Source organism: Lepidochelys olivacea, assembly GCF_965140295.1.
Source record: "Lepidochelys olivacea isolate rLepOli2 genome assembly, chromosome: 24".
Lineage (NCBI taxonomy): Eukaryota > Metazoa > Chordata > Testudines > Cheloniidae > Lepidochelys > Lepidochelys olivacea.
The window spans coordinates 3,314,905-3,456,952 of NC_140434.1; the positions used below are offsets into that span (position 1 = coordinate 3,314,905).

The 142,048-nt window shown below is 48.2% G+C and overlaps 5 protein-coding genes and 1 pseudogene across 6 annotated transcripts in view; all 6 read right to left on the reverse strand.

Moving 5' to 3' along the window:
- Positions 1 to 2,746: 2,746 nt before the first annotated feature.
- On the reverse strand, positions 2,747 to 15,587 carry LOC311512135 (uncharacterized protein). The gene is made up of 8 exons (XM_084613201.1): positions 15,504 to 15,587; positions 8,238 to 8,453; positions 7,472 to 7,729; positions 6,964 to 7,065; positions 6,256 to 6,294; positions 5,495 to 5,556; positions 4,630 to 4,714; positions 2,747 to 3,327 (listed from the first exon to the last, which is right to left on the reverse strand). Exons 1-8 carry the CDS (start codon positions 15,562 to 15,564, stop codon positions 3,302 to 3,304), a joined length of 849 nt encoding a protein of 282 aa, XP_084469327.1. The 5' UTR covers positions 15,565 to 15,587; the 3' UTR covers positions 2,747 to 3,301.
- Positions 15,588 to 22,010: 6,423 nt separating this feature from the next.
- On the reverse strand, positions 22,011 to 64,681 carry LOC311512804 (SLAM family member 9-like; annotated as a pseudogene). The gene is made up of 10 exons (XR_014714633.1): positions 64,597 to 64,681; positions 48,224 to 48,550; positions 42,948 to 43,225; positions 38,169 to 38,213; positions 32,913 to 33,023; positions 31,705 to 31,740; positions 26,681 to 26,733; positions 25,536 to 25,628; positions 24,255 to 24,365; positions 22,011 to 23,264 (listed from the first exon to the last, which is right to left on the reverse strand). The product of XR_014714633.1 is annotated as an SLAM family member 9-like (transcript).
- A 6,520-nt stretch (positions 64,682 to 71,201) lies between these two features.
- Positions 71,202 to 91,181, reverse strand: LOC311512159 (signaling lymphocytic activation molecule-like; the record flags this gene model as incomplete). Its single annotated transcript, XM_084613217.1, has 7 exons — positions 71,202 to 71,258; positions 72,489 to 72,584; positions 75,095 to 75,168; positions 77,964 to 78,062; positions 81,066 to 81,350; positions 82,097 to 82,426; positions 91,118 to 91,181. The coding sequence occupies 7 exons, from the start codon at positions 91,179 to 91,181 to the stop codon at positions 71,202 to 71,204; spliced, it is 1,005 nt and encodes a 334-aa protein (XP_084469343.1).
- Positions 91,182 to 94,401: 3,220 nt separating this feature from the next.
- Positions 94,402 to 107,427, reverse strand: LOC311512394 (SLAM family member 5-like; the record flags this gene model as incomplete). Its single annotated transcript, XM_084613607.1, has 4 exons — positions 94,402 to 94,436; positions 101,363 to 101,620; positions 103,010 to 103,336; positions 107,406 to 107,427. 4 exons carry the CDS (start codon positions 107,425 to 107,427, stop codon positions 94,402 to 94,404), a joined length of 642 nt encoding a protein of 213 aa, XP_084469733.1.
- A 721-nt stretch (positions 107,428 to 108,148) lies between these two features.
- LOC311512740 (CD48 antigen-like) lies at positions 108,149 to 119,015 on the reverse strand. Its single transcript, XM_084614081.1, has 4 exons — positions 118,916 to 119,015; positions 114,792 to 115,112; positions 112,395 to 112,658; positions 108,149 to 111,373 (listed from the first exon to the last, which is right to left on the reverse strand). The coding sequence occupies exons 1-4, from the start codon at positions 118,968 to 118,970 to the stop codon at positions 111,279 to 111,281; spliced, it is 735 nt and encodes a 244-aa protein (XP_084470207.1). The 5' UTR covers positions 118,971 to 119,015; the 3' UTR covers positions 108,149 to 111,278.
- A 7,832-nt stretch (positions 119,016 to 126,847) lies between these two features.
- Positions 126,848 to 142,048, reverse strand: part of LOC311512103 (natural killer cell receptor 2B4-like) — a gene marked incomplete at its 3' end in the record, with an annotated part of 24,946 nt that continues 9,745 nt past the window's right edge. The window contains exons 2-8 of the mRNA XM_084613135.1: positions 138,136 to 138,456; positions 137,750 to 138,046; positions 134,586 to 134,696; positions 133,988 to 134,061; positions 130,078 to 130,143; positions 128,520 to 128,555; positions 126,848 to 127,024 (exon numbers count right to left, since the gene is read on the reverse strand). Of these exons, the coding sequence (XP_084469261.1) occupies positions 126,848 to 127,024; positions 128,520 to 128,555; positions 130,078 to 130,143; positions 133,988 to 134,061; positions 134,586 to 134,696; positions 137,750 to 138,046; positions 138,136 to 138,456 (1,082 nt within the window). The remainder of the gene's footprint in view (positions 127,025 to 128,519; positions 128,556 to 130,077; positions 130,144 to 133,987; positions 134,062 to 134,585; positions 134,697 to 137,749; positions 138,047 to 138,135; positions 138,457 to 142,048) is intronic.

The following is a 142,048-nucleotide window of genomic DNA, read 5'->3' on the forward strand; positions in this document are numbered from 1 at the left end:
TTTCCATGGAAGATCCAGCCCTGTCTCTTCCTCAGAGACGACAGGGGACAGCAGCAAACTCATTTGGAGTTGGGGTACCCTCATGTCCCTGGACGTAATTTTCTGTGGCACCTTGCACGCTCGCTCACCACAGCAGAGCACGAAACGCTGCCACGTGGAACCAGCAGCGTCTCACCCTCAGTTTGCACTGGTGCAAATGGCTGCGTAAGGTCTCGGGCGCTGGGGAATCAGGCCCGCAGGCTAGGAAGTGGGTGGGGTAGGAGGCTGAAGGCACTGTTGCTACATGGCTGGTGGCCTATTCCTGCTGCAGGACATGGTGCTTACGTAAACAACACCCCCAACCCAGCAGCAGTGCTCAGCCCAGCTGAGCGAGATTGGCCGACAGACTCTGGGTGCGTCTACACTACCAAAGAAGGGGCCTCCAGATCACCAAGTCTGCTAAACCACTGGAGCAAACATCTTGGGGCCAGAGCTAAGACAGGAGCCGAGTTGCCCTGTCTCCGTGTGCCAGCCCCCTGCAGGGAGAGGAACATAGGGGGGTTGCATTTCGGGTGGTCTTTGTCCTAACATGCATCCCTGCTATGGGGCCAGAGGAACAGTTCTGCCCAGACCACGCTCCCTCCCAACTTGACCGCGCCCTCTCGCCTGTGGTCCTCCCAGGCCCTGTTCTTGCTCCGCCCCCAGCCTGGCCCCTTCAGAGATGGTGCATGTGGCTACAGGTGTCAAGGGCCTCGGGGCAACAATGAACTGGGCCAACAGGTGTTGCCTGTGTCTGCACTCCAGCGCCCTCCGCTGCTGGCACCAGGGAACCGCTCAGGCCCGAGAGCTGGCGTGACTTCCTGGACCCAGCCCACATACGCTTGTCAAGTGAGAGCTGTGGTCTCATGGTGGGGCTTTTCGCCGGACTCAGTCACGAGTTCCCAGTCACGCCCAGCGCAATTGCCCCTAGGGGGTCAGAATCCCCCAGAGTGCAGGCTGAAAAAAACCCAGGTAGAAATTCCATCAGACCCCCTGACGCGGAGCGGTGAGTACCCCCGACTTGCCATTGGGTGGCCGGACTTTTGTGGACCATTCAGATCAGAAAAATGGGGCCCGGAAAAACGTTTGCATGACAGATAAGTGCATTTCTGTGAACGTGAATACGAGCGCCCCGAAAGAGGAAGCAGCTTCGCTATCTGCATTTGACAGAGGGGGTTTTATTTTAAGAAAATGAGTTATTTCTTCTTCTGCTCAGTTTGCATTTAAAGGGCTGGAGTCTCAGCTCACTTCCTGGGGTGAATCTGAAGTAACTCCTGGCTTAAATGCAATGACTGACTCACCTGCGCCTTGGGCTTGCACTGGAAAGCAGGAGGAAGGGTGGGGCCTGAGACCTTAGTCGAGCCAGAGACGATAAAACTGCCCTACCTCACAGGGTGCATTAAAGGTTCTGAAGTGCTCAGATAACCGAGTAATGGGAGGCCATGTAGGTACCCAGGGTCGACAGGTAAAATGTTACTGCCTTGGCGTGGTAGAATATTCCCCCTCTTCTCAGTGTGAGTGACAACACAAGGTACAAGGCAAGGGGATGCCAGAGCCCTCCGCATTTTTCACGGGTGTCACTGTGATCCGATGCAGCCCACTGCGGCTTTTGAGACATGCCTCTCTGAGCTTCAGCATCCGCAGCGGAACCTGCGGCACACAGACCTGGCCTCTTTTGCTGTCGGCCTGTGACGATTTGGGGACGCTCTCGGGACAGTGTAGGAGTTCGGTATGAGATGATGAGGGCTCTGGGCGTATCTGTATCAAGCAGAAAACTCCATTTGGAAGGTGCAGCCTTTTCTCTGGTGTCCATTCACATCCGTGTGGGACCAAAATTCCAACAGAGCTGTCGTGGTCCAGGGCTGAACTGGTCCAAGGCTGGAAATAGCAGGTTGTTTAATTGGGAGTGCTCGCCCATTGAAATAGAATTGCTCTAAGCAATACTGGCTTCCAGCCAGGAGAACTGGTTTAGAGGTTGCCTGGCAGCGTTGGAATGCCCAGATCCTAAAATGCATCTGGGTGCCAACGGGAGCTAGGCACCTAAATACCTCTAAGGATTGGGGCCCAAGTCACCTGGGATCTGGGGGTCTGGGACCACCTGGGGAGGGTGAGCAGGAAGCCACCTGACAAAGGGGGCTAAATGTGACAAAAGGATAGGAGCTGCCTTATTCAGGGCCCATTCTTCGTCAGCTGAAGCAGCGCGAGAAGCAACCTGGCACGTAGGAGCTTGAGGAGCCAGGGGACCCTGCCTACCTGCCTGAGCACAGCTCGTCCCCCCCGGACCCCATCGGGAAGGGTGAGCGAGCGGGGGGCCCTGCGGGTTGGAGGTGAGTGGGCTGTGGGGACTTTACTCCCTTGTGCTTTCTCTGTTCACTGACAACGATGGGGTTAGAATCCAGGGCCCAGCGTGCGCCCCTGAGAGAGGTCAGTGGTAATCCCTTTGGGTGGGGTTCTGGCAGAGGGCATGTTTAAGCAATGGGGGGTGGGTCAGCAGCCCCTCAGGAGGGGGTGATAGACAGAGGGTCTGTGCCCCAGGGCTGTGATCAGGCTCCAGAGGCTTAAATAATCCAGCGGCAGTGTTCCCTCGCAGCGGTCTAGCAAGTGGCTGAGACGGGCTGCTCACCTGGGACTGAGATATGGCCTAATCCTGCTCTCTTTGCAAACCCCAAACTCCCACCAGTTCCAGAATCAAGGGCCAGCTGTGTTTCAAACATTAAATATGACTTTATTGGATGAAATCCTGTGTATTACACACATGCGCACATGAGTGAGCCCACCCCCATTAGATTGCTCTACAGTTTTGATACTCCCGGAACCAAAAACAGTCCCCAGTCTTGCTAGGATTTGGACACGTGCTTCACATTATGGAGAATCAGGGCCAAAGTTTGCCATCCACAAGGGAGCAGCACCACAATCCAAAGCTAGGCAACATAGTCCAGTGCCAGGCAGGGTATTAGGATTCCTGGGTTCTGTTTCCTCACTCTATTTCTGGCTTGATAGGCAGGGTCACTTCGCCTTTCTGTGCCTCAGTTTCCCCTTCTAAAACGGGGCTGTTGCTATGCACCCCCAATTGCAAAGCACTGTGAGATCTACAGGAGAAAAGTGCCATGTAACAGGTGAGATTGACTGTCACCTCTCTTCTTCATCAGGGGACAAGGGGAAGATTTGGGGTGGGATTGGCGTCCAGAGCTTTCTTCAAAAGTGAGCAACGCCCCTGTGGTTTCTCCATGTGTTGGCGTCACGCTGGGGGGCTAGGAGGCGCTGCTGGGTCTGGCATCCTGGGTTAGCTGGGCGAGGCTGTGCTGTGTTCTGTTCAATCAAAGAGAAGCAAAATCCACATGAAAATGAGCTGGAAGGAAGCCAGGGAAGAGTTCAAAGGCTTCCACAGGCACTTCCCTTTCAGCATGCAGCCGCCCGCAACTCGTGGGTGCTGGGCACAGGATAGGAGATGGCAAGAGAAGCAGAAAACCAGCCGTCTTGCCCGGGCCCGAGGTTCTGGAATAAACCCACATCCGACTCTCCAGGAGCCTGACTGGCTGGGGTCAGCTGTGGAGTTTGCATCAGGACGACTCATCTCTGGGCACCGCTCAGAGCCTCCCTGGTGACCTGCAAACTCCTCTGCGCTTGGAGCCCAGATAGGTCAGGTCTGAGAAGGCCTCATTCTCCTCTCCCACCTGGGTTATCCCTGCTTTGTGCTGGTGGAAAGAAGAGCAGTGAAATGGCAGCCTGGCGGTCAGGCAGACAACTCCGCCCCCAAACCAGAAAGGGGTTAACGACCTCCTGTGGTCACAAGCAGGCCCACCTGCTGCACCTGGGGCCTCAGGTGTGCCGAGCTGAGACTTCCTTGGAGGGTAGGAAAGGCTGCATCCCCCCACGGCTGGGTGGAGACTGGTCTTCAGGGAGCTGTGGGAGTGCTTTTCATTTTTTCTGGGCTGCTCTGGCTCTCTGGAAGGGCTGGGCTCCCTCAGAGGCACAGCCGGAGGGCTGGGACCCTGCCCCAGCCGGCAGGACTGCTATCACCCAGGGATTGACTGTCAAGGTAGGTCACCCAGGGTGTGATGGGGAGAGGCAGCCTTAGGCGATGCCCCTTGCTAATTGGGTATTAATAACTCCCAGCTCTTAGTGAGCAATGGATGAAAAGTGCACGTGTGTCACGTGGGAGGGTTAAAAACCTCTTAAGTGCATCTGTTTGGCAGCTGCCCTTCATCCAGCCCTAGCTCCTCGCTGTCTCCAAGATGGAGACGCGTCCGCAGGCTAGTCAAGAAGTCTAAAGTCTGGGTGGAGGGGATTTTGCATTTGGGGGAAGGAGTGGGTGTGTGGGTGGGTGGGACAGGCATGGCAGGAGGAGAGAGACATCCAGCGAGAGAGAGCGACAGAGCAGGACAAAAAGCCCAGCAGACACAGCCTGGGAGCAGGGTGTACAAGAGGAGTCCCTGGACAGAGCAACTGTCATGGTGCTGCAGTCAGTTAGAACTAAGTGTGAAGTTTTGCCATCGATATCAGGGGCCCAGGATTTCACCCTAGTTCTTTAGCAGCTGACGGCCAGGGGCAATTCAATCAGTGCTGTTGCTTATTTTCAAAAAGTAAAACCAAGGAGCTGTGACTTCTTGCCTGGCTGGGGGGAAGGATCTGGGTCAGCGAGAGCTTCTTCATTTTTCTTGGTGGTTAGAGTCTCCTCACCAGTCCGATTCCACGCCTGCAATACAAAATACAGCCATGACAGATGGATCTTCGCCTGTGTGTTTGAATAGGCTAACCCACTGCTTCCTGCCTAGCTCTGAAATGCTTCCCAAATGTGAATGGGTGGAGCCTCGTTGCACTCTGGCTAAGCATTGTTATTCCCATGTGGGGAAACTGAGTCACACAGGTGCAGTGGCCCAGGTGTCTGTCACTGGGCAATACTTCCATGAGAACTAAGGGCCATAGTTTCAATTCACTTTTATACTGGTGCAGGTCTGCTGGAATCAGGGGAGGTATGTTGGCATGAAACTGGATTAACACAGGGCTGAATCAGGCCCTAAATTTGAAAAAATGGTTTAATGCAATCTAGGAATAAAGACCCATTCGTGTGCAAGTGCTCACACCGAGGCTTTCTAAGCCGTGGGGTCTTTGCGTTAGAGACCCATAAGTGGTGCTGTGGGGTGAGCGCTTTGAGATCTATTGGATGCGAGCTGCTTTCCAAAGCAGGGTCTGGATCACTTGCGCCCCCTCACGATTTTACAGATGAGGAAATTGAGGCCTAGCGAGGTGACTTGCTCAGGGTCCGATGGGGAGCCTGGCAGAGGAACAGAAGGCAGGATTCTGGACTCTCGGCCTCCTGCCTTCTCTCTCCGTTTGGCTGGGCTACGTCAAAGAGCGAGCCGGATTCTAATCCTGGTGCGGATGGTCATTTGCTGGGTGGCAGGAGGGGAGAGGGATTAGTAAGGATTTTTCTAACAATTTCACTGGGGAGGGAAAATATGTCTTAGGGACCTACCTCTGGATGGGGGTTAACATGGGCTGCACTGTGAACCGCTTGATTGTCTTGTGAATCAGAGTCTGAAATACAAAGCATTAGGCTGGTAATGAACCCACAAAGAAAAACAAGCCAAGGAAAAGCAGGTTATTTAAAAATTTGTTGCTCCACACCCGTTCCTGCTCAGAGCGATAATGGGGACTCAGCCCCAGATCCTCAAAGGATTTAGGCAACTAACTCCCATTGAAATTCAGGCCAACGGGAGTCAGGCCCTTAAATACCCTTGGGGCAGGGACTGTCTTTGTTTCCTGTGTTTGTACGGCTCCTAGCATCGTGGGGTCCTGGTCCGTGACCAAAGCTCCAGGTTCTGCTGCAATATGAATAACTAATACATGTCTGTAGGATTTAGCCCTAAGTGTGCTGAGCAATCAAAACTGGCAATGCGCAGTGAATGGAAAGTGCAAAAGAAGGGAAAGGAAAATAGACCATGACTGGGGGGGAGATCTTATTTGCAATGTTGTTGTAGCCATGTTGGTCCCAGGGTATTAGAGAGACCATCCCCTTGAGAGTCCATGAGATTTGTGCTCCTAAATCACTTGGGTCCAGATCTTAAAGGCGTATAGGTGCCTAAATCCTGGTGAAATCAGGCCATCGGTGGGAGTTAGGCCCTTAAAGAATTTTGAGGTTCTGGCCCTTGGGCACCCACCGATCCTCATTACTCAGATACCACAATGATGGGCACAGCATAGTGTGAATAGAATGGAAGCTGGAGTGAATCTTACCCGAGGATTGAGAACTGGACCCGGCTCTGCTGCGGCTCTCTGAGAAACAAAACCAAAGGGTGGCGTTAAGTGAAATCACTGGCGGAATAAATGTTTTTTTACATTCTTCTGCATTCACCCAAGAAAGCAGTGCGCTGGTGAGGATGACCAAGGGAGGCGAGGATTGGGGGGCAAATAGCTGTGGCAGGAGACTCTAAAGTGAAGTTTCAATCCTGACTCCTTTAATGAGCTGGCTAGTGTGGGAGTGCATCGTTGCCCTCTACTGGATGAAATAAAAATTACCTCATGGTGTCATAGACCCTATGTGGCTAGCCACTGATGGGGATTCTCCTGTAGCTCAGATGGCATGGGCCTGAGGTTTGGGAGCAGCAGGATCTAAATTCTGACCCTGCTGGGGCTCCAGCATGCCGCGTCAGTCCCGAAGGGCTGTGGATGCCTGCAGCATGGGGCATACAAGGTCACGCTGCACAGAGAACACCACTGCACCTCAGCCCGCCTGACCTCAATGCGCAGTCCAGGTTTGTCTCCGTGTCGGTCCCCCAAAAGAAGGACCGTCCGGTTTAAAACCAGGCAACTGACCTGCCTAATTCAGAGTCACCCCCCACCCCCCGCCTTTCACTGAAGTGCATCTGGATTTGCACCAGGGCAGTTGAGATCAGAGTCGGGCCTGGAAATTCCAGGCCCATGGAGCCAGGCCACACCCCGCACCTCTCTCTGTGGTCTTCCTGTACGTGAAATACAGGGTGATCAACGCAATGACCATGAACACTGGCGGGACCCAGTACTTGATCAAGCTGGAAGCTGAGGCTCCTACAAAGGGAAGAGAAGGAATTGAGTCACAGCCAGGGCCAACTCCTCAGCTGGTGTAAATCCAGACAGCTCCAGGGATGGCAACAGAGCTGGGCTGATTCAGAGCAGCCTTGGAAGGTCTCCGGATAGTGCACTGCCATAAACCCGCTCGTCGCTTTGCCCTGTGCCTTATATTGTAATGGTAGCACCTAGAGGGCTGGCCCTTGGGTGCTGCCTCTTCCCCAGGGAGCTTACAGTCAAATCAGATAAAGGGCAGGAAGGGAAACTGAGGCAAGGCAGGAAGTGACTTTCCCAGTGGCGGGAGTAGAACTCGGGGCTCCTGAGTCCCAAGCCAGTGCTCTAACCAGTAGGCCACAGACGGATCTAGGAAGTGTACTGAGCTGTGGGTGGGAATACTGAGCCTGACCATCGCAGTGCTTGCTCAGGGACACCATGCTGGAACTCTTGCTCTCCGTGTTGTGGATGGTACAGGTGTAGTTCAGGAAGCCATCAGGTGGCTTCTGGGTGATGCGGAGAATGGGCTCCGTGGACAGAACGTGGCTCTTCCCGGGCTGGTGCCAGACGTACGTGATGTCCCTGCCTCCTTCCCGCATGGTGCAGGTCAAGGTGACATTGCAGATCCCCTCCACGGAGTGGATTGCAATCTCTGGCTTTGACAGCTGCCCTGCTGGGACACGGGGACAATCATCATCATCATCCTTCGTTCACCAAGCACCTCACAAAGGGAAGTCAGGATCATCCTGCCCATTGCACAGATAGGGAAACTGAGGCATGGAGAAATTACTTGCCAGTGGTCACCCAGTAGGCCAGTGGCAAAGCTGGGGCTAGAACCCAGGTCTTCAGAGTCCCAATCCAGTGCTCTAGGCACAGGTGTGGCAGATCCAATTGCAGTGTCTGCAAGTGCAGCTGCCTGTAACTGCAGTCAGGGAGTAAATCATAGGACCTAATTTTTATCATCTGTATTGTGATGGCCTGTGTGGCTACAGTTATGCCCAGTTCAAATTTCTGAGTCATTCAAACCATTTCCCAACCTGCTCTAGTCTGCCACGTCCCCTTCTGCAAGAAATCCCGTTTGGCTTACCTGAGTGGGTTCCCTCATGGGTAACAGCTCAGCGAGGGGAGTGGGGACTTGCCCTGAATGCGGTGGGCAGAGCTCTTTGCCCAAGACTTACTGGTTTTGCGCCCAGTGGTGTCCTTTACTGGGATGAGAACTGTTGTGTTGGGCGTTGTGGGTCCTCCTTCTGCGGAGGTGGCTGTGTTTGTCGCGATCCAGGTTGCATTTCTGTCTCTTCTCTCTGCTGTCCAGGTGAAGTAGCTCGCTGTTCCTCCGAGATGCCCACTTTGCCCCGTGTCTTTGGACGATTGTCTTTGTTCTGCTGCTCTTGCAACTGCAAAAATTGTGACAGGTTTTGTTTTTAAATGAAAAATTGCACTTTAGCACGTCACAGACACAGCCAACGTCGTGGCCTACTGTATGACCACAGTGCCTACGTCAGTGGGGTGCTGGCCCATGAGCAGGGCTCCTAGGTACTACAGCAATACAGTAATTAATGTTAATTGCCAACCCAAGTGTTCAAAAACCAGGAGGCAAGATCCCCCAAATCAACAAAACGTATGTAAATCTCATATTTTTCAGCTAGTAATTAACTTACGAGTCTCTCTGTTTGGCTCCTGATTTCTGGGCCTTTAGGGTGCAATTGCTTTATGTTTTCAGGCTTTTCACTTTCTAACCCTGCAGGCCAGAAATATGTGGTTTGTTTGTTTATTAAACAAAGAAAGAAAGTGGAGATTATTACCTAATCACAGGATTCCAGGAGCAGATGCTTCGAAAAACACCAACATTGTGAATAGAGCTGGGCAAAAATATGTCAATGAAAGGTAAATTTGCCCCCCCTCCCCCCCCAAATTTTTTTTTTCAGGACACCAAAACTATTTGCAAATTTGGGTCGAATTCAGCAAATAGTTTGTAGAGGGAAAAAAAATAATTTCTTTTTTGGAGGGTGTGAAGGGGAAATGTCAAATCAAACCATTTTGATTCAAATCAACCTTTTCAAAACCTTTCATTTGACCCAAACAAATTTTTTTTTTTTTTTTTGTAATTTTTGTTTCAGCGAGGGGGAAAAACAAGAACAAATATTCAGGTTTGGTTCAAAAGGAACGGACTCTTTAGATTTCTGGTTTGGTCACTGAACTGAAAAATCAGTCATTTGCCCAGTTCCAATTGTGAGACTCATGATACAATCACGAGAGTTGGCAGCTCTGGGACAAATCCAGACCTGGCCTCCATTGCTGCTGCTCCAACGGAGGTCAGTGAAGCTGTATCCGCTAATGCCAGCTCTGCCTTTACCCCTCTCTCTTCTGTGTAAAACCCACGTTGCCATTCAGTCGGCCAGATTCTCCCACCTGATCCTGCCCCTCTGCTCCATTCAGGCAGCACAAATAGGCCAGCGGCAGCCGCCACCAATTTGGTCGACTTAATATGTGCTCCTACGTCACTGGGAAGCTCATTATGTCCACTCTGATGTGGAGCAGTCAAGTGGTACCCTTACCATAGAAAGAGGTTTCAGAGTAGCAGCCGTGTTTGTCTGTATTCGCAAAAAGAACAGGAGGACGTGTGGCACCTTAGAGACTAACCAATTTATTTGAGCATGAGCTTTCGTGAGCTACAGCTCACTTCGTCGGATGCATTCAGTGGAAAATACAGTGGGGAGATTTATATACACAGAGAACATGAAACAATGGGTGTTACCATACAGACTGTAACGAGAGTGATCACTTAAGATGAGCTGTTACCAACAGGAGAGACTGTCCAGTTTGGCCAATGTACATGGCAGAGGGGCATTGCTGGCCCATGATGGCATATATCACATTGGTAGATGTGCAGGTGAACGAGCCTCTGATGGTGTGGCTGATGTGATTAGGCCCTGTGATGGTGTCCCCTGAATAGATATGTGGACACAGTTGGCAACAGGCTTTGTTGCAAGGATAGGTTCCTGGGTTAGTGGTTCTGTGGTGTGGTTGCTGGTGAGTATTTGCTTCAGGCTGGGGGGCTGTCTGTAAGCAAGGACTGGCCTGTCTCCCAAGATCTGTGAGAGTGATGGGTCGTCCCTCAGAATAGGTTGTAGATCCTTGATGACGCGTTGGAGGGGTCTTAGTTGGGGGCTGAAGGTGAGGGCTAGTGGCATTCTGTTCTTTTCTTTGTTGGGCCTGTCCTGTAGTAGGTGACTTCTTCGTTTGTTAGTTTAATGACTCTGTGTATAATCTGAAGATTGGATTTCTTTGTGACCTCAAAGCCTCACAACAATAATCTAAAAGGTAAAACAAAATCTAATAATAAACGTATACAGGTCTCATTGAAAGGTGACGATGTTGACTAGAAAGGTCACCAGCGCTATCCTCACCTTGTTCATCATTCTGATCGCTGACGAGAGCGTGCAGGTGACCACAGTCTTCATTGCCTTGGCATGTACACAGATCTGTCCACGGCAAATGGTTCTGACTACAGACACAGATGATGGTGTGGCTGCCCCTTCTGATAGAGGCATAAGTAAGGTCTCGTAGAAGCTCAGATCCCACTGGGCCTTGAAGGACACAGGAAGTCGTTCATCATCCACATTTTTCCATCCATGTGGCAATGGTGATCCAACATCTGGTGTCTCAATGTGTAAAGACCTCCAAATCTGTGTTTGCTAAGACGTTCTTATGACACGCTCTTCAAAACTGTCCTTACATGGTGGGCGTTTGCTCAGTGACTTGTCCTTTTTCGATGGCTAGATTGAGGCCTCTGGGGGTCTCTCTTTCTTTCTCGCTGTTGTCATACGGTACGGCTACCAATTTCCTTACTGCAGAAATTGCAGCTTGTCCGTCAATCTCTCCTAATTTGGCAAGACCTCTGAAATGGTATGCTCCCTTCGTTCTGACAATATTAAACACAGATTCTTCTGCCGCGCCCCCCCCCCCCCCAATACCAGATAAGGATGACACAGAGTCACATCCTATTAATGCGTGTGCAGCCAGGAAATACGTTGCAGAAGTCAGGAGTGAGTGCGTCACAAATTGCATGCATGGAGACAGAGTGATGCTTGTCAGTTGCGCTTATCTGGCCCCCACCGCTGTAGGTTGTACCTCACAATCTTTAACGTGGTTATCCTCGCAACACCCCTGTGAGGCAGGGCAGAGCTATTACCCTTACTGTACACATGGGGAAACTGAGGCACAGAGCCTGGCAGCCCAATGGGTAGTGGTGCTGGAACACTTTGTGTGTGGGGGGGTGCTGAAAGCCAGCAAAACTATCCCAAAATGCTTTACCTCGCACCCCCACCCCTCAGAGCGGGGGATGGGAGCAGGGCCATGCCTCCAGGAGGTGGGGACACAGATGGGGTAAGGGGGCCGAGGCTGGGGCCATGGCTGGGGGCAGGCTTGGGGCCAGTAGCGGAGCCCCACATGCAGGGCTGGCAGCTGGGACCCCTGGGCACGGGGCTGGCAGCTGGGTCCCGCATAAAGCCTGGGGGTGCTTGCAGCACCCCTACTTCCCGCACCTCTGCCAATGGGCGCTAGCTATCGAAATACCCCTGAGGATCAGAGTCTAAGTGACTTGCCCAAAGTCCTGCGGCAAGTCTCTGGTAGAGCAGACACTTGAATCCTCTTGTGTCCTTGGCCAGTGTTTCTCACCCTTTTTGATACCAGGGACTGCTTGCTGCCTTCTTAAACTGCCTCGGAGAGATCTCCAAGATGGGTGCCGGTCCGCAGACTGGTCATCGAGAGAAACTAACTCTCCTAGGCTACCTGCTAACTGAGCATCCCCGGGACAGTGTGGAGGCGTTATCAGCTAGTGCGGACTTGGTATAGGCATTGCTCAGTCCCCAGCCCCCCATCTTGGCCCCAGTCCTGTGCAATCCATCTACCTACCTACTCAATCTAATCTACCATGATACAAGACTGGCTGGTCCCGTGAGCTGCTGCATGCTCTAATCTCTTTGGGCCTGGGCACGCTAGGATGAAAAGAGGTATCTCTATACCGTGTTCGCAGATTCCCCCATTTAACCCCGGCGTGCACAGGCCCCTAGTAGAAATGAATCGGAATGCAAGAATGAAAGCCTTGGTTTTCACTGCTCAGAAATATTCTAGGTGCTCAATGCAGAGAGATGGTTGCAAACAAAAGAAAGTGTGAGTGGGTGATTCATATTTAGAGACATCCGGAGTAACCAGGTCAGGCTACTGAGACTAACAGCTTGATGCACCTCTCTCTCATCCCAAGTATCAGGGGGGTAGGCGTGTTAGTCTGTATCCACAAAAACAACCGGGAGTCTGGTGGTACCTTAAAAACAAACCGATTTATTTGGGCATATGCTTTCGTGGGTAAAAAACCCACTTCTTCAGATGCACGTCTTAAACCCACTTCTTCTCTTACCCCAGTGTCAGTCAGGGGTGACTCCATAAAAGGCACTCACTGGTGCAAATGGAGAGTAACAGCACAAAGCTGGTGTGAGTCGGAGAATTGGGCCCTGCAACTGTTCCCAAGGTCTGAGAAATCCCCTCCTCCCCCCAGTCTAAGGGAATATTATCCAGAAGCTTTTCTGCAGAGCTTATCCCTGGTGCAGCTGAGCCTTTGAATATGAAGTGCTAATATTTGTTTTTTTATTATTTAAAGGCATGGTAATGCAAGACAATCTAGGGATCTGCATTGCAAAGCAGGGAGGTTTGAAAGAATTGCCCGGGTTCATTAGCTTCCCATTCAAGCTGCTGTCTCATGCAGGTTTCTGACATTCCCTTGCCTCTTGGGATAGTAACCAGCTCTAAGGCACTGATTCTCTGGTCTGCAGACCCCTGGGGAGCCACAGTCTAGGCCTAAGATTTCCAAGGGGGTCCACGCCTCTCTTTGAAATTTTTTAGGGGTCTGCAAATGAAAAAAGGCTGAAAACCACTGTTCTAAGGGACAGACCGTCATGGCACCTATCTCTGGGCCTGACTTCCGTTCCCCGCACCCCCATAGGTGAAAACAGGGGTTACAGTCTGCTTGGGAACTCTACATTTTCATCTGTCCTGCAGGAGAGAAGAGCCGTTCGGATGGGAACTCGGGACTTGAGCATCTAGACTGGTGCTGGAGGGATGGGCATGTCCAGGACCACGGGCTTTGGGGTGCATTTTGACTGGCTGACCAAATCTCGGAGCTATAACGGTGTCCCACCCTCAGAGCACACGCAGCCAATCAGTGCTCTGCATCGAGCGTCTGGTTGGCTGCGCGGGGGCGGTTGTGGGTGGAGCTCTCTGGGCAGCTGAGAACACGCCAATCAGCGGGGCTGAGTCTCGTTGACACGGAGCCCCCTGGGCGCCATCTTGGGCGGCATCACATGCTTGTCACTGTCATTCAGACCCCTGCGAGCGTCCCGTAATGAGCCCGCAGCAGAGGGCGACGGGACGAGATTCCTACTCGCTCCAAGTGCAGATACAAGCGGGCAACAACCTGGAGTCCTTAAAGGAACGTAGTGATGCTAATGACCCAGCTTGGCCACACCCGACGTGCAGCTGCAAGCTAAGGCTTTGTCTTAGCTGCCCCCCCCCGACCCCCGCAAAAGGCCCTCCCCGGGTGGATTAACCTCTCCACTGCAGCCACAGCACCTGGGGATGCTCTCTGCAGCTTAGACAGCGGCCCCCTAGGAGTGACCGACCACATCTCCGACTGACCGGAAGCGCCTGTTGGGTGAAGCAGCTGTTGAGTAACCCCTGCTGGAGCAACCTTCCTAGAAGCAAGAAGCTGAAGTGCCGTTGAGCAATGCTTCCCGCAGAGCCCATGCAAAAGACAAGGGGAGCGTCGAGCTGCCTCCCGGGGACGGATGGAAATAGCAGGACCCTGAGCAGCCTCAAACTGACCCTAACATGCGGTTGGGAAACTCGCCCACTGCCCCCGACTCAGCTCTGCGGAGCATGCAGCGATATGTCGAAGCGTAGCCAGGGGTGGATCGGAGTCCGTGAGAATCAGGCCCGAGGTCGGTGGATGGAAATCAGAGGCAGGGAAACTTAAAGCAAAGTGGTGGTTTCTTTGTGTAACCATAGCATTCAGGAGCCCCAGTCACGGAGCAGGACCCCATGGTGCCAGGTGCTGTACAAATAAATCCACAGCAAAGAAAGACAAGCCCCTTCCCCAAAGGGCTGACCATCGAAAGACAGACAAGAGACGGGGGAGCACCAGGAAACCGTGAGACAATAGCCATCAGCCTGATAGGCTGGGATCTTGGGTCGCCAGCAGCCTGACCATTGTCCTGTTCTTTTTATAGGCTTCCCAGCAAAGGAGACTTGTAGGCCAAGTGGAAGGAAACGTTGTATGACCTGGGTCTCCCCCGCAAGAGTTTTTATCTCTGATTAGCTAACTGGGAATAAAAGAGCAGTCACCGCACAGACTCTTCATTCAACCTGCGTTCGCTGCACAAGTTCAACCCCGGGCTACTCTGCAGGCTCGAACTCGCGCTGCTAACGCAAGTTAGAAACCGAGCTGCCTTATCTCCACTGCTATTTGAACCCGGTTTAGCTAACCTGAGTTAACCAACAAAAAAAAGTGTGAGTTTAACTGTCTAGCGTTAGCCCTTTGTATAATCCAGAGTATTGGATTCTCCTGCAGCCAGGAGTTCACGGATTGGCTATGCTGGGGCACGTCTACACTGCAGTGACACTTGTCGTTTTCCGTGCTAAAAGACTAATTCAATCTTATGTTTTAAGACGTCAGTTTATGGCTCTAGGGGTCAGACGAGAAATCCCAGTAGCCAACCACACCTACAGCTTGGCCAAGCTGTATTATGGGGAGTTTTCAATCTCTTACACAGCATCATGCAGAGGAAGGACCCCAGGCGTGGGGGACCAGGGGCAGGGTACAGCTTGTGTGGTGTTTCTGGAACTTGTCCAGGGTAGGGTGACCAGATAGCAACTGTGAAAAAATGGGATGGGGGTGGGGGGTAATAGGCACCTATACAAGAAAAAGTCCCAGAAAACAGGACTGTCCCTTTAAAAACAGGACATCTGGTCACCCTAGTCCAGGGTCACAAACCAGTCAGTGACCAAGCTGGGACCACCACGCAGCTCCCTTTTGTGACTACTGGACCACGCTCCGTCCTATCCCGCGCCTATCGGTGGAGCTCTGTAGCCCAGATTCCAACTCCCTTCTTTCTAATGATGAGATGACCTGCCCTTCCCAGAGCTGGGACTAGAAGCCAGGAGTCCTGCTTCCATTCCCCTGCCCTAGCCCCTAGGCCAGATTCATCCTCCGGGGATTTTGCTTTCACTTGATGCTCTGTTATAAAAGCCCCCTAGCCTTTCAGAGGCTGTGAGCGTCAGCTACATCCGTAAGTACAAATCTATCCTCTTGCAGGTGCAGCCAGGGCCACTAAAGCCCACTAGAAAGAAAACAGCCACCAATCCTCACCCCCTGTCCCTGACTCTGGACTCACCGGTTCCAGCACACAGCACCGAGATCCAAACCCACCACACGCTTCTTTCTTTTGGCGCCATTCTCTGAAACTCAACCGCATGCAGCTGAATTCACAAGCTCTTCCTTCCCCAGCTTCCTCTTTAGGAATTAAACAATATGCAAGAAATCCATGTAGCAATCTGGGTGATGAATAAGAACAAGTGGCGTTCTGGGCTCCTTCTGGTTTAAAGCTGGAGTGGATGGTTTGAGAGAGGTGGCTTTATTCAATTGCAATGTCTCATTTATTATTGTTTGTGTTTATCACAGTAGTGCTGAAGGAGCTGCTGAAAGCAAGGGAGGGCAGGGTGCTTGGAGCTGTACAAACGCAGGGTCGCAGACAGTCCCTGTCCTGAAGATATTATAATCAAAATAGGCAACACAACAGGGGCGGGGGATAAAGCATTCAAACAGCGATCAGGGTGAAAATGTCATGGTGGTCCCCTCATTTTGCAGGAGAGTGGGGTTTAGTCAGTTCCATTAGCTAAATGGAAAGACGTGGGAAGGGAGAGGGTGGGGTGAACAGAGCAGGGAGAAGAGGGATGAGGGGAAGGATGTGGAGCTGCCCGGTAATAATTCATGAATACAGCTGCCCCTTTGTGTTCCGAGTGGCTAGTCCGATTTCAGGGCCACCTGGGGGCATGCCGGTGGGAAGTAGGAAGTGATGGAGTCTGGTATCTTGTCTGATGCTGTCTTGTTTGCTTAGTTACAAGGAAAGTACAAAATCCTGCTGCTCCAAATGCAGGAGGACCCGAGAACGAAAGGGGCAGTTTTTGAGCTCGCCGCCCCAAGTCTCTGTAGCCAACACCAGACCCAACAGCTGTCCAGCTTTTTCCAGGGTGTCACTGTGCTCTCAGGCTACTGCTTGGCTTTTGGCCTCCACCTCTCTGTTGTGTGTGTTCTACACACACCTTCTCCCCACTCAGGCCAGACTCCTGCGTGAGATCAAAACCCCCTTTCCTCTTTGCCAGGGAGGGAGGTGATTCTAATTAACCCATCCTGACAGTTATGTTAATTGAAGGGTGCGTTCATGCCCAGTCTCAGAGCCCACGACCATCAAAGCAGTCACCAGTACCCCTATACATTGGCCTGGCTATTGGGATGTACTGTACGAATATATTGGGTTTACCCAACAGAGGGCTGACTGGGGAAACAGGCAGGACAGAAGGGAATGGCTCAAGGTAAGCGGCCGCTCCGCCAACACTTGAGTTGGCAAAGGACAGCACCAGACCTATGGGCTCTGAGGACTCCGGTTCAGCCCACAGGGTCTGTCTTGAAAGTCCAAAGGCCAGGAACACAGAAGAACAAAAGAACGAGAGCAGGATTTAAAAGGGACCCACTCAAGTGTGTGTATGCAGGGGGCTAAAGGGGGTTGGTATTTGTTTGAGGGAACCAAATTGAGACATGACCCTGCTGGGGCTGCGTGAAGGGGCTGGGCCTGCCTACGTCACTAGCAGGGGATGGTGAGACTGGAGGGGACGAGCTGGCTGGAGACGGTCTTTAAAAACACCTCTTTCTCTAAAAGCCTTTTTCCTCCTGCAAAGATAACTAGTGCTGTTGTCTTCAGAGGCTGTCTGGTCATTATACGCCGGTCACAGATTCTCAAAGGAAAGAACTGCCCATGCCGAACCCAGTCACACCTTCAGGATGTCCGGGGGCAAGTGGCTGTAACCCAGGGCTCGGTCTAGGCTTGGGCGAATTGTGGCATTGTGTGCCAGGAGAAGTAAAGGCAGGAGGGCTGACGTCTGAGGGGATGCACCCAGAGACCATGTTACCCACACAAAATTCTCTGTTACTCACACGCTCTTGCCTAGGGCACCCACCCTTACCCTGTTCCTAGGGCTCAGGCACAACCCTGCGGGTTTGCAGGACCTCTTTCCAGTGAAAGAGCTGTATCCTCTATTTATTAGCAGATTTATTTGGACATAAGCTTTTGTGAGTAAAAAAACCCACTTCTTCAGATGCAACTCCAAGATCCAACCCAGACTCCTCCTTGTTGTTTTTGTGGATAAAGACTAGCCCAGCTACCCCCTGATACTTGACCGCTATTTATTAACAGTCACCCAAAACAGACTGTGCATGCTACACACAGTGCTCAACACTCCCAAGAAGACAGACAAACTTTTCCCTGCTGGCCAGTCAGGATCGGGGTCCATCTGGGGGGCTCCTGTCTCTGCACAGTGTCGTTGGCAGAGTGTTGAGGTCTGGCAGCTCTGATCTTTGGGGCTGTGTCCTGGAGTCGGTTCCCAAAGAACTTCCTTTTGGACCCCAGTTTATATAGTGAAATTTGAGTCCTGTTTAGCTATATCTTAACCAATCATTTTATTACATTTTACTAAGCAACCCTAACACAGTGTAACAAAATTCTTTAACGAGTCCTACCCCACCACCTTAATTAATTTACAACTAGCAAAATTAATTAGGTAACAGACAGGAAAAATTAAAGAACCAGACAGAGACCATACAGATAAACAATAGGGAAGTGGGGACCATAATGACAAAACAATGAAGAAATGAGGATTTCACAATCACAACTGTTGATAAGGGATTTCTTGACAGACAGGATGCTATCAAACTAAGTTTTCTTTAACCATCTTAAGATCTGTTTCTTTATCTGGGGATAGTGGGGGCCATTAGGATGGGGTCTCCTTCTTAACAGTCTGATATTACATTGTTTTAATGTAATTTAGATGGAATGTGAGGATGTGACTTCCTGCTTCTCAGCTAATGGCTGCTGCTCGGCTGCTCTTTTAATCTGGCTGCAGACGAAGGCCTGAGACTTTAGGCCTTACAGTATGGCTGCAGACAAAGGCCTTATCCTTACACCCAGAGGGGAAGCGGTGCAGATGGTTTCAGAGTAACAGCCGTGTCAGTCTGTATTCGCAAAAAGAAAAGGAGGACTTGCGGCACCTTAGAGACTAACCAATTTATTTGAGCAGATGGTGTAACAAAGGGCAGGTGTGGAGGGTGGGAGAGGTGAAGACATAGACTGGGACATTTGAGCAATCTGCATAGAGCACTTATATGGCTCCATCCCCATGGTCTCTGAGTGCTTCACAATCCCCAGAGTAATTAACCCCCCAGCACCCCTGGGAGGTAGGGCTATATACCCATGACATAGATGGGGGAAACTGAGACAGAGGCTACATGACTTGCCCAAGGTCACACAATAGAGCAGTGGCAGAGTTGGGACTGGCTCCAAAGTCTCTTGAGGCACTGCACTGACTTGTACTAGCTGAGGATCGCAGTCATAGACGGTAGCCCTGGGTGCTGCTGGGACAATCTCTTGCCGAGGGTCTGTGCTCTGGCTCCGCATGCCGGCTGAGTGGGTGACCCTCTTTCTGCTGATAAGAACTCCTGCTCTCCAGCCAGCCCCACGTTTCATTTTTATTCCTCCCGCTCCCACCCTTTGAAAAGCATTCCCCCTTCCCACAAGGTGTCTTCACTTCTAATCTCTCAGCCCCTGCACAGGCTGCTCCCTCACTGGCTTACATTGATGCAAAATTTCCATAACTATGGCAAGATCTGGAGCCCCCATCTGTGGTCAGGAGCCCATTATGCAAAAGGTCTCATACAAACACCCCCCCTCCCCCCCCCGCCTGAAGTGTTCTTCTCTGCATCAAGAACACTAATGAATTATTCCTTTGCTGGGCATTTTGGGACAGTCCTCCACATAGTGTGATGTGCTGAGCCAGCATGGCTGTAGCTCATAGGAGTTGCAGGTAGAAGAAATTTGCTGAGTCCCAGTTGGTCCAATATCCCTTGTCTGTGGAGAATCCATTCACGTAAAGTCTCTGGATCGTGTCCTTAAATTGTCTCCTAGCTGGAGTCCTCAGATTCTTTCCCGCAATGCCCCGGACTTGTTCCCGTTGACACCCGTCAATGATGCTTCATCAACACACACACGTCTGAAAATCCAAATGGTTTATACAGAGAGAGGGTAGCTTGCAAACAGAACGATGGGCCTTCTCTGGGGAGGGGGGGGGGGCGATACAGCCCCACGATTCCAGGAAAGCAGGAGTCACTGGGGAGGACAGTGGGGTAAGGATCAGGGAACTAGGGGGTTGGAAGGAGGGGAGAGGGAGCTCTTGGAAGACAAGTATTATTCATCATGTGCCACCCCGGCAATACCACAGTACACAGTTCTAGTCCAGGGATCCATGATGTTAGGAGCTGTATAAACACAGGACAAACAGACTGTTCCTGCCACCCCCCCCCCCAAGAGTTTACAGTTAAAGTAGGAAGTTTAAAGTGGGAGACTGTTGTAGGTGTAGAAGCAGCATAGGGACCCCCCAGACTATCCGGATGCTGACCAATATTGTTTCCTTGAACTCCTTGTTGGTCTGTCTGTGTCGGCCTGTTCTCTCTTGGCTGAGAGTTAGATTGGAAGCTCTTTGGGCAGGGACCGTCTTCGGGCATGTGTTCGTATGGCACCTAGTCTGTGACTGGGGCTCCGTCTCCCCAGGAGGAAGGCACGTGAGAACACAAATAATAAATAAAAGGAGGAAGAGGTAGAGGGACCAGGCGGGCGGGAAGATTGGGGGGCACATAGGGAGTGCTCAGTAGGAGAGAACAACTGCGGAAGTGGAGGAGGTAGAAGTAGCTTAAAGGGAGGAGAACAGGATGATCGCGTGGGGAAGGCAGCAGCGAGGGACACAGAAGAATCGAGTTCATGTTGTGGCCCTGCCAGAGGCTCCAACACTTGAGCCCAGATTTTCAAACTAGCTTTGCCCCCAAAACTGCAACAAGAGCCGTGTGCTGCAGGGAACCTGCCCCGGCCATAGGGCCGAGCCCTTGAAAGTTTGGCCACAAGTCAGTCAGTTTGCAAGGACTTTTTTTTCCCAAATCTCCGTTTTTAAATCTTCTAAAAATAAAATTAGTCAAAACCGAAGCAAACCACTGAGATTTTGTTAGGACAAAACAGTTTGTTCAACTCAAACTGAACTTTTCCACTGAAGTCCTTCCACAAGAAGTGTCTGTCATGTTGTATGGCCCACCGGCGTTCTGTGGAATGCGCCGAGCATGGCATGGCACGTCTCCAACTTTCCAGTAGGGTTGCATCTTATTTCCTTTGCTTTATCCTGTCTTCACGTTTTTTCTTTTCAACGTTAGTAAAATTCATTCCCTTTGTTATAGCTGGAGTATGTAGGGGAATGAGGAGGTTCCCGCCGAACCCGCCCCAAGGTTCCTAAATGTTCCCCTTCAAGATATGACCTCACCCACTTTGTTTCCCTAATATCCTGGGACTGACACGGCTGCAACACCACTGCATACCCCTTCAAGACTGAAACTTTTCTGGGGCTACTCTCCGCCTGCTGAGGGATTCCACAGAAACATTCCTGAGCAAAAAAAAAAAAATCCCTGCACAAAAAAGGTTCCTTCATTTCTGAATAGGAGGATATCAGGTAGGGAGGAAGTAAACTTTTCCCATTAGTAAGTATTTGATCGTTCGTTTGTTTGACCAACTCTGGCTGTTTGGAGCGGTCATTGACATTTTACTGGAGATGGACCTGGGCAACGAGAGGTGCCTTCCAGTGACAGAAAAGTGCTTGGATTTGCCCAAGTTATAGATTCTTAGGGCCCGAGTCTCACTGCGTTGCAGGCCATTTTACACAGGTCTGACAGGTTCAAGGTACCTGAAAATGGGGGTAACTACTTTTTAAGGCATCTGTACACTGCTAAAGCACCATCAGGGGGCCTTAATGTAACAGAATCAAGACTTCATTTTTTTCCCTTGGTGGGGGACCTAGAAAATTCAGCAGCAAAAGAGATTGTGAGTCTGAGCTATGTACGCTAATACTGAGTTTTGATAGTGTGCTTGTCATCAAAGTCTATAGACTACAGCCTTAAAGCTGAAGAGTGTTTTAAGGAGGGTAAAGCTCTTGGGTAAGGGGCAAGCACAGAGGTGAATTTCACTCTAGATGAATTCGCAGAAAGAAAAGGAGGACTTGTGGCACCTTAGAGAGACGAACAAATTTATTTGAGCATAAGCTTTCGTGAGCTACAGCTCACTTCATCGGATGCATGCAGTAGAAAATACAGTGGGGAGATTTATATACACAGAGAACATGAAACAATGGGTGTGACCATACACACTGTAACCAGAGTGATCATTTAAGGTGAGCTATTACCAGCAGGAGAGCAGGGGGAGGGGGAACAGAACCGTTTGTAGTGATAATCAAGGTGGGCCATTTCCAGCAGTTGACAAGAACGTCTGAGGAAGGAGGGGGGTGGGGGGGTAAACATGGGGAAATAGTTTTACTTTGTGTAATGACCCATCCACTCCCAGTCTCTATTCAAGCCTAAGTTAATTGTATCCAGTTTGCAAATTAATTCCAATTCAGCAGTCTCTCGTTGGAGTCTGTTTCTGAAGGTTTTTTTGTTGAAGAATTGCCACTTTTAGTCTGTAATCGAGTGACCAGAGAGACTGAAGTGTTCTCCGACTGGTTTTTGAATGTTATAATTCTTGACGTCTGATTTGTGTCCATTTATTCTTTTACGTAGAGACTGTCCAGTTTGACCAATGTACATGGCAGAGGGGCATTGCTGGCACATGATGGCATAGATCACATTGGTAGATGTGCAGGTGAACGAGCCTCTGTTGTAAAGAGTGTAAAGAGTTGTCACTTTGGATGGGCTATCACCAGCAGGAGAGTGAATTTGTGTGGGGGGGTGGAGGGTGAGAAAACCTGGATTTGTGCTGGAAATGGCCCACCTGATGATCACTTTAGATAAGCTATTACCAGCAGGACAGTGGGGTGGGAGGAGGTATTTTTTCATATTCTCTGTGTATAAATAAAGTCTGCTGCAGTTTCCACGGCATGCATCCGATGAAGTGAGCTGTAGCTCACGAAAGCTCATGCTCAAATAAATTGGTTAGTCTCTAAGGTGCCACAAGTACTCCTTTTCTTTTTGCGAATACAGACTAACACGACTGTTACTCTGGAGCCTCTGATGGTGTGGCTGATGTGATTAGGCCCTAGGATGGTGTCCCCTGAATAGATATGTGGACACAGTTGGCAACGGGCTTTGTTGCAAGGATAGGTTCCTGGGTTAGTGGTTCTGTTGTGTGGTGTGTGGTTGCTGGTGAGTATTTGCTTCAGGTTGGGGGGCTGTCTGTAAGCAAGGACTGGCCTGTCTCCCAAGATCTGTGAGAGTGATGGGTCGTCCTTCAGGATAGGTTGTAGATCCTTGATGACGCGTTGGAGAGGTTTTAGTTGGGGGCTGAAGGTGATGGCTAGAGGCGTTCTGTTATTTTCTTTGTTGGGCCTGTGTGTGTGTTGTTTTTATTTGCATTGTGTAACCCACACACCGTCTGGATGTGGTCTGTCTAGCACCTAGACCACGTAGAGAGAGAGCCATTAATGAGTCTGCTCTACATCCTTAGCTAACAGCCAGATGGCTTTTAGCTCATGCGGTAGAGGCTCATGCTTTAAGCTCCAGAGGTCCCCGGTTTGATCCCACCCACCAAGGACTGGGGTCTGTCCACATTACAGTTGCAGTACTTGACAGGAGCCCCAGTCAGGGACTAGGACCCTATGGTGCCAGGCGCTGTACAAATTATACTCATTGATCCTCTGCTGTTTGGCTGTCTGATGCTGGGGTACTCAATTATTCCTTGTTTCTCGCTGCATGTTTGTGTTGCCTTGACAAACTATTAGATGATCTTGTCGTATTCTGTTGTCGCTTGAGGTTTTGGAGTGGCCGCAGAATCATCAGCATCTGTGGACTTGGCGGTCTTTGTCTGCAAGACCAGAAACAGCAAAGAGCAGAAATGTTAGCGATGGGAAAGCCAAAAATACTGAAAAGTCGTGTCTGTGCCCTGCACACAGTGCCAGAAACATGCCTAGGTTACGAGGGGCAGGTCTGTTCTCATGGGGGGATAGAAGGACTCATGGGGGTGTCTAGAGTGCTGGGCTCAGGTTAAGATTACAGCTGGGTGAAATTTTTCAGCTGAAACTTAATTTCAACAAACAATGCAGATTTGGCAACATCAAACCGTTTCAGGAATTCGTCTGGGTTTGGCTGAATTATTTATCTCGGAACTTTTTATTTATTTATTTTTTTTAAGTCAATGGTTTGACATTTTTGAAATGAAATGTTTTACTTTCTTTTTGGTTCACAATGACTTGTTTTGAAATTTCCTTTATTTATTTTTTTGAAATTCACAAATGTTTGAAAATGCTTCGAATGGAACCGAAACATTTTTGTTCAACCCAAAAGTTTTTTTTTTTCTTTCAACTTTTCAATTTGCTGTAAATCGTCCTCCCCTCCCTCCCCCGAAAAGTTAAGTTGAAGTATTTCACCTAGCTCTCATCTCGGGTGATGGGGCTCCCCTGTTCCCTACAAGGGAAAATTCCCACTATACCCCAAGCCCAGACTGCCACAATCAGGATGTTTTTCCTGCTCTGTAGTGTACTTACCCTCCAGTCACCCCCACAGCTGACTACTCAACAATCCCTCTCCCCCTTAGGGGCCAATTTTTGTTCCCAGTTACTCAGTGGAGAATCGCACTGAAGTCAATGGAAGTTGCAACCAACTTAGGCCCCGACTCTGCATGCTACAGCTCATGACTCGAGCCTGTTTGGAGTCAGCGTTGCTCTGCATGGACACTGGGGTCCGCCCACATGATGTCCTTGCAGGATCGTGGCCCAACTGGATACAGAACGGGGCCTCTCAGGCAGCCATGGCCCTACAAACCCTGAATTCCACCCTCTAATAACAGGATGCAAACCCCATTTGCCGTGTTTGGCTGGTTGACTGTGGCATAAATGGTTTTCTCGCCCTTCTCCATGGATTCCAGGCCTTCCTTGCACAGCTTCTCATCATCCGTTTGTGGAGGCGACTGAAATGAAAGAGACAGAGCTGTCACTATTCCTGTCAGGAGACAAAAGCTCCGAGCGCTTGGGGATCCGGGGTGGAATCCTGGTCCCGCTAGCATCAATGGGGCCGGGAGTTTGAGAGTCCCCAGCGTGTGAAAGCTTTCCCCTGGTTTGGCCCTGGATGGAGGCACAGCTCACAGCAGCCAGTCTCTGAGCCCAGGTCCACAGACTCGGGGCTCGCAGAGCTCCGGCTCCCAAGCTAAAAGAGCTGTGAAATCATTGTGACTCGGGCTTGACCCTCTCCTCCCAGCTCCTGCCTGAGCCGTACCATCCACACAGCTGTCTTCAGCACCACGGCCCAAGTCTGATCTGCCAGCCTGCTGCTTGCGGGGTAGACGTCCCTTGAAAGTAGGTGGCCGGCGCCTGATTCACCACCACCCTTGGCGCGGTCATTTACACCAGCGTCGAACACTCCTGTCCTGAGCTGGTGGCCCTCTACGGTGCCGTCAATCAGCACAGAAGGGGCGGGGCAATGGAGAATAGGGCCCAGGGAATCTGTCAGCCTGTGTGTGCAAAGGAGACTCACTGGCCTCACTTCTGTGTCTTACTACGGGCTGATCTGGAGGCATAAAGAGGGGCAGGGTAGCCTCCAGCCAAACCTCCCCGGTGCAGCGGGGTTTCCGTGGTGGTACAGGGTGTCCGTACAATGCCTGTAGAGGCCCTCGCGCAGGGCCATGCCGGGGGTGGACTGGGAAAGAGTGCAACCGGGGGCTGGGGAACTGTGAGCTCGCACTATCCTGGGCCCCTGGGGCTACTCTAAGTTGTGCTGTGGGGGCTGGTCCTCTTCCCAGACCAGCTCTCAGAGCATAAAGGGGAGATAAAGTCTCTTTTCCCCTGTCGCTATTTGCATTGCCCTCTGCCACGCTCTGTCTCCTGCAGGCTCAGCACAGAACTTGGTTCACTGTGTTTAAGTGTTGATTATCATCGCTACCTCCAGGTCTCATTGATGTCCAGATCATTGTCCATATTTTCCCTGAAATCAGAGAGCACCTAGCCATGGGCCCGTTACACTAGTGGTTGTTATTAGAGCCCGTAGCATGCTAGGGGTCAGCGATCACAGTGTTTAACTCTGCCAGCCAGAAGGAAACCCATGTCAAATAAATATACAGGAAAGCACGGTGTAGCACTCCTACCTGGTTTGGGTGATGGACCTTGGAATAGATCGTTTTTGTCTCGTCCTCCTTGGTCTCCGGACCCCTTTTCTGAGTCCCCATTCTACTGCAAGCCTAAATAGACAGATCCCGCCCCATAGCATGAGCTGGACACAGATTTGCAGCAGCTGAGTGAAGTGGCTTTAAATAATGCTTTGCAGAGTCAGGTCAGAGTGCAATCGTCACAAGGGGCAAACAAGGCCAAAGCTGTGGTCGGAATTAGAGTTCGGTGAAACTTTTTTGGCAAATAGCAAATTTGCCCAAAATGCATTTTTCGGCGCAATTGGGGGTCAATTCAGCAACTAGTTTTGGCCAAAAATGGGCGGGGGGGGGAACTTCAAAGTAAAAATATTTTGTTTTAACTCTTCCAATTCTGACAAACTTCCTTTCTACCATTTTGAAACAAGAGTTTGATTATTTTGGTTTGAAACCACAATTCATTTCAAAATTTAGGTTTTGGTTTTTTTTTTTAAAAAGGGGGTTGGGGCAAAAAACACCTGAAATGACCCAAAATTAACGCCGGGGGGGAGGGGGTGGGATTGAAAAAATTTCATTTTGCATCAAGTTAAACATTTTTCTTCAGCAAAAAAAAAACTCTGCAAAAACAGTTTCAGTTCGAACCGAAATTTTTCTGGAATTTTTTCGGTTCAGGCCCTGAATCGAACAATTATTTGCTCATCTCTAGTCTTAATTCTTAGCTGAAAGGCTCCCTGCCCGCAAGGGCTTCTGGAATGGACACCGGGCACGGGATTCCATCCCGTCCCGTGTGGAGGCCTGGTTCTGTTGGGTCAGGGCCCTTTGCAGCTACAGAGGATTGGAACAGCTGCTCCTTCTCTCTAAGAGCAGCTGCCGCTTTCAGCATCGACCGAGCATTATTGCATGTTCCAAAGGGACCTCAAAAATTTTCTGGCTGCTTCCAACGCCGCCTCGTCTTCCCCCATCACAAAGTGACCCCAGTGTTTCTGCTAGCCCCACTTGTCCCTTGACTGGGGCCCCACAGTCCCATACTCGTGGTAAATCTAAGGCACTGGTACCATCAACCCATCCTGGCTATTCTTCTGGCTAAGCCGACCCACTGCCTCGAATTGGTAACGGTTTCACAATGAGGGAGCTTTAGGTGAACTCACCAGTGGCGAATTACCGACTTTGGCATAAACTGTGTTTGTTTCTGCATCGGCCTCTGCAATGAAAAGAACATGAGAAGTAAGTGAATGGAACAGACCCCACTGCCAGTGGAGACTGGGAACTGGGAGACACTGGACTCATGGCATAGGGCTGGGCAGTCCCCCTTGCTGTGCCCTCATCCGTTCTGTATGGTAACTTCAGACAGATGGGGAGGACATGCATTCTCCTCTCGCCTGAGTGCTTAAGGGAAATCTGTGTTATTTCTGATCCACACTGCACATGTTACTGGGCTCATTGAACTGGAGTCATTAAAGATTCTTGGGCACTTCGTGAATGACCAGGGGTGTTCACCTAGAACCCGGCCAAATTCTAACTCTGGTAACTGTAGCAGGGTTGCTATGCAGTATTAAACAGCTGCCATGTTCCCCCTCAGAGGTGGCTCCATTACAATGATGGGTGACAAAAATCTCCGTAAACTTTATCAATTATTTTGCAAGGCACTTTGGGATATCTAAGGATGAAAAGTACTAAGTAACTGTTCAAAGAATAAAAAACAGGTGACTAGTTGTCTGTGGAGCTTTTACTTTTAGTAAAAGAAAAGACTTTTAAAATTATTAATCTAGTAGCCCTAAACAACAGCGGGGGGGGGGGGGTTTAAAGAGGGGAAAATACTTATATTTCTTCAATTCTTCCCCCTGTTTTTGTTGAAATTAAAAATTCTTTAGAAGCTCGACACTTTTTTAGAAACTTGAAAATTTGCAACCAGTTCTACACTTGCTTTGAAACAGGGAAAAATGTAAAAAACAAACTAACAAAAAACCCCATAAGAACATAAGAATGGCCATATTGGGTAAGACTAAAGGTCCATCCAGCCCAGTATCCAGTCTACTGACAGTGGTCAATGCCAGGTGCCCCAGAGGGAGTGAACCTAACAGGCAATGATCTAGTGATCTCTCTCCTGCCATCCAGCTCCACCCTCTGACAAACAGAGGCTTGGGACACCATTCTTTACCCATCCTGGCTAATAGCCATTAATGGACTTAACCTCCATGAATTTATCCAGTTCTCTTTTAAACCCTGTTATAGTCCTAGCCTTCACACCCTCCTCAGGCGAGGAGTTCCACAGGTTGACTGTGCGCTGAGTGAAGAACTTCTTCCTTTTGTTTTAAACCTACTACCCATTCATTTCATTTGTTGGCCCCTAGTTCTTATGTTATGGGAACAAGTAAATAACTTTTCCTTATTCACTTTCTCCACACCACACATGATTTTATAGACCTCTATCATATCCCCCCTTAGTCTCCCCTTTTCCAAGCTGAAAAATCCTAGCCTCTTTAATCTCTCCTCATATGGGACCCGTTCCAAACCCCTCATCATTTTAGTTGCCCTTTTCTGAACCTTTTGTAATGCCTGTATATCTTTTTTGAGATGAGGGGACCCCATCTGTACGCAGTATTCAAGATGACAAGTTTCAGAGTAGCAGCTGTGTTAGTCTGTATCCGTAAAAAGAACAGGAGGACTTGTGGCACCTTAGAGACTAACACATTTATTAGAGCATAAGCTTTCGTGAGCTACAGCTCACTTCATCGGATGCAGACAGTGGAAAATACAGTGGGGAGATTTTATATACACAGAGAACATGAAACAATGGGTGTTACCATACAGACTGTAACAATAGTAACCAGGAGAGGTGAGCTATTACCAGCAGGAGAGCGGAGGGGTAGTGATAATCTTTTTTAGTGATAATCAAGGTGGGCCATTTGCAGCAGTTTATGTTGAGGGGGGGGAAGGAAGGGGAGGTTGAAAATTCAAAATTTGTGAATTTTTTACAATCAAGATTTGAGAAATTGCTCTCAGTGCTCTGATACAAAAACTATAAAACTTAAAACTAAACTTAAAACCACACAGCCTTAAAACTAAACCAAACTAGCAGAGGTATCAGGGATCTGCCAGATCCCACCCACCACTGCCATAGGGGGCTTGGATATCCATGTTAAGACATCTCCAACCATAAAGAGCAAACCAGGTACTTCTCCATGTATGTAGCCTTTATTTCAGATTAAGGAAAAACAACAGAGAATAAATATGAAGTCTCCATGGGAGAAAGAGGAATAGAACACAATGGCTCGTTTTGTAACATGTCCAGTCTGCACAGCCCCGGGACTAATTCTCCTCTGGCCTGCAGGTTGTGTTGATGACGACAACTCCAAAATGAGTTATCAAAAGTCCAGGGAATGGGAAGCATTTGTTGAGTGGCGACAATCCTGGCATCTTTGCTCCTTCCGTTTGGTTTCTTAAAAAGACCTTTATACTTTGCAGCTGTAGAGGTTAGTCTTTGGTACATAATGGCCCTGATTCAGGAAAAAACTTAAACACATGGTTAGCTTTAAGAGTAATTAATATCTAGCTCTTGTCTAGGGGTTTTCATCAGTCGACCTCAAAGCGCTTTACAAAGGCGGTCATTATCCCCATTTTACATATGGGGAAGTGAGGCACGGAGCGGGAAACTGACTCCTACATGGTCACGCATCAGGCTAGTGGAAGAGTCGGTACTAGAACCCTGATCTTCTGAGTCCTAGTCAGGGCACTGTCCACTAGGTAATACTGCCCGTCAAACCCAGCTTTAAGTCCCATAAACTGCACTGGGGCTTAGGCAAGTGCTTCAGTGTTCTCCTGAATACAGATACATTCCTAGCATGGGACAGCTGCTTATGAAGCGGCGCCGTTCCTCCTTATATTCCATCTCTCCCAGCTTCGGCGTCAGTCTTTAAACCTGCCAATGTCATTCTTGTGGTTTTTTTAGCTCTTGTGAGATCTTTTGCTGTTGTCTTCAGGGGTGTTTGCACGAAATTACTGTTCAAAGCTACAAGTCCCATGCTTCCAATTCTTCCTTTGTTTTATTAAACTGGAACCTTTCCATATTCTTAGAAAGGGGGAATGGACACTTATATTTTTCTTCCCTTTTAACCAGAAAATCTCTCCCTTGCACCTTTCGTTTTTTCTGAACTCCTTGTCGTTTTATAGCCCCATCCTTTCAGCTGCATCTTTGTCGTTCCCGTAAACAGAGATTAAAAGAGGTGTTTTCCCATGCAGGTGCATTTCATTCCAGATTAAAGAAAACGGACAAAGGAAGAACAAATGTAAAGCTGCCAGGAGAGGGAGTGAGAGCCCAGTGTGTGTGATTGGCCCTGCGACATTCTGCATCTGAGAAGAAACACAAAATGGCACCTGCCTCACTGCTACCTACACCGCAACCCTTCCTATGACTGTCCTGTGCAACCAAACCTGTCTAATTTACAGGACTAGGACAGGACCTCTAGCCCAATCCCTGCCTCCTACACCTACCATGTTTTCAAAGTGGACAGAATGTTCCTCCCTCTTTGCTTCTCAGCTCCTCTCTGACCACTCAGCTCACTACCCTGCCCTCAGCTCCTCCAATAAGAGGGATAGCAGTGAAGAGTGGCAGCATGATAAGCAGCCAGCAGTTGGAAGGAGGAAGTTGGCAGATCTCAGGCACTAACAGCAGCGATTAGCCCCTCTTTCTGACACTGGATATCAAAGGCTAAAATGTTCAAAAATGCTTAAGTGACTTAGAAGCCCAAGTCTCAGTTTTCAAGCATGACATGGAGCCAGATTTTCAAAGATATTTAGGTGCATAAGGATGCAGATAGGTGCCTAGTGGGATTTCCAAAAACATCTATCCAAAAACAGGTTAGGTGCCTGTCTTCAACTTTAGGTGACTAAATACCTTTGAAAATCTGGTTCTTCAGAACCTAGGCTCAGCTTCTCAAAGGTATGTAAGCTCCTAACTTCCATTGAAGTTAAGAACCTAAAATACCTTTAAGGATCTGGGCTCTAAGTCTTATTGAAAGGATTTAAGCTCCTAAGTCACTCAGGCATTGCTGAAAACATAATCCAGCATTGCGGGGGAGCACAGCAGGTTGGGTAATAGTCTTGCAGAAATAATGTACAGTGTGAGAATCACTTACACTTCTGCAGTATCTTCCACCCACAAGGTTCCTAAAGCATTTCACAAATGATGGGCCAGATGTCAAGGTGGTGTGTAAGGGGGAGGTGTAAATTACACTTTGAGTCTAAACTGGTGTAATTTATACAGTGAAGGAGTGCAAGAAGGCATAAGATAAATCACCTTATACTCTTTGACTCATTACTTATGAACATTATTTGGCTTCCTGTGTTGTATGTATGCTATGTCTCCGTTTGGGTTTGCGATTATGAAATTGCTCAGGTACTCAGAGACTCACAGGTTTTAAGGCCAGAAGGGACCATCATGATCATCTTGTCTGACCTCCTGCTCATCACAGGCCACAGAACCTCACCCACCTACTTCTGTAATAGACCCAGAGCCTCTGACTGTGTTACTGAAGTCCTCAAATAACGATTTAATAGATTTCAAGTTACAGAGACTCCACTGTAGTTCAAAGCAACAAGTGACCTGTGCCGCAGGCTGCGGAAGAAGGTGAAAACCCCCCAGGGTCTCTGCCAATCTGACCTGAGTGGAAATTCCTTCCTGGTCCCAAATATAGCGATCAGTTGGACCCTGAGCATGTGGGTGAGACCCACCAGCCAGACAGGTGGGAAAGAATTCTCTGTAGTTACTCAGAGCCTTCCCCCTCTAGTGTCCCATCTCCAGGCATTGCTCATAGCAGTCGTGGATGGCCATATGCAATTGTAGGTAACCTCATTGTACCATCCCCTCCATAAACTTATCAAGCTCAATCTTTAAGCAAGTTAGGTTCCCCACCGCCCTCCCAGGAAGGCTGTTCCAGAACTTCACTCCTCTGATGGTTAGAAACCTTCACCTAATTTCAATCCTAAACTAAGCACCATCCACCTAAAGAGAAGTACATGAAATAAACCCTTCGGCTGTTTGTTTTTAATTTTTTTTGCAAGGTCTGACCTGTTTCCAATCAGCAGAATGTAGTTTTGTTTCCCTACAATTGTACAAATGGAAAGTAAGATTTGGAAAGTGAAATTGCTTGTTTGGGGAATGACTGTGTCTTACCTAGATCACGAAGTTCTGGATTTAGCCTTTGGCTTTCTGAGAAAGGAAAGTCAAAAGAAAACAGTCTTTAAAGTAATACAATTAGCAAATAATCCCCCGACCCCAAAAATCCCTCTTTATTTGTATTGTCTCCTGTCTGCATTAGATAAATAATATGGGTTCTTTTCCTTAGGAAGGAAAAGGAGATGCACATGGGAAGGGACGTAGAGTGACGTAAGATGTGCAGGGGAGGTAAGGGTGGGGACTGGAATGCAAGGGGAGGCTTCAATCCCAATATCCCCGAGCAGGGCTTCATTTTGTCAGGCACTGAACAGACACAGAGTAAGAAATGGTCCCTGCCCCAAAGGGTTTGGTCTAAATCAAAAGCCAGACAAAGGAAGTTTAATCACCCTCATTGTACAGATGGGGAGCTGAGGCACAGAATGAGCAAGTGACTTGCCAAAGGGCACACAGGAAGTTTGGGGCAGTGCCAGGATTTGAAACCAGATTTTAGGAATCCTATTCTAGTGCCATAACCCTAAGACTAAACTTCCTTGTGACAGCAGTGCTCCTTGGGGTACCAAGGCAGCCTCCTCCCATCGCAGTCACCCATGGGACTGTTGCCCTACACTTGAGCTCCGCTGCAGGACGGACTTCCAAAATGAGAGACCCAGTGCTGGTGGGATGCTCCACCCGTGATTAGAATCACAGCAATGTTGGGCTGGAAGGGACCTCAAGAGGTCACCAAGTCCAGTCTGCGGTGCTGAGGAAGGATCTAGTAAACCTAGACCTTAGGCACCGACTCTACGGGGCTGGAGCACCCTTGGGAAAAATAGTGTGTGCTTAGCACCTACTGGCAGCCAGCTCCTCCCTTCCCTCCCAGCGCCTCCTTGGAGGAACAGACCATTCTGATTTTTTTTATTTATTTTGTTTTATATTAAATTAGGGTTACAAATTATAACATAGAATAAAATTTTAAATATAAAATAAAACAAAATATATAAACACAAATATACAAAATGTTTGTTTTATCAAAACTAAATGTTTTGACTGACCTCATGCTTTTCTCAAAAATTCTGTGTCCTGGGGAATTTTGAAATTTGACATTTCCTTCTCATTTGGAACAAAACCAGATTCTGAAAGGGCAGAATTTCCTGCCGAATGGAAATTTTGGCTTCTTCACAGCTCTAAGGATGTTTAGACAGATTCCCAAAGACTGAAACACTCACCTCTTTTTCTCCGCTGTCTGACTAGTCGTGCTGCAGTTAATACACTTGCAACTGCAACTACACCTCCACATGTACCTGCAGCTAAACCTAAAGTGGAAGACTTTTGGAAGCCTTTAAAGAAAGAAACGATGTGCTTTTAGTCGTAGCAGTAATAACGATGAACAACAAAAGTACTGAAGCTATAATACAAGAGAGTCTCCCCCCCCACCCCCCCCGCATGGTTTCTGCATAGCTCTGCCCTGGGAGCCTGATTCCCCACTGCCTTGCAGCTTCTGTCGTCTTTTACAAACTGAGTAGGAAGCAAAATCAGCATGGTAGTGTTTTATACCCAATTTGCCCTCACTTTCCACCACTGTAAATGATACCGGGAACAGGGCAGTGGGGAATTAGGTCCCATGTGTTCAGTTAGCAAGCTCTTAGCAAGTGTTTGCTCAGAAGAGCATTGCTTAAGGAAAACCCCATAGAGAGAATTTTACAGATTTCTATCCCTGCTATGTTTCAGAGGAGCAGCCGTGTTAGTCTATATTCGCAAAAAGAAAAGGAGGCCTTGTGGCACCTTAGACTAAGACTAAGGTGTCTTTGCACTTCATCGAAGAAGTGAGCTGTAGCTCACGAAAGCTCATGCTCAAATAAATTGGTTAGTCTCTAAGGTGCCACAAGTCCTCCTTATCCCTGCTATAGAATTCTAATTCATAGGACAAAATACATGAAGAAAGAACCTTATTCTCTTTTAAGTTTGATGGGTTTTTAGATTGATTTCTCTAGAAACCTTATTGCATTTCTATAGATTTCTGTTTGTTTCACCCCTGCTAAACTCTCTAGGACTTTTCCATAAGAACCTAGTAAGGCCACTCACAATTTGGTCCTCAGTCAGGCGGTTTACAAACGAATGCTACAAGGGCTGGTCAACACTCAGTGTTTGTCTCGATAGAACTATGATGGTTACGGGGTGTGCTTTTTTTTCTGATATATTTATACTGGAACCACCCCTTATACCAAGATAAATGTGCCTTATACTTGTGTCATAGATTTGAGGTAACTGCACCTTGGACCTCCTACATGGTCTGCTCAAGGGATGCCTTCTTAGGGTATGTCTACACTGCAATGTAAGCCCAGCGTTAGTGAGACTCAAGTCAGCTGACACAACATACATGGACACAACTAATCCTGCATCTTGGCAGGGGAGTAGACTAGATGACCCTTGCAGTCCCTTCTAACCCTATGGTTCTATGACCCATGTTAAGGAACCCTGGGCTTGAGCATCTACATTGTATTTTAACCCTACGTTAAGACTTCTAACCCGTGCTCGAACCTAGGGATCTGATGTCCACACTGACTTGGCTGTGTGCACTACAAAGTAACCATGTCCCAGAGTCTCTAGCAGCCCCCCAAATGTGGCCGCCTCTAGCCCTAGGACCATGATGCACTGTGGGAAAACTTTACTGCCTGCACTGCATGTTACAGGAAGTTTGGAGCAGCTCACTTTGCAAAAGGCTTGATCGGTTTGCTCTCCCTTGCGAACCCAACAGGCTCTCTGATAGTGCATATGCGGATCAGTGATCAGAAGAGAATGGGTTAATGCTGACCCGAGCTGCTGCCATTCGCAAAAGGGGACATGGTTTCTGTTTTCAGTAGAACGGACTGCAGATTGTTGGGATAGAGAAGATTAAGGAAGCTGTCCTATGGAATTGTGGGATTTTTATGGCTGATTCCCAGGACCGGAGTCAAGCAGGGCAGCATCTACAGGGCAAAGCAATAGGGCTCGGACCCTGTGTCCTAGGTCTTGGCTTACCTGAAGTGTGGAGCCCTGGGTTAGCTCAATTGCAGTGTAGATGCAAATGGGTTTAGGCTTTGAGCCCGAGCTCAAGCCCAGGCTTATGTTGCAGTGTAGACATACCCTTAGGTCCCAGGTCTTTAGCCATCACCACTTTCTGGGCAGGGACTGGATCCTTCTCCCTCCAGACTGGGGCTTTACCTTTTTCTAAGGGTTTACCCCTTGGTGAACAGGTCATGTCAGTTTGTAGCCCAAGATAAGCACCTTGGGTCTGTTTAAATCCAGCTTTTTATATAAAAAAACTTTTTGTTCTCTTGGGCCTCTGGGACCTGGCCTGCAGTAGTTTATGGTATTCTTGCTAGAAATGGTACTTCTCTGGGGCTGTTTACTGTCCCAGAAGAAATTCCCCCCGCCCCCTCCATGGTTTTGGTTCTTGGAGGAGCTGTGGTAACACCCCCCCACATGCTGTTGAACACAGTCCCTGCCCCACAAAGATCCATAGAACATGCACTGGTAATTTTCATAAGATGAACACAATAGTCCTCTAAGATGCTACTTGTGGTTGTAGTATCTATCACAACCTGAATAGCTTATTCCCCATTCCATATAGCAATAGCTATTCTGATCTAAGGCACATTTATCCCAGTATAACTGTGTCCATACTGGGGGGGTGCAATATTCCAGATATACTGGTATAGCTAAAATGGTACCACTTTGTGTAAGAGAGCTACACAAAAACTCCAGCTGTAACCCTCCGCACAAAGCTCAGTGGAAGTTTCACATAAAGATCAAGCTCTGAAGCGCGTTCTCTGAAACCGAGGTACATTCACCTCTTCAAAGAACTGGGTCACACCTGAAGTCCAGAGAAGATGCTCAGCAAAGCCTCTTGTCTGGCATTTAAAACAAACAAACGAAAAAACCCACCTCCCTCGACATGCAGGGTTGGATTTGGGGGTGGGGGGTTGGGGGTTACAGGAAGAGCTTGTGTTGATTTTACAAAGCAAAATTATCAGAGAAAGCAAAAAATACAACACCCCTTCCACTGAAAACCCAAATAAACAACAACCTCCAAGGCTTCAACCCTTCTTGCATCCCCCGACCAACCCTTCATTAGTCCCCATCCCAATACAGAAAGAAAAAACCACTATTTGGACTGCAAGGGCCAGATTTGCAAAGGTATTTAGGTTTTAAATATGCAAATAGGTGCCTAGTGAAATTGACAAAAGCACCTAACCTGCTCAGGTGCATTTGGAAATCTCACTTCATGTCTATCTGCATCCCTAAATAGTTTTGTATATCTGGTCCCACACTTTCTGGGGCCAAGGACTGTCTCTTGCTATATATTTGTACAGCACCTAACACAACAAGGCCAAGATGTAGTTGTGACATCTAGATGCTACTGTAATACGTATTATATCTCCTCCTGAGTTCAGTGGAAGTGAACCCGTTCCTTAAAATCCCCCCCCCCCCCCCCACTGATTTCTGCTCTTCAAGTCCTTTCAGTACTACAGGTTCCACCATTATCTTGAGCTACTTCCCCATATACATCTGCATTCCCTCAAGGCCTTGATCTCTTACACCAGTAGTTCTCAACCTGGGGGTACGCAGAGGTCTTCCAGGGGGTACATCAACTCATCTATATATTTGCCTAGTTTTACAACAGGCTACATAAAAAGCCCTAGCGAAGTCAGTACCAACTAAAATTTCATACAGACAATGACTTGTTTATACTGCTCTGTATATAATACACTGAAATGTAAGTACAATAGTTATATTCCAATGGGTTTATTTTATAATTATATGGTAAAAATAAGAAAGCAAGCAATTTTTCAGTAATAGTGTGCTGTGACACTTTTCTATCTTTATGTCTGATTTTCAAAACATAGTTTTTAAGTGAGGTGTAACTTGGGGATAGACAAGACAAATCAGACCCTTAAAGGGTACAGTCATCTGGAAAGATTGACAGCCACTGGCTTACACTGGGCAGACCTGCTCTGCAGCAAATGTTGGAGAAAGCAGAGCATTTTGCAGCATTTCTAATGAGAGCAACTTGAGCAAGCCTTTCTTGAGACATTTGTTTCCACTCCTCGCCTAAATCAGCAACTGCAGATGACTGAGCAGTGAGAAATAGAAAGAAAAAAAAAAACAATAAACCCCCCCACAAATGGGTGGGGGAGGTCGGACTTCTTTTTGTCCCGCAGATCTTTAAAGTGCAAGTTTTGAATAAAGAAAAGGAGGACTTGTGGCACCTTAGAGACTGACCAATTTATTTGAGCATAAGCTTTCGTGAGCTACAGCTCACTTCATCGGATGCTCCTTTTCTTTTTGCGAATACAGACGAACACGGCTGTTACTCTGAAACAAGTTTTGAATGAAGATCTACATCAGTCAGCGACAGACAAACAGTGGTGTGTATTTCTAGCTAAAGATTTGGTGAATAAAATGCCAAATTTTATCTTGCTGTGTTTGTAAACCTGTGGGAGTCTGATTCTCAGTCACACTAAGACCCTTATTAATTTAGACCTAAAATACTTTAAAAGAGATACCTATCCAAGGTTCTAGGTCATTCCAGAAGCAGAGAGGGCTTTAAAATGGGCAGAAATGGCCCCCAGAGAATCTTCTTTCCCTCCCCCGCATGTCCCAAGCACAAGAACAGGGTGACTGAGAGTCAGGCCCAGTATTCATTACATTTGCAACTGAACCGTGTGCATATGAACAAAAACATTCTGCTTGGCAGCTGCCTCAAGTAGCCAAACTAGGTGCAGGGTGGATGCATGGGAGAAGGTCAGGAATCATTCCCTGCCTCATAATGCTGTTCAACAGAGTCTGTGTCACCCTTCTCCCCCGCCCCCAGACCATCACACCCCCCCTGCCCTCCACACATGCTGCACTGCAGTAAGAACGCACAGATCCATGGCCTTTGTGTTCCCTCTATTGTGAGCAAGCTGAACGCTTTAGATTAGTGGTTCTGAACCTTTTTTTCATTTGCGGATCCCCACAAAAACCTGGCCTTGTCCCCTTTCCTCCAACCACCCATGTCCTCTACATCTGTAGCAGGAAAGGTAGCGGCATAGCAGCTTCTATGCTGGTCCTACTGGAGTGTATAGGAATTGGGTAGGGCCCCTTTAAATCGTTTGTGAGCCAGCTATTAGTTCCCTCTGTGTTCTAGGAGACCACCAGAGATAATATATGTAGGTTAGGCGCAGGCACATATATACACTGCCTTGTATGTCATATATATACATTGCTGCTCTGGCAGCGTTCAGTGGCATCATTCTAGAACACTTGACACAATGAGCACAACTTGAGGGCTCACAAGTATTTAAAGGGACACTACCCAGTTCTTAAACACTACACCTACACCCCCCAGGGATCCATCTACCATGGGGTGATCCTTCCTTGGTCAGCTTTGCCCGCTTCAGGGCCACACTGGCGTGCAAAGCAGGATTTCAATATATCCAAAAAGGAGTCGGGGAGCTCACCAGTTTCTGTGGCCACTGTTGTAGGTCTCCACGTTGAGAGGTCAGCTTGTGGGGACAGCATGCAGCATGGGGGAGAGAATGGGGATAAGATAAGAAACCTATCTCAGAGGAGTTCAAATTCCTTGGCAGCTCCATAGCCAGCCAAATAAAAGAGGTGGGTGGGTGTATGAGAGAGAAAGAGAAGTGGGTGGGGCCGAGTAGGGACAAAGCCCTGATGCTCCTCATCTTAGGGCATGGCTACACTTGTAGATGTAGAGCACTGTGAGTTAAACCCGCCTTCGTAGAGCGCAGTAGGGAAAGCGCTGCAGTCTGTCCACACTGACAGCTGACAGCACACTGGCGTGGTCACATTTGCGGCACTTGCAGTGGCATTGGGAGTGGTGCATTATGGGCAGCTATCCCAGCATGCAACGCGCTTTTCAAACGGGGGCGTGGGGTGGAGTGTGACAGGGAGTTTGTTGTGTGTATGTGGGGGGAGAGAGACTGAGTTTTTGGGGTGCTGAGAGTATATCAACATGCTGTCTTGTAAGTTCAGACCCCACTCCTCCCCGACCTCTCATTCACTCAAAGCAAACAGTAAATGGTTGCTTTTTCTCAGAGCTGATAAGCAGCCGGCTTCTCCGAAATGGAGCTTTGAAAGGGCATTTCCACATTCCTGCAGCCGATTTCACAACAATGACAAGAGTGGCCACTTGACTTCAGGGATTATGGGACATTTCTGGAGGCCAGTCACAGTGCAGTAATGCAACACCTCACTCACAGAGACGCCCGGGCGTTTCAGCCAATACGCAACAAGCGTTAACCTTCTCTCCGAGGTGGGTTGCCAGCAGCGCTGTAGCCGTGGAGTCTAAACGCTCTAGGTGCTTTGCCAGTGTGGACGGGGAGTGAGTTAGGGCGCCTGGGGCTGCTTTATTGCTCTGTAACGCACAAGTGTAGCCAAGGCCTTATTTTCTACAAATACTGTCATTCAGACTCGACCTGGATGGAGAATCTATATCAATTAGAGCAGGTCGAAACCAGCTCTAGTACTGACGTCAATTAACAATTAAGGCTCTAGGGGACTCTTCTTCCCCAAATTTTCCTGCATGTAGATGATCACTAGGCAATATGGACCAGAGTCTCATTTACACTGATGCCTTGTCTACACACACAAGTTGTACTGCTTTAACTATACCAATACAGCCAAAGCAGTGTAGCCTCCCCAGTGTGGACGCAGTTATATCACTATAAAAGTGCTTCTACTGGGCTAGCTGTTCCTGTGGCAAAAGGAAATAAGCCACACTGGGCTTGGCTACACTGGGCTTGGCTACGCTTGCAAGATGTAAAGCACTGGCAGTTAAACCAGCCTTCGGAGACAGCAGCAGGGAAAACGCTGCCGTGGGTTCACACTGTCAGCTGCAAGCGCAGTGGCGTGGCCACGTTAGCATCTCTCGCAATGCCACAGAGAGCAGTGCATTGTGGTAGCTGTCCCAGTGTGCGAGTGGCTGCAGCGTGCTTTTCAAATGGGGGGGGGGGGTAGAGTGTGACAGGGAGTGTGTTGTGTGTATGTGGGGGGAGGGAAAGAGTGTGTCGGCATGCTGTCTTGTAAATTCAGACAGCAGCAGACCCACCCATCCCCCGCCTCTCTCTCCCTCACATACACACACAAACGCCTGCCTCAGCAGCTGCATTCCACAGTAATGGGTTGCTTTGTCCCGAAGGAGATAAGCATACTGCAGCTGACTTCAAAACAATGACCAGAGCGGCCACTTGACTTCAGGGGATTATGGGACGTTCCCGGAGGCCAATCACAGTGCGGGAATGCAACATGTCGTTCAGCCAGGGCACAGCAAGCTTTATGCGTCTCGTGGAGGGGATTACCAGGAGTGCTCCAGCTGCAGAGTCCAGGCCCTCTAAGTGCCTTGCCAGTGTGGACTCCTCAGGAGTCAGGGCGCCCGGGGCTGATTTAATGCGCTCTAACTTGCAAGTGCCGTCAGAGGTGTGATTGGCACTCAAGTGGATATACCCGAGCTAGCTTTGATCTAGCTCGCTCAAGTAAGAACAGCAGTGAAGCTGCAGCAGCATGACCAGCAATCGCTCGAGTACGCACCCAGGGTCCTAGGAAGGCGGTTCTAGCATCGAGCCCATGCAGCTGCCTGTGCTCTTATTGGCGCTAGGTAAGTATGTCTACGCATGCTGAATCCCCGCATCCGACCGGAATGTACAAACACCCAGGATCCCTGACACTAGGTAAAAGGGTCTTAAAGTGGGTGTTAATGTAAACTACAGCTGCCAGAGGCAACTAAAGGGGACTTAGTGTGCTGCTTTAGCAAAGACTGAAGCTGAAGGCAGGTTACATTGAACAAACGTACCTTATTCCCTTTTGCTATACCAGGAATGTTGAACAATTTTATTAAACCCTGTGCACTGCTCTGTCCATATGGCTGAGTTGGTCCCACCCTAACTCCCTGCCTTCCTCCCTGTTTTACTGATGTCTGTTACTGAATAACACTCCCTCCAGGGAACATGGGTGCTCTGGCTCTAGTGTAAATGAGAATAAGGCCCTATATGTAAAAAATTCTATCAATTATCTGTCTGTCTTTCTCCCCAAAAGCTGAGTTTGCATTGGAGGTTACCTTCTTCACTGGAGTCACATCTTCCTATATAGAAGGTGAGGAGATTAGAGGACTTCACTGCCTCTACTCCAGCCTCGGAGGAGGGGGACCTGCCCCACCCTCCAAGAAGATAGAGAGTGCTCCCTCGGATTTTAGGACAGGACTGGGATCTGTGCTCCTCCTTCCTTTAACCCCCTGGCATAAAGCAGCTGCAGCATAGCCCCAAATCTGGGCTACTGTTTCCAATTTTTGCATCAAAGTTGGGATACATATGCACAGCATCACAGTGTGGCAGGAAGGAGGGCATGAGATTATCTCTTGATTCCAGAAATATCAATATGCATTGCCAGAATCAGTGAAAGTACTAATGACCATATGCAGGTAGGGAGCTGCCCAGGTGCTTTCTGGTCTTACCATATGATGATACCTGCAGATCATGAGAGGTTTCAGAATAGCCCCTTTTAACTGAATGCTTGTAAATAGTGTCACATTCATGTCTCATGTTGCCACCAAAACCCCGTGATGGAATTAATGAGAGTTTGTCTGAGTAATGTGTGTGTAAAACTGAGTAAAGACCTTAAGATCTGAACCTAAAGACCTTACTAAAATAATAAGTGATTTGGATAAAATAAGATTGGACCTTATGTTTCATCTAAAACTCAAACCAAATTTGGAACTTTTTTTGTTATAACGATTTTGAATTACCATTTTAAAAAAAATCCATATTTGCTGCAGACTCTACACTTCCTGGTTTTCTTTGGAAATAGAAGTTCTGAAATATCACAATCAATGTAGTCTATGGTAAGTATGACCTACTCAGAGTGAGACAATACAGGAAATTTTGTAAGACAGCCCATACCTCAAGAAATGTTCTGGTCTGAACAGCTGAAGAAAGAGGTTTGGATACTTTCAGGGAAAGGCCCAGATTCAACAGGGTGACCAGACAGCAAGTGTGAAAAATTGGGACGGGGGTGGGGGGTAATAGGCGCCTATATAAGACAAAGCCCCAAATATTGGGATTGTCCCTATAAAATCAGGACATCTGGTCACCCTAAGATTCTACAACCATGTGATTACATCCCTGTGCATAGTCCCTTTGAAGTTCTGTATGGATGCTGGAGTCTGATTGCAGAATCAAGACCTGGAATTGATTAAGGACTTAGCCAACCTAATTCTCATCTGCACTAAGGACGCATTATAGGGCTGGTCAGAAAGCATCCATCTAAACTGGTTTTTATTGGATAATTGGGTTTTTGACAAAATTAAATTTATTGCAACAAGTGTCTCCTTTCCACAGAAAATTTTGTTCCCCTTCCCCCCGAAATCAGAGGTAGAAAACAGAAAAAAAAAATCAGTTATCAGAAAAAAAAAATATTTTGACCAAAACCTGAAATATTTCATTAAGGAAATGCTGCCATTATGCCTCATGGGAGTTGTAGTTTGGTTGCCGCATTTCCCTATTCTTCCTTATGGGCCAGGCTCCCCAACTTGACTACATCTCCCATAATGCACCATGGCCAGTGATTCCCATGATACACAACCTCCCCTCACAAAGAGTGGTGTCTGTGGTGCACCATGGGAGATATATTCTGATCAAGGAGCCTAGTGTATAGAAGAGAATGGAATATGAGGCATCTGAACTACAACTCCCATAAGGCATGGTGGCAGCATTTCCAAATTGAGCTATTTAGGTTTTCGGCCAAAACATTTGAGAAAAATATTTCTCCCAAAATATTTAAATTTTCTGCAGGTAAAAAACCCCATTTTCTGACCAGCTTTCCCCCTTTAAACCACACTACCTGCATAAAAGGATATTCTTGATCTTGGATAGAATCTATACAATCAGTATTGTCAGGATCAAAATCGGATCAGGATGAAATGCTGCATTTGGAGTTGACAGAAATAATGTGACAAAATCTATTTCTAATTGTTTTTACAGATTATTTTAAAGAATATTTTCCCAGTGTCACCAGGGTGAAATTCACCCCAACCGGAGGGGTCAGCCCAAGGTCTATATTCAGCTTAAATCATTAAAGGAGGGCTTGTATGGGGTTTAACTGGGGCACAGGGCTTGTACTGGTCCTTTACACAGGGGGTGAATTGTACCCCTAAGCAAATAATGTATGATTAGCCTAAAAGGTGAAGAGAATTTTTTGTAATAGAAATCCTTGCTGTAGAATGTTACCTTCACAAACCTCCTGTGGGGAGATTGATTTTGAGCTGTTGCTGATGGGGTTCCTGGCCGTGCAGGTAACAGGTGAGACCCCACTTCCGAGTCTGTGCGAGATGAGAATGGATGCCCCACTGGAGACAACAGAGCTCTCTGCTGTCTGGGTCCAGGTGTAGGTCAAGTCCTCTCCTCCCCCGGGAGGGAGCAGTTCAGGGTGATGATACACGTCCCATTCACAGTGCGCACGGAGTCCTGCCCGGGGACGATGCTGATATCTGACTCTGTCAGTCGTTCTGTTTGGGAGAAATATACAAATGGTGAGAACACTGATGGGAAGCAAAACAACAGCAGATTCTTACAAGCATGTGTCTGAAACCACCAGAACAGGAGAAAAAATCCAGGAGCCCTTATCAAAAAATCCTAAAAGTTTTGCAAATGTTAAGTCCATCTATTACAGTCCATCCCTAGACTAGTGGAAGTGTGTTCCCTAGAGTATATTTTCCAATGCTTTGTCTAGTAGAGTTTAGCTATGTCCCAAGCTGGTGCTTCCAGCATGTCCTTGGGGAGATTGTTCCTCAGCCTTATACATCTGTATTATTGCTTTTATATTCATCTTAAAATAGCCGCTGGTCATTTCATCCTGTTCATATTCATCCCAATGATGCCTTAGTCTCCCATATGGTTCCTCTCCTTAGGTGACGTTTACACTCTTCAGATTCACGTAGATGGTCGGCATGCCCCTGCATTAGTTTTTGCAGTGCTGTTGTACCTGTGTCGGTCCCGGGGTTTGAGAGAGATGAAGTGGGTGAGGTCATATCTTCTGTTGGGGAGAGAGACAAGCCTTCGAGTTACACAGAGCTCTTCTTCGGGTCGGGTAAACAGCTAAATACAAGGTATTACTCTCCCCATCCCCTCCCCACGATCCATCCCATATTACCAGCTGAACCCGAGCCCGCCACACACACACCTGACGGACACATTTGGTCAGATCTACCTTTAATGGTAGAGATCTTCTGCATTTATAGTTCTGTACAAAGAGCCTAGCTTCCCCATATACCCCACCTCCTTAACTTCACACTGAATGATATACCCATTGGTGACACCTGTGCCAGTAATGGTCCTGCAGCAGCATCCAACCCAGTCTCAGTTATGCATGTGAAGTCAGCCTTATCCTTTATTAGCTCATGGATGGTACTAATGCTATTACTATAAGATGCAAGTCTTGGATGATGGTTCAGATAAGCCCTGTTACATACTAAGTCTGTATTTGGCTTTTGATTAGTCTGGTTAAATATGCTACAGCTAGAAGCTGAGAAAGCAGAGGAGAATCTAAGAAGTTAGGGTTTCTCTTTAATTTCCCAGTAAACCTTCAACCTTGTGAGCAATGTCACCATATGAAGAAAGAGGTCACATTTCCCCACAACTAAGTGACAGCCCTTTTAGTCAAAAGATAATGCTAATTTCTGAGAACTGTAACCTTTTATTTGGTTATGTAATGGAAATTCACTGTGATCTTTGTTCTCTAGTGGTTGGTCATACAGATTTGAAACCAACAGAGAATCCTGAGCACCTCCCTAAAAATCCCCTTCTCTGTTCCTGACCAGGACTTTAGATCACCCACAATAGAGCAAGCAATGAAGATTCCATCTTGGGTTTTGCATGAGACCTGGTGCATGCTGGGGGACAGGACCCTTGGGGACAGGGGTGCTCAATAAAGCTGCTAATATTTTACCTTAATACTGAGTCATTCCAGCTCCAAGTGATCTGGGTTGCAACATTAATAACCCTTCCACAAGCCTCGTAGACATGTGCTTCTGAATCTCATGGATTTCACTTCTGCAAGTAGTAATTTAGACCTAGCTCCTCAACGATGTTTAGGCACCTATGTCCCATTGAAATAAATGGGAGTTAGGCACCAAAATTCCTTTGAGAATCTGGGCTTTCATGCAGCAAGCAAGTGATGTGCTGGTAACCATGTGCAGGCTGCTGATGGTTTTAGCAACACAAGGTGCCCTTGATCTTCGCATAGAACTCATAGTCATTAGCATGCTGCGTTGCCAACATCCATTTCCTGGGCAGCTTCTGAACTCCATTTCCTCAGACAGGCATAGCTCAGATGGGTGGAAGAATTTGCCCCATTCCCTTTTTCTAAGAGCTGAGGTGTACTTGCAATGTAGGCTTTTCCGTCAATTACCTCTACCTCAATTACCTTGTCCCTTTCTATAACAACAGCACGGTGCATGAGATCAGCAATATCTCTTCATATAGATTACAAAATCTGAAAATCATGACAGGACTTCTCGTAGGGCAATGAAGTCTCGTTTCTAATACTCCTTTCCAAAAGGGCTGGTAACTCTCTCTCTCTTTCCATGCCATTAATTCTCTCTGCATCCACGTGGTGCAGTGTTTCATCTTTTCATGTTGACAGCCCTTTACTCAAAGTCAAAAATGTTCATGACCCCCTTACATTTATTATAAGAGTAAAAAAAAAATCAATGATAATAATAAACCTGTATGGTTTATTGAGGGGTGGGGGGTTGAGAGGTTGACATAGAATATTAAGGCTAAGGATGTTCAGGGAGTGGAGGAGTGACATTTTCTTTGTGTAAGCAGGGAAAGGGTCCCGCGATCATGGGGAACTTTCCTGGCTTCTGTGCTACCCTGATGGAATCGGATAGCAAAAGGATCTGTCTCTGCAGGGCCGGCTCTAGGCACCAGGACACCAAGCACATGCTTGGGGCGGCACTTTTCAAGGGGCGGCATTCCGGCCCGTTTTTTTTTTTTTTTTTTTTTTTGCTGCTTGGGTTGGCAAAAACCCTAGAGCCAGCCCTGTGTCTCTGCCCCAGCTACCTTTACCCCTGCCTGCCTGACCTTGAGGACTCGTCTTCCGCTCTCCCTCCCATGCAGCAGAATCCTCATAACCCCAATAAGGCTGGGACCAGGATCCCTGCGGAGGCTTAACTCCCTGTCTCGTTGTGGGTCACTCAGGACAGGGGCTAGGTTGTCCCCACTCCCAGATGCTCTCTCCCCATCAGCCACTTCACTGACCCAGTGATCACTGCATTGAGTTTAAACCAATACAGTTTATTAAACAGCAACTGAAAACCCTTGAGGGAAAAACGGAGAAGGTGAAAGGAACCCTGCACTGTAAAAACCAGTCTCGGGAAGTCAAGGAAATTCACAGTCTGTTCCTTACACACCCCAGGCCTCTCTTCCAGACACTGGCTGCAATGATACCTGGGTCAGACACCTGCTCTGGCAATGGCCACACACCGTCATGTTCTCGGTGGCAGGACCCTTCTCCCCTGTATTGGCTTTCCTGTTGGGTTCACGTCCAGCCTTTAAGGTCTCTTGCCTGGTGACATCTCCCTACACTTGGCCCTCTCTGCCCATGGTCCCCACCTTGCTCTCTCCAGCCACTCACCGCACTTGCCCAGCCACTCACCGCACTTGGCTGTAGTGTTACCTGTTGCACGGCGGGTGCCCACTCTCCCGGCTCTGGCCCCAACGGCTCCCCACTGTAGCTTGGCATGGCTGGACTCTGCGGCCCCAGTGATCTGGCTCTGGGCTACTGCTCAGGCTGCTGCACTCACCCAGGCACGGGGCTGGGCTTGGCTGGTTTGCTGCTCTCGCTCTCTATCTCTCTCTCCCCTGCCTTAATTTGACCATGCCACCCCCACTCCCTCCTTGCCTGCCTGCTGTGCCATTCCAGCTGAGGGTTAGAGTTCTGATTTGTCTGTGGACCTGTCAGTCCCTGGATCCTGACTCCTCTTCGACTGGTCCCCTTTCTCCTGTTGTTGCAAGAGGGCCAACCAAAACCCACTAAATTTCAACAGCCCCTTTATATTTGCTTTAGATTGGAATAAAATTTTCACTACCGCACAAGCCCCCAAGTCACCTTTTGTGAATTACTTGTGGTTTGTGACCCACTGCAGGACGAACACTGACCAAGACTAATTTGTTCTCTCCTCCTGGCATTTCCATGGCCAGGTGCAATTAATTAACGTCCTTCTTTCAACCTAATCTCCTGCTCCTGCTCCTCTTGAAATCCAGGAGAGCTCTGCACTCTTCTTCAATGGGAGCAAGATCAGGTCTTAATTCGTGACACTAGATCCCCAACTTCCATCCCCACTTTACTGAGCACCACTCTCTCGTCTCATGTTCTGGATGTTCTAAGTGGTGCCTGAGACTACTAAATGTTGAGTTTCCCGACTTTTCTGTGTAAAACGGCCCCGAATCCGGAAAATTATCCCTATTCAGGAAAAAATTTAAACACATGCTTAACTTTAAGTATGTGTGTAGTTGCTCCACAGCACTGGCATCTAAGTTTACAATCTTTACTTTGCATTAATATAGTTTTTTTGCCTTGAGTATTTTACTGGACTAAATTTATGGAATTGGCCTCTAATATTGCAGGAGTTAGTTTGCCCGTAAAGATTCGCTCCCAGAATTTTGTTCCTGCAACAAATTGCAGAAGTAAATGGGGTAACTGGATGTCCAGCTGCTGTCATCTGTGTATACAGTTTGATGCAGATACAAGTATTTGTGGGCATGAAATTGTTCCTGCAAAATTGGAGTCCAGGCTGAGGGATAACTGAAAAATGGGTCCAACAAATCCCAACTAAATTTCAAGATAATCAGGTATTTTATATCATAAGTTCAGCAAGATACAGAACATTTAAAAAATCTTCTATTTTTTGTCTCATTTTTGACCTAGATCCTTGGATCCAACAGAGCTCTGCTTGGTACAGGACTTGGAGGGAATGGCCAATGGTGGCTGTATGTTATCTTTATGCCTCTCAGACCTAGAATTGTTTTGTCCTATGTCCCAAGTAGGAGCAGCCTTAGGGCTGCTCCAACTTGTGCCACCTGCAAAGGCTGTTGAGAGGCTGTTCTGACAGCCAGGGATTTTCTGGAGCACAAAAAACTCTGGCCACGCTCTCTTTTCCCAACTATATCCTCTATACCAGAACAGTGAACTGGAGGGAAGTTGAAGGATAGAGCCTGCACAACAACCTCAAGAGTTTCCTACACTGGAAAACCTCCAATACGTCAACTTTCCAACAGCTTTTTGTTGCTGTAGCAGGGTAATGTAGACAGAATGGAGGCCAGGAGCTGGCCCTGTATTTTTAATAATATTCCTCCAGTGTGAATCAATCATATTCAAAATATATGAGACACATGCTTTCCTAGGTTCAAATGCTCCATTTAGTCATAAAGGTTTCAGAGTAGCATGTATTTGTTTTGAAGAATTTAAGATGAAATGGTTTAAATCTCTGTCCAGGACTTACTGTACACGTGCAGGGCGAATCTCTGGAAGATGGGCTCAGTGATTCCTTCTGTGGCTATTTGTGCCGTGTATGTACTTGTGTCCTCCTGGCTTAGGTCCATGATTTGCAATGAGTAGCCCCCGTCCAGGACTCTCAGTCGCTCTCTGTAACGTTGATCTATCACTTGGGGTGCGTCTTCTTTTCCTGGTTTCACAATTGCTATAGTTGACTTTGCGTTCCAGACTATATTGTCAACCCGGCTTCCACTTGGAATCACCGGAGAGAAAGTGACCGACTCTCCCCAAATCCCGTTCAGCCTCACGGGCCCCGACTCTTCTCCGGAGGCTCCTGCAGCCGGGAAGACAGAAGAAAACGAAACTGTAAGACCCAGCCGGAACAAACCCTGGCCCCGTACCTATCACAGATGGACCAAGTCTCTTTCCCCCTTCAATCCTGTTAAAACTTTAACTGTGTGTCAACCCCCCCCCCCCCAAAAACAAATAATTTTTGGCAACCAAAACCAGATAATTTTTACTAAAAATTGCCAAAACCCAAAACGTTTTTTTCTAAAAACTGAAAAATTGTTGCTTTTGAGGTTTCTGATTTAAACAAAAATCAGACATTCCTGAGGAAAGTGGACACTCTCTGCAGACAGATTTGTTTAGCTAAAAATCCAATTTTCAACTAGCCCTAAGCAAGAGTAAAGTTCAGTCTGTGACCCAGCTCTCCAGGCTGTCTGTAGCACTCAAGTGCTACTGCCAGAAATGCACCATGCACAGAAAGCCTGACTGAGGGAGGTGCGGTCTAGGAAAGAGTGTGCATTGTAGACCCAGAGCCAGAGAACTCTGCTCATGGTAGCAGGGTCTGGTTAGGGATTGTGTGTGGGAGACAAGGCCCCAGTACAGACAAAGGGACCTCACTCATGACCTGCCCCGGCAGGTAGGGGGGCAAAGGGGTGTTCATAATCCAGCTGTCATCCCTTCAGGGGAGACTTTCAAGGTGAGTGTGTGTAGGACAGTCTTTGCAGCAGGCAGGAGGGGCCATGCTGCCCCTTTCACCCAAGTGGCTCACCAATATTTGGGGGGCCTGTGGGGTTGTTTCCATTAGGATGAGAAATCGACAAGACAAATCAGGTCTATTCTTGGTGAAATCTCATTTATTTACACACACACACACACAAATCCAGTTTCTCTGAACTCAGTAGAAACAAAGAACAGCAGACACTTCCTTGCTCAGAAATCTCCACATCCTCCCCTCCAGTGAGCGCCGTGTCCAAGAAGCTCTGTCTCTCTGCTTCCTTGCAGGGTTGTGCTCACAATGGCTTTCCCTAGCTTTTCCCCCCACAACATGCACAGGCTGCAAACAATACCCTAGACCCTGCATTTATAACCAGGGAAAAGCCTCAGCACACACAGCTTCACTCTGGCCCACACCCGCCAAGCTGCCTACTGCCTTGGGTGGTAGCCTCCCACCTGTTTTCACCACAAAAAGGGGCTTGATTGTTCCTTCTGCTGAGCCTGAAAGAGAGTACCTGGCACCCATTGGCTTTAACAGGGTCTGTGATTGTCTTTGGCTTTACGATTCACCTGCTGGCAACCACAAGCACCTTTCAGCACAACAGGCCGAGCAAGACCACCAGCCAGTGCTAGGAGATGAAAGATGGAGCCAAGTTTCGGCCTCCTGTGACCAAAAACCAAAGACGTTATCCTCTGAAAGCAACAGCCTCAAAAGAGCCTCTCCCAAGTGCTCAACCAAGGATAGGACGACGACTTGTCCCAGTTTATTGGGACTGTCCCTGCTCTGAGGGACAGATGCCGCATGCAAGCTCATTCTAGTGGAACTGGAGTTTAGTTTCAGTTCCATTAGAACTGGCTAGGCAGCCAGCCAGCTTCCAGGCTTCTCGCTGCTCTTGTGAGCCCAGCTGTGCCTACATTAACCCCCACTGCCTGTCTAGCTGTCAGTTACTTCCTCCCTGAATTGGGTGTGGAGCCATGCTATAGATAATGGCATGGAGAACAGTGCAACAGCAGAGCTATGCCAGTGAGGAGTGGGCTGGCAGAGAGGCAGGCAAGTTTACACTCAGGGCCTGCACAGCTAGCAAAAGGGGTAGGAAGGAAGTCACAGCATCAGTGGGGTCCAACAGAGGCAGCTGGGAAATAAGGTCCTTTAAGGTATGAGTGAGGGAACATAAAAGAAGTGGGGAGATATGACAAAATGGGAATGTTCTTAATGTTTTCTCTGAATACTGTGTGTGTGCCTCAGTTTCCCCTATGTGTTACTCAAGTATCTAGGTGGTGAGATAAGGGTGTGTGATTGTTGCAGAGGCCCCCTAGAGGGCAGGTGTGACTGCTGATTGGCTGTCTGGGCACAGAGAATGGCCGACACCCTGTGTCCCGGCAACTGATGGCTGGAGCCCGTGTCCTCTGGAAGAATCAGCCAGAGGTGTTGGAGAACAAAGTGAGTGGTAGAGAACAGGTGACCTGTTTGCCTGGGAAAGAGAGAAAACACAGAGGAGGGGTAGCTGGGTGTGATGGAGGCTGGGTGGCTGGAAGCAAGTCAGTCTCCTGGTTTGGGACTCGGGATGGGAGGGGAGGAATCCTGGGATCCTGAGCTCTGGATCCTGCCAAGATAGACTTTGCTGAATGCTTCTAGAGTCCCGTGATTAGGTAAGAATCCCAGCTTTTGGATGTTGTTGTAAGTTTCTTGCCCTGGTATTTACAAAGGAAAGCTTGACAACAAGACCTGAGCTCTCCCTAAAGGTTCAGTATTGAGAAGGCAAAGAAAGAGAACGCAAAATCTGTTACTTTTTTTGAAAATCTCCTGCTTTTTAAGACAATCTCCTAATTTCAGGGGGCGCCTGCCTGTTGATTTTTCAATGCTTGTGGTTGGTTATGCTATCTGCATGAACGGCTTTCAGGACCTGAAAATGGCAGGGTTCATCGCTGGTGTCCCAGTAACTCCACTGACTTTCATAGTTATGTAATCCACGGGCCAGTGTGCGTCAGAGCTCTTTGTACCCGATCCACAGATGACGTGAGTCTGTTATAGCCCCAGCCAGGGAGGGTTCGCTGTTTGGCTCATGCTGTAACATGCTTTTAGCTCTGGAGGTCCCTGGTGTGTCAGCCAAGATGATGGGCATCGCTGTTACACCACAAACAAACTTAGTCCCAGCTGCCTGCGCTGATTGTCCCCAGGGTCATGACACACTAGGATCAGTACCCAGAACCTATGGGAGTTTGGTGCATCAGAAAACTCCCAGTGACCTAACGCAGAGCTAGTTACGTCTCCTCTCTTTCTTCTCTCTCCAGCTTCTCCCTCTTCCTATCTTATCCTCCCTCCAGTTTCTGTCTGGCTCCCACTTCTGTCTCTTAGTTTCTGTCCCTGCCTCTTCCTCTTGCTTCAGCATTGATTGTAATGTTGCTGTTGAGTGGATAGATGCCTGCTGGATGTTTTTGGTCTTTGGCCCATGGCAACCCCATCCTATGAACATTCACCACACACTTAGATTTAAACAAGGGTAAAAATCAATGACTTTGTTCCAATGTCTACCAACAATTCCATTGTGGCATTGGGAGAACTCCACCAAGGCACCCTGGGAGGAGAGGAAGATCCAGTTTGCCCACTCCCATAACCTTTCATTGCTTTGGGTATTTGAAAGGGTCCCATAGGGACTTTGGGTTCTGAATCATGGGAAATATCTGAGTTTTTTTTAATCCCCTTGTGGTTCTATGCTCTTGGAGAGGTAGGCTCAGACGCTCTGCCTCGTTCTGGCTGCTGGGCACAATTCTGGTTGCACAATGAGGCTGTGGACCCAGACCCGCTGGAGCTCCCCAGCATAGGGAGAACCCCCAGGCAACAAAGAGCCACAGTACTGGCCATAAGCCATCTGCTCTCAGGCTCATAACGTGATTCTTCGGGGGTTCTGTCTCATAATTTTTTAACATTTGGGGTTAGCAATACTGGAAATGTGATTTGAAAGTTGCCGATGTCCTTTAAAGTTAAGAAAGAGGAAGACTAAGGAGGAACTTTGAGCCCTTCTCTTTCGATCACATGTTCCAGTGAGAGGAAGGAGTACATCACTGTGATAATGACGAGCTTGATGCTGACTGATATGTCTTGTTCCTGTTGCAAACCAAACGGTTTTGCCATTAAACATTATAACCAATGCCCAGGCCTTGTAAACCTTCTTAGTAACTTATATTTCTCAAGATGTTGATTCTTGGTTGTGTTGGGTGAGCGTTAGGCCTGGTCTGGCACTTAAAACGTCGGTCAGCATAGCTACGGCACTCAGGGGAGTGACAAATCACATCCCTGTGTGCCACAGTTAAGCTAGCATAACACCTGGTATAGACGCAACTGGAGGCTGGCAGAGGAATGTTTCCATCAACCTAGCTACCCCCCGCTTAGGGAGGTGGATTACCTGCATTGATGGGAAAACCCCTTCTGTTGCTCTAGGAAGTGTCTACACCATAGGGATATGCCAACATAGCTATGGCACTGTAGCTATGCCACTGGAGTGTAGAGCAGTGGTTCTCAACCAGGGGTACATGAACCCCTGGGGATACGCAGGGGTCTTCCGGGGGTACATCAACTCAGCTAGATATTTGCCTACTTTTACAACAGGCTACATGAAAAGCCCTAGCGAAGTCAGTACCAACTAAAATTTCATACAGACAATGACTTGTTTAGACGGCTCTATGCGCTATGCGCTGAAAGGTAAGCACAATAGTTATATTCCAGTTGATTTATTTTATAATTAGATGGTAAAAAGGAGAAAGTCCGCAATTTGTCACTACTAGTGTGCTGGGACACTTTTGCATTTTTATGTCTGATTTTGTAAGCAAGTTGTTTTACACAGCAGCTGGAGGTAATTGACCACCAGGTCAATTACTGCTGCTCCTTGCAGCCTTCATGGTCATCTAGTACAATACGGGAGAAAAGATTGCAACCAGAAACCATGGATTTGAACATCCCAACCCATTTCCTTTCTGTTGTCATTTTAAAAACTTTAAGGAGTGGTGTCTTATTTACTTGCAACTTTGATCAAGCTAGCATGTTAAAAATACCCATGTGGCCATAACAGCACAAGCGGTGGTACAGGCTAGCTGTCTGAATACGCACCTAGCGTCTCAGATGGGACAGTACGCGGGTGGCTAGGCCATGCTTCTGCCCACGCTACTATGGCTACACTGCTATTTTTAGAATGCCGGCTCCATCAAAGCTAGCATGGGTCAGTCTATCTGAGTTTTATATTACCCCTCCAGCTGCTATGCAGATGTATCCTAAGTAGGGAGAGCAGAATGTAGCTGTTTGACAATTACGGATAGCTTAGATGGAAGTTTCCACTCAACCCTGTAGCTGACTCCAGCAAGGGTAGTAATTTGAGTAAGCATCTATGGACCCCAGAGGGTGGAAAGGTTTTGGGTTTTTTTTATTTCAAAATTCTGGAAAAAGGTTGACAAAACATGAAATACACCCCTTTGATAATACTCCCCCCGCCCCCCTTGACAAAACAGCCTGGTCAAAATTTCCCCAAATTTCCACTTTTTTATTTTTAAGGGATTTTGAAAAAGTTTTCATTAAATGCCCCTCCCCTTTTTATTCGGACCAGTTCTGATACGAACTATGCAGTGGACACCAGGTCAATTACTGTTGCTCCTTGCAGCCTTCATGGTCATCTAGTACAATACGGGAGAATAGATTGCAACCAGAAACCATGGATTTGAACATCCCAACCCATTTCCTTTCTGTTGTCATTTTAAAAACTTTAAGGAGTGGTGTCTTATTTACTTGCAACTCCCTTCCCACTCTCGTCGATGATTTTGGAGAGGTGATTCATTTTTTATCTCCTTTCTGTAGGGTGCTGTCTGGTATACCCACTGAGGGGCATTGAAAATTGTCTTTACAATTTCAAGCTCTCTCTTTATGTATAAGGGATTTCCTGGTTGTGCTTGCAGACTAGGGGCTGTGTAGAGAAGTGTGGGATCTGGAGCTTGTGTAGTCAGTCTGCACAGAGACAGCCTGAAGCAAGGTGGGGTGACTTGTGCCTCTCTACCTTGGGAAGCAGCCTGCTTTGTCTCTCTCTATTTTGGGGTCTTGTTATCGTTCTGGATTCTTAGAAACAGGTCAGGTTACACTGCAATCTTCCCGGTAGATAAAACCATAAAATACTCTAACTTCTTTGTGTGTAACTGTGAATATAACACCTACTGCCCGCCAGTTACAGGAAAAGCTCTTCTGGGGGTGTGTGGAGTGGTGGTGGTTTGGAAGCCACACTACAACAGAGGAAGCAAGTAAGAGTGCTTTCTGTTGCTGCCGTTAGCTACTTTGGGGGCCTCTGGGGCTTTCAGTACACCAAGATGCCCTGTGATGGGAAGCTGGTTTGCACGTCTGCAACGTACAAAGAGCCAAATACTGTTTGGGTTCCCCCCCACACACACACTTCCTTCAGTTTTGTTTCCAGGCAAAGATTTCATCAGTCTATTTACTGCTGTGCTGGAACCTTATCTCACCTGGGGTCTGATTCTCAGTTATACTCAGGCCAGGAACTGAACCCAGGTCTCCTGAGAAAAGTGCATAAAGATCAACCTTATTCAACTGGCCTCAGCTCAGCTAGTGGAGAAGAGGTTTCCTCTCCTAAATGCCATCACCTGTCCATGCAGCCCTGATGGTTTTCAAATTTCACCTGTAGACCAGTATTGAGTCATTCGAATATTGATGGTGGTTTCTTTTTGACACCTTAAATTCCACCCAGGAACCAACAGGCAGCCACTGCGGGTCACGGAATATTGTACTTTGGAATGATTCCACACACCTGCCCTCTGCCAAATTTCCAGCCTCCCACCCCATCACCTCCCCTCTCTGCGAAAACCATATTCTCTTCCTCTAGTGTCTCACCTCTCATTTAGACACCCCCCCACTTAAACTCATCCTCAATGTGGGGCCAATCGCTCCTTCCGGCTTGTGTGTCTCACACCCACACTGCAGCATCCCCACTCCCCCACCACACACACACCCCCCATTTCAGAAGCTGAGATCCAGGGGATGCAAGGGGGTAAAACAATTCAATATGAAGGTCAGTTCAAACCCTCTCACCCTCATCATGGCAGGGAGCTGCAACAATTTACACTCTCTTCCTAGCACCCCCTGCCAGAGAGACTGGCAATTTCTAAACTAAACCAAAAAGAAAAGGAGGACTTGTGGCACCTTAGAGACTAACCAATTTATTTGAGCATAAGTTTTCGTGAGCTACAGCTCACTTCATCGGATGCATAAAGTAGAAAATACAGGGAGGAGATTTATATACACACAGACCATGAAAAAATGGGTGTTTATCATACACATTGTAAGGAGAGTGATCACTTTAAGATGAGCTATTACCAGCAGGAGAGCGGGGTGAGGGGAGAGAAAACCTTTTGAAGTGATAATCAAGGTGGGCCATTTCCAGCACATTTCCAGGAGTTAACAAGAACGTCTGAGGAACAGTAAATGGGTTAGTCTCTAAGGTGCTACAAGTCCTCCTTTTCTTTTTGCGAATACAGACTAACATGGCTGTTACTCTGAAACCTAAACTAAAGCAGTGGCCAAGATTGGAGCAAACTGCCCTCCTAATGAGTACTTTAGCAGTCTCTCCCCTCTGCCAAATACAAACTGGGATCGGACCAGGAGCCCATCTACCCCAGGAGCCCATCTCCACCAGTAGCCACCACCTTCTGCTTCAGAGGAAGGTGGAACAAACCCTGTAGTAGGGGATAATGGAATAACTTGCCCCACAGGGGAAAGTCCCTCCTGACTCTATTAGTTATTCTTTGCTACTCTAACTCCAGAGGTTCTTGTTATCCATATAAATATCCAATCTTTTCTGACCGCAGCTAAACTCTTTGCCTCAGTGATATCATGTGGCAATGGGGCCCACAGGCTTATCGTGTGTTGTACAAAAAAGAGTCTAGAGTTATTTCAAAATGTAGTCATCCAAGTATCAAAATGTCTCTGCAATTCACAATATAGACTCATAACTGCTGCCCAGAATAACAAGTTATAAGCCTTGTCCCCTGTCCAAGCATAAATAATTCCTTCATTAATTCCCCCTGGGTTTCTATATTGCTATCACTTCTATTTTAGAAAAAGAGAACAGACCACGTAACAGAGTGACATGACCAGTCCAGGATCCTGACTAGCATTTTTGCTGTTAGGGGCAAAAAGGCAACCTTTAAAATTTGGAAGCAAAAACTAGTGAGGATAATAGTAGCAACTGGCCATCTAACATAGTGAACACCAATGAAAATGAGGTAGGATCTGAGGCTAAAATAGGGAACAAACAAGTTAAAAGTTACTTAGACAAGTCAGATGTCTTCAAATCACCAGGGCCTGATGAAATACTTCCTAAAATACTCAGGGAACTGACTGAGGAGGTCTCTGAGCCATTAGTGATCATCTTTGAAAAGTCATGGAAGACGGGGGAGATTCCAGAGGACTGTAAAAGGGCAAATATAGTGACAATCTATAAAAAGGGAAATAAGGGCAATTACAGACCAGCCAGCTTAACGTCTGTAGCTGGAAAGATAATGGAGAAAATAATCAAGCTATCAATTCGCAAACACCTAGACGATAATAAGGTGATAAGTAAAGTCAACATGGATTTGTCAAGAACAAATTGTGTCAAACCAACCTGATGGCTTTCTTTGACAGGGTAACAAGCCTTGTGGATGAAGGGGAAGCAGTAGATGTGGTATATCTTGACTTTAGTAAGGCTTTTGATACTGTCTCGCATGACCTGATAAACTAGGAAAATGCAACCTGGATGGAACTACTATAAGGCGGGTGCAAAACTGGTTGGAAAACCATTCCCAGAGTAGTTATCAGTGGTTCACACTCAAGCTGGAAGGACATATAAAATGGGGTGCCACAGGGGATCGGTCCTGGATCTCATTCTGTTCAACAAATTAATCAATGATTCAGATAATGGCAGAGAGTACGCTTATAAAGTTTGCGGATGATACCAAGCTGGAAGGGGTTGCAAGTGCTTTGGAGGATAGGATTAAAATTCAAAATGATCTGGAGAAATGGTCTGAAGTAAATAAGATGAAATTCAATAAGGACAAATGCAAAGTACTCCACTTAGGAAGGAACACTCAATTGCACACGTACAAAATGGGAAATGACGGCCTCGGAAGGAGTTTTGCGAAAAGGGATCTGAGGCTCATAGTGGATCACAAGCTAAATATGAGTCAACAGTGTAATGCTGTTGGAAAAAAAAAAAAAGCAAACATCATTCATATATTAGCTAGAGTGTTGTAAGCAAGACACCAGAAGTAATTTTTCCGCTCTTCTCCACGCTGATTAGGTCTTAACTGGAGTATTGTGACCAGGTCTGGGTGCCACATTTCAGGAAAGATGTTGACAAATTGGAGAAAGTCCAGAGAAGAGCAACAAAAATGATTAAAGGTCTAGAAAATGTGACCTCTGAGGAAAGATTGAAAAAATTGTTTAATCTGGAGAAGAGAAGACTGAGGGGGGACATGATAACAGTTTTCAAGTACGTAAAAGGTTGTTACAAGGAGGAGGGAGAAAAATTGGTCTCATTAACCTCTGAGGATAGGACAAGAAGCAATGGGCTTAAATTGCAGCAAGGGCGGTTTAGGTTGGACATTAGGAAAAAGTTCTACCTGTCAGGGTGGTGAAGCACTGGAATAAATTGCCTAGGGAGATTGTGGAATCTCCGTCATTGGAGATTTTAAAGAGCAGGTTAGACAAGCACCTGTCAGGGATGGTCTAGAAAATAATACTTAGTCCTGTCTTGAGTGCAGGGAACTGGACTAGATGACCTCTCGAGGTTCCTTCCAGTCCTAGACTTCAATGGTTCTATAATAGGAAGGAGCGTAAACTCTGGCAGGATAAGTGTAAAAGTACAATAAGGCAGGTCAAGAAAGAATTTGAGAAGCAACTTGCTAAAGATGCAAAAACTAAACAGCAGGAACTTTTTAAAGTACATCAGAAGTAGGAAGCCTGCCAAACAGTTAATGGGGCCACTGGATGGCCAAAGTGCAAAAGGAGCACTGAAAGAAGACAAGACCATTGCAGAGAAGCTAAATTAATTCTTTGCATCGATCTTCACTGGAGAAGGTATTGGTGAAGTACCCACATCAGAGCTATTCTTTCTTGGCAACAAATCTGAAGTACTGTCGCACACTGGTGTGTGAATAGAAGAGGTTTTAGAACAAACTGCTAAATAAAACAGCAGGTCACCAGGACCAGATGATATTCCCCCAAGAGGTCTGAAGGAACCCAAATATGAATTTGCAGAACTACTACTGTGATATGTAACCTATCGCTGAAACAAACTGCTATACCAGATGATTGGCAGATATCTAATGTGACACCACTTTTTAAAAAGGGCTCCAGAGGCAATCCTGGCAATTACAGGTGGGTGAGCCTAACTTCAGTACCAGGAAAACTGGTAGAAAATATAGTAAAGAACAGAATTATCAGACACAGAGATAAACACAATTTGTTGGGGAAGAGTCAATGTGGCTTTTGTAAAGGGAAGACATACCTCACCAATCTACTAGAATTCTTTGAGGGAGTCAACAAACGTGGATAAGGGTGATCCAGTCAATATAGTGTACTTGGATTTTCAAAAAGCCTTTTTTTTCATAAATATTAAAGGTCAGAAGGGACCATTATGATCATCTCGTCTGACCCCCTGCACAATGCAGGCCACAGAATCTCACCCACCCACTCCTGCGAAAAACCTCTCACCTATGGGTTGTCTGAGCTATTGAAGTCCTCAGATCCGTGCCCCATGCTACAGAGTAAGGCGAAAAACCTCCAGAGCCTCTTCCAATCTGCCCTGGAGGAAAACCCTGAGCAGATGGGCAAGATTCATCAGCCAGATACCCAGGAAAGAATTTTCTGTAGTAACTCAGATCCCACCCCATCTAACATCCCACCCTTTGACAAGGTCCCTTACAAAAGGATCTTAAGGAAGCTAGATCATCAAGGGATATCCTCTCATGGATCAGTAACTGTTTAAAAGATAGGAAACAAAGGGTCGGAATAAATGGTCAGTTTTTACAATGAAGCCAGATAAACAGCAGGGTCCCCCAGGGCTCTGTACTGGGCCCAGTGGAGTTCAACATATTCATAAATGATCTGGAAAAGGGGGTGAACAGTGAGGTGGCAAAGTTTGCAGACGATACAAAATTATTTAAGATAGTTAAGTCCAAAGCTGACTGTGAAGAGCTACAAAGGGATCTCAAACTGGGTGTCTGGACAAGAAAATGACAGATGCGATTCAGTGTTGATAAGTGCAAAGAAATGCACATTGGTAAAAAAATTCCCAACTACACATACATAATGATGGGGTCTAAATTAGTTGTTACCACTCAAGAAAGATCTTGGAGTCATCGTGGACAGTGCTCTGAAAACCTCAGCTCAATGCGCTGCAGCAGTCAAAAAGGCTAACAGAATGTTAGGAACTATTAGGAAAGGGATAGAAAATAAGACAGAAAATATCATTATGCCACTCTATAAATTCATGTTACTGCACACCTTGAATACTGTGTCCAGTTGTGGTTGTCCCATCTCAAAAAAGGATATAGTGGAATGAGAAAAGCTTCAGAGAAGGGAAAAACTACGGGTTTTACCTGACAAAATTGATAGGCAGCAGGTTTAATACAAACAAGTGGACATACATTTTCACACAACACACAATTAATCTGTGGAACTCATTGCCATGGGATGCTATGAAGGCCAAAAAGTATAACAGGGTTCAAAAAAGAACCCCATCACTACTTATTAGCCAAGAGGGTCAGGGACAGAACCCCATGTTCAGGGCAACCTTAAACCTCTGACTGTCAGAAGCTGGGAGGGGAAGAAAACAGTGAATCTCTCCAAAATTGCCCTGTTTTGTACATTCCCTCTGAAGCTGTGGTACTGGCCACTGTCTGAAACAGGATATTGGGCCAAATGGAAAAATCCCTGGAAAAATCATGGAACAGGTCCTCAAGGAATCAATTCTGAAGCACTTAGAGGAGAGGAAAGTGATCAGGAACAGTCAGCATGGATTCATCAAGGGCAAGTCATGCCTGACTAATCTAATTGCCTTCTATGACGAGATAACTGGCTCTGTGGATGAGGGGAAAGCAGTGGACGTGTTGATCCTTGACTTTAGCAAAGCTTTTGACACGGTCTCCCACAGTATTCTTGCCAGTAAGTTAAAGAAGTATGGGCTGGATGAATGGACTATACGGTGGATAGCAAGCTGGCTAGATTGTTGGGCTCAACGGGTAGTAATCAATGGCTCCATGTGTTATACCAATAAATTAAAAACCAGCAGGATCTTATTAAAGGGGAAAAGGCAAAATACCACATTTATTGTGAATACAGAAAGAATCCTAGTAAGCAGTTAGTTATAGCTATAACATTCCATTCAATCTCATATTTATTCACACATTCACACACACACACACACACACACACAGGTTCTGCGAGGTTGTTCTCATAGTTACCAGCCTTAGAGTTGCTCATGCCAAGCCACTGGCCAGGTGGCCTGGACATGAGGCGGGAGCAGGGCCTTGTTAGATGCTCATCTGATGCTCCTGGAAGTTGGTTTGCAGAATCAGACCCCAAAGTTCTCACTTTCTAGAGTCCATTTTTATAGGAATTTCATCCTAGGCCAGTCTATGGGAATGGCTTCATCATCAGCGGATGGCACGTTCCTGACGGCTCCGTGCTGCCAGACGTTATCTTGGTCTTTGGTTCTCCCGTCCTTGAGGTTGTTGGGTGGATTCCAGTCTGCCCTCCGGAGGGTCCTCTGGTTATTTCCACTTGACACCTTCTTCGGCCGATGGACACTGCATTCTTAGGCTGGCACCTCCCTGGTCATTCAGTTATTATCCACACCAAGCATCCATCCACATACATCCTCTATCTCTATTTTAATCAGAATTGTTAACAAAGCGAGATGAATACAACAAAAGGGCGGGGAGTCTCTGGGTGCTGTTTCTGTTGTTACAGAGTGTTGCTTTGAGTCTCTCTCTGTGTGAGTAGTTGTTGTTACAAAGAATTGCCTTGAGAACAGACACTATCTTAGAATGTACTAACGCAATTAGCAGCTTGCAAGTTTCACACATAGAGGGAGAGAAACAGTACCAAAAACCAAGAGACCTCTGAATTAGTAATACTCTGGAATTTAAACTATGGGGAATCAAACTCATTTGTGATTTTAATACAGAACTTCTTTAATATGATCCAACACATGTCTAGTTGGCAGCTGGTATCAAGTGGAGTGCCCCAAAGGTCGGTCCCGGGGCCAGTTTTATTCAATATCTTCATTAATGATCTGGAGGATGGTGTGGATTGCACCCTCAGCAAGTTTGCAGATGACACTAAACTGGGAGGAGAGGTAGATATGCTGGAGGGTAAGGATAAGATACAGAGGGACCTAGACAAATTAGAGGATTGGGCCAAAAGAAATCTGATGAGGTTCAACAAGGACAAGTGCAGAGGTCCTGCACTTAGGACGGAAGAATCTCATGCACCGCTACAGACTAGGGACCGAATGGCTAGGCAGCAGTTCTGCAGAAAAGGACCTAGGGGTTACAGTGGACGAGAAGCTGGATATGAGTCAACAGTGTGCCCTTATTGCCAAGAAGGTCAATGGCATTTTGGGATGTATTAGTAGGGGCATTGCCAGCAGATCAAGGGACGTGATCTTTCCCCTCTATTGGACATTGGTGAGGCCTCATCTGGAGTACTATGTCCAGTTTTGGGCCCCACACTACAAGAAGGATGTGGAAAAATTAGAGAGAGTCCAGTGGAGGGCAACAAAAATGACTTATGAGGAGAGGCTGAGGGAACTGGGATTGTTTAGTCTGCGGAAGAGAAGAATGAGGAGGGATTTGATAGCTGCTTTCCACTACCTGAAAGGGGGTTCCAAAGAGGATGGATCTAGACTGTTCTCAGTGGTAGTGGATGACAGAACGAGGAATAATGGTCTCAAGTTGCAATGGGGGAGGTTTAGGTTGGATATTAGGAAAAACATTTTCACTAGGAGGGTGGTGAAACACTGGAATGCGTTACCTAGGGAGGTGGTGGAATCTCCTTCCTTAGAAGTTTTTAAGGTCGGGCTTGACAAAGCCCTGGCTGGGATGATTTAGTTGGGGATTGGTCCTGCTTTGAGCAGGGGGTTGGACTAGATACCTTCTGAGGTCCCTTCCAACACTGATAGTCTATGATTCTATGACCATTGGCTTGACCCAGCGTGGCCTTTCTTACAACCCATTATATTTTCTGTTTTTTTCCTCCTCTGCAGAAATGGCAGATCTCAGCTCCAATATAATTCACACACACATCATCTTGATTCATTTAAGGCTGTGTAAGTGCATTTCTTGTCAATGCAGCCATTAGCATTTAGGGAAGATACTAGTTCAAGTACACTGCCGTAACCTCTTTGAATAACAGTGGCCATGGAGAGTGGGGGGAAACAAAGGCAAACTTACAAGATATGGGTATTAAAGTTCCTGTGGAAACAGCTGCTCCTTCTGACAAATCCCCTGTGGTTTGTCAGGGGAAACCCCTGTCTAATACACACAGCTCAGAATGACTGGAATTCGCATCCTGAGGTCCATGGATTAAGACAGTGGGCAGGTCTGGGGGTCGATCTGGGGAGAACTAGTGGACCTTTCTGTTGATACCCTGTCTCTTGCTCTCTAGCTCCCGGGAAGCCAACTCCCTAATTCCATGCCACCAGCACTCCCCCTACCCCAGCTCCCAAGTGAAAAGTTTCCTCCAATCCCCAGTTCATGTGAATTAACATGTAAATGCAAGAGAAAATGGTGGATCGGGGTAAGGAGCATAAGATAGAGATAGGTGGGGACATGGAATCAGGGAGTGGGGCTGCTCATTGAGGCAAAGTACTGGATTCTGAAGCAGGACTGGGACAGGTGCACAATGGGGAGCCAAGGAGTCAGACAGGAACTCCGCTGTTCAGCACCACACCCCATTAATGCCCCCCCACAACACCCCTGGAGTGGCTTAAACTTGGCTGGAGGATTCTGCATCCTTGGGATAGAATATTCTCTTAGGGTGATAATTGCTGTTTTGTATGCTGCATTCTAAAGACTTCCTTCAGCCTCGGCCTTAGGATATTCCATCTTCCACTGGACCATCCCAGGACTACGGGCCCATCAGCAGCAGAGTTTGCTGTGGGCCAAGGTGGTACAGGCCGGGGCTTCTTTCTGCCGAAGGGTCTGGAAGTGACTGGCCCAAGCACAAAAGTGGGAGACACACTAGCCAGGTAGGAGTAGCAGCTAGGGTGCTCAGGCATGCATTAGTTTGGAACAATTTAAACGGCTAGTTACATCGCTGAGCCACTGGAGAATTAAACTTAACAAACCATGATATGGGAAACTGCATTTAGAGAATCCGCTCCTGAGTAATGACAGCATTTATATTAATAGTTTGAAACAAACAGCAGCCTCTTAATTTTCAGAGTTAACACATAGGACTCAAGGGACCCAATTTTCTTCTCCTTTAGAAATTCACAATCAAAAACAGTAACCTCCATATTAAGATACTTAAAAGATTAGTACTCACTTCCAGCATTTTTGTTAGGAGGGCGACAGACCTAGAACCAATTTTCAATATTTATTTTTGCAGTTTCCAAGTTTCCAGAACTAAAACATGTTATGGATAGAATGGCTGATTTTGTTGGTTCCATAAATTATGGATCACATGTGACTGGTGGCCCAATCCTTGCCAGGACTTTGTGGCTCCAATTATTGCCCTACACGTGGCATAAACTGCTCAAGGTGATGGACAGGAAGTCCATGCTGCCGGCTGTAGCCCCCCATGCTTGGAGAATGATCGATGGGGTGGGGGGAGAGAAATCCTTTTGTGGTGGTAAATACCCATTTTTTCATGCTTTGTGTGTATAAAAAGATCTTGGATACTTTCCACAGTATGCATCCGATGAAGTGAGCTGTAGCTCACGAAAGCTTAGGCTCAAATAAATTGGTTAGTCTCTAAGGTGCCACAAGTCCTCCTTTTCTTTTTGCAAATACAGATTAACACGGCTGTTACTCTGAAACCAGTACATAAAATAGGTATATGTAGACTTTGGGCTGGATCCACTGAATACCAGTGTAGTAAATGGAGACACAAGCCTCAATCCTGCACTATCGAAGACAATGGGCTGCCTTCAAGGGAAACAGGATCATGTCCATTAGCAGGGCAGGGTGAATGAAACTTGCAACTCCCAGTGCTGTCCTTGCTGCGTGGCAGGGACCGTCATGCTGAGAGCCTTCAGTCCAATACGTTTTACCAGTCCTACATTTGTCCAAACATATATGTCAAATAAATATAATTAAACATCACTTAAAAGCAGAACTTACCAGCTTCACGGCAAACGAGGACTGCAAACCCCCAAAACCAAGGTAATCTCATTTTCTCCAGTTTGAGTTCAGTTTTTAGGTATGGTGTTCAACTATGATAACCGTCTTACTTCCTCTGCAATTTCTTGTAAAAGTCCAGTCACGTTACCCTGTTGCCCCACCCTAGAAATAGAGCATGGGCTCCTTCGTTCTGCCTTCCCACACACCCATAGGCAGATACAGGGGGCCCTTTCCCCCTTAAAGAAGCAGGGGGATATCCCAGTATTTACACCTCATCTGGGGCTTTTTATTTGCCTTCTGGTTTATTTAGTCTTTCAAGATCAGTTTTCCGACATTTCTCAGCAACCAGGAGGGCTAGAAACTTAATTTCTTTTTTAAATGAAAGCTGAAATTCTTGCATTATAATCTGTCTCCAGGAGCTGGGGCTTTATCACAGACTATTGGGTGTTTTTTTATTTTTAAAGTTACAAGGGAAACTTGGATTAAGACAGACACAATAGGCACTTGCCTAGGGCCCCCACTTCTCAGACGCATGTGATGGAGTCAGAATCTTTACTTTCATTACAAAAAAAGCATTTGTGGTTGTGAAGAAAAACATGATCTGAGTATAACTGACATAGTGATGATGCCAGCCTGAATCTTCAGACAGCCTCCAGCAGAGGTAAGGGCAGTAGCCATTAGATACAAGAGGAAATCATGGGGCGTTACCCATCCCTGGTGCAGACCTGAATCCAGACCTCCTCCATGGGGATGAGGAGTTGGGGTGCAGGCAGGCTGCCTTGGGGCTGGGGCCAGAGAGGAGGACTCCCCACAGCCATCCTCCCTCCCCCCGCCCCCAACAGCGGCACACTCACCTCACACCACTGTCACTGGACACGCTCCTAGGGCCCCTCTCAGATCCAGGAAGCCCCCTCGCCTCCCCTGCGGCGGGTGCCGCGTGGGACCGGGAGCTGCCATCACACGTGGCCTGCTCCCCTGCTGCTGCCCCTCATTGTAGCCTCACTGGGGCGAGGGATGGGGCTACCCCTTGCCCAGCATGGGGCAGGAGCAGTGACTGTGGGCGGAGGGGGGGGGGGCGCCATGTGCTGGTGGAGGGTCCTGCTGGAAAAGAGAAGGGTCCAAGGCGGAAGAGCAGGGTCAGGGTCAGCCTGCCCTGGCACTAGGACCCTGCAGCAGCATTTGATGCCAGGAGCCAGCAGAGCTGAGTGCAGCGGGAGACCCGGCCCCATACACTGGTGGAGCCGGGCCCCCAGGCCCTGAATATTGCTGGAGCCCAGGCACCATGGGCCCAAATAACTCGCTGCCCCTGTCTCTGGCCTGTGCTGTGCAAGAGGTCAGAACAAGCCCTTCTGGCATTAAAAACTATTAATCTAAAGAGGCAACCAAAGACTCCCTCCAAAAAAACAGAACCTTTGAGTCAGCACCAGCTGGTCTAGGATATAAAAGGGACATAACACGTGCAAATGACGGTTCGCAAACAGCTTGTTAGTGCCACGGTTGGGGGGGGGGGTTTGTGGGGGGGTTTTTTTGGTGGGGATGTATTTTTTTAAAAATTCTCTGACTAAGGTTAAAGTGGGAAGGGATTAGCCAAAAGGAAAGAAAGGTAAGGGGAGGAGAGACAAGGAAGGGTGTTTGAAAGGCAGGTGAAATGAGGCAGAGATGACTGGATGGAGGGGGAATGGCTTGGAGGAATCAGCCCCATCAGCCCAGGGAAGAGAATGCCTGATGTGTGGTCAGCGTCCGTCTGTCCCTGCTGCAGCATCTGCCCCACCTGCTTCTGGGTCTGCTCCTGCCCGCTGGAGAGTTTCTCTGGTTCATCACTGGAATCTCAGCCCCAGCCAGGGCAGCTGCTCCCTGGGGGAAGGCCGACAGCATTTGAACTGCTGGAAGTTCATCCCACCAGCAATGCAGCGCTTTACACTGGGGCTGGGGCTCCAGGAGTCCCACCAGTGGAGCCTACCCAGGGCATCCATTGACTCAGTCAAGCAGGCACATGCTCTCCTTGGCTAGGAATCTGGGAGCAAATCACAAGGTCTATCTGTGTCCAGCAGCCTCTCCTTTTATATTCATTATATCCATTACAGACGGATGGACCGTCTGCAGCTGAGGGTCGTGGGTTCCTCCAGCAGAAACAGGAGTAACTAAAGGGGCAGATCCTTTCTTGCAATCCTGCTTTACCTTTATAGCCTGTTAACGCTTTCCATCTGCATGGCGCTCTGCAGAGACAAGGCGCGATACACCTGCATTGGTGAGTCCACCCTGGTGGGAGGACGGGTGGTGTTTGACCCACTGCCCTCCCCCCATAGAGTTCTGCTCCGCAGGGGATATGTTAAATGTGCCAGACAGACACTTGCCCTCCCTGCCCAGCACTGCCCAGCCAGGGGCCCCACAGCACAGCAGAGTTTGTGTTCCCCGTGGAATTGCAACAATCCATTCCTTCTCCCTTAGCCCGGGCTAGGATTTAAGGAGACCCCATGAGGTGACAAAAGGCAGCACAGGCTGGGAGCCAGAGAGAGCCCTGGGGTCTGTCTGCGTCCAGCAGCGTCAATACAGAATCCCCTCTGTAGGCATCGCAGCCCGGCCCTGTCCGTTCACTATGGCCGATCGCATCTGCGTGGCTTTGCCCTAGCTGGGGGCCTGGGTTATGCTAGGAGAAGCTGGTGTATCTAAGGGGTGAATCCATTAACTCCTGAAGGCGCTTTACTCTCTGCCAAGGTAGGAATAACTCTCGTGCGCTGACCGACATCCCCGCTGGTCTCCTGCGGGTGACTCATTTTCCCGTGAAGCTGTGGAACCAACATGGATAGGTACATGGGGCATCCATGTCTGTGACCCCCCACCCCCACACTCCCAACGAGGATAAATACCAAGAAAAACCTGCCTCTCACCACTAAGAATTGGGAGTGCAGATTATCCCACTTCAGCCCAGTCCGTGCTTCTGATACCTTCCTGGGAAGCAGCTGCTGCTGGGCCACTGTTGGGGGTGGGATACGGGTCTCGATACAGGCCTGATCTGCTCTGGCAGGTTCCATGTTCCTGTGCCCATGTCGTGAGCTGCAGACCCCGTGTCCTGGCCTCAGTGTGAATGAGAATCAGGGGCAGCCCCGTCTCTCTTTGACCCAATAATCCACCTCCCTAATCCCAGGCCATCTCTGCATGCTGAGCTAATCCCAGGTGTGTTTTTCCCCAGAGGCAAGTGGCTAGCAGGAGAAATGGGGAGGAAAGATTCCACCCTTTCTAGTTCAAGGGACACCTCCCTGGCCTGGGAAACCCCCGGGCCCATTAGAAGCAGAGTCTAAGGTGTCTGAGGTTACCAGCCAAGGCTATCTCAGGCTGCAAGAGCAAGGACACCTCGCTCCCCACACAGAGGAGGTGGAGGAGAGGTGTGAACTGTGTGCAAAGAGCACCTATGACTCAACGCTCCCCGAGAAGCCCGGATGCTAAGGACACGATCCTGCCCACTGGCGGGTGCAGAACGGTGCCGTGCAAGCACGACACGGCGTGGTGGAGAACCTGGGGCCGACGTGCTATTCTAGCCCAACAGCAGGGGGGGGGCGAGTCCGTCGCAGGGTCTCGTTAGCATGAGGCTCACACTTACACCCACCTCCTCGCTCCCCCGGCAGCCCCGGGATTGCACAAACACAAAGGGCACCACCTCTTGGCACCTCCCGAGCAGCAGGGAGCAGCCCCACAGCCGAAGAGCTGGCCACAGGTCGGAACTAAGAACAAAACCGAGCACCGGTCTAGCTTCAGCATTCTGGCCTGCAGGTGCCCCTGCCTCCCTGGAGGAAAGGGATTCTTGAGAGAACAAGAACCTGCAGAGGGAAGAAGGCCAAGGTGGAAAGGAGGATGCGAAAGAACGTAGCTGGAGCGGGGAGGCTGGGTTTTCAGTGCGCTCACGTGGCGCCCAGCAATTAAAACCTCAACAAATTTCTTTGGACGATTGTAGCGAAGTGAGACTCACCGGCACAGCGCCTCCTGCTGGTCGTCTTGGGAATTAGCTCTCCAGCCTACAGAGCACCTCCAACTGGCCGGTGTCTCGCCTGCCCCTGGGTCCCTCCCAGACCCCAGTGCCCTTTACCTTGGGGCCCCAACAGGACCCCACCATGCTCTGGGTCTCCCCTACCAGGGGAACCCTCAACCCTCTCACCCACCTTGCCTCATTGGCTACTGCCCGTCATCTAGCCCCCACTCACTGGGGCAAACTGCAGTCTGTCATGGCCACTCATCATTGGCAAGGGGGCTAGGACCTGCTGCCTTTGCCTATTCCCAGGCTGTATCTCTGCAGCCCCAGGACCTCTGTAGGCCTTCAACAAGGCCTGCAGCCTGGGGTTTTAGCAGGCTGGAGCGCCCCAGCTCCTCTGGCCTGGCCTGGCCTGGCCTGGCCTCTTTTCTCCCCAGCAGCTGGGTCCTTCTCTCTCCACAGCTAGACAGAGACTGACTTAGCTCCTCCCTGAGCCCTTATAACAGCTGTGGCCTGATAGGGGCGTGGCCCCAGCTGTGGCTGCTTCCCCAGTCAGCTTAGATTTTTCTCTAGGATCAGGTAACTGCCTCGCTACAAGGATTTTATTGTCAGGGCATTATTTTTTTTTTCTCCTTTCCTATAGCTGGCGCACACAGTCAGCTCACGCTGCACAAATAACATTAAGTTGTTCTCTTAGGTTTCCAAAGCAATTTACAAATGCTGTTCTCTAGCCATGCTGTATGTCAGTATCATGATCCCCATTTTACAGCTTGGGGGGAACTGAGCCCCCCAGGGAGGCAAAGGGACTCACCCAAGGTCGCATAGAGAGTCAGTAGCAGAGCTAAGACTGGACTTCAGGAGTCCAGATGCTTAGTCACTTCACTCGGACTTCTAGACCATGTTGCCTCCCAAGTTAATGCAACATGAGAACCTTTTAAAAACAGTCTGTGTCATTTATCAGACTATCCCTACCCCTTCTCACAGGTCAGAGGGGTAAGTACATCAGGAATGAGTCTGCCCAGGGTTGTGACATTTTCTGGGCTTGAAGGGGGGTGGTCTAGTCTCTGATGGTGAAATTCACCCCTGCGCAGAGGGCCGGCCCAAGGGCTATGTATAACTAGAGATTTCAAAATATGGCTTCATTCTGAATCGAAATGACGAATCGCAATTGCTTGGGGGCACTCGGAACATTTCGCTTTGATGCCATTTCATGCTGAGTTCAGCTTTTCTACAAACGCCGTAGTAGAACGCAAATATGTGAGAGGCATTGTAATATCTGATGCAAAATTTTAAAATAATTCAGAACAAAAAGTCCTATCCCAACGAAGAACTGAAACGCTGTGTTCCAAAAACTGTCAGAATGGGACGTCGCAACAGTATTGGAATTTCCACCCCCGGTTTTCTTCTGAAATGAAATTCCAGCAAAAAATTGACCTGACTTTGCACGGCGTAGAACTGCACGTTCCTATGGAAGACGGTTTGGTGGATGTTTCTCCAATCAGCCCTATGTGCAAGCCACTCTGTCCCCATGTAGGGATGACTGGCCCACATAGCAAGGTTGGTGAGCTTGCAACATGGCTGGGAGACTCATGCTTTAAGATCCAGGGTTCAAGCCCCACTGCCGACAGAGCCAGTATTACAAGTGGGGGCTTGTTTGTGGAATTGAGCAGGGGGGATTTAAGATCAAACTGGAGTGCAGGCCTCATGTTGGACCTCTGTGCGGGGTGAATTTCACCCTCCTTGTCACTATGCAGAAGCAGACAGGGGAAAATTGATCCTCAGTGTGAAGCTGATTGAATCAGGATTAACCCTCCCTGAGCCCACAGCAGAATCCCCATGGAGCCTGCTCCTGCTCTGGGATTGAGAGCCAGGTCTAACCTTTCTATCCTATCAGCAGTGGGATGATAATGCATAGGGACAGCATTCACCTGGGCCAAATTCACTGAGGATGTAAATCTGTTGCTCCATTGCAGACCAGGGAGCTAAGTTGATTTACACCAGCTGAAAATCAGCCCCTTGGGATCCAGTTCGCTTTATTTTTGAAACCCTCCATGGAACTTGCAATAGACAGATTCACTGTCTCTGCTCCCCTCTAGTCCTCCAGCATCAGCCTCCTTTCGGAGCCATTGCACCATCCGGCTGCCGGTGGTGAGAGAACCTTCTCCTTTGCAACTCCAGTCACCTGGAGCAGCCTTTCTGTATCTCTCCTTGTCTCCTCACCTAGCCAGTCTCTCCTGCAATCCTCCCTCTTTTTCCTGTGCTTGTCTCTCTATCTGTCCAACCTAGGGTTTTATACGGCCACCCATCATCGTTGTCTTTGGGAGCCTCTCAAGTAAAGTCAATAGCAAAGTCCCTCATGGATGTCTCGCTTCACTTAGATTCTTCCCCTCTGCTCTGCTGTTACAAACTCTGTGACTCTCGTTTACAGCCTTGGGACTCGGTTGGGATGAGATGAGGCATGTTATGCCAAACGCTATTGCACGGTGGAGTTCTATCCCATTTCTGTGGAGCCAAGGGGGTTTCACGTGGACGTGGGTAAAAGTTCAGCCAGCTGGAGAGATGGGTTTCTGCTGCGTGCAGGGTAAAAGTCCGTCGGTGTCTCCAGAGCAGCTACAATTTTGCACATTCCCCAGGGAGGGTCTCAGCTTGTTATGGGCATCACACTGGCATAAATGGTCATCAGCCCTGGATCTTGGGGCTGGGAAAGAAAATAGGGCAAGAACAGACAGTGAGTGCGCAAACCAAGTAATGCTCATGGATTGATGAGCCGACAAAACCCCCTGCAGCCCCATGGCCTCTGCTGCCACTTCCAGCATTAAAGGGAGCGGGAAGCAAAGCACCCTCTGGCCCATCAGCTGGGGAGCTGAGTTCAAGAATTGCCTGTCCTGCTCCCAGCCCTGCAGGAAGAAGGAGACGTGTAATACGCTGGCAGAGTGTGTGTGCGTATGTGTGTGGTAGGCCACTGGAAGATAACAGCCTACTACTGCTGCCATCTAATTCAAACTGGAGCAGGGGCAGAGAAGAGCTGCCAGGGTGAGCAGGGAATGGAGGGCTGATCTTTCCAGAGAGGGCCAAAAGAGCTCAGCTTGTTTAGCCTAGCCAAAGGCAGGCTGAGAGGGGAATCTCATGGCTCTCTGTGCATACAGCGGGGGAAACACCAGGGAGGGAGAAGAGCCATTGAAACTAATGGACAATATTGGCACCAGAACAAATGGGGATAAACCGGCCAGGAGTAAACTGAGGCTGGAGATGAGAAGATTTCTAACCATCAGAGGAGGGAGGTTCTGGGGCTGCCTCTCAGTAGTGGGGAGAAGGGATGGGCAAGCAACCCAGTTGGTCTGAGGATGGAATTTGATCAAGTTTATGAATGGGATTCTGCGAGGGGGGTGGCTGAGAGAGCAGGGACAGGCCTCTGGGACCCAGGAGGTCCCTGCTGGTCCTACGTTACGATCTAATCCCGGAGCTCAGGGTCAGAGATTTGTGCTGTGGGGCTGAACGTTCAGGGATGAAAACCCGCTGGCACCTCATGCTGCGGGGCTGTTGTGCAAACGGCCAGCTCAGCTGCCGAAAAAGCTTCCCGGTGCTTTGCCTGCGTTCCCAGGCCGGACGTTTCTAGTGCCAGCGAATGAGCTGGGCAAACATCCCCAGACACGCTCATCTGCACCTCCAGCGCCGGCCCCTCGGCAGATGTAAATCAGGAGTAACTCCACTGAACCCGGTGGAGGATTGGGCCCAACCTCTTTTCTGCTCAGCCTGGGTTGGCCCAATTTTTTTGCGGTGACCCACCGTCTGCTCCTAGAGCGAAGGGCTGGACGCAATAGGAGTGAGGAGCTCCTTGCAGGAGGGGATCGCTGATGACAGCCGTTTCCTCCAAGGGGATGCTTTAGCTGCAGGGCTGGCAATTAAAGGCACACGAACTCCCTCTCACCTGAGTAGTGTCTGGAGGTAGCCCGGTGGCGGAGACGTAGATGGTGGTGCACTCAGAGCTCTCCTCCGCGGGAGGGGGGCGAGGGCTTTTCGGCTGCTGTGCAAAGAGAGAAACCTGTGAGCCCAACGTCTTCAGCGGAAGGAACCCACCACTTCCTGCCCAGATAGGGAGAGCGGCATATGCTAACTGCGGCACTCAGCCTCCTGGAGACCGTGCTCAAAGGTGGGCCAGGAAACCACCTGTGACTGTGAGGGTCTTGGGAGAAATTCTCTCTGACGAAGCTGACGTTACACTGGCCGCTTCTGAATTACAGGCTAGATTCCCCCAGGCCAGCAAGTAGGCCAGCATGCCTCTCTACACCATCACCAGCCAGCAGAACTGGCCAGATGTGCAGTGGGGCTGCATGCTCAAAGAGGGGTTGAGTTGAGGGTGCTCCTTGCTGCTCCCGCCCCAGTCTCTCCCAGCAGGACATGCAGAGAGCTCCCAGCCGTGGCCCATTGCCTGCCAGTGCCTGGCCAGAGACCAAATTCATCTCGCTGGAGCGTGACTGCCGCTGGGGGCCAAGCCAGCCGCCCAGAGGCGAAATCCCCAGGCACTGCACAGCCGCTCCACACCGTCCCCGACAGCCCGCTTTAGCCACCTCAGCTTTTGCAACAAAAAAACCTGATTCTGATCTCATAGTGACAGGTTTCAGAGGAGCAGCCGGGTTAGTCTGTATTCGCAAAAAGAAAAGGAGGACGTGTGGCACCTTAGAGACTAACCCATTTATTTGAGCATGAGCTTTCGTGAGCTACAGCATCCGATGCAGTGAGCTGTAGCTCACGAAAGCTTATGCTCAAATAAATTGGTTAGTCTCTAAGGTGCCACAAGTCCTCCTTTTGATCTCATAGTGCGTCCTTTGGTCCACGCTATGTACGGATTCAATGACGAGCCTCTATCGACACCCAGTGGCCAAAAGTGTCTGGCTCACAGGGCTCCCTGCCTTCTCTTTGAGACTCGCCCAGCGAGCAGAGCCATGTTTTGGGGCATTACTTGGGTAAACTCCCACTGAACTAGGAAATGACCTCAGCGTTAGACAGGTAGGGGGTTTAGTGGTCAGGAACCGCTTCCAGTAGGACACTGTGACGGGGCTAGTTGCTCTCCATTCAGGTCTGTCCTTGGGTCTGTCTCTGATGTTATCAGTATTTATGCTGCAGCAGGTAAGATTCTCCTTACGGGGGGTCTTGGAAGCGTTTTCGTTGACCAGCCCTCATGCATGACAGCCATGTTATGGCGGGGAGAAGTTTGCAACATTGCACCAGGCGACTCCTTCAAATGCATCAGCAGCTGAACGGTGCGCTCAGTGCCTCTTGCTCAGTGCGCTCGAGCCCTGCAATCACATGGGTGTGGCAGGCAACAGGGCTGCACGGGGGTCACTGAGGGCAGAATTTGGCCTGCAGAACCTCGGGTGATTTGCAAGAAGGGAAGAACTCAGCATGGCTTGCCCAGCAGGGAATGTAGCCGGGCTGGCTGCTAGGAAACCAACGCAAAATGTCCTCTTAGTGACTAGATCAGGGAGTCACTGAGAGGTGAGAAACATGGGGCTAGTTCTCAAGTCCGGCAGAGCTGCATGAATGTCTACACCCCACGCTATGGCCGGGCATTGACTCAGGTGTGAGCCCTAGCCCCCTTTCCATCCACACACAAATCAGTCTGACTCGGGTCAGCGAGCACTCAGGACCCTGTGAAGGAGACGGTCAGAGCCCAAGCCCAGCTGGGACTCAGGTCCAAGCCCTGTCATTTTGCAGCCTGGACACAGGTCAAGGCGCAGCTCCGAGTCAGAAGGTCTGTGTCATGCAGTATGAATGAGTTAGCAAGGCCATGAGATCCAGGTCCAGCAATTGGAAGCCCAGGTTCACGATACAGCCTGGATGCTCAGGTGCAGGCTTGTAAATACAGCATCCACAAGCCCGGGTCCCACAGAGCTGCAGTGCAGACGTACCCATAGAGGCTTCTCTGAACTTGCCCCTGTGAAAACTCAGCTGGGGCCAGGGCTGCTGTGCGAGGCAGAGTGGCATCCGTCACACACCCCATAGCTGCGTCTGTCCCTGCTCGGCAGACGGGACGTAAACTTCTTCAGGGTGGTAAAATGAGAGGACTCAGTGACTCACGACTCGGGCGCAGGTCCAGGGAGCGGGAAGGAGCTAAGTTAGGGTTGCCGATTTTGGCTGGATGGATTCCTGGAGATTTCATCGCTTGACATAATCTTTAATTAAAGATTAATCTTTAATTCCTGGAGACTCCAGGCCAATCCTGGAGAGTTGGCAGCCCTAAACTAGGTGAACATGGTGAGTTTTCTGAGTACAGCTGGACGCTAATGCAGTTTAAAATCAGTCCCAGAAGGGTGTCAACTCCCCTTTGTGTGGAAACGCCTATGCACAACTCAAACTCTAGCAAAGCAGGACGTAAATGATACATGAGCCTTGTGGCCCGCTTCCCTGGGTAGAATTCACCCATGTTGTAGACGGGACTTTAACCTTCCAATGGAAGGCCATGGCCGCCTAGGTGGGGGCTGGGGGGCTGCACCCAAGTTCTGTCGCACACGAAGAGCAAACGCCCAAACTCACCTCCACCCTCTGGACTTGTGAGTAAATTGTGCAACTTTCCTTTTCCTCCTTCAGCTGAGAATGCTCTTTTTGGCCTGATTGGAAAAACAATTTCAAGGGTTTTTAGGGCAGGAGACACACGAATGTGACCATGTCAGCCTTGCGATCTAGATTCGTAGAGATACAGGCAAGGACCTGTCAGAATACATCACAATTCTTGCAGTCTAAACGTTCGTCACCCAATAAGGTCCTAATGAAAGTCTGGCTTCCTCTAAGATAGCAGTTCCCAAGCTTTCGGAAGTTCAGCCACCTGAAACCAGTCACATCCCCCTTCAACTCCACTGGGTGTCGTGAAAGGCTGATGGACAGGGCAGGTCAAAAATTTTCCATCCATAGGGTTTTTTGACAGAAAAATTAAGGTTCTCAGCTAAACAAAAATTTTTCATGAAAAGCATCTGCTTTTGACAGAAAATTTCAATATTTTGTCACAATATTGAAAAAAATATTTAAGCCAAAAGTTGAAAGATGTCCATTTAAAATGGCCTCATGGAAGTTGTAGTTCCAGATGATTTATGCTCCCATTCTTCTTTATGGGCTGAACTCTCTGGCTGGACTGCATCTCCCATGATGCACCATGCCCAGGGATTCCTATGCTATACCAGGTTTCAGAGTAACAGCCGTGTTAGTCTGTATTCGCAAAAAGAAAAGGAGGACTTGTGGCACCTTAGAGACTAACCAATTTATTAGAGCATGAGCTTTCGTGAGCTACAGCTCACTTCCTCAGATGCATATCGTGGAAACTGCAGCAGGCAGAAAACCTGGATTTGTGCTGGAAATCACTTTAGATAAGCTATTACCAGCAGGACAGTGGGGTGGGAATAGGTATTGTTTCATATTCTCTGTGTATATATAAAGCCTGCTGCAGTTTCCACGATATGCATCTGAGGAAGTGAGCTGTAGCTCACGAAAGCTCATGCTCTAATAAATTGGTTAGTCTCTAAGGTGCCACAAGTCCTCCTTTTCTCTATGCTATACCAGCTCTCCTCATGAAGAAGGGAGAGAGCCATGCATCATGGGACACGTAGTTCAACCAGGCGTCTGGCCTATAGAGGACAATGGGCGCATGAGGTGCCCAAAGTATAGCTTCTAGGAGGATCAGCCATTGCCTGGCACTTTGTGCAGACATTTGCACCTACGCAAAGTGGGTGTGAAACACTGTTGTTCTGATTTGCACTCACGTTGCACTAACATAAGTGCCTGCACAAAGTGAAGCACAAGGGTAAATTACTTGCACCATGCCTTTCTATTTATCTAAGATGTATGTGAGATACCTAGCATGTTATATCTAAGCTAGGATCCCTCACTGCCCCTTGAAGTCATAAGAGGAGATCATATCAGAAGAGTATATTATGAATATCGGAGTCACACGATCAAGTGGTTACATTTTTTTAAAAACCTTCCTTCCTGCCTCTTAACTCTGTATGTTTCTGTTCTCTTTAAAACTAAAATAACTACTAGGTGGAGCTCCCTTGAGACTGAATGCATGGCTAGTCTCTTCCCCATGCTAGACTGCTCAATACAGGTGAAATTCACTCATGTGCAGAGACGCATGCAGGCGTTTCCAGACTGGGTCAGACCCAGGGTCTATTAGCCCACGCTCCCGTATCTGCCAGCGGCCAAGCACCAGCTGCTGAAGGCCAGGTCTGCACTAGAATCTTTTGCTGGAGTAGTCAAGTGGTTGGGGTGAGATTTTTAATGACGTTTTAATACCAGCAAAAGCCCTAGCGTAGGCACAATTGCACCAGAAAAGAAGCGCTTTTGTGGGTATGGCTTATTTCCTTTGGGGAGCCAGTATATGCCACACCAGCAAAAGCAACTTTTGCCGCATAAACTGCATCTGCACTAGGAAGGTTTGTCAGGATAGCTATAGAACTGCAAAGCTTTTCCAGTGTAGGCCTGGCCTCAATCTCTCCGTGCCTGCGGTCCCCATGAGTAAAAAAACAGCACTTCCCTACATCACAGGGGTGCTGCGAGGATGACTGTATTAAAAATTGTGAGATGCCCCGTTGCTGCAGTGATGGGCACCAGGTAAGTACCTTAGAACTCTGGATGTTCTCATTATCTGGTGTATGTGTCCAACCCTGCTTTGAATGCTGCTAAATGTTTGGCCTCAATGACTCCTTGTGGCAATGAGTTCCACAGGCTAATGAAGGCGGTGCAAAGACTGCGTGCTGGCCCTTTGCATAGGAATAAAGTTCACCCTAAAGACTCATCTAAACACAAATGTCGTACGGCTTTAACTATATTGGCGTAAAGCACTACAAATCCCGCCCCCGCCCCCCGCCCTTGAGTGGACGGAGTTAGGCCAGTAGGAAAGGTGTTTAGTCTCGTGTGGGAAGGGGAATAAGCTATACTAAGATGCCTTTAGACCAGTATCACTAGGGTTGTGCTGGTGTGAATGACTAGAGCCCTCGCGGGCCGCGTCACACTGGTACAAAGCTGCGCACTGACCAGGACAGCGGCTTGGTGTCCGATCAATGCACAGCAGCTCACCTCAACCTAACGCTGGAAGTGGCTACGCTTCAGTTTGGCTCCCGCTAATTTACCTGTCCTGCTGCGCCCAGTTAACTCCAGCTCCCCGAGCGGCGTAGCGTCACGGGAGGTGTAATTCGGCGGACGCGGTGTCAGGGTAGACACTCCATGGCTTACATCGACTGTTACTGGCTTTCACGAGCCGTCCCACAATGCCCCACGCTGACAGTACACTCAGTACCAGCAAGGTGTAGCCACGCACAAGCTTGTGCTGGCGGCTGTGTGCCCACAGAAGTTAGGTTTACAGTGTGGACTTGGCCTAAGACCATAACAAGTTCCCAATGCCATGAAATCCTACCTTTGTGTCGTAGCCGGTATGTGACCCCTGCACAGAGGACCAGAACCCCCACAATGGCTATTGGCACGATGAATTCCAAGAGCTCATTCCTGAGCGAGCCTGGAAAGTAATTTACAAAGAAAAGAAGATGCTCAATAACTGGTCCCTGAATTTGGTGCACTGTTCTAAGGGGGTGGGGGTGATCGTTAAACAGGAGCAAGGGCTCATGCGGCTTTCAGATCACATTGCCGCTTCATTTATCTCTTTAATCGCGGTTTATTATTTTTGTGTACAACAGACAGAAAACACAGGAAGTGCAGAATCAGCAGAAGGTACGGAAGGTCCCAATCCGGGCTTCACTTTAAATGTGTAAATAGCCCCATTGGGACTCTCTCTGGCAGAGTAAAGGGGACATAAAAGCGGGAGTCAATTACAACCCTTTTACACATGTGTAGGCTTCAGTGTAGCTGAGCGTCAGATCCATTGTCTATATAGTAGAGCTACTCATGTGCTTAAAGTTAAGCACGCTTGTGTTTTGCTAGGCCAGGGAAAAGTTTTCAAAAGCACTTAAATGATTTAGGAGCCCAAGCACCCAGATTCTCAAAAGTATTCAAGCTCCTTACTCCCATTGGTTTCAAAGGAAGTTAGGAACCTAAATACCTTTGAGGGTCTGGGCTTTAAAAGTCTAAATCTAATTGAAATTCAAAAGTCACTAGGGGCTGGATTTTTAAAGGTACTTATGCATCCAATGCCCATTGAAACCAATGAGAGTTGGGCACCTAAATACCTTTAAACATCCAACCCTAAGTCTCTTGCTGTCCCTCAGCCTCACTGGTGAGCTGGCAGCGTAAGGGTTAATTAGCGACCCGAGCTGCGATGGTGAAGCAGGACCAGAGCTACTTAACTGGAGCTGGGACCTCAGTGGAGGAAGGAGGATGCTGGAGGGGGAACAAGGCGAGTTCTCCTCTGGGAGGAGCTGCCGGAGGCCAGGCTGAGGTACCCCAGGGTGTAGCGTAGGGGAGGGAGAAGTGGGGAATTGTGCTGGGGAAGAAGCCGTTCAGGAGGACCTCGGCCGGGGCCAAGAAGCCAAGGAGTCCAGTCGAGCCCCAGAGGGGCAGAACAGAGAGGGGGGACGTTGTTTGTTCGTGCACTTTAAGTTGGAGCTTTAGTAACCCCGGGAGGGGCGCGAACTGTCACGTGACTTGGCAGAAGGGCTGGGCCCTTGACGACCCTAGAGGGGAAGTCAAAAGAAGACACCGGCTGGAACTGGCCATCGCAGGGCCAAGGCAGTGGGAGGAGGACGGGAGAGGTGAAGTCCCCTGTAACCCTGTGTCCAGGCATGAGGGGGCACCCTAAAGGTGAGAGCACCCGCTTACAAGCGCTCTTAAAATGTGGTCCTAGGGGCCGAATTCTTACGCTTCCCAATCACGTGCCAAATGCCTGGAGCTGCTCCACCCATCCCTGCTTCGCTCTGGTTTTACAGCGGCCTGACTCCATTCACACAGCTGGCTTGCCAAGCTCCCGCGGGCGGTGAGACCACTGCGGCGGGGTGACGCCACGGAGGATGGACTACACCCAATGCTGATCTCTCATTATCAATAGCTATCGTTGGTACTGGGGGGTGTCTAGGAGCCCCCGTCGTGGACCAGGCCCCCATGGCACTAGGTGCTGTACAAACACAGAGCAAAGGGACGGCCCCGCCCCCAAAGAGCTTCCAATCTATGTAGAACACAAGAGACAACAGGCCAAAGAGGGGAGCACAAGGAACCAAGGAGACAATGGGAGTCCTAGTGTCAAACAACCGTGGATCTGATTCCCACTCGCTCCAAGGTCCCTTTACCATGAGGCGTAAAGAGGCCTAGGGGTGAATGAAAATCAGGCACAGACTCCTTGTTGTCCTTTTTTATGTCTATACTGGTTCTGCTCCTTAGGAGTTGGCTCCCAGCCCTGATGCTCTAGTTACTTTTGCAGTAGGACTATCATATGGTCCATGTTTGTAAAGGGCCTGGTCCAGCTAATTAAGGGGGTGGGTTTCCCCCCACCAACACAGGCTAGCAAGGGGCAGGGTGGAAATCTGAGGCTTGTGGCCTCTGACAATGTTCATTCAAAGGAATGGAGACTTAAAAGAAAAATGTCCCAGGTTGAGGTTTAAATATCTCATTAAAACACCCCATAAAAGTTCCCCGTGTCATAAAGGAGGTGTCAGAAAAACCCCAATGAGAGAGTGAGAGAGTTCTATCCCCCAGAGGCTATTCGAGAGGAAGTTCCCACAGAGGGTTTTAATGTTACAATCTAGGTGCGATTTATGTCCAACCTTGGGCTTTCCTGTACTGTAGCCGAGGCTGCTGCATGATTAGCTCTGAAAACCAAGCGACCATGAAACCAGAGGCGGTATTTTTATTTACATTAAAGCTCCCGCAGGGCAAAGAGGTCTTTAAAGTGGATGCAAATTACAGTCAGGGCCCTCATTAAGGCTGCTTTATGCAGCCAGAGTGGTGTAAAAGACCCTGGTGTAAATCAGCCCTCAATGTCCTCAGCCCCACAAGGAAACTGACCAGTCCCGGTGTCTGTCTAGATGTAAATAGTGAGTAGATAAGGTGCCAGCAGATGGAGCTCAAGAATATGAGATGTAGTTTGGGGGTTTGTAGGACCACTACAAATGGCTCCTTACCCAGACCTCTGAATGCCCGGAGCCCGCATCTGGCTGCTGAAATGGGCCCTTTGAGCTAGTCCTGCTTTACATGGGCATATGCAAGAGGAGAATCAGGCCCGTTGATTTCAAAGGAGCTGTGCTGATATGCACCAGCTGAGGATCTGGCCCACTTCGGCACCAATACTTCCACAGGGCCAGTCTCAATGCCCGCGTCATGGGCGGTGCCCGTGAGTTTGAGCCAGGTTGGCAGGGCCCAGGGCTCAGTTCTGAGCTCAGAGACATGGGCCCTGAGGGTAGAGGTGGATCCAGAGCCTGCCCGGGAGACCCACTGCAAGGTAAGGATGTTGGGCCAAGGCCTGGCGCAGCTGATTTACGCCAGCTGGGGATCTGGCCCATAGATCATAGCCCGGTGGGCCCAGCCACTGCGCAGTAGGAGGGGATTTGCCCCTCTCTCCTCCAGCACCACTTACCGCCTGGCTTGTTGCTGCACTCCACGGGGAAGCTGAGCCTGGTGGCTTGCTGGCTGACTCTGTTCCTGGCGGTGCAGGTGCAAGAGACGCTGCCCTCCCCCGGGGTGAAGGAGAGGTGCAGGAAGCTGTCATTGTATGGATGCAGCTGGGAGGCGTTGCCCTCGCTGCAATTCCAGCTGTAGGTCACGTTGTCCCCGCTCGTCACCAGGCAGCTCAGGTTCATGGCGCAGCTCTCGTTCCCCAGGGTCTTGCTGACCATCTGGAGGTTGGGGATGGACACCTGCTCTGTAGGGAGTGACAGGGCGGGGAGACAAACTGATTATCTGGGGAAGGATGGAACGGACAGCCCTGAGTGAAAGGCTGCCGGCCTGATCTGGCTCCCAGTCCTGCTCTGGGTCATCCCATCTCCAGGGCATTTAGATGCCGGCAACATGGGCGCCATTGGACTGAGCAGCAAGGTCTAGCTGCTAAGGCCTCCCCTGGCTGCCAAGTTCAATGCAGCTCCATGAGTCGTGTTTTATGCAAATTATGTCATGAAATCATTTGCATATTTGTGAATAATTTGCATACACCCATGAATGTCAGATTATCTGCTCCACGCAAGGCTTGCACAAAACGTGGGCCCTCTCGCTAGGGTGTCTGGGTGCTGGGGTGTCCGTAGCAGGTGGGGAGGAGGGTGTCTGGGTGTGCTGGGTAGGTGGGTGGGTGCCAAAGGGTGTGTGGGCCGTTGGGTGCTGGAGGGTGTTTGAACCATGCTGAGGCTGATGGAGGGGGGAGTACCAGGGTCTCTCCAGCACCCCTTGCAGGGAGAGGCTGGGACTGGAATAGGTAGCAGCTCTTCCCACAGCCAGCACTCTTGCCCCACTCCCTCCAGGACCCCCAGCTACCTGAGGCTGGAATAACTGAAAGCATGCCTCATTTTCATCAGGCCAATAGCCTTTTCTCCTAGGAACTGATCAGCCACAGAGCTAGACCAGCGATCGGACCCAGGGTAGGTCCCCAAACCCGCATACGAATACTGTGCTCATTACCATACACTTCCAACTGGAACTGCAAAGACTGTTCCTCAAAGCGTTTGTTCACCGTGTATTCATAGTGCCCTGCATCCTCTCTCCTGGTCTCCAGTATTTCCAAGGAGAAGTTCTCTGGATGAAACTTGATCCGCTCTTTATCTGCCATTAAATTGGTATGATTTCCAGAATACTCGACGATAAATGTCTTTGTGTCTTTAGCCGACGCACCTACTTTCCATAGAGCTTTGCCAAATTGCAGAGTAAAATTCTGAAGTTCGGGCGTTATGCTCAACAGCGTTGAGCCCCCCAGGCTTCCGTAGACTGTTTTTTCCGACCCAGAGCTCATGCCTGCAAGGAGCAACGAAACAGAGTTAGCACAGACATGAGTTGGTGTTTTACAGACGGCAACATACACAGTGTCGTCCACCCCAAGAGTTCAAAAATCACGAGTCAGACCTCAAAAACATCATGAGATGTTTAAAAAGTTATACATTCTGGAGCTCTTTTATTTGCCATCTGCTTGCTGCGCCTTTAGGGTTACAGTCAGGCTTCCTTTGTAGCTTTGCTCCGCAAACAGGAGTGCTAGAAACTTACTTTCATTATTATTTCTAGTGAAAGCGGAGATACTCACCTAATCATGTGCCTCCAGGACATGGGGTTTGAAGAAACCTCCCTCCCCTCCACCAAAAAGCAGACTCGTGATAAAATTACAAGAGTTGGCAACAAGCCAGCAAAAGTTTGGTGGCCAAGGTCCACCAACTAGCAAACCCTGTTCCATTACTAAGAGTGTGCTTGTGTCTTGGGTTGCACTGCTGCTCCATAAGAACGGCCCCACTGGGTCAGACCAAAGGTCCATCCAGCCCAGCATCCTGTCTTCCAACAGTGGCCAGTGCCAGGTGCTTCAGAGGGAATGAACAGAACAGGGAATCATCAAGTGATCTAGCCCCTGTTGTCCATTCCCAGCTTTTGGCAAACAGAGGCTGGGCACACCACCCCTGCCCATCCTGGCTAATAGCCATTGATGGACCTATCCTCCAGGAACTTATCTAGTTCTTTTTGAACCCTGCTATAGTCTTGGCCCTCACAACATCTTCTGGCAAGGAGTTCCACAGGTTGACTGTGCACAAGGGGGAGTAAGACAAGTGGGCAGGGAGGAGCGCAGTCTTGGCTCTGCCCCCCGCACACCATCCAGCGCTGCTGCACAGTTAGTGAGGGCCAGAGGCTGTTGATGGTGCTGCTGGTGGAAGGAGGAAGCAGGGTTTCAATTGTGCCTCTCTGAATTTCTCCCTCCCCTGCTCTGTTCCCGAGAAGGAACCATTGTCTACAAGTGGCAATGAAAGGCTCTGGCGGAGGGAAGGCAGGGGGACACTAGGCGGTGAAAAAATCACAGCGTAGACAAGGGAGGCCCAGCTTGGGTATGTAGAGAGAACGTAGGGTACATACCTTAGGGTTCAGGCATGTCTTTATTCTACTTGCCTAAGCATTGCCTCACTGACTGTACAGCTGTTTATACCCAGGCTAGAAGGCGCACGGTGTATGGACTCCACATGCCACTGAAAGGCGCGTGCAGTGTAGACGGACCTTTCGATTTGTAGTAACGAGAACGCTTGGCGGTCCAAAGCTGGGAACACCCCAATATCCGCCAGGGCCAAGAACACACCAGCCCGTTCGGGCAAGAAACAGAAAACGTTTTCAATGGATGTTCCGTCTCTATCTGAGTAGGTTAAAAACAGGAAGAATTGCACCTCGTGTCTTTCTAAGAAGTCTGCACCTGCTGTCACTCGGCTGTTCTCCATTGAAGTCAATAGCAGCCAGACCTCCAGCCCGTGCTGTTTGGCCAGCGTTCCACTGATGTCAATGGCTCAGAGACCAGCTACTGTAAGTTGATGTAGCGCTGTGACACCAGCTGAGGATCTGGCCCGTTGTCGTGCTGAAATTAGTGGCAATGTTTGCACGGCAAGGTCAGGGTGGCAGGGGCTGGCCCGGTTGGTCGACGCCTGGGCTGGTTCGCGTCCCAAGAACCCCCGCTCCCTTCGCGAGCTGACAGGAAATGAGTTGTGTTCCCTTGAAAAATCGACACAAGTGAAAAAGTTTTCATTTTCAGCAACGGTTTTCTTCAAGTGCTTTTAGGTTGTCAGAAAAAATGGCAGCTCTATGATAATCTCCCTGCTGCTTTCATCATTCCCCTGCTTAGCTGAGGGGCCAGTTGCTAATCACACCAAGGCCTTGTCTACACTCACAGCTTGTACCACTTTAACGATGCCAGGCTAGTTAAAGTGATACAGTCCCCCCCAGTGTGAATGCAGTTAGACAGGTAGAAAGGTGCTTTATATTGGGCTAGTTATTCCTCCAGAGAAGGGGAATAAGTTATACTGGTCTAAGGATTGTACTGGTCTAATTACCCCAGGTGGCACTGGTCTGACTACACTGGTAGAATTCAAACTCACAGCCCTAAATGAAAGAGCTAAACCGGTATAAAAACCGTGTTCAGAGTCGGACGAAGGCTCCGTTGCAAAGCCAGAGCAGAACGTGCAAAGAGACCCTGACTCAGTAAAGCATCAAAGCATCTGCATTGATGAGCGGCGCTTGCCCTGTTTTGAAGGCATCCGGAGCTGACGTTCAAAACCCCCAGGACTCTGAGGAGGCCTTTAAGTGCAGGACAAAGGGGAAAGCCTTTGCTTGACTCAGAGCAGTTCTGAGACAGACTCCATGCTGGAGGTGACAGTCCCTGGCAACATGAGGCTTAGTTAGATTACTGTGCTCTTTTCTGGGAACTGTGGGCTCAGGAAGGAGATGAGAAATCCGAATAAGTTCAGAGGGAAAAAAATGACTGTTGCAAGGGTTAGCTATAAATAACTGATAAAAGGTTAATAAATGAGGAATCCGTTGTTTTAATAAATGACCTATTGGAACGGATGATTACACAGCCCAGCCTGCTAGACTACCTTCAGCAGATGTGCTTAGGACCATGTAGAGCAATGGTTTTCAACCTTCTTTTCATTTGTGAACCTCTAAAACATTTCAAATGGAGGTGCGGATCCCATTGGAAATCTTAGACATAGTCTGCAGTCCCCCAGGGGTCCGCAGACCACAGCTTGAAAACCACTCATCTATAGCACGTGTCTGTAACATGCTTGCATCATCAATTTGTTCATTCACCCTAAATGGAACCTTAATGTTGTTGGGGACACTGGGGCATGGCCACTAGGTAACTCGAGGGGATGGAAGACCACGAGTGTCGATGAAGCCCCCTCGCACTAGGCCCCGGTGTCCTTGCCCCCCCCCCCTGCCTGGAGGCACTCGCAGCAGCTCTGCGTGCTAGGCCCAAGTGTCCTTGGCCCCCCCGCCTGGAGGCACTCGCAGCAGTTATGTTGAGAATCTGCTTGCGCACCATGTTGTTACTTTAACAAACCAGACTGATTGCTGGGTATGTGCTCCAACTCCACTGTCCCCCAAAACGGGAATGCCCCTTGACATGCTGCCCTTGACCCTAGCAGAATTAGCCGCCACCAAAGAGCAGGAAAGAACGGACTCGCCGTTCTGGAACAAGACCTCTTTACAGCAAGCCACCTATCAGGACCAGGAGTATTCGGTTGCAGTACTCACTGAGGGAGTGTTATGTTTTACCCGAAACCAATCTGATCCCTATGGGCATCCTGTGGGAAAGAGCTCCTGTGTTATTACACAGTGGGCTGATGGGTATTGGATAAAGATCAACAGGGGAGGCCAGCAGTGTGGGTGTAATGGTTCCTCCCCTTTTAGGGAAACTACAAATAATCTTACCACAAAAAAGGGGTTTGGAAATGTAACTTGCCGTCCAGTTAATATCTCCAATGTAGCAAGCCAATGGTGGGTTTGTAGTGGTTCCTATGGTGAGTGTAATTTGAACGGCACAATTAGAAATGCCCCCACTTGTACCCAATCAGGAGGATGGGATGCCCCCCTAGGGGCATATGAACTGTTTGGAAAAGCAGCCTTAAATATCCCAGGAATCCCCTTAAGAAATAGTCCTTACTGGGCCCTACAGGGTCACTATTTTGTATGTGGCCGAAAGGCTTACAAGGTGCTGCCAGCCAACTGGACAGGTAGCTGTTATATAGCTCATGGAGTTCCTCATCTTTCCATAACTGCCACACTGCCCAAAGGAAAGATTAGAAATGCCCGAGACACCTCTGTTGAGTCACGAGAAAAGACCCTGCGGCGACTGACTACGGCATTGGAGGGCAATATGAAGAATCCCCTCACAACCGAGAAGCTGGTAGGGTGCTCTGTACTGGGAATAGCACCACTGTTTACCGGGCCAGCCCTGGCATGCATAGGCCGCTATACTGTAAGGCTGCAGATGGTACTTGAGAAGGTGGCCTTAGAGTTAGAGGACTCGGTTAGTGATTTAGGGTCAGCAGTAAAAACATTAAATAAAGAGGCACAGCAGCTCAGGACATTTTCCCTCCAAAACAGGCTGGCTTTGGACTATCTCTTGGCATCCCAAGGAGGGGTTTGTGCCCTCATCGGGCCCCGATGTTGTGTATATGTCAATGATAGCAGTTATGAGATCTATGAAAAGGTGGTACAGGCTGAGGCCCATGCCCGAGCCGGAGCACAGGTTGCCTGTACTGCCCCAGAGAACGATTGGTTGCAAACCTTGTTTTCAGGCTGGGGTTTGTCATCTTGGCTTGGTGGTTTATTTAGCCTGCTATTGAAATTTCTCTTTCCTGTATTGCTTGTATTACTGGTATTATGCTGTGCAGTATCATGTGTCAGGGCCCTTTTGCAAAAGTTAATAAGTCATTCTCTTCAGGGCTATCACAAAGTGCTTATGCAAAGTCATATTGTAAAGAAATAAGTAGCCCAAGTGAGAAAACTCAGAGCCAAGGCTGTTGAGTGTTCTCAAAGGGGGGAGTTGTTGGGAACACTGGGGCATGGCCACTAGGTAACTCGAGGGGATGGAAGACCACGAGTGTCGATGAAGCCCCCTCGCACTAGGCCCCGGTGTCCTTGCCCCCCCCCCCCCTCCTGCCTGCAGGCACTCGCAGCAGCTCTGTGTGCTAGGCCCAAGTGTCCTTGGCCCCCCCGCCTGGAGGCACACACAGCAGTTATGCTGAGAATCTGCAACAGTATGCTGCAGAGTCAGACTGCCTGAAACTAAGCAAGGCCAAACAGGGGAGATATGGAAGAACAATGCTCAATAAAGCAGCTTTATGTATAGTTTAACAAATGATACAGAGAATCAGGGAACTAGCTGGGAACTGGATTGGCTGGCTATATGGATACTTGGAGCAGCTTGCTATTGGATAAGTATGCTGGGAAAAAGGATGTATAAAAGCCTGTGTAACTTCCTGCTCTGTTGTACAGGATTTGAGATTCAAATCTCCCTGTACCTTTTTGAAGCTTCAAATAAACTTTTCTGCTTCTCCACCCCGTTGTGATTATTGGGTGTAGCACACCGGGTAACGAACCAACTCAAGCTGTTGTTCAGCCTCTCGGCACTCGGTGCCGGCAACAATATGAGGGGCTGCAGGCATTCACCACCACAGCAATGCGGGTAAGGAGACAGGTCACTGTCTATAAATATTTGACAGGAGGGGAATTGTTCAGGGTGGAACAATGCCCAGGAGGAATGAGGTGAAATTGTGCAAGGGGAAATTTCGATGGAGTCTCCCAGGGAAATCTCCATTCAGTAAGGTCTGTTAGATTGTGGGGTCACGTAGGAGACCCATCACTTGAATCCCTTAAAACTAGACTGGGCTCAATTCTCAAGAAGGGAGCGCTGCAAAATGTTTGCAATGAAATCTCACAGCGGATGGAATTCAGCAGTGATCAGCCGATGGAACGGAGCCTTTGAAGGAGGAAAAGATGATCTTGTGTTTGAGGCACTAGGTTGCAGACCAAGAAATCCACATGCAATTCCTGCCTCTGCTATACACTCCCTGTATGGCCTTAGGTAAAGCTCTGGTCCTCGGTTTCCCCAGCTAAGATTTTCAAATGCGGCTCGTGATTTTGAGTACCCAACTTTAGAAATAAGGCTGAGATTTCTAACAGGGAGGGCGATTAACCATTGGAGCAAAGTGCCGAGGGAAGTAGTGGTGTCTCCATCTCTTGACGTCTCAGATGAAGACTGGAGGCCTTTCTGGAAGAAATGTGTTAGCCACACACAAGTTACTGGGCTCAATACAGGGGTCAGAGGGTGAAATTGAATGACCTGTGGGATTGGAGGATCTAATGGTCTCTTCTGGCCTTAAAATCCATGAACGTGAGACAGCTCAGAGGGACTGCCTTGTCAGAGAGTGCTGAGCACCTGCCTTCTGAAAGGCAAGTGCCTTTCAAGTGTCTCCAGTTGGGCACCCAAAAGGCCTGTTGCAAATGTTAGACCCCCATGTGTGAGAGGAAGATCATAATACTTCTCCTTCACACCGGGCTACTGTAAGGCTGAACTCTCATTAGGTGCTCAGACAATGGACTGATCCGCGCTATGGAAAAACTGGTTAATAAAAACAATTTTAAGCCTCCCGGTTTTGACGTGTGTGTGTGTGTGTGTATACATAGCACTGGCCATTTCTCCTGGAGATAATTTTGTGAAGGCATCAGCCCTCCTTGGTTGGGGGAAGTCCCTGAGAGCCCTTTTCCACCCCTTACCTAGGGTACAATGAATCACATTCACCCATCCTATTGATTACCAAAGCTTTGTTTTGGTAGGAAACATTAGTCGTGAGGGATGACAGCTCATCGTTGACTGTGTTGCTGTTGTCAGTTGAACTAGAAGCAAAACCAACTCATTTTACCACCTGCTCTTTCCTGTGAATTATTTCCATGAGAGGAGGGGGTTTGCCCCAACGCAGAGAAACAACAAAGTGGGGTTCTGCCCCCCCCAGATAGCAGATCCCCATCCTGCCTAGTTTGCAAACACACAGTTGTTCAGTTTCAGTAAATACCACAAACAAAATAGCTAACCTATCATGTAGCTGTGTGTTCCCAGGATGTGGCAGGAATAGACAAAGATCTTGATTTTCATTTATGCTAATAGCACAGAGTGTAGATGAGAACCAGGCCCTAGAGCGGTGTGTTATGATTAGGATCTTAATAGTGACTGATAGAAAAGCCCTGTTAGATCATCTCGAAAATCCCTCTGCCAGGGCAGAGTTCCCAGCCAGAGCACACATCCAGTATGAAGCAGGCATCTCATCTGAACTCTGACAACAGGCAAAAGCGAGTAAGACAGAATCCAGGTTAAAACCTGGCTAGAGTCCAGGACCAGCAGCATTCCAAGGGAAAAGCTCCCGATGGGATCAGAGATGGGCAGTGAGTCTAAAGCAGGTCTCATGCCGTCTGGGACTTTTTTGGTATGCCCCTGACACAGGAAAACCCAAGGGGAAGTTACAGCCTGTATTCGCCTGGGATGGAGCCAGTTTTGAACCAACCAAACCAATGAGAAATTCCAAACTGAGGCTGTCTCATGGTCTTCTCCTTTTCTTGAACTCATCTCATTTTGCCCCATATTGCAGACCATTCAGTAGATGGTGTCTTGCACATTGTTAATGTTCCCTAGTGGTTCGAACAGGAGCGTGGGAGTCTGGACTCCTGGGTTCTAGATCTGGCTCTGAACTAGTGTCTAGGTTACCGGTTAGAGCAGAGGACTGGGAGTCAGGGGTCCTATGTCCATCTCTGCTGCTCCCTGGGTGTGTAATTATGGGCAATCTGTCAGCCTTCCTGGTCCGCCCCTTCTGTGAAATGGGGATAATATACTGGCCGCCCTCCCAAAGAGTTTGAGCGCCTCTGTCATTAATGCCTCGAAAGGGTTTAGAGACCCATGAATGGAAGGGGCTAGGGGTGGGCAAAGCATCCTCACTGAGCCCTGGCTAGGATGGAGGAACAATAACAGAGTTACAGAGAGAGAATCAACTTCAGCTCCGGTCCCCGTTGCTTTGTTTGACGTGAGGCACGTCCTCATTGTCCTGCACGTACTTTGCTTTTTAAACAATCTTCAAATAATAGGAAAGATTTTTTTAATCTTCAGTTTTGACAGTTGTTACGCCGTCCCTGAATAACAGAAAAATCCTAATAGGACCCCAGGAGTCTTGACTCCCATTCCCCCTACTCTAACCACTAGACACACATCCCCCGCAAACTGGGAACAGATTCCAGCAGTGTTGACATCCAATCTAACCACTAGACACACGCTCCCTTTAGCAAGACACCGTACATGCATCCCTGGACATATAGCAGCCAGTATAGCCACCTCCAGAGCCCTGAAAAGAACAGTCTTCTCTGCATAGAAATCCGAGATCGCAAAGACCTGCAGAATTAGGGTAATTTCATCCGTCCCGCCAGCATCACCCTGGCCAGTGCATGCTGGCTCCCTACAAGCTGTTCTATGGAGGTTTGCAACGCAATCCATTTCTAGACTTTGAGCCATCTAGTTTTAAGTGATGTAAACTTTGGGGCTGACCCCCCATTCAACAGCCTGACAGACAGAGCTCACCGTTTGTAAACTTCACCTGACAGCCAGCCTCAATCTGGTGCTAATTTCACCCCGTTCCTCCTAGGCATTAATTAATTGTTATTATTTAGTGTGGTAGCATCTCAGACCCCCAGTCACAGTCTAGGACCCCCAGCGGCTCAGCTCCCTGTGAATGACAGTAAGTGACAGATTCCCTAAATAGTTCCATTGAAGTCAACGGGACTACTTGTGAAATCAGGCACACACCGTGAGTAAGGGTGGCAGAGACAGGTACCGAAGGATTTGTTAGAAATTATTCACCCAGCTCTAATATACATTGTAAAATGATTCCTTGCTGGATCTCTCTATCTTGGTTCTCAGCTCCCTTCACAGTCCTGTGAGCATCCACAGATTAAAACAATATGAACTATACACCCTTTGCAGAAAGCTGTTCCTCTTTTCAATGCAGATTTGTATTCTGGCTATAAAGCACAGCAGCATCTGCCTCATGCTTGATAAACGCCATTGTCACATATAGCTCTGAACAGCATATGCCCTCAAATCAATTTGCACCAAGACTTTTAACCATAGGAAAACATACATACCCCCAGCACAGCAAAAAGAAATGATCAGCAAAATGCATTCACTGCAGTCCATCTCTCGACGCATGAAACTTTGCTTGCAGTGGACTTAGTATTTAAAGGTCTGCTGATACAGCATACAGTATGACCAGGTGTATTCAAATAAGACGCAAGCTTCTTGTGGGACCACGCATGTTTCCTGTTTTTGGTCTGCTGTGTCTTTCCTTTTTTCTTTGGGGTGGAAAGTATTCAAAGTATATAGAGTCACACTGCTTAATCCTTTACTGCACAGCTCTCCAGCAGCTCACAGCTAAATAGAATGTGATGTCTGTCGAGATATAGATAGCTAGATAGTTAATACAAAACAAAACAAAAAGCCAATGTTAAGTAACAGCTAAGATTGCTTAAATGAAAAACCCACCCAATTCAGTTCCTGAAAAGCAAAGAAATGACCAGTAGGACTAGGAAGCTCCCTTCTCCAAAAATAACAACTATCTGTCACCTTAAGCATCCCCTACCATGAAGCATGCTGTCAGCTCCTAGACAATAGAAGGACTGCCCCATCTAACGCCCACAAACCATCAACTTCAACTTCGACCTCACACTTTCACAGACACACACCATCCCCTGAACATAAAGAGTGAACCATGTAAACTGCACGTGTCAATAGATCAGCATCTAAACCCCATAAATCAGGCCCCACAAAATCACAAGACTGGCTTATAAAGCCGGAGATTTTTGTAAAAACAAAAATAACCACCATTCAGTTCTTTTTCTTTGCCTTTTGTTTCAGCGCTTCTAGTCACTCGATTCATGTTTTCAAGATTTTCTCTGCAACCACAAGGCTAGAAACTTACCTTTAAAGAAATGAAAACTCAGATTTTCTTGCAAGCTTTTAAAACAAGGAGCCTTAAGGTAAGCCCCAAATAGAGGTCAGAGTTAAGGGTTTACATTAGTCTGGTCAGGACCCACGAGGGCATTGTGCCTTCTTTCTAGGTGGGATGCTGCGGCCTTTCCTCCTCCTATTGCAACACAAGCCAGGATTGAGCACCTCAGCTTTGCTTAAGCCAGTGCAGGACCAACATGTGAAAAGCCAGCCTGCAGGAATTCACTAAGTGGCAGCTGTGTAAAGGACTCACCAGCCTGAGACCATCTGCTGTATGCACTCTATTCTCTGAGCACTACACTAGTTTTACCTGCAAATAGCCTCACAATGCCTGTGGGAAGCAGGGCCCTGCTGTTAGCTTCATTTTACAGGCTGAGAACTGAGGCCCAGTGGGTAAGTGACTTGCCCAAGGTCACGAAGAATGCCTGTAGCAGTGCAGGAATTAAAATGACGTCTTTCACACGCTAGCATAATCTGGGCATATTTTATTTAATCAATTTCCTGCCAGGGCAGGGACCTCAAGCATCAGCAGCTGTCACAGTTCAGGGCAATTGCACCTGTATTCCCCTTCTGTGGGCACCTGGTTCCTCAGCCATTACCGATCTTAAGCGGAGGCCCACGTCTCCCTCCTGCCTGACTGCCAGCCTCCTTTCCAGGCTGCATAGTTCCTGTCTACACTGGGTTGCCCAGCAAGCCAGACGGCTTAACCAGGCCAGCTCCTGCACTCTGCTTTCTCCTCAGAGGTTAGGAGCAGATGAATTTCCAGCAGTCACAAGTTACTGCTCAGCTCTTTATAAGAAAGCACCTTTATTTTTAAAGTAAAAGCATTACAGAGAAAACACATCAAACAATAACAGTTCCTCGCTGGTTGCTAAAAGCTTACCCCGCAGTCTCACAGGGCCTCTGTAGGCCAAAGTCTTTCCTACCCTTCCCAGGAAGGATTGGGGACCCCCTTGGACAGAAGATCCTCTCGGTATGCTGGATCCGAAAGCAGGCCCTGAGTCACTTTAAACTCAGGCTCTTTATCCAAAAGTCCTTCCTTTGCCCACTGGTCTCTGGAGAAACCAATTTGAACCAGAATATGCACCCGCTCCTGATGATGGGACCTCCCTGGAGGTGTTACAACCTGAGTGAATTTGCCTCATCACCCCTGCCCACACACACACACACACCCTCCACACATACACACTGTTCTTTGAGCCTGGAGGGTTGTGGTCCCTCTCCCCTGCTATGGGATTACAGACAACCCCTGGCCCACACTGATACATTAATTTAACGCAGTAAGATCCCCCAAAGATATTGCAGGAAATCACCATCTCTGGCACAGGGGCACTGTTTGCCGCCTTTGGCAACCAATGGGTTCGTCTTTTGATGACTGAAATGCTTTAGTCCAGCATCACTGGGCTGTATATAGGTGTGATTGGGTATCATGTAGTGGCCCGTGATATACACAAAATCAGGAGAGATGAGCTAATGCTTCCTTCTGGCCTTAACGTGTATGAAACCCCAGGCTAATGCCCTAACCCCTGGGCACTCCGAAGATTCTGCCCTTTCCCTGGTCACCTGTTGGGAGGAAGCTCCAGGGTACTGCCTGTTCTTGTTGAATTTGCGATATTGTGGTAATTGTGAGTCCCGCAATATTCGGCTTCCGCTGCAATTTTGTCAGCTGGGCAGCTGAGAGCGGGAGCCCCGGCCACCAGCCACCCAGACTCCCACTGTCAGCCCCGCGTGTTAATGGCTGTAATCTAGTTGCAGCAAAATGTCTGATTATCAAAAAAATGAGCAGGCATAAGGTAATACTTGAGTGTTTATATTGTTTCAGCAAATATTTCTTAAACATATAGGTCTTCTCCAGCTTTTCCAAATGACTGCAATGAATAAAGGGCCATTATTCCTTTTCCACGTCTTGTCCACAATTCAGCTGCGATGATTTGGCAATCGTCCTGCAATTCAACTGGGGCCTTAATTATACTTATACAGTGCCTAGGTACCCCACTAAAGGACCAGGACCCATAGCACCGGGTACGATACAAACACAGAACAGGGCTGTTGTATTGATTTAGATGGACCAAATGGGCCCAAAGTGTCAAAGGTGTTAACATGACCCTGCAACTGTACAACGTTAAACAAGGTTTGGGGTTTGGTATAGAGAGATCTCAGCTTGCTTAGTACCATAGCAAACACCCCATTAAACCTCCTTTTAACACTTTATTAAAGATAGGGGAAAGAAGGAAAAAGTATGGAAGAATTTGAAATTTAAAATATTAAGTACAGTTTTTATTTTAGCAGCATTTCTAGTTCCCGATTTCATTTTTCGAAGGAAAGCCTGCGTTGACGGTCTCTGATGGTATGAAAGCTGCGGTTACCTGTCCTTTGGGGGGAAAAGAGAAGTTAGTTGAGATGAGCCGGCGTTACGTTGGTGTTATTCCTGGTGGTGTTCAAGGCGGATCCCATTTCCTAGAAGGCAAAACAAGACAAACGCACACAACCGGGGGGAGGGGGAAAGAACAGAAAATGCAGCTTCTGCCTTTGGTGTTGAGGCTCCCGTGTAACCTCACCGCTGGAAAAACACCGACATAGTACATGGGCTGACACCTGGCACGTTGGGCTGTTTAGGGCTTTGCATCAGCTGCCTCTTTGTGGTCACAGGCTCACAGCAGTGTTGTAAAATATGCGGTCTTGGCTGACTCTTATTAGACAGAAGGAAAAAGGAGAGGGATAGAAAACAGAAGAAATGATGTGGGGAAGAAAAGGGAAATATTGTTGGGGCAGTTGGGGGGAAAGGAGACCGTCTCACATCCCAGATGGTGTTCAGGATTCAGCCGGAGCTGGTGGTGATGTCATCTGGGTCCTTCTCTGGTCAGCACATATCTTACGATCAGGATGATGAAGGTCCCAGGAGATGGCAACCATGGTGGTGAAGCTCACTCCTGTAGTCAATTTTTCTCTTGAAGTCTCTTTAAGGGCCCTAAAGTGGAATATCCCATCCCCTCATTATTTTGTCCACCGGTTAGGCCTAATTTCCAACTCACCAATTTTGGTTCGAAAATTTCTGGCCCCAGAATTTTTCTTGTTTTCAGGCATGATCTTAACACAGTCCTTGAGTTATATCAGACGGTCTTTTTGTTTGGCCTAATTCAGTCTCTCTCTTTTTTGTAACTTCTCCCATCTATATTTGTTGGGACAAGTTATTGTGATTTCTTAGGAACTTCCACTCACTCTTCACGACTGAGCGCCTAACCAAGGTAAATTTGAAGGCCCAGTTTTCACAACAGTTCCAGCCCCAGGGAGTTTACAATCTAAACTTATGACAGGTTTCAGAGTAGAAGCCGTGTTAGTCTGTATCCGCAAAAAGAAAAGGAGGACTTGTGGCACCTTAGAGACTAACAAATATATTTGAGCATGAGCTTTCGTGAGCTACAGCTCACTTATGAACCACTCAGGAAACAGACCTAGATATCACGGTGAGCAACTCAATGAAGGCTGCTGCTCATGGAGGAGCAGAGGTGAAAAAAGCAAACAGAATCTGAGGCCATAGGAGCAGTGGGATGAAAAATAATACTGAGCATTACAACTGACCAGGTGTACTTTTGTTTTACATGAAAAATTCCAAAAGAAAACAAACATCTGAACATTTGGGGGGTTTTCTCATTCAAAAATTGTTTTGAGTTATCTGATGTTTCCCCCTTTTTGGTCCCATCCCCGTTTTTTCCAGCGGAGAGATACGGGTAGGAAAGTAAAACTGTGAAAGTGGGAGAACCAGCCTCCCTTCCTCTTTTAATTTTTTCCCTGCTGGAAAAGTGTGAGAAAAGTAAAAAGGTAAGTGAAGGGGTTATGCTGTCTCCCTTTTTAGCAATTTAAGAAAGGTTTTTACACTTTGCCAATAGAATATTTTTTAAGTAAGAGAAAGTGAGAAAAAAATTCTTACTTATGTTTACTTCCCCCCCCTTCCCAAACATGGAGAGGAAGTGGGAATTCCCCACAATTTCCAAAGAAAAGCATTTTAAAATGTCAGAAATAACAATAGTGAGAAAATCTTTTGCAAATGTTTCACATTGAATTTTTTCCTGAAAAATAAAAAATTGCATAAAAATGAATTTTTGTTGTAAAAACTAAATTCATTTTTGCCACCCCATTTTTTGGATTAAAAAGCATGTCATCTCAAACATTTCAACCAGCCATGCTAAAAATATTGCATTTCACACACATGCACGCAAATGCCATTATATAAACCAATGGTCTCCAGCATGCTGTGTAAAGGTCTGGTCACTCTGTCTCAGACAGTATCTAGGAGACATATAGGGAGTTTCAAAAATGCTTAGAAAAAGTTCCCTAGGGAGAGAGATTAAAAAACCTTGATGGAGAGTTAGCGATTTATACCAGATGAGGGTTACTCTCCTTTGAGGCTTTCTAGTTTGAAAAAAGATCCTGAATAAGTGAAGAGGATAGACACGTAGAAAATAATGAATGGTGCAGAGAAGGGAGATTGGGAACTCTCTTTCACACTACCAGGACAAAGGATGTTCCATTAAACTGAAAGGCAACTCTCTTAAAGCTGATGAAAGGAAAAGTTTTTTGACGTACTGCATAGGTCACCTGTGGAACTCCTTGCCACAAGATGTTGTGACCAAGAGTTTAACAGGATTAATAAATAGATTACACATGTATATGGATAAAGAGACTATCCACCCTTACATTAGGCTGCATAATCTTTTAGAAAGGCTATATACCCTCACGCTTCAGGGCATAAACTCACCTCTAATGATAGAGATTAGGAAAGAATGTTTGCTTGGGTCAAGCGAGTCCATAACTGTCCACTAGGGGCACCTTGCACCTTCCTCTGAAGCAGCTGGGGTACCGGAAGCACCATTGCCTGTCACCACCAGGGTAGCATAGCTTTCTGTTTGTGCGAGAGATGTCAGAGCCAATGGCTAAAGGGCAAACCAAGCTAGTGGAAAGGATGAAGTTCCCAGTACTAACTGTAGCCCAGCCCACACTTCAGGGAATCCAGTCATTGCCGCGGAAACCTATTTATAAAAAGAGATTTCGCAGCCCCGGATCAGACCGAGAAGGAAACAACAAAAAACTCCTATGTCACATAACGGACAGGTTGCATTTGTCAGGCGCTGCTACTGACCTCTGCTGGCCCAGCTGTGCCTCAGAGGAAAATTTTAGCCATGGAGATAGCAGGGAGGGGAATTGCAGCTGAAGAAAAAACCAGGGGGAGTCCTTGTGGTACCTTAGAGACTAACAAATTGATTTGGGCATAAGCTTTTGTGGGCTAGAACCCACTTCCTCAGATGCCTCCAGTGGAAAATACAGTAGCAGGTATATATACATAGTACATGAAAAGTTGGGAGTTGCCTTACCAAGTAGAGGGTCAGTCTAAAGAAACTCAGAAAGTCAGCTGAGGAAACTCTGTGACGCCTGATCCTGGAAATCTGTGTGCCAGAAGTAGGCTGGCACCACTCCTCTGAAGTCAGTCGAGCCACACTGGTTTATATCGGTGGCCGGGCTGACCCTCAGTAAACCCTGTATTGTAAATGGTGGCACTTTTCTTCTACAGAGGGGTCACATGAGAGTCGGGGGGAAGGGGCGATAATTATATGTGCTCACTCATCCTTAGATATAGGGGATCATAGAATCATAGAATCATAGAATATCAGGGTTGGAAGGGACCCCAGAAGGTCATCTAGTCCAACCCCCTGCTCGAAGCAGGACCAATTCCCAGTTAAATCATCCCAGCCAGGGCTTTGTCAAGCCTGACCTTAAAAACCTCTAAGGAAAGAGATTCTACCACCTCCCTAGGTAACGCATTCCAGTGTTTCACCACCCTCTTAGTGAAAAAGTTTTTCCTAATAGCCAATCTAAACCTCCCCCACTGCAACTTGAGACCATTACTCCTCGTTCTGTCATCTGCTACCATTGAGAACAGTCTAGAGCCATCCTCTTTGGAACCCCCTTTCAGGTAGTTGAAAGCAGCTATCAAATCCCCCCTCATTCTTCTCTTCTGCAGGCTAAACAATCCCAGCTCCCTCAGCCTCTCCTCATAACTCATGTGTTCCAGTCCCCTAATCATTTTTGTTGCCCTTCGCTGGACTCTCTCCAATTTATCCACATCCTTCTTGAAGTGTGGGGTCCAAAACTGGACACAGTACTCCACTCGATCCACTTTTGCTAGTCATTAGCTTGCAGGATGTTACTAGAGCTTGACATCGTCTCCTGGGCCTGCAAACTAGCAGAGACTGCTGCTTATGATGTTGCTGTCGCTCTGTTGGGCCCTGGGAGCTTAAATTCATAACTTCACTAGACACTAAAAAGACACTGGAGTTATGGCTTCTTACAACAATCTGCAGCCCGCTAAGCCCCCTTTGTCCTGTGGCTGCAGAGGTGTTAATGGCCCACTTCACCTCAAAGGGTCTCTTGCAACAGGTGTTAACTCCTTACGCTAAACAATCTGTGCCACCTTGTAGGTAGCGGTGATACTCCGAGCACCTTTCCCAGACCCAAGAAGAGCTGTGTGTAGCTTGAAAGCTTGCACCTTGCACCACTGAAGTTGGTCCAATCAAAGATATGACCTCGCCCGCCTTGTGTCCCCAACACATTGTTGGAAGCACTTGGGCGCATGGACTGGCGTTTTGGTCTGTGTTCGTACAGCACCTGACACCTTGGGGTCTTGGCTCCTAGGTGCTGCCACAGCAGAGATGATTAATCATCGTAACGGCACCGTGACAGCACTAGGGGATGAGGTTTTTATGCAGTCTTGACTCGCAAAAGGGAGACAGAGCAGAGACTCTATGACGTCTACTATGGACCTTGCCATTGTGATTAATTGAATCCAGCCAGTGGGGGGCACAATGGCTGTGAAGCGAGCACCATGCCAGCTTTGGCATGGGCAGTGCCAGCCCGGCACAGAACCTGGGCACATACGCTGCTTCCTGACCTGCTCTGAAGCCCGCCCTGCTCTGTCCTCGCTGCTATCGTAACCCGCGCTAGCTGGTTCCGGCTAACCCGTGCACAGCGTTCGCTGTCTGGATGTACCCTCAGCATCGAGCTGTTCGGTGCTGATGTTCTTTTCACTGTGTACCTCCAGGAGTGGGGAAGGGCGACTTGTTGAGTTGAGACCCAGGAAACCACACGCCCCAGTGTGAAACTTCCTTTTCCCCTTGAGCCCAAGTTGAGCTTCTGAGAAGGCCAGGTAAGAAAGTTTCCCAGGGCTATTCCACATGGCAGTCCAGAGTGTAAAAGCCAAGATAAAGGATTCCCCTTCTTCTGCACTTAGGAAGGGCCTTCCTCTGCTCTCTCTGCTCCCCCTCATTAACTATTTGGGCATCAGGGAAGCTGCTGCCCGTGCTACCAACTCTCCCGATTTTATCCTGGTTTTCTGCATGCCCAGCTCCTGGATGAAGGTGGCTTCCGGAGAATCTCAGCTTTCATTAAAAAACCAAAAAGGATCTCGCCCCCCGTGCTTGCAGAGGAAGGCTTGAAAGCGAGAGCCCTAAAGCTGAAAAACACAGAAGGCAAAGAACCACCCCCCCGGCAAACACTGAGTATTAAAAAACAGCAACAAACCCTTGTGATTCGCAAAGCAGGAGTTCTGGATGGCCTGGCCCATGATTTCTGAATGTGGGGGATTGGAAACACCACTGCCCCCATCTAATTGGCTTTCTTCCCCATCCTGCCCGGATAAATGCACTGAGAAATCAAATGCAGAAATGAGCGAGAGAGGAAGTTGGCAGTTAAAGGGGGAGGGGTTTCCTGCCCACCAGATTGCACCACACCACAGTAGTCACCAACCATTGGCATAGTACAATAGTGAATCAAGCCCATGGGGTGCAAGCCAGGGGAGGATCAGGCCCATTGATTTGCAGAGCGGTCTTTATTAGCTGAAGATCTTGGGGGGATAGATTCTCATTTACACTAAGGCCCCTTTACTCTACTACGAGCATAAATTACAGCAACACCCAGAGCCTTGGCATAACGGGAAAAAAAGCCCCACATCTTTATGAGCAGATCAGTAACTTCAGGCCTGACTGGGAAGTGCATTTTATTGGTAAACAGGAGTCCACACAATCACACTATTGGCTGGATCTCAGGTGTGATGCTTCGTGCCCATAAGGAGGAGATATTAGGAGATTATCACCTTCTGCCTGCAGACGTGAAATGCCTCAGCATCTTCTCTTGCTGCTTTTAATCTACAGTACCTTTTTAAAAAGCCACAGTAATAAGATCTGCCGCGGCAGCTCTTTGCGTTAGAAGGTAACTTACAGCAAGGGTTGGTGGCATTTGGATGCAGTTGGCATGAGATCTTCTGTATCCCCCTCAGCAACAAATCTTCCCTTTGCGTGCATTTCCGTCACTCCGGTCTGCATTCGAAGGCAGTGTGTGGTCCTTATTTTACAATATTGGTCATGCTGAAGAGGAGTCCAAAGAACATGAAGAAGCATGTTGTCTTCAGCGCTTGGAAAATGGATGTCGGTGAGCCACTTTCTGTTGAAACAGACAAACGCACAATGAACATTTGCCTCTGCAATGAGCATCTCTAGGTCTCTGGGGTTATTTTCCGCCTACGAAAGCAGCTATTCGCTCCTGCCTATCCCCATTCCCTATTGCTCTGAATATTATGTGTTCTTCGCTTTGCGGTAATGCCCAGGACCCCGTAGTGCAAGGCGCTGTACAAACACCAAACAAGAAGACAGTCTCTGCCCCAAACAGCTCACAATCTGGTGCAGGCATTTACACCAGGGGTATAAAATGCTACCAAATGAGAAAGGGATATCTGGGACCTCCTGAGGCCAGACGCTCCACTGTTGTAAGTGACAGGGCAAGGGGCAGGACAATGGAGAAGCAGACCACCCCTCTCTCTCTCTCTGCTGGCGAGACAGACTCCACTAGAAAAGATTTGCTGAGACAGCTCTACTGGTATAACTAGTCCAGCAGAGCCACCTATTGAGGACAGTTTGTACCAGCACGAGGAGATCTTTTGTTAGTATAGTTAAGCCACCTCCCTGAACGACACAAGCTAGATCAGCAAAGAGGACTGGTTTTTCAGTACAGCTGCACCTCCATGGGGAGTTTGGCTGGCACAGGTCTGTCAGTCAGGGGCATGGACCAGCATCTCTGTGCTAACAAAACTTTGTAATGAAGCCCTGGCCCATGCCCACAGGTCAGGGTTTTAAAGGCTTGGGCCATTGCCATGTTCCCCATAAGGATAGGGGCCTGCATCTAGGATTAAGTGGGGCCAAGGAACGTGGCTGGCTCTCTGCACAGAGGTGAATTTCACGCAGTGGGATCGTAACCCACGCAGCTGTGCCGTGGCCGCACCGACCCCAGGACCCCATGTCTTTCAGGTTTATCCTAGGGATGCTTAGATAGTAAGTTACCGCAGTAGTCTTCTATGGAGATCGTTTTTGAGCCCTGGCTAATGGGGTTCCTTGCCAGGCAGGTGTGGATCATGTCTTTAGCTCTTGGACGGCTCGAGATGTGCAGGGTGGGTCCTTCCTTGGTCTGGCTGATCCTCCTGCGGGTGTACATCCAGATGAAGGTGGCACTTTCCGCTTCCTCGGCGACAGAGCAGTTTAGCAGGAGGTTGCAGGTTCCATTCAGGATGGCAACGGCAATATCTGGGACGGGGATTTTCTCTGCGTGTTGGAGGCAATACGAAACGGGAAAGGGACCAGTGAGGATTCCCTGCACTGCACGTAGCTTTGATCCCCTCTGTGCAATCCCAGGTCATTTCCACAGATTCCCAGCCCTCTCATCTCTTTACACAGCATACACGCGGGGTGGGGTGGGGCGGGGTGGTCCACATGGAATATTCTAAGTTTTTGATAAAAATTGAAAACTGAAATATAGCTGGGGTGCCTCCTGTCCCCATTCTCCTCTACAGGCCGGGCTTCCTGGTAAGACTACATTTCCCATGATGCATCATGGTCTCACCTCAGGGAAGGGAGGCCATGCAAGTTGGTAGTGCGTCATGGGAGACAGAGTTTGGCCAGAGAACCTAGCCTGTGGAGGAGAGCAAGGCAGTGAGGCCATCAAACTACAGCTCCCATGAGGCACCATGGCAGGACAGCCAAATCAAAGTACTTTGGTTTCAGGTGAAAACCAAAAAATGTTCAGTTTTTGGGTGGTGACTTTTCCAACAGATACTTTAGGCAAATAAAATCCATTTATTCAACAAACTAGTTTTCCCTCAAAAAAAAAAACAAAAACAGTTTGCACAGAAAATTTTCACTCAGCCTCCCCAAGGCCAGGAAAGTTTGCCCTGAGATTCAAAGGTCCATGCAGTGGAGACCCACATATGCAGCATGTAACCATGCCCCAAGTGGGTTGGTTTTTCTGTGGGCAGTGACCCCAAGCCTAACAATACTGACCACCATTATAACGTACTTTGAGGCGTATGAATGAAAAGCCCTATATCAGAGCAAGGTTCTTCACTGGGCCTTTGTGATTCTGCTGCCATGTGATTTTTGCCCTTGATTTCAATAGGAGGGGTAGGCCCACAATTTGCCAAGCTCTTTCAAGATGACAGACGCTACATGTGGATGTGTCTAAGGGGCTAGATGTTATGTTACAAATATTTTTATGGGAAATTTCTCTAAAAATATATATTTATGTTGAAATAAACACCTACCCACAGGGCGGTTATATCCACATTTGAGCCGCAGAAGACAAGAAATTAGCATGAGCCCCTCATTAAAACTGAGCACTGGAATGCCATGCACTCATTAAAGAGCTTCAAAGGAGCTGACTAGCTCCCTGTTGACCCTTGGAGGAAACTGGCCTGAGGTGTCTTTGTTTAAAGAAAGTTCTTGAAACAGACACTTGAATTTAAAGGAAACGGGAGTTTGATTTTCCTCTCCCATGCTCTGGTCTGATTTCCAGAGATGCTCAGTAGCTGCATCTCCTCTTGAAATCCAGGGGAGCCCCAGGATTTCAGCAACTCTGAAAAGCAGGAGCAACTCCATGGACCAATAGCTCAACCGTCAGCTGGTGCAAACAACCCCCCATCCCACCCCCACACTCACTGTACACGCGCAGCAGGTATTCCGTCACGGTGGTGGTGAACTCGGTGTTTATCTGCGCTCTGTACACGCCCCTGTCCAGCATGCTCAGGTTGCTAATCACCAGAGAATAGGTATGGTCCAAGACCCTCAACCGCCCTATGTAGCGTTTATCCAGCACTTTAACTACAGCTAGTTTCCCTTTCCGGGGGGTAAATGTGGCGAGGGTTGTGACCGAATTCCAGACGATGGTCTCCACGGGCACCCACGGGGGAACTTTGAAAGGGAAAACTACCGACCCTCCCACCATCCCAGTCAGCTGGATCGCCTGGGATTTGGTGGTGCGTGCATCTAGAAACACAGAAAGAAAGAGAGAGGTTAGGAAACTGATGGAACTGAGTTCTTTAACGTGAGTTTGATTTCTGAGTCTGATTTCATGCAGATCGATATTATCTATCTATCTCTCCATCCATCCATCCCCATGCACACCTCTCTATCCCCATACACGTTCCTCCACCTATCTACAGGTTGAGTGAAACTGGGAGTTTCCATTCGCTTGGAAATGACAATATTTCAACATTCATTTTCCATCCCACATCAAGATGAAGAGCCAAAATTTGAAAGTTATTTTGCAGAATGGAAATCCTGGAATATTTCAGTCTGGAAGCGTTGAAGAATTTAGTTTCAGCACTGTTGGCTGAGAACATCAGACATTCCTGAATGGCAGTGTTTCATTTCGAATGGTTAAACTGACCCAACATGCTTTGTTTCAAGTCAGTTCAATATTAATCTGCATTTTCCCATTGAGGCACATTGACTCATCGAAGGTGTAATTTGGGAGCTGGATGCCTATGGGCTGGGCCAGGCTCCCTCTCCCATAATGTACTGAGGGTCATGTGACTCCCATGGTGCACCACACAGCTTGGTAAGATGGGAGCCTGTATTGCTGTATGGGACATGTATTCCTCCAGGGAGCCAGACCCAGAGGCGAGAATGGAGGGCCAAACTACAACTCCCATGAGGCAATGGACTGACAGGGAAATGCTATTTTAACAGTTTGTTGAACTGATTTGAAATTAAACATTTTGGGTCAATTTTTGATTTGGGTCAAAATAACCAGAATTTTTTTTTCTTCAGTTTTGTCGGAGAACACTTCAATCTCTTTGGTCACTCGATTACAGACCTAAAAGTGGCAATTCTTCAACAAAAAAACTTCAAAAACAGACTCCAATGAGAGACTGCTGAATTGGAATTAATTTGCAAACTGGATACAATTAACTTAGGCTTGAATAAAGACTGGGAGTGGATGGCTCACTACACAAAGTAAAACTATTTCCCCATGTTTATTCCCTCCCCCGCCCCGCTGTTCGTCAACCGGTCTTGTCAACTGCTGGAAATGGCCCACCTTGATTATCACTACAAAAGGTGTCCCGTCGCACCCCCGCTGTCCTGCTGGTAATAGCTCACCTTACCTGATCACTCTCATTATAGTGTGTATGGTAACACCCATTGTCTTATGTTCTCTGTGTATATAAACCTCCCCACTGTATTTCCCACTGAATGCATCCGGCGAAGCAAGCTGAAGCTCACAAAAGCTTATGCTCAAATAAATTTGTTAGTCTCTAAGTCCTCCTTTTCTTTTAACAAAATTAAAAAATTCCCACAGAAAGTTTCCATTTTGCAGAAATTGTTTCTTCATTCCAGTGGAAAATTCTCAACCAGCTACACACACACACTTACTTTACCTGTAAGGATAAGACATGTGAGCAACCAACATAGTCCCAGGATCACCATCCTAACACCGAACTGGTAGCTTCTCCTAGACATTCCCAGAGAGTCCTAGGAGGAAAAGACAACTCAGAAGGGGCCTCTCCGTGGGGAAAGCGGAAAGCGAGGTGAGCATTTGGGAGCCCAGCTGTTCACAAAAGAAGGCTGGAGGGTTGGATTTCCACAAGAGCTCAGCAGCACCCAAATGAAGTGGGCCAAAGTGGGAGCTGCTGGGTGCTCTTGGAGAAGTCTGGCACTTACGTACACAAGGCTGCATTTGGTCTTCTAATCCTGACCCTAATACCCTGAGCTCTGACCAGGGGCCCAGGCTGAGTGTGTCTGTAATGGGGCTAGCGCTGTGACTTATCAAGACACGGGAGGTCGTGGATAGACTTCACAAACTTTTCTGATCCAGCCTCTTTCAGCTATGTCAGTCCTACTGTCTGATTCTCCTCTCATTCACACCAGCATAAATCCAGAGGAACTCAATTAAAGCCGGTTACATTACGTCTCCAAGGGCAAAATGTCTCACTTTTGCCACCTATGCCTCATTTTTCTAAACTAATGAGGAAGATGACACATAAAACCAAGCTCCCTTTGGGTCATTAGAAACCCAGTGGCCATTTTTGTAAGGTTTTAGCCCTGCTGCCATAGTCCAATGTGCGTGAGTTGCTGGGATAGGACCGACAGTTATGGACCAGGCCGTAAGTGACCTGGCCCAGGAGTCAGATCAGCAATCAGGTCTAGTGGGCAGAGCAGGCACCCAGGCTGGGGAACGAAGCCAAGGATCAGCATCAGAAGCAACTACCAGTTGACCAGAGTCAGAGCCAAGGTCAGATACCAAATGGCAGAACCAAGGGTCAAGACAATCAAGGTCAGAAGTTGGAGGCCGGGGTCGAAGCCAGGCCTGGTAACTGGAGGAAAGGCAAGAACTGAACATGGAGCAGGAGCAGGAGCAGGGTGGAAACAAGAGAGAAGGCAGGAGCCAGGTGCGGGGCAGGAAGCAGGTTGGGTGCAGCCACAACAGGAAACCACTTGGCTGCTCAGACAAACTTCCTGTGTTTCCTTTTGGCTTAAATAGTGTGGTTGGACCAATCAGTGGAGTCAGGCGATCCTCCAATCAGGGCTCCCGTGGGTGGAGTCTTGGCTGAGGCTATCGTCCTACTAGCCTGCGGGCACTCCAGGTTTCAGCAGACACTGGGTGGCGGAGCCAGGATGCAGCAGCAGCTGTCTAGGGACACCCAGACCTGGGTTCAAGACCTGGGACATCCTACTGAGCTGGAAGTTTGGCTCTAGAAGCTCCTGCGTTTGGATTAGGCCCGGCCCATCTCTAGTGTTGTGGTTTTCAAAGTGCTGCATGACCACTACTTAATGCTCCAGGTTCTCTAACACAAGCTGATTGTCATTATGCCTGAGAGAGGAAGCACCTTGTCCACATGGCCAGTCATCAGGACAGCCTAGACCAGTACACCACTTTGGCTTAGGCTAGGACCGTGGCCAACCCCAGAGCAGTCTCTCTCCAGGGCAGATGAGACAGGAAGAAAAGGGGGGACCCAAGCTCAGCCCCCCCACCGCAAACTTCTCTTATGTCTGTGTAAATATGGTTAAACGAGAGGGGGTGGGGCCTGTACCAGGGCCCCAAATCTCTCCCAACAGACCTGCCTCTTGCAGATGTTGCCATCTTGTAGATCACTTTGGGGGAGGGGGGAGCTAGCTCCTAAACACCCACCTTCACATTCTGTCTCAGCTACTTACCTGGCCGCCCATCACCCTAGGACCAGAGCTCTTCCCAGTCTCTAATAGTTACCCTAACCACCCCGCTCCCCGTGAGGCAGGGCAGTGCTGATATCTCCTTGGTACCACAGGTGGGGAAACTGAGGCATCAATCAACTCAGTGGGTTGCCCAGGGTCACACAGGGAGCATCTGGTAGAGCTGGGCACTGGACCCAGAGTCGCTGGCTAGTGTCCTAGTCACTGGGCCATGCTTTGCATTAGCCATTGAGTAATATCCTTGTGCTATCACCAATATCACCAATATCCTCCGTTACCACCCTACCAGAACACACTGGTCCCTTCTCCCTCCTCTTCTGACCCCTCCTTCCTCCACTCAATCCTCCTCCCCCCTTCATCCTTATATAGCCCCATAGCAGCTCCATCCCCAGCCCCCACCCCCAGCTCTGTTCCTCCCCCCGCCCCCCGGCTGTCTCCCCTGTACAGTCCCAGCATCCCAAGCCCTGTCTGTCCTGCCTACACAGACAAACTGCCCCCGTACCTCCCCTATAGGGGGCAGGGACGAGCTGCTGCCAGCCACGCTCAGGGCAGGAGGGGAGCAATGTGGCACTGGCCGGTTTCCTTTTCCTCCCGTCTCTCCTCTGCAATGGGAGGGGGACAGCCTGGAGGATGGGGGTGCAGGAGAGCGATGGATGGAGCGGGAGGGGGGAAGATAGGTAGGGACCGGGTGCTCCCAGTGGCCAGAAGCCAGCACCCCAGCACAGCGCCCTCTTGTGGCCTGTTCCCAAACCCTCAGGAACTGGCTGGTCCCCAAGGTGTGAAATTGCCTGGGGGGCAAACCAGCATTCTAAGGGTTAATAGGGCCAAACCTCTCCCCATGATGAGCAGTTACCATGGCAGTCACTATCCAGGTATGTCTCACCTGTAACAGGTGACTGAACCATCTCTACTGGGGGGACGGGGATGAAGAGGAGAGGAATCTATTAACCCCTCCCCACAACACACACACAATTTCAGTTCACATTTGTGTACACTCATGTCTAGTGATTTATCCTTGTGAGTCTGGTGATTATTTTTATGGCTCATTTGTACAACCGTGTTATAGAACAGCTCTCCCCCACGCCCTTGCAGGGCGAATGGAACATTCCAACAGCTTCCTTCCTCCCCACCAACTTCAAAGAGTCCCCCGATTTAACCCCTTCCCTGCCAGAGGAAAAGAAGGAGAGAGGAAAAACATGACCTTGTAGGTATTTATTTAGTCTAAGCACCAGTTTGCATACAGGAAGGACCAGAAATGGAGGGCCACTGGCATTAAATATGTAAACACATAGGGAAGGAGCAGGACAAAGCTGTTTGGAGCGTAACTGATTGAGAACATTCAGAACCACACAAAAGACAGGAGTGTGTATGTGTTACATCCATGCGTGCATTCCATAGTGGGGGAAAATACATAACAGGTTGGTTATGTTAGGGCTGGTCTAGGTTTATTAGGTCCTGCCTCAGTGCAGGGACCTGGACTTGATGACTCCCAAAAAAATTTTCAGCAAATCAAAAAAAAAAAAAATCATTTTGAATCAAATGAAACTTATCACATGACCTGAACTGTTTTGTTTCATTTGGAGTTTTTAAAAAACATTTTAAAGAATTTTTAAAATAAACCTGAGGGAAATTCCACAACATCTTTCGGAAACAGCTTGTTCTGACTTTTCCGAGTTTCTTTATGCTTGAGCAAGAATTCACCAAAATCAACCAGAATTCAGAATTTTGGTCTGCCCAAATCTGCATTTTTGTCAAATAAAAGTTTTTTGCCTGAAATATTTCATGCATCTCTGCACTCGAAAGCCTGCAAATGTTCTAGCTGGTGATGTCCATGCAACCTTAACTCTGCCCCTAGTGAGTCTGCTTTAGTTTAATTAATTAGATGATTGCATGCTATTATTTCTGCAGCATTGTCTGCCATTCAGTAGGACTTACTGTTATCTTAGTCATGATTATTTGGAGAACTACCAGGTCATTATGAAAATGTTTTCAAATATTGGAAGATTCTTAGACTTTTACTGTAAATAGTTAGTCACCTAAAATGTTATCCCAGATATTTCTCTAAGACAGTTTCAGGTACCTAACCAGAGGGCAAAAATGATACCATAGGACCTAGCAACCAGTCACTAACCATCAATTAGAAAGAGCTGGAACTGAACAGTTCCTGAAAATTGCTCATCAAAACCAGCTATTTGCATCCAACAAACAGACTCACATGCTGAGGGCAATAGGTAACGCTCTGCTAACCAATAAAAAGGGTCTCGATTCACAATCAATTTTATTGTTAGTATTATAGTAGTGTGAGAGGCCACAAGAACGCTCAGGGCCCTGTTGTGCTAGGTGCTATAAGCAGTCTGTCCCCGATCTGCAGAGTATAAAGAAACCAGGCAGACCAAGTTAGGAGGGGAAACTGAGACACAGAGAGGCACAGTGACTTGCCCATGGTAGGTCAGTGGCAGAGCTGAGACTAGAGCCCTGGTCTCTAATTCAGTGCCTGGTCCATCTATGTGCAGGTAGGTAGGCAGGGCTCACACCTTAGGCACCTACATGTTGCATTGCTTCTCTCCCATCTTTCTTGAGCTAAGGAAGAACGATCCCCAACTAGATCAGTGCCTCCCTTTTTGTAACCTTCCAGTCTCCTCTGTCAGGTGACTCCCCTGTCACCCTCAATAGGTGTCTTCACTGCCAGGCAACCTCACCCCAGCTAGCCTAGTTTGGAGCCAGTTCCTTGTCTAGAGTGATCACATTTCAATGGCTGAGCACTTAAGTTAAATGACCCCTACTGTTAGGCCGCTGCCCCTACCCCCTCCGACATGGAGTTGAAAGGACAACAGAGAGGCCAAGAGGCTGCTCCATATTGGTAAAGGTACATACAGCGAGTTCATAACTTCACACCAAAGTCAGAAATTAGACAGAGAGATTTCCCCGAAGTATCACAGCCACAAGCAAGCAGCGTGAGTTGTGGGCACCACCATTACACTGGCAGCTTAGCCATGAGTATTTGTTTGTTTCCTGCTCACTCTTTCTTTCATGCTTCTGCCCCTTTTGTTACTGTCCTGGGGTGTGACTGCCCTGCAGCATCACCCACTTCTGGCTAAGTGTGGCATTCCCTGCCTCACTTTCCCTTCTCAGGAACCCAGTAACTCCACTTCAGGCCTCTTGACTCAATAATACTCCCCAGGGGGCGAGATTCCTAATAAAAGCTGGTGCCAAATAATCCAGAACAAACATCTTTAATAAAGCAGAGGCTCTCCTGGCTTTTGGAGTTGTTCTGAAGCCCACCCCATGAGCCCTGTTCCCAGCCTGGGCTACCCCCCAGTCTCTCCTTGCGGCAGAAACCCCCACCCTCCTCCTGGAGCAGGTTAATTCAGGCAGTTGTTACCTCTCTCCTTAAAACAGGAGTCTGCAGCTCTCCTCTGTTGGGAGGAAGTACGTTGGTCCCCTTCTCCCAGCTCGTCCCCAGTTGGGAAGAGAGCCTTCCTTGCCCTCACCTCTCTGCAGGCTTCCCAGATATTTCTTTCTCCCTGGTCTGTTTCCTTTCTCCCAGGTCCCTCATAATTTGTCACAGGTGTGGCAATTTCCTGGACAAACCCTACTGAATACAGGTTAACCTTCTTGAATTAAGTTTATGTATCGCTGTGTGCCAGGGACAAGTTGGTGTGAGAGACAAGGTGAGGGAGGTTCTCTCTTTTATTGGACCCATTTCTGTTGGTGAGAGAGACCAGCTCTTCTGCAGCTCTGGCTTGTATGTCAATTCCCTCCGGGAAGGGAGGCCACAGCTTCTCCAGGTACTCAGAACAGTGGGGGGTTGTTATGCAAAATCCCTCAGGTTGTAACACCTCCAAAGAGGTCCCACAACCAGACATGCCCAACCCGTGAAAAAAAACCCACAGAAATTGGGCTTGTCTTTGGCTTAAGTGGCTTGCGAGTTGCTTGTTGGCTAGTTTTTGGCTTGTAGCTTGTTGCTTCTTTTTTCTTTTTATAATCTGCTCCCAGCAAGCAGGGGCAAAGGGGAATAAAGGGGGGCAAGGGGCAAACAGGGGCAAGGTGGGGAGAGAGTCAGGGGTGCACAGTGGGCCCACCACAGTCCCAGACTGCATGCCGGGGGGACCTAGTCACATAGAGTGTTGAGGTACTTAGGGATTGGCTTGTTTTGGCCTTGTTTTGAAGTGGGATTAGCTTGATTCACAATAAATCAAAAAAGTCAGGGTGCTTATTTATGGCGTGAAAGTTGGCAACTATGCCCACAACCTGGAGCGGCTGCACTTTTAAACTGATTCTCCAGATCCCAACAAACAAAGGAAGGACTTTTGGATAAATAGCCTGAATTTAAACTGACTTAGGACCTTTGTTCTTATCCAGCAAACAGCCAGGATCCCTCCCCGCACCTCCACCTCCATCTGCAGAGAAAGTGAGGCTATTATAGCACCCAAGTAGTGGGCCTTGTCTCTGCAACATCATCTTCTCCTTAGTTCTCTAAGTCCCTGGTTCAATCCCCAGTGTGCTGGCCAAGATGGTGGATATCTCACAAAAGCTTATGCTCTAATCAATTGGTTAGTCTCTAAGGTGCCACAAGTACTCCTTTTCTTTTTGCGAATACAGACTAACACGGCTGTTACTCTGAAACCTGTCTAACACAGTTATTTCAGGAGTTCGTTTTGGTCTTGTGCGTTTCACCAGGTCTGCCCGGGAACGGACCAGCGCAGGCAATCGAGGAGATCGTTGCGTTCCCTTGGCTTTCACCGGAATAGCAGCCTTAGACCCAGTTATGAACGAGGAGGAGAAATCCAAACGCCAGGATGGAATCGGCGGTCTTCCGAGCCAGGGACAAGGGCACGGCTGAGTTCTTCTCTGAAACAAGACAAGAACCTGTTATTTATAGCACCTGCCGGCTATTTATTAACAATAATACAAATGGGCTGCCTCGCCCCTGCCATGGAAAACCCACAGGAGGGGGTAGACTTTAGGGGCAAGGATGGGCAGGGGTCGAAGGAGAGGGGAGCAAAGAGAGGATGCACAGCAAAACACAGGGAAAGCAGCCCTGTCCCTGGCCTGAGCGCTCTGCCCCCCATATCCCCCAGAGCATGCAGAGAGAGCTCCCCCCGCTGCTTCAATCACCCAGGATGACTCTTCTCTCCTCCCTGTGCAGAATGAGCCAAGGAGACACCCCCAAACCCCAGAGGATCCCCCCAGTTATCGACACAGGCTCCCAGAACCTCACAGCTGGCTCCGGAACCCAGTGCCCGGCTTCAACGGCACTGTCCCTGTGGCTAATCGTCTGGGATCCCCCTAGAACACACTGTCTGCACTGTGCCTTCCCCCCCAGCCCCCCCAGCCGCTGCATCACTTTGTGCCTTGTGCTAACGCAGACACCATGCCCTGCACTGGTGCCTCTAATGGACCCCCTTGGTCGGGCCCTTGCCAGGGACTGCCCCTGCGACCTCGAGCTCCAAACCACTGGCCTCGACCCCCTGAGGACTCAGCCCCTCGCCCGAACGGCAGCCCATCAGCAGGCGGCTCTCCTGTGTCACAGGCACCCACAGCCCCTCCAACCCTGGGCAGCGTCACGCCGCGTGGCCAGGATCCCTCATCCCACCCGCGGCACCCCCAGCAGCCTGGCATCCCCAGTCTGGCACCACGGTGACTGCAGCTTCACAGCAACTCACAGCCCAGGGCAGGTCAGTAGAAGACTGCTCTGGGGTCCCCCGGGGAGGGAAATACACACTGGGGAGCAGCGAACGAGACTCTCGCTCAAGAGTCACCAAAACCACGGCTGCCCTGCTTCAATTGAGACCGAACCAGAGTGGCTGCATAGTTAACCTGCACAGCCAGATAGACGCAGCAAGATAAATGAATGCAAAGTGAATGTTACCATCCCATGTGCAAGGGCTTCTGTAATAGACCAAGCCCGCCTCTTCGCTGACGGGGTTGCTGACGACGCACTTGTAAGATGCGTGACTTTCTGACTTTAACTGATCGTCCAGTGTGCTGCTATTTTTGCCCACAAAATCCTTTTCATTCTTGTACCAGTGGTAGGCCACTTGGGTGGCGTTCACAGTGCACTCCAGGGTGACATTGCACCATCCATCTTTGTTGTCCCTGTTGGTGACTTTCACACTGGGCTTAGGGACGGGCTCTGGAAATAGGGAAAAGAGAAATTCAACAACAGGCCAAACCATGACAGAGATCTAACCATGGGCCAGATCCTCAGATGATGTAAACTGGTGGTGCTCCAATGAAACTGATTTATACCAGCTGGGGACGTTGCTTGTATAGATTTTATACAGAAGGGTCTATTAGCGAGACAAATTCAGACTGCAAATAAGGCATAAAATTTTAACGGTGAGAGTAATTGACCATTGGAACAATTTACCAAGGAGTGTGATGTGTTCTCCATCACTGACAATTTTTAAATCAAGATTGGACATTGTTCTAGAAGATCTACTCTAGGAATTGTTTTGGGGCAGGTCTCTGGCCTGTGGTATCCAGGAGGATAGGCAAGATGATCACAATGGTTCCTTCACGCCTTGGAATCTTTGAATGATGCTCATCTAGTCTGACTGCCTGTGTAATGCAGATCAGACAATTTCACACAATGGCTTCTGCTTCCAACCCATTGACTTGTGGCTGGATGAGAGCATATCATTTAGAAAGAGGGTCCAACCATGATGTGGAGACCTCAAGTGATGGAGAATCCACCATATGCCTGGGTGAGCTGTGTGAATGGTTCATTTCCATCCCCGTTAAATGCAAACACAAAATGAGACAAAACTTTCTTCTAGCTTCAACTTTCAGCCAGTGGATCTTGTTCTACCTTTATCTGCTAGATTGATAAGAGAGGGCTCTTCAGAGACCTTCCCCGTGTGTTAGAACTGCTTTGAGAGCGAGTCACCAATTTACCTTCCCTTTGATAAGCTAACTAGAATAAGCTCATTAAAAAGTTTCCCACCGGAGAGCATGTTTTCCAGATCTCATTGTTTTCCTTCAGCATTTTGGGGGTGATGAAATACACCCCATTTGGACCAGATACATTAGATCAACAGTACCAAATTCCCTGTGTATTCCCTCCCCCCCCCCCGCCAATCCTGTCTACCCACCATCTCACCTAGCAGAGTGCATGTGACCCTAGGGTCTGTCTGGTTGCTTAGATAACCTCCCTCACCCCAGCATCTCTCAGGACTCCATGGCCATATCCTCACACCCTGAAGCACGGAGAGACCCCTGGCAAAGGCCTTAAGCCAAGATATTTAAACGTGACTAGTGACTTGTGTGTCCCTCAATTCTGGATCCCCTGTAGGATCCCAATTTTCAGAGCCCAGATGCTCAGCACTTTCTGAAAATCAGGTCCCTTTAAAGTGTGCCCAGAAAATGGGGCATCCCAAATCCTTAGTTATTTTTTGGAAACACTGGCCTAAGTGACTAAACCAAATCTCCTGGATGCCAGTCCAGTACCTTGGCTACAAGACCATCCTTCCTGGCCCTTACCAGCTTAGCCTGGGGGGGTTAGAATCATAGAATCATAGAATATCAGGGTTGGAAGGGACCCCAGAAGGTCATCTAGTCCAACCCCCTGCTCGAAGCAGGACCAATTCCCAGTTAAATCATCCCAGCCAGGGCTTTGTCAAGCCTGACCTTAAAAACCTCTAAGGAAGGAGATTCTACCACCTCCCTAGGTAACGCATTCCAGTGTTTCACCACCCTCTTAGTGAAAAAGTTTTTCCTAATATCCAATCTAAACCTCCCCCACTGCAACTTGAGACCATTACTCCTCGTTCTGTCATCTGTCATGGGTTATCAACTCATTTCTTTTATGGAGCCCCCTTCCCCGGTGGCCTTCCTGGCTCTCACTAGCTGGTCTCCCCTGCTTTCTGACGTGTGTGTAGCTGTTCCTTGAAGACGTCTGGGTGGCTCCATTACCCCACCTTCTGCCAGCAGGGCAGCAATCTGCTTTTGCCTCTGTTCCCATTTGGTCCGTTGTGGGAGATCCCAAAACAGGAATTATCATTAAGGTCGGTACCTGACCCCTCCTCTTAAAGCCCCAGCCACAAAGATTCCAGAAAGAACAGCTCTGGCGATGGAACATTGGACCCAGAACCTGAGCTGAGGATCTGGCCCATTTCTAGGAGCCTCTTTGTCCCATCCAGGCTGTTACCTGCTCCTTCCCCTGCCTTGTGGGCATTTCGGGCCGGGGAGAGAGGAAGGTGCATTATCGGGGCCCTTCTACCTCACCATCCCTGACCCTTGTGTGAAGAAGCCGCTCCCGACTCACCGTACACATTCAGTTGGATAAGTTCACTTTGCGTCTTGCTCTGGTTGTTCTCCACTTCTATCCGGAAGATGCCACTGTTTTGCTTCTGCAGCTGGACAATTTCCAGGGTGTGATTCTCATGGTAACACAGTTTATTATGAAAAACGTCATTGAGGTAAACCGCTGTCTGATTCCGTTTTTTAGTCAGGATCTTTAGGGACTCATCGAACCACCAGATGATCTGCTTGTATTCCTCTGGGACTGGCAGTTTGGGGTTTAGATACACCGTGCCACGGACAATCCCATTCACCTGATTGTGCGGCACCTCTGTGGCCTCGAAAGCTGTCAACAGACAAAAATCAGGGTTGCAATGGGAAGCAAAGGAACAAGCGTTACTCTTAGTTAGTTGTTGGGTGAACTGGGACAAGCTAGCACAAATGCCTCTTGCTGTGCCTCAGTTTCCCCCTGTAAAATGGGGATAATGCTACTGGCTCTTTTGTGAAGGACTTTGAGTTCTTGTGACAATCAGGTTCCAGACTGCCCTTCCCAGTGGAGAACAGAAGATTTAGGCCCCCCCAAAATGAGCAATGGAGCGTTCCTTGAGGCCGGTTTAACCCCAGTCTGTATCGATGTTGCATAATGACCATCATGTTCAGACTATTCCAAGCTTTCACAAAAGCCCTTACTCAATATACTCCCATAGTACAACAATACACCATGCAATCAGTGGGCTCAGCGGCTCCTTTTTGGGCCTAACTTTCTGTTCTTCCCCTTATGGTGTCCGGACCCAGTATCACAGATCTACAGCCGCAAAGAGCCCTCGCTCTAGGTATTGTTATGTTGTAAGTCCCTAGAAAAACGGAGCCTTGATTGCGGGCCACTAGGTCTTGAACCACTCTGATATTTGTACTGAAAAGGCTTGTCAAACCATTTATTTCCCAACAACAATATAATACGCACAAGGGCCTGCCGGTGTCCAAGGGGGCCTGGAGCAAGCAGAGCATTGTGACTTTGGTATCAGCGAGGACGAACGTATAAGAGATTGTCTAGAACATTGGGGGAAATTAGAGTTGATGCCTGAGCTAACTGGGGCCTGGGGGTACAACCTGGACAGAGGGGTGAGTTAGCACAAATGCAAGTGACCCACAAAGGGAGAAGTGAAAGGAAGAGCAAGAAGAAGCAAAGAAAATGCTGGAGAGGAGGGGAAGAAACGCCGTTTAGAGGACAGACCACTAACGGAAATGGAGATCCCTGGACAGAATGGTGGCCGGTGTCGCGGGGGAGACACAGGCCAAATGAGGTCTGCCCAGCGGGATGAAAGGACACTGACTGCCTGTCCCTCAAAGCGCAGAGATCAGGGAGACTGGCAAGAGGGGGACGCCCATGTCTTGGGGTCGGTGCCCCCAACCGGCATTCGGGAGCAGGCGTGGGCTGTTTATTGCCGGGGGCAGGATTCTGCCATGCTGCTTTCTTATGTTGAAATTATTGGGATTACTTCGGCAGTGAGGTCCTAGAAATATCTGCGGGGGAGGGGGCTGTGTTGGGTGTTTAAACAGCAAATGTGGTTTCCGCAAAAAAATGACAGTTTCCGTGGGAAATGAACTTCTTCTTTGGCTTGTCGGGAAAATCCAAACGGAATGTTTCGCCCTTCATCTGTGCCCAGCTGGGCTAGTGCAGAACCTCCCGCCCCTGTTCTCCTCCAGCCTACATCTCCCACAATGCACAGCAGCCGTTCGTGCAGGGGGGAGTCCCCACGAAGTGTCACTGCGGCCATGAAGCAGGAAGGGACAGAATATTCTTCCAGCCTGGGCAGATTTAATTCATGCACCAATATTTCCCTTATTTGCTCTAACAGGTGGATCCTGCCAAGTTCGGCTACACCCTGACAGCACTGTCACCAACTCACTGACTTTGGGCAAGTCACTGCCTCACTCTGTGCCTCAGTTTCCCCCTCTGTATAACGATTCCCAGAGATCGCTGTGGTAAGGCTCAGCTAAGGTCTGCATCCTTTGCTCCTTGGTAAGTAAAGTTGCTACAGGAGTGCAAAGTGTTGTTTTTATTTCCAGTTTGGACTTAGATTGCACCCTTTTTTATTTTCTCTCCTGCCCCTAATTTGTTCTCTGGGGTCCTAATCAATAACCAACATACCAATGGCCTCGTCCTTTACATTTCCTGTTTCGCCCACCCTCCCCATCTACAAATTGCCCGGAATTAGCAGGAGAGGCTGCTTTATGCTGAGCCACTGCCTGTCCCCATCATTTCCTGTTTCAGAGGCCATTTCATCTTTTGAGGGAGTTTTTTGTTTTAAATCATGGAAAGAGCATTTTCATGAATGACACAAGTAGCAAATCCAGCAGGGGTCATCTTTAGGGTCAGCAATTATCAGCAGTCAGAGCTAAAGTCTCACACTTGAGCTAAAGGAGTAACTAACTCCATTAGCTGGTAGCGATAGCAGATTGTTACCCCACCATCACCAGAGTGGGAGGGGACAGACATATACATACACCAGGTGTGTTAAACACATTCATATTTATAAGCTGGACCTTTTGAATTGGTAATCTAGCAAACAGAGTGTGCGCTATTCACTGGAGGCAGTATCGTCTAGTGGCTAGAGCACTGTACTGGGATTCAGGAGACCTGGCTTCTATACTTGGCTGTCCTGCTAGGTGAAGTCACTTTCCTTTTCTGTGCCTCAGTTTCTCCCACTCTGAAATTGGGACAACGGTACCCATTTAAAAAGCCCATTGAGATCCATGGGTGAGAAGAGCTAGGGGTGATTGTTTCTTGTTTGGATCAAGCAAAACGCCCTACACGTGACCGCTGCTGACTCTGGGGTAAGTTCAGCTCCTTTTACCACTTTATGGTCTCTTGATTCGCTGTGTGTGCTTCACCGTTGCTGCTGTGTGATGGTGACAGAGTGGATTTTGCTGTTTCAACTCCGCCTACGAAGCTGGACATCTTCTCCCGTATGCAAGAACTACCATAAAAAGCCATTACTAAGGGGGAGGGGGAAATCACAAACACCACGTGACCTGCCCTAGACACGTAATGGATGACATAAGCATTAACAAATACACCACCCTTTACACCAGCATTGAAGGCACTGAAACGCCTCTAAAAAGTTGGGCCTTTCAACTTCCCTCCCCCACACCACCGCCATCATATTACCAACCCTGTGCCTCCCAAAATCACGAATGAGGTCCCTCACGCATGAGATTGTCTTTTTTAAAATATTAGTTTTGGGTTCTTTTTTATGTGCCTGCTGGGTTTTGAATGTTTATGGATCATGTTTTCAAGCTTTTCTCCACAACCACAAGGGCTAGAAATTTAGCATTCTTTTTTTTTAAAAAAAAGTGAGATTCTTACATAATCACAGGGCTCCAGCAGCTGGGGATTTTTAGAAAATACCAAGACTCGCAACAAATTCACAAGAGTTGACAACAATGGAATCCCTATTTCGGAGTAAGTAGAGCCAAACCCCTGTCTGATTCCCCTGATCACTAGAATGCTATACGCAGGAGGAAAAAAACAATCCCTTCTGACCAGAAGTGTGGATTTTGATGGCCCTAATTTCAGTGCGTGCAGGAACAAATGTTGTCAATGATAAAAAATGACGAGCTTCTAGATCCTTGGAGACTGAAATACTCTAGAAGTTTTCTCTGGAGCTTTCCAGTCTGTGGCCTGGGTTTAGCCCATAGGCACAGTTCTAACTGACTTCAGAGAAGAAAAACTAGGCAGGGTAAGGAAATGTCTGTTCCAGCAACCCAGCTAAATACAGTTAATGAGCTCTAACAATCTCTCTGGAGCTTTGATGCAGCGACTTGTGCGAGCCCCTCGGCTTTGGTCTCTGCGATGGAAAAAACGGGCTTTCATTTAAAAAACAAACACAAAAAATAAGTTTCTAAGCCTGTTCTTGTGATGAGCCTGAAAACTGTAACTTGAAAGGAACAAGGCAGCCGTGCTCCACTTAGTAAAGAAATGTCGGCAAAACACTGGATCAGAATTTATATCCTTTCCCCCCGCTCCAGCCCTCCAAGATAAAACTTATCTACCACAAGGCAGGGGAGTTTGAGAAAGAATCAAATCACTAGCACGCGCGAGCAGACACACAGCCCAAATCTGCAACCCAGATCCAAAAAGCGTACCTTGTAAGCTGCTGAGCACCACCAGGTATGCAAAGGTTTGACCGGCTGCCGCCATCTTCCCCAGCCTCGCGGCAATCTAAAACCAGGATGTCCTCTAATCAAGTGACGTTGTCAAAGGACCGGATTCTCACTTACACCACCCGTGTAAAAGGGTCTTAATACGGGACTAAATTACAGGTACACCTGCATTAAGGCCCCTTTACACTGGGATAAAAAGGGCTTGGTGTAAATGAGAGACAGGCCAAACCGATTTTAAAACAGTTACTTTAACGAGGAGTGCAGTGCATCTTTTCAACTAATCTAAAGAGCAGTTGAAATGCCCTTTTTGCAGCATGTGACAATTTGTCAAAGAAAACCACTTCCTTGAGCAAGCTGCAGTGTATGAATACAGCATTTTAGGCGTAGACTCTCATGCAGCAAAGTTCTCTCCCTCCACAGGCTAGCAAGCCAGTGAGGCCAATGAAAGGCTCGGAGTCCAGGCAGCTGTAAGTCAGAATCTCCTTCAGCTGGGCAGGGATGAAAGTGATATTAAACACTGACTGGTCCGGGGGCACACGCTGCCTGGACTGCGCCCCCCGGGGCTCTGGCCGCTGCCGCAGTTAGCAGCAGCCAGGAGCCCTGGGCCTTTTCAAATCACCGGCCCCGGGACAGCTGCCCCTTTTGCCCCTCCCCCCCATCTGCAGCCCTGCCGGTAGGGTCACCAATGGGGGGGGGCAAAAGGGGCAGTGATGTTTAAAGTGCTACCGTGGCAGCTCTTTCACCTCGGCTGCATAAGGGCCGGTACCAGCTTCTTAGCGGTACACTGTACTGGCCCGTACTAGCCTACTTTCACCCCTGCAGCCAGGATACTGTAGCACGCTGGCTGCCTTTGTGCCAGGAATGGCTGCAGCCCCTTGCAAAGGAGCGCGGCTAACCTGCCCCTTCATTGGGCAGAATCCCAGGGGCGGTGTCACTCTCCGTAGAGACTGTGCTGGGCTGGAGGCATTGAGCTGTGCAGAGGAACCCCAAAATATTTGGTCCTTGCAAGACAATGCCTCGCAGCCTGCCATTGTTCGGAGTGACATCTCTTGTAACGTGGCCCTCCCCAGCCGGGCCGAGTCATAGACTTTAAAGTCAGAAGAATCCATCGTGATTCTAGTTTGACCTGCACATTGCAGGCCACAGAGGCTCACCCACCCACTCCCATCACCTCTGGCTGAATCACTGAACTCAAATCATAGTTTAAAGACTTCAGGTTACATAGAATCCACCATTTACACCAGTGGTATAAAGGGGCCTTGGTGAAAATGAGACCCCAGGGTCAAACTTCAGGCCCCAGGGTCAAACATTTATCCTGTATAGCTGCTTTAAACAGTGCTTAATTAGTGCCAGGGCTGGGCAGGTCATAGCCCCGGCACCTGGGGGCTTGCCACATCAGTTATGAAATTGCTTGAGCCCCGGCACCTCTTCCATTACAAATTAAGCTCTGGCTACAAATAACCAATCTGGGGACATTTCTCCATTGCACAAACAGGCCACATCTTGCGTGGGTGAACCAACAGCGCTGTGTTGGAATCAGTGCAGAGACGCTGATTCACATCGGCTGAGATCTGCCCCATTAGCAGCGCCTTGGCTATCCAGCTGAGTGGGCCGACCGACCAGTTGCAGCACGGGTCTGCTCAAGTGACCCTACGAATGGCATCGCAGGGCCTGCGTGCTTGTGACTCAGCCGCTCTGCTTCGGATGCGATCAGCTCACAAGTGAGATGGGAGAGGCAGTTTAGGAAATGCCGGGCTGATAACCTCAGCCTGCCCTCTCTCACAGCATCAGCAGCCATAAGGTTTTACCCACCATCTGCTCTTGTAGATGATCATGCCCTCAGTGGTAGCACAGGGCAGTAGCTGATTGGCTCAGTAATTGCAACGTAGACCCCGATTCAGGAAGGCACTTATGCATACGCTTAACTCTAAGCATGTGATTAAGCTCCATCCACAATTTGAAAGCATATGCCTAAAATTAAGCCCAGGCTTGCTCTCTTTCCTGAACAGGGATGCTTGCCTGAACTCTGGGACTTTGTGCATCACCCACAGAGCAGTCCACAAGTCCAGTAATATCCAGCTCCTTGCTCTCAGCAGCACGGCTCAGAAGTGTCAAAGTAGTAAACAGAGCGACAAGGGGAGCTAGTATCGTTTATTACCCGAAGAGGAGCTCTGTTTAGCTTGAAAGCTTGACTCTCCAGCAGAACTTGGTCCAAGATATTACCGCCCGCACCTTGTCAGTCTACTATCCTGTGCCCAGCATGGCTACAACAACACTGCACAAAGTAGTAAACACTTATTTGTAATCACTGATGTCAGCAGCAATGGCAGTGAAATTCATGCAGTGAGCTAATGTGCCGGGTAAGACGCACCAGCGCTTTTAAGCTGCTGAGTTCAAGGGGAGCCGGTGAGAAGGGAATGCTAAGATGCTCCCACACGCGGTAGCTGGAAGCCAGCGGTCTCCAAGAGTTAGAACCTGGCTGGAGCAGTGAACTGGCAGCGAATTAAACGACGGGGAATCTGCAATGCCTGCTGAGAACTGACCCACTTTCAGCCCCGAGTGGTTCACATCCGTTACTGGGAAGATCTGGTGTTAACACTGAAGAGACGCTATTATGAACTAACCATTACCCAGGCGACATTGTTGTCTTCACATTGCACACGCAGTCAGATCGATACCCGCAGTCAGAAATCCACAAGCTGAGAGAGAGAGCCCCAGCTTGTGAAACTGACTGGAGAGCGAACACCTACCACGTGCCTTATTATATTTTGATGATGGAAATGCGCAAAGACATGAGAGCAACTTTACTGCTGTGTAGCAAACCAGTGCATCAGCCTTAATGGCACGCACCGCAGATTGTCTCCACATGCAAACCAGCCTATTAACGCACGTTACGGTAACATGACAGTTTTGGCTGGAGCCGGAAGTGCTGACGGATGCCCAAGTCTGTGGAATTTGAGCAGTTGCCTTCAGACTATTTCCGCTTGTTAGAAACACAAAGAGCTGAAATTTCAAGCTGAAACCCCCACAGCAAGACAAGAATCAGCCTCAAGGCCAGGTTGCAATAGGACTTCATCTTCTGTCTGTAGCCCCTAGAGCTAGCTTTAGCATTTATTTTATTCAGCAGTAATGCAACGACCCTACAGGCCTGTCCCCTGTCAGACACTGGCTTCAGCAGTCAGCCCAAGGCTTGCAGCCTATGAACTTTGGCACAGATAAATGGCCCAACAGTCACCCCTAAGTTTTGGAGAACTGGGAACAGAATAAAGAAAAGGAGGACTTGTGGCACCTTAGAGACTAACCAATTTATTTGAGCATGAGCTTTCGTGAGCTACAGCTCACTTCATCAGATGCATAAAGTGGAAAATACAGTGAGGAGATTTATATACACACAGACCATACAAAAATGGGTGTTTATCACTACAAAAGGTTCTCTCTCCCCCCACCCCACTCTCCTGCTGGTAATAGCTTATCTAAAGTGATCACTCTCCTTACAATGTGTATGATAATCAAGGTGTATGATAATCATACTGGAAATGGCCCACCTTGATTATCATACACATTGTAAGGAGAGTGATCACTTTAGATAAGCTATTACCAGCAGGAGAGTGGGGTGGGGGGAGAGAAAACCTTTTGTAGTGATAAACACCCATTTTTGCATGGTCTGTGTGTATAAAAACATCTTCTGTATTTTCCACAGTATGCATCCGATGAAGTGAGCTGTAGCTCACGAAAGCTTATGCGCAAATAAATTGGTTAGTCTCTAAGGTGCCACAAGTACTCCTTTTCTTTTTGTGAATACAGACTAACACGGCTGTTACTCTGAAACCTGGGAATAGAATGTGTAAGGGAGGAACAAATTGACGAAAAGGTGAGCTCATTAATACACTAACCTGTAGGAGAAGGACACCCCAACATTAGTAGGGGAGGGGAGAGGAAGGAAGGAAGAGGGGAGAAACCCCTACTGAATAGGCATTAGACAGAGTGGCATCAGCATAACGTATAATAAAAGTTGTATCCCAGCCTGTGGGCAGGAGGACAGAGATGTAGCCCTGGGGAGGTACCCGGATGCTGGCCACTGGTGATGAGGGGGAAGGTGAGGAGGAAGACAATGGCTAACATTTCAGGTTGGTCTGCAAGGGATGGTGCAAGTTTATGGATGTTCTGATGGACATTCGGTATTGTCTCTACCTACCTTGTAGGATTTGAGTGTTTGTGACTTTGCTAAATGTATCAGTGAGTTATCACAAACACTGAAGGGTTCCTAAAGCGTGAGTGTCACAATTGTGCACAGCAGGGTTCCCAAGGGAACAGTAATTTTAATAAAACTGGGCCTGATTTAATAAAATAAAACCCTCAGAGCAATTACTTAAGAATTCGCTGTTATCGATATAATTAGTACACAATCCATAGATCGGGCTATATATTGTCTGCTTCTATTTATAGGCAGTAAAAGAAGGACCCAGCGGGATTGCCCTAGTGCAGTGGTTCTCAACCTATTTGCCATTATGGGCCACAAAGGCAGCTCTCTCTGTGTTATGTGGGCCGCATCCACACCATATATATACTACCCTGTATGACCCTGAGGATGTCAGATGGGCTGCAGCTGGGTGCTGATTGGGCTGCAAGCAGCCCTGGGTCACGGGTTGAGAACCACTGCTCTAGGGAATCAGTCCACTTAATAGGGCTGGCCGGAAAACGAGAATTCCGCTTTGCAAAAAGTTAGCTACAGCATAGACCAGTGATGAAGGCTCTGACCTGCTCGGTGGAAGATGAAAGATCAAGGCCCTGCTGTGGCTTGATTTGGAGTGGGGACTTCAACCTGGGTTTTCCACATCCAGGTGAGTGCCCTCCCCCGCCCCCAGACTATCAACTGACCTGGGGCCTTGCTGTCTCTCCTTTTGACTAGAAATCCCACCCTGCACCTGCGAAGTCTTCTGATGAAAACCAAGATGTTTCCACAAAAGGTTTTGTTGTCAACGAATCAGCATTTTCCATCCAAAGCACCTTCCCAACCAGCTTTACTGTTTAGCTCGGTTGCGTGAGCTATCAGTGTGACACCTCTGCTGATATACAAAGGGTCATCTTCCTCTCTCCCACCCGGAAATTAACAGGAACTTTCTCATTAATTCCAATGGGTATAAAATCAAGCCCTCTGTGCAGAATTTCTGGTGATGTCAATGGCAGATGTGTCTAGAGATTGAAATTCACCCTCATGCCAAGGGCCAGGACAAAGTCTGTCTAATACTTACATTCCACTTAAACCTCATGAACCATTTGCAGTCAGAAAAAAGGGTATATTTGTCAGGTGCTTTGAGACCCGATGAAAAATGCTGTACAAAAGCTAAGTATTTATACTCACAATAGATATTCGTACTCACATCTACTTGTCAGACAGTAGTATTTATTTTTCCTGAGCATTTGGCCTCACCTACAATATAATACAAAAGGTATTCTTCCCACAGCTACATCTCTTTAAATACATTATACAAGCTAAAGATCTGGCCTAAATCGGCATAACTCCATTAACTTCAATAGAGCTGTGCCAGGTGATACCAGTTGAGGATCTGGGCTGGAAATTCTATACACACACACACACACACACACACACACAAATTCTGCAGAGCACCGGGACATTACAATTTCCCCAGCCTCGCTGAACTTATTTCTTGTAGCAGGCATGGCAAGGGCTCTCAATGCAGCTTCGCGTTAGTGATTCCAATTCATGCTTCACAGGGTGCAACTGGAGGGGGATATCCTGACCCAGGATTCAGATCTTTAAGAGCAGCCCACCAAAGCCACTACCCCCGCAAGTGTGGGAAGTCACTGGAAGGTTCAAAACTTCTTCTTGATTCTCTCTATTCTGCCGGTTTGCATTTCCCTCAGCCAGGACAAACTTTGGCTGGTCAGTTTCACTTTTGTTTCTAGTCACTTTGACTCTTGCTCACTCTAACAAGACACTGGGCTCCCCGGTATAAAATAAAACAATTGGTAATAGTCATCTTCCTCAGGATGACGCGAGACCTGGGTCTGGGCTCTTATACAACTCAGTCACCAAAACTCAGAACATCAAATTCCAGTGCCATTCCCTGCCCCTTAGATACCTCCCCGAAGAGTAGGGGCTGAATCTCCTCTCACAGCTGTGTAAAACCAGGATAAGTAACTTGGAGCTCAGTTGATTTACACCAACAGAGTATTTGGTCCAGTTGACTTCAGTGGAGTTACTCCTGATTTACACTAGCATTAGGGTGAGTTACATCCTACATCTGTCCTGCTTAGCTATATTTTAAAGCTATAAATAAGCTATTAAGCAAATTAACCCACAATACCCGTTGCTTATACAGTTAAATCTCTGCACATCTCTGCGTGCAAACTGCACAGGAGTGTTGAACCCGTTGAAATTAACAAAATAAAATACCCCCAAACCAACCATCTTTCCACATCAAACCTTCTCAAACAACCTTTCCCAATGAAAGAAAAGTTCTGGTATCTGTTCTCTGCTCCCTCTGTGTATTTGTTTTCAATGAGCCTTCACGGTTTGGCCTGGGACTGTATGATACGAATGAAGGAGGGTGGTGAAACACTGGAATGCGTTACCTAGGGAGGTGGTGGAATCTCCTTCCTTAGAAGTTTTTAAGGTCAGGCTTGACAAAGCCCTAGCTGGGATGATTTAGTTGGGATTGGTCCTGCTCTGGGCAGGGGGTTGGACTAGATGGCCTCCAGAGGTCCCTTCCAACTCTGTTATTCTATGATTCTAAGACACTGTTATTGTGATATTTCCACTCCGAGCGCAAGGAGGAAACCCTCCCAAGTCTTGTGCATCCAAGCAGCTCGGATCAAAGCTGTGCTTATCTGCACAGGTGGAGGTCTGTCCATCAGCAAGGAGCTCGCTCCAAGAGGAAAAGGCCTTTAAGGAAAGGAAGATGGTGTCCTGCCGCGAGGGGCTGCGGAAGCTAGGAATACAGATGCCCAGGATTAGGTGAAGATGAGCGCACCATTTGAGGATGCCTGGGTCTGGAAGGGGCTTCTTGAACCTACAAGAAAACCAACCACCTTGAATGTACTTCAGTAACAGGAAATCACATTACATACACAAACCGGGATAAGAATTTTCATAAGGAAATTAGCCACGTCGAAAATCAAGCACTGATGGGGAACGACCAGGACAGTGTTTGGATGGGAGATGAGCCCAGCAGATCCGTGAAAAGGAAACTGGAGCTGAGGTGCAGCAGGTGGGGACCCTAGCCCTGAATTTTAACAAAGATGTTCATTGGTATCTAGCGGCAAGCAGGTGATGCAAGACTGATGATTCTGTTCTTGCGTCATTCACTATATAATTAGCAGGCTGTTCAGCAATGCTTTTGAAGCCAAAGGCAGACCCTTGCTGCGAGCGTTAGCCTACATTAGCTGGCTTGCCTGGGGGAAGGGACAGAGCCCTGGAGAACAGGCTGCAGGGAATAGCAGCTTCTGAGGTTCCTTCAACAGAACAGGGTCAGACTGAGTCAGCACCAGCTCTGCGCGAGCAGGCCCGCCTCGCGCTGCTTTGAAATGGAGCAGCAGCCGGAGCGGAGCCGCTGTCAGCGGAGCGAGTGGAAGCTGCTCATGCCCAGCAGTGGAAGAATCAGGCCCCAGACAGGAGAAATAAACATATGGGGCCAGCTCTTCAGCTGGCATAAGTCAACATGGACTGCATCTATTTATACCAGGTAAGAATCTGAGCCCACTGAAACCAGGGTGACAGCAGATGTAATGGAATTACAGCTGGTTTACACCAGCAGGGAATTTGGCCCACACCTATATGGAATTTTCCTCTCTCTTTCCCTTTGAGGAGCTGGAGGAGGGGTAAACACTCCCTCCCTCTCACCACCACAGGGAATGAGGTCACAGGGAGGAATCCAGCATTTTGCCCTGAGGTTAGTGGCCACTCTTAGCTCTGGTGGGGGAGGGAACATTCAGCTGCTGGTAGGGCTCATTGTCCCTCGAGCACCACAGGGATTCAATGTGGCAGGATCGGAGCAGCACACCCGTTACCTCCATGTAGATGGTCGAGATCAAGGACGGATTGATTTTCTTCTTCTTAACAGAAGGCGGCTGTGAAGCAGAGTGACATGGTTGGTTATGGCATCCATAAGCCAAGCAATAAATCCCAGCTTCCCTGCGATGCTCTGGCAAGGACACGTGCGAACGTTTGTTACTCAGCAATCAATCTGCCTCGCTATTCGTCGAGCCATCAGGGAACGAGGGCTGCAAAGGGCTTTGACCCTTATTCCACCAGGAAGGGTAACACTCCAAAGGGACAGGAGCTTAAATAGCACAGTTCATGCCCCTGTTGGATGGGGCTGCAGGGTGTAGAATGGCAAAGCAAAGCCAGACATGCAAAGGGCCAGATCCTGCCAAGTGCTGAGTGCTTCCCCTGGGACCCCTTCAAGGCTGGTGGAGATCTGTATGCCAAGTCCACCAAACAGCTGCGTGCTCACCTTAGACCCAACTCCTGTTCTGCCACCTCCACGCACAGGACTGGCTAAGGGGCCACGTTATCAATAGCTACGTAGCTGCTGCAGGGCCATCCGGGGATTGCATGTGGACAAAGCGATCCCTCCACCACTGATGGGCAGACCCTGAGCTGGGCGTTGTGGGTTAGGCTCTGGGATTTTCAAAAGCACCTACATGACGTAGGAACAGGACTCCCATCGACTGGCAGTGGGACCTAGCCAAACCGTCAAGGTTAGAGGATGGGGTGAAATCCTGGCTCCATTGACTTCAGAAGGGGCAGGACTTCACCATTAATGTCAGTAGCACAAGTCCCAGTGGGGACCATCAAAGTCATTAGGTGCCTTTGAAAATGTTGCCCTCCAACCTTTACAACTTGGATTTTCAAATGGGCCTAAGTCAATGGAAGTTTGGGCCGGATTTTCAAAGGTATTTAGGAGCCTAAAAATGCAGATGGGATTTTCAAAAGCTTAGACACCTACTAGCCACCTATCTGTATCATTAGTACCTAAATACCTTTTGAAAAATCTCACCGCAGGTGTCTAACTCCCTTAGGGCCCTTTGTAAACCACAGCCTAAAGGTGCAATTCATGCAATGCTCCAGTCCAGGTCAACAATGTGTAACACACACCTGCCTGCTGACCTTTAATGGCCCCTTCAAACCTCTTTTGTATAACGAACTCACCCTATTTGCCCGCTCCATTTCAGGGGGCCTCCTACAACATGCCTGACCCCTTATGCTTAACAATCCACCCCAAACTGTATTTAGCTTTCACACTGATGGGCATCCCCAGACCTGCTCCTGAAGAGGCGCTCGGCGTAGCTCGGCATTTCATCTCTTCCACCAGTGGAGGTTGGTCCAATAAAAGAGATGGCCTCCCCCGCCCCATCTCATATATCCTGGGACCGATGGGGCTACAACAATGCTACCAACTCCCATTAACATGGATGGGAAATCCTGCCAAGCCCCTTGAAAGTTTACCCCTCACACATTAGCGGGCCCAGCTACGTAGTATGAAAACCTTTTCAGAACCCAATACGGCTATTCACTGTGGCTTGCCCAGATATGGCTACCGCCATAGCAAGACATACTCACCCTCTGGACAGCAGCATACACCGTGAAGTCTGCTGCCTGGGGAAAGTCAAGACAATCAACATCAGTGAAGAGCAAATGATGGACAAAGGGCCCAGCTCCCAGCTGGCATAGGTCAGCATAGTTCTATTGACTTCAGCAGAGCTATGCAAAATGTACACCTGCCGAGGACCTGACCCAATGATCCTTGTACTACTAATAATGTAGTGCTTCTGGTCGTTAGGTCTCAGAACACTTCACTCACCCAGTGAGTCAGCTGGAGAGCCGAGATTCAAGACTAGGTATCCCAGTGACTAGCACAAACCACTAGAATATAGCCCTTTATCAGGGGCTGTTCAAGGAAAGAATTACAGTTAGATTAGAACTTGAACAGAGCAAAAATGTTATGGATTGAAGGTAATCAATGGTTCACTATCAGAATTGGACAGGGGGCCCACAGGGGCCAGTCCTGGGCCTGGTACTATTCAATATTTTCCTTAGTGATTTGGATAAGGGAGTGGAGAGCACGCTTATAAAATCTGCAGATGACCAAGCAGGGAGGAGCTTATGAAAGGTTAAAAAGCTAGGCAGGATTAGTCTTGAGAAAAGAAGGGACCTGATAAGTCTTCAAATCTGTTAAGGGCTGTTATAGAGAGGACAGGGTCAATGGTTCTCCATGTCCAATGAAGGGAGGCCAAGTAGTAACGGGCTTAATCGGCAGCAAGAGAGATTCCAGTCTCTAGCTCATAGAACTATCCTGAAGGTATTTTATGGAACAGTGATATGAGGAACCTACAGGTCTACACCTGTGAGATATTTCCCTTAAGTAGTTAGCATAAGGCTTGGAGGGCTCTGAGCCTGAGCATAAGGGAGTTACCCAGAGTTATTGGGGAACTGATAACATTGTGTTTAGGGGATCTGGGGAGTAAAGTGAGATCAGGGAACCCGAGGAATAGGAATAGAAACCAGCTGTGGATGTTTGAGGGTAGGAACATTCAGGTGAGTGCAATATTGTGCATGTCCAGGTTCCCAACCAGACATTGAACTTCATTCTGTTGTGCTGATACTGGGACCAGAACCTTTCAAACCTCAAATCTAATCAGTGATCAGCTGGAAATTCTTAAGTCAATATAATCAATAACCACTCAACAAATCAGACAACAGGTTAGCTAGTAGGAAAAACTTTCTGAACTCTCAGGGGAATTGAGCTCTGGAATAGGTTTCCGAAGGAGGTTGTGGAATCCACTGTCACTGGAGGTTTTTCAGAAGAGGTTGGACAAGGGATGGTCTCAGGTTACTTGGTCCTGCCTCAGTGCAGGAGGCTTGACTTGATGACTTTTCAAGGGCCCTTCCAGCATGGCATTGCTATGATTCTTCAAGAACCATTGGCCAGATCCTCAGCTAGTGTAAATTGTTAATGGAGCAATGTCAGTTTACACCAATAGAGGATCTGGTCCCACAGGCCTAAGAGGTGTCTCCTTTCATCCATACGTCTGCACAGGGAGTAGCTTGATGTAAAACAAAACCTATGGTTTGAAAGCAGCAGAGTGAACCTGGGTTGGGAGGACCACTGGGCGCTTACTTTCAGGTTGCAGTTGATCTCAGCGTAGATGGTGTTTCCTACAGTTCTTCCCTGTGCATTTCCATTCTGTACAGGGGAAAAAAAACAACCAGGTTGGTTTAAATATCTTAGTCACGGGGAAAAAAAAATAAGGGACTTAATTTCCTTCCTGTCTCTTCAGTCAGGATCACTGGCTCAACTGCTGAGAGAATAAAATTCAACCATCCTTTGGGGCCAGATCCAAGGTGCAATGAAATTAACAGGAACCATTCCACCCACTTCAATGAGCTCTGACTCAGGTTGCTAGAGGATGATGGACCCATGAATGACAACCAGCGCTGGGGGACTGCAAAGAAGAAGTCATGCCAAAAAAACTTGATCAGCTTTTTTAAAAACAGATACAAGAGAAGTGGATGGCGAGAATGTGGCAGAATTAATCTTTTTGGGGTTTCATAAAGCATTGGATCCCATCTCTCCTTAAAGCTAAACTCACAAAGCTAAGACATACAGTGTGAAGAGGCCACAGAGGGGACTCAAGTCATGAGAACCTTTCCACAGACAAACATGCCCTCCAGACCACAAGGTTCAGTCTGGCCATTCCCCCTGGGGAGGGGCAGCTTCATCACCTACAGCTTGTTTGGAACGAAGTAGCACATTTACTTATTTGGTCAGGCCTTCAGCGATCACTCTTACAAATCTGTGGTCACCTAGAACATCTCAGTGACAGCAGGGATAGAGCTCAGAGTCCCCGTCGTTGAAACCTGAGCTAAAGGGAAATCCCCATTAGCAAATAGCAGTACAGGGCCTATGACACACGGGTGAGTTCTGATTCCAGTCAGTAGAGGACAGTGGTGCATATACACATTAACCAACAATGTTACCTCTGTTTTTATGCTGCTTTTATACATTAAATATCTGTACTTTTATTTTGAAAAACCCCATTGCTCATCTGACAGTAGCTCCACTTATCCAAGAAATGTAACAAAACAGGAAAGACGAGACGAATACAGGGAAAGTATTTTAAGTCTGTGGCAGGCTCCAAAAGAGTGAGATGAAATGAGTTCCAGGGGGCAGCAGAGGATCAGAAAGGGAGCAGCTATGCTCTAAACTGGCCAGAAGGTGGCAGCAGGTGGTTATGAATGAATCCTGCATGTTGATAGACGTTCCATTGACCTATCTGGAAAATATATTTCTTATTTCAAATCTTACAAGCGTATTTCTATAGCACTTCTATCCTGATGGACTGAAAAGCTATGTTTACACTATACACAGGGTTTACTTCCCACGCCACTGCAAGGCAGCCCCCTCTGGGGTGGAGCATGGCATTCGAAACTTCAGGTAAATTATAAAAAGAAAAGGAGTACTTGTGGCACCTTAGAGACTAACCAATTTATTAGAGCATAAGCTTGTAAATTATAGTCACCCCAACTGGATACACAGTCCAGTGAAAATTGCACTGGAGTGGGAATCAGGAGACCCAGGTTTCATGCTCAGCTTTGACCCTGAACAAGTCACTTCCCCCACTCTGTGCCTCAGTTTCCCCATACATAAAATGGGGGTAATTATGTTGACCTGACTTCATAAAAGTGCTTTGTAATCCACAGGTAAAAGGCAGCACCAGAAGTGCTAAGTTACGTATGGTGCCAGGATGCTCCATATTCTTTACAGAAATATGCTTAGGATATGAATATGACATAATTAAGATAAATTTTATGCAAGTTTCAGAGGGGTAGCCATGTTAGTCTGTTTCAGCAAAAACAACGAGGAGTCTTGTGGCACCTTAAAGACTAACAAATTTATCAGAGCATAAGCTTTCATGGGTTATGACCCACTTCTTCAGATGTATGGAGTGAAAATTACATTAGGCAGGCATAAATATACAGCACAAGAAAAGATGGCAGTTGCCTTACCAAGTGGGAGGGCCAATGATTCAATCAGGGTGGCTTGTCCCATTGACATTTTCTTGTGCCCCAAGACTCGTTTTATGCAAGATGGCTCATGTAAGATATCATTGGAAAGGTTATAATTTACTGAATGCGATTATACAATTTGTATGCATTTAACATTTCTCTATCTGGAGTTAGAGATATTAATTATGTAACAATTATAACTGTGGTTATACTTGGAGACACCCACCAGACAATAAGCAATCAGCCTTAATGGGCTATTAGGAAAAAGACACTGAGTCTTCAAAGATGTGGATCCCCATCTTCCAGGAGTTCCTTCCTTTGGACATTGCAAATAAACCTGGTTTCATGGTTGCTTTGACACTGCAAGATCAGGTGATCATGTCATCTGGTAAAAAGTGCCCCCTTGGATACTGTTGGTACTTTTCCACTGGAAACAAAGGCTTCCCGCCTTACGTAAATTCTATTTACGGCTGGGAATTAAGGCAAACAGGACTCTTCTCCATTGCCTTCCTGCTCAAGAAGAAAGGCTGCTGAAAGTATCTGAAGAGACCAAGGAACTGAGCTGAGGGAAAGGCAAGGGCTGAGTCCAGACTAAGACAGGGGTCCAGTCTGTAAAAAGAAATAACGAACTCTAAGCTCCAGGAACTCTGCAACTTTCCTAAAAGGACATTTAGGGTGAGAAATTACTTCTTGAAACCTGTCTCTTTAAGATCTTAAGCTCACTTTGCGTGTTTTGTTTTATTTGGTCAGTAATCTCTTATCACTTACAATTTACCTTTTATAGTTTATACACCGTAAGCTCATAAATTCACCCCCTCCCTCAGTGTGGAGGAAGATATGCACAGCTTCCCTCCCCCCAGATATGAATTGCAGAAACTGGATTTTGGAACTTATTCCAAAAATCCAGTTTGTGCAATTCATATCTGGGGAGAGGGAGGAAAGCTGTTTGTCCAATTTATATTGGGGGGGGGGGAAGGGGGAGGGAAGCTGTGCATATCTTTCTCCACATTGAGGGAGGGGGTGGATTTATGAGCTTACGTTGTATAGATTTCTCTACAGAGAAAGACAATATTATTCTGGGTGTACTTTCCAGGGGGGAGCTGCACTTGAGTCCTGGGCAATTTCCTAGCCGAGTCTTCTCAGAGAGCTGTTTGCAGACGGTGTGATTCTACAACTTGTGAACCCCTACCTGTGTCTGGCGCTGCCAGAGGCCAGAGAGCCTAATTCAGCAAAACAGAGAGAGGGAGCCCAGGCTAGTGGAGCAGGCAGGCTCAGTGAAATCCCAGTACCTCAGGTGGCATCCTGGATGGGGGATCCAACCTGCCACATGTATTATTACGTGGGGCTTTCTAGGGCATTAGCTCAGAAGTCTCTGTTCTCCTTGTGCTTGTGTTGAGACAGGGATGCTCAATGACAGCGAAAGGTGACACATTCAAAGCCCATAAAAGGAACTAGTTTTTCAATTAATGCATAATTATACTGTGGAACTCACTCCCACAGGATGTCATTGAGGCCAAGAAGCTGGTAAGAGTCAAAGAGGGTTGGCAGACATTTATATGGAGAACAAGGATATTCAGAGTTGTAAAAATTAATGCAAACAGAACTTTGGAAGGGATAAAAACCCTCATCTTCAGGGCTTAAACCAATCTCGGACTATTAGTGATGAAAATGAGGCCTTCCTTGAGAGCAAGTTATCCCACCCCTGCCTAGAGAAGGGTTCTTTCCTCTTTCAGAGGCATCTGGTGCTGGCCACTTTCGCAGAGGTGATACTGGACCAGCCAGGCCTGGGTCTGATCCAGTCTGGCAATTCCCATGTTCCTAGGGATGGTTTTCTATCTGATCTAGGTGGGAAGGCTGTCAGGGATATCCGGTCTTTCTGCCAAAGCAGGGTGGCACTCCATGAGACTCACTCTCTGCGAAAGGTTTCAGCCTTTGCCATCATTAAGCCAGGTGAGCTGTAACAGCACTGATCCGGCCTTGCCTACAAAGGCAGAAAACGAAGGGATTCCCTCGGGACTCACAGCATGTCTTCTGGTGCGGGAGTCCTCCACTTCCTCGTAGAGGGTGAGGGGTAGGTCACCGTCTTTGCAGGAACCTTTGAAGAGACAGAACAAAGCAACTTGTGCAAGAGACCCCATCACATCCCATTCTCACAGGGTGAAAGTTACCCCAGGCAAAGCCCTCTGCTCAGGGTTGCCCAGGGTGTGGGCAGCTTGCCACTAACAGATCACTCTCAGCCCTGATGTTTCCCAGAGCCACCCACCCTGGTCCCAGTGATATTTCCTCTAAGACTCTTGGCCTCCTACCCCAGGGTCTGGCTGCAGTGCAGTAAATCAGGACGAGCGTTTAAAAAAAAAAAATCTATAGACAGGAGGCAGTTTCAGGGGGTTACTATGGGTTTACAGGGCCAGTGTCTGATTCATAGATTTTCAGTCCAGAATGGAGTCAGAGGACCAGTGTGACCATCTAGCCTGACCTCCAGTGTAACACAAGTGTCAGCAGGGATGACTGACGGTGCAGAGACAGCTCTCCGCCATCCGTATGTGGTCTCATGTTAACCTGCTTTCATGACCTGAAGGTGACGTTCCTCTACTGGATGAGCATCCTTTTACCACTTACTTCGCTTCTTCCAATGCTTGCAGAGGAAGATGAGGGTGAGCGTCGTGAGCAGAAGCAGCAGCCCCAGCCCTGCAGCAACAATTGCCCACAGTGGGACTTTCTGAAAAAAGTCTGTAAGAGAGAAACGTGAAAAGCTGAGTTCTCGTTACACTGCAGAATGCCAGAGCCTTTCCTGACCCTTATTCTCCACCCTACTTTATAGCATTTTTATGATGGGTTAGTTAATGGGCAGTAGATGCTTTGGTAAATGATAGATTAATTGTCACAAAGCCCAACAGACTGCTGAGAAATATTGCCAACCGCTGGTATTCAATAAAATCATGAGTTTGGGTTACAAAATCCATGTTGTTGGGTTTTTTTATTTTGCCCTCTGGCTTCCAATCCTTTCGCGTTCACTTGGGTCATATTTTCATGTTTGTCTCCTACACCCATTGATGGCTAGAAACTTACTTTTTTAAAAAATGAAAGCTGAGGGTCTCACCTTGTCGCCTGACTCTAGGAGTTGGGGCTTTAATGAAAATGCTTAAGGTCATAAGACTTGCAACAAAATCATGAGAGCTTGCAACACCAGCCTTCGGCAGATAACCATCAGTAACGCCTTCTACAGAGATGCTCAAACACATACCACTCAGATCCTTAGCATGCTACTGGCCACGTGCAGCAGCAAGGCTGTCCAAGCTGATCACTGGGGCCCAATTCAGAGCCTTTTAGCAAAAAATAAAACAAAAACAAAAACCACCAAAATTTTTAAATAAAAATACCAAACCAACAAAATAGACGTTTTGACAGCAGCCTGTTTACTCACTCAAAATACTCCCTACTGTGTCTTACACAGGCCAGGTTCCTCCAGGTAAGATGACATTTCTTCATCAGCCCTACAACTCTCTTGCTCAGAGGGAGTCAGGAGTTTTATAAAGGGGTTTCCTACCCAGAGTTCATTGCAGAGAAAGGAAGTCCCTCCCCTGTTTCTCTGGATGATTGCTGGTTTGGCTGGCCAATCAGTTCTCTTTCCCTCACTTCTAGTTCTATAGGGACATCACCCACTACAATACTTGAGACTAGAGTGGGTCACAAATGTTTCATTCAAAAGGTTTGACCAAAAAAAAGTCATTTTTTGAAAAAACACCATAGATTTCAGTGAAATTTTATCAAAAGGCTTCATTTTTCCTCTTATGTCAAAACATGCCATTTTCAGAATGAAATGTTTGGCTTTTCATTCTGAAACACATTTCTGCTATTTTTTTTTAAAGTTGAAAAGGTCAAATAGGAACACAATGTTCTCATCTGATTGAAATGAAATGTTTTGATCGACATAAAATGCAACTTTTAAAATTTTAATTTCATTTGGGAGGAAACTTTCAATTGTGTTTTGTTTTGTTCCACGGGGGCTTTGTAGGTGCGACTGCAATCATCATTATAGCAAAGAGGCACTTCCTGAAGAGCCCATAATCAAGAGGAATAACAGCAAGTCTGTTCCCTTGAACAGCACCACTGGTTTTCCTGAGGTCTGCCATCCTACTACTTAACCAGCTCAACCCTCCTTCACAGGGACTGGGAGCACTGACATCTGAAATGGCAGGTGTATCCCTGCCTATCCCTTTACTGGGATGAGCTATTTGAATCCTAGAATCCCTGCAATGTCAGGCTGGAAGGAACATTGAGAGGTCATAAAATCCAGCCCCCTGCGTTGAGGCAGGACCAAATAAATCCAGACCAGCCCTGACAGGATTTTGTCCAGCCTGTTCTTAAAAACCTCCAGTGATGGGGATTTCACAACTCCCTGGAAGCCTGTTCCAGAGCTTATCTACCCTTAGACCTAGAAAGTGTCTCCTAATATCTAACCTAAACCTCCCCTGCTGCAGATTAAGCCCATTGTTTCTTGTCCTATGGAGAACAATTGATCACAGACCTCTTTATAACAGCCCTTCACATATTTAAAGACTGCTGTCAGTCCCCCCTCCCCCTCCATCTTTTCTCAAGACTAAATGAGCCCGGTGTTTTTTAATCTTTCCTCACAGGTCTGGTTTTTTTAATCTTTTGTCATTTTTGTTGCTCTCCTCTGAACTCTCTGCAATTTGTCCCCATCTTTCTTAAAATGTGGTGCCCAGAGCAGTCCACAGGACTCCAGCTGAGGCCTCACCAATGATCAGAAGAGTGGGACAATTACCTCTCGTGTCTTACATACTACGCTCCTGTTAATACACTCCAGAATGATATTAGCCCTTTTGGTAACGGCATCACATTGTTGACTCATTCAATTTGTGATCCACTGTAACCCCCAGATCCTTTTCCCTAGCCAGTGGTTTTACTTGCAAACATGTATAGACCACGTGCCCCTTGCACTGGGAACAGAAGGTAGTGTGAGGTTTGTGGTGGGTCTTAAATCCCGCAGGAGGAACTTCCATGGGCTTGGACCAGCCCCAAAAACCTGTTGCCTTCGCAGACGAGCTTTACCCTGTTCTAAACTGTTTCGCACACAGGCCCCTCTGTGCTGGGGTTTGGGAGCTGGATTTACACAGGCTTCTTTGAAAATCCCAATCCTGGATAAAGGGCTGGTCAAAAATTTTCCTTCACGTGTGTTTTGACCGAAAATTGCTTTTTTTTTTTTTGGTTATATAAAATATTTTCATGAAGAGCATCTGCTTCCGATGGAAAATTTTGAGTTTTGTGTGGAAAAAAAACCCCAAATCAAAAAATATGGGCCTTGGCCAAAAATGTTTGGGTTTTGGTTTATTGATGAATGTTTTGTGGAAAATTGAGACTGAAACAATTTTGTTATTTTGTGTAAATTTTCTCCGTGTTCGGGGAGGGGGGAGAAATGTTTCCCAGAGAGCTCTACCTATCCCAAAATCTGTACCTCACTTCCCAGCTGCCCCATGTGAAGGTGGGCAAGTCATATCACTGCCCTGTGCCTCAGTTTCCCCATTTGTAAGATGAGGGTGATGAAACTGCCCTCTTTTGTGAAGTGCTTGGAGATTTACAGCTGAAACATGCTATATAAGAGCTATTAGTCAAAGAGAGCAAGATCCGCACTAGTGGAAACACACGAGTATCACTGAAACCTATGCAACTAGCCACCAGAGCTCTGGCTGCTCCCAGACCCAGAGGCCCATGCATTTCAAATGCTAAGTTGCAGAAGACAATAAATCCACACATATATTTACCTGTGGCTGGGGAGTTGCACAATGGTTTGACATCTACAGTGTCTGCTTCCCAGCTGGCTCGGTTACTAGCATTACATCGGTAGAAGACGTCACCGCTGTCTGCATTAATCACTACGTGCAGCAGGGATTGGTAGCCAGAGAGCTGATGGTCCCTGTCAGACAGGATCCGGGACATGCCTTGGGACCAGCTGTAGCTGACTGTGTCAGCACCAGGCACCGAGCAGGACAGGGTAATGTTGCACTGGCCGAGCTCCTGGTGGGCAGAGAGCACCATGAGGTTTGGCTGCTGGACTCGATCTGAAAGGAGAGACCCTGGTGAGAGATGCTGAGGAAGGTGGCTGCCGTCAGTGACACACACTGGGGAAAACGTGATCTTTGCTACTCACCAAACACAGAGACACAGAACTTTGTGATGTTGACTCGGCCTCCTCCAGGGTCAACTTCCAAGGTATAGAGGCCACTGTCTGACTTGTTAACGGGATTGATCTGCAGTGAGAGGTTCTCATGGTGGAAAGTGACTCTGTCGATAAAATGTGGGGCTGACCCAAGGTCATGGGCTTCCTTTTTATTAAATGTTACAAGCCGATACGTCTCTTTTGAGCCTAGTGCGACCCTCCAGGTGATTTCTGCCCAATGCTTCGGCAATTTCACTGGCTGTAACTGGACAGATTCCCCTGCAATTGCGGCCACTTCCATTTCTTTGCAACCTGGAGGTTAAAAAGTACAAACAGCAGGTGAGTGAAGGGTTAACTGGGTCCCAAGCTTGTCAGGGAAACATGGGCTAAAACAGGATCACTTCCTGGCCTGGCTTAGGTGTGTGGAATTTAGTGCTGGTGAACGGTGCTGAACTGATCAGCTTGGAGTCCTCTATTAAACCACAGAGCGGCTGCATCAGCATTGACCTGCACCCGGGTGGGGTCAGCCCCAATGGCCAGTTCAATCCTTGCTCCACCCCACTTTTCACTGTCACGGGCAAAGGGGTTTCCACCACATCCCTGGGGACGCTGATCCACAACCCCATCCATTCCACTGTCTCACGCTTCTTGGAGAGGTGGAATGGGTTTGTGGCTAAGGCACTGAGCCAGGCCTCAGGACACCTGGGTTCAGTGTGACCAGCTCAGCCACAGATTCCAGGGGTGACCTGGGGCAAGTCGCTTCACGTATCTGTGCTTCAGTTTCCCTCCTAAAAGTGGGGCTACTCTTTCCTTCCAATCTCTGTCTTGTCTATTTAAAGTGTAAGGTCTATGGAGCAGGGACTGCGTATGTGCAGCATCCCACATGTTAATAACCCCTGGCTCTTATCAGTACATCTCAACGTGCTTTCCAAAGGAGGTCAGTTTCATTAGCCCCATTTTACAGCTGGGGAAACTGAGGCATGGGGAAGGGAAGTGGCTTGCCCAGGGTCACTCAGCAGGAGAGCTAGAAATAAGCACTCAGGTCTGCTGAATACCAGCCCAATGTTCTATCCACTCAGCCACACATGATGGCCCCTGGGGACTACCAGAATATCATCACTGATACTCCTGGCTAGACGTTCAGTCTCCCTGGCTCATCCGGGCCCTGGAGTCTTTCTTCAGTCGGTCACCAAGGTTGAGAAATGAGCTTTCATTCATTAGCATTTAGATGACAGTGCCAAGTGGGATGGTCTTATGGACTGTAGCTTGGACCCCTTTCCACCAGAAGCTGCACGGAGCCCCACGCTCTCTTTTCACACCAGCCCCGGAGCAGCCCCTAGGTGCTAGCCGCTCCTGCAAAGCGTCAAACTGAAAAGCTCTTGAAAAATAACCCCCAAGAGCGTGAGTATTTTCTGCTCATCTGCCTTTTCCTGTGTGTGGTGAAGTAGGTGCCATTGTCTCCGAGCCAGCAGCGCAGGTAAGCTGCTCTAGGGACCCTCAGAGGAGGGACAGGCGTGTGCAAATGGGGCTGTTAAACAGCTTCCCTCTTTCCCCTCACAGCTGCTGTCAGGGGGGAAGTAGAAGAAGCCGCTGGGGTGAGCAGGATTCCTGGGACCGGAGCTTCCTCACTCGGGCAGATCATTGGCCCATCAAGCCCAGCCTCCCTCTTCCAGCAGCACCCACCAAGGTGCAGGGCAGAAGCTGCTGTGCCCGGTGCGAGGACAGCGCCGTTGTTACAGACGCTTTCCTCCTAGACCCACTTCCCGTGGGGCAGGCAGCCACAGCAGGACACAGAGGGCCTGAGTCTCATTCACACCTAGGCCCCTTTACGCTGCCTGAGAGCGTAAATAAGATTCTGGTCTTCAGTCCTCAGTTGTACTCAGTTTCTATTTGGCTCAGCTGTGGGGACAGGTGGGTACGTGGGATCCTTCCATTCTGCTTATCTTGGGCATCCCAGAGACTGGAACGGTCCCTGACGTAACTTAGACCAGCTTCAGGGCTGCTCTAACTTACCCTGTGCCACCAAGCATCTGTTGGAGCTTTGTGGGCTCTGCCCCACCCCCTCCTGCACCTGGCATGCCCCTTTCCCGGTCCTCCCTGACACACTCCTTACACTGGCTTTACTCACTCAAGACTTCCCCTGAAAGAGGGAGAACCCTCAGCTGCCCGTTTCCAGCAGACTCACGGTGGCTTAGTCACATAGAGGACTGAGCCTCCCATACAGCAGCCTAGCAAGCGGTCTACGTGGAAGTGAGGTCTCACTTCAACCCACAGGACCCAGGGCTGGCCACTGTACAGCGAATCACACACTTAGCCACTGCCTCGAACCGGCCGGGCTTAGAATAACACTGTGGTCTGTGTTCAGAGTAACAGCCGTGTTAGTCTGTATTCGCAAAAAGAACAGGAGGACTTGTGGCACCTTAGAGACTAACCAATTTATTTGAGCATGAGCTTTCGTGAGCTACAGCTCACTTCATCGGATGCATACCGTGGAAACTGCAGCAGACTTTATATATACACACAGAGAATATGAAACAATACCTCCTCCCACCCCACTGTCCTGCTGGTAATAGCTTATCTAAAGTGATCATCAGGTTGGGCCATTTCCAGCACAAATCCAGGTTTTCTCACCCTCCACCCCCCCACACAAATTCACTCTCCTGCTGGTGATAGCCCATCCAAAGTGACAACTCTTTAACTTGGTTTTAACTTGGATTTAAACTTGAAGAGTGGTCAGTTTGGATGAGCTATTACCAGCAGGAGAGTGAGTTTGTGTGTGTATGGGGGTGGGGGGGATGTGAGAAAACCTGGATTTGTGCAGGAAATAGCCCAACTTGATTGTCATGCACATTGTGTAAAGAATTGTCACTTTGGATGGGCTATCACCAGCAGGAGAGTGAATTTGTGTGGGGGGGTGGAGGGTGAGAAAACCTGGATTTGTGCTGGAAATGGCCCACCTGATGATCACTTTAGATAAGCTATTACCAGCAGGACAGTGGGGTGGGAGGAGGTATTGTTTCATATTCTCTGTGTATATATAAAGCCTGCTGCAGTTTCCACGATATGCATCTGAGGAAGTGAGCTGTAGCTCACGAAAGCTTATGCTCTAATAAATTGGTTAGTCTCTAAGGTGCCACAAGTCCTCCTTTTCTTCTTACTGTGGTCTGTGCTAACACCTTTGTGCGTCTTCTGCTCAGCAGACAGCCTGAGCTGCATTTAACTCACAGGTTGATTGTCTCCCTGAGACAGCATTCTCCAAAACAGAGCAGAGTCAGTGTTAGCTTTAACACTAGAGTTGCCAATTGGGGTTGAAGGTATTCCTCGGGTTTGACATTTTTCTTGAAGGTTTCACCACATGACAATCTTTAATTAAAGATTAATCTTGAATTCCTGAAGACTCCAGGACAATCCTATTGGCAGCCCCCTGCCCTCTCTTCCCCACACACTTTTACATAAATAGCCACAAGGACAAGGTTGAATTACATGAACACAATCAAAAGAAAGAAGCTAGAATAAGTATTGTCCCATGCTCAGTATGACACCAAAACTTAGGTTTACTCTTTAAGAAACTGAATATTGTAATAAATAAGAACCAGTTTTTCATAACAGGGCTTTTCATCCATTGATCTCAAAGCACTTTGCAAAAGTGGGTCAGCGTCATTATCCTCATTTTACAGGTGGGGAAATTGAGGCACAGAGCAGGGAAGTGACTGACAGTATGCATCATTGTGGAGCTGGGAACAGAACCTGGAAGGGGGGAAGTGGGGCAGATCCCTAGCTGGTGTCAATCAGAAAACACAGCCGCATTGCAGGCAATGGAGCTATGTCAGTTTACACCAGATGAAGATCTGCTCTCACTCGCTCCCACTCCACAGCCCTATCCATGGATAGCACACAGCTATGG

Excerpts from the sequence above, each read along its gene's own strand:
- LOC311512135 (XM_084613201.1), bottom strand. The coding sequence starts at position 15,564 with ATGGCGCCAAAAGAAAGAAGCGTGTGGTGGGTTTGGATCTCGGTGCTG. Across the intron at positions 8,454-15,503 it reads GGTGCTGTGTGCTGGAACCG|TTGCAAGAGCAGCAGAACAA; the intron begins GTGAGTCCAGAG and ends CAATTTTTGCAG. Across the intron at positions 3,328-4,629 it reads AGATCCTTCCCCCCAGCCAG|AACACAGCACAGCCTCGCCC; the intron begins GCAAGAAGTCAC and ends TTGATTGAACAG.
- LOC311512740 (XM_084614081.1), bottom strand. The coding sequence starts at position 118,970 with ATGGCGGCAGCCGGTCAAACCTTTGCATACCTGGTGGTGCTCAGCAGC. Across the intron at positions 115,113-118,915 it reads GGTGCTCAGCAGCTTACAAG|CTTTCGAGGCCACAGAGGTG; the intron begins GTACGCTTTTTG and ends GTCTGTTGACAG. Across the intron at positions 111,374-112,394 it reads AAGCCCTTGCACATGGGATG|AGAAGAACTCAGCCGTGCCC; the intron begins GTAACATTCACT and ends GTCTTGTTTCAG.